General features: G+C 42.8%; 1 protein-coding gene and 2 pseudogenes across 3 annotated transcripts; 1 reads left to right on the forward strand and 2 right to left on the reverse strand.

The window, feature by feature from the left end:
* Nucleotides 1-16,308: 16,308 nt before the first annotated feature.
* Nucleotides 16,309-16,775, reverse strand: LOC308416630 (activated RNA polymerase II transcriptional coactivator p15-like; annotated as a pseudogene). Its single transcript has one exon. The product of its transcript is annotated as an activated RNA polymerase II transcriptional coactivator p15-like (transcript).
* A 15,694-nt stretch (nucleotides 16,776-32,469) lies between these two features.
* PANK1 (pantothenate kinase 1) lies at nucleotides 32,470-96,989 on the forward strand. The gene is made up of 7 exons (XM_080911343.1): nucleotides 32,470-33,427; nucleotides 66,104-66,456; nucleotides 79,535-79,788; nucleotides 84,768-84,944; nucleotides 85,445-85,568; nucleotides 92,667-92,792; nucleotides 94,065-96,989. Exons 1-7 carry the CDS (start codon nucleotides 32,863-32,865, stop codon nucleotides 94,122-94,124), a joined length of 1,659 nt encoding a protein of 552 aa, XP_080767469.1. The 5' UTR covers nucleotides 32,470-32,862; the 3' UTR covers nucleotides 94,125-96,989.
* Nucleotides 96,990-121,781: 24,792 nt separating this feature from the next.
* LOC308417383 (ubiquitin-ribosomal protein eL40 fusion protein-like) lies at nucleotides 121,782-122,148 on the reverse strand (annotated as a pseudogene). Its single transcript has one exon. The product of its transcript is annotated as a ubiquitin-ribosomal protein eL40 fusion protein-like (transcript).
* Between the last annotated feature and the right edge of the window lie 22,031 nt (nucleotides 122,149-144,179).

A 144,179-nucleotide genomic window follows, 5' to 3' on the forward strand; every position in this document is an offset into this window, starting at 1 on the left:
TTTAGACATTCCAGAAGAGGGCATGAGATCCCAATACAGATGATTGCTGGGACTTGAACTCAGGACCTCTGGAAGAGCACTCAGTGCTCTTAACTACTGAGCCATCTCTCCAGCCCATGATCCATTTTTTTAGGTAGATTTATCCAAAGGATTGTCATGAACAAATGCAATTATGAAATGTTTACTTGGCCTGATACCCTCCTCTCAGAAGTCAAATAGCAGAGAGCACATGGTAAATCACGATCTTTTGCTATTTTCATTACTGAGTATCTCCTGGAAAATGTTGCAAACCAAATTTCAACTCTTAGGACTAAAACCCAGTTATCTGCAAAATAAATTTTTATTTGTTTTTTTTTTTCAGATTATAAGTAAAAAGTGAAGCAATGCATGTGAGCTTTACATTAAAAAAAAAAGAGAGAGAATTGGATCCAAGCCAGTCCAGTGCAATCTGGGTACCTGAGGCTCTAGAGTCCATGGCCAGAACCCCCAAAACATGATGATGACGAAGGAAAAAAAAAAAATCAGCAACTGACACACCAAAAGGACTAATCTGAATATGGAATAATACCATCACTGAACTGTTAAATCTGAGGTAAACCTGACCCCAAAAGAATTAACATTTAAAATATTTTAAGAATCTACCAGATGCACAATACCAGAAAGGACACCTCCTAATTTTTCAAAGAAACAGATTAACAATCTAAAGCATCTAGTACAGTGATTCCCAATGTAAGTAAATCTCAAACAAATTTAACAAATCTCAATTTGTTTACTCTTCACGGGAATCCCAAAATACAGACCAACAGAAGTGCCCAACTAAAACTGAATCACTTCCATTTTCTTTATATACACATAAAACCCAAATAGGCTTACTGTCTTGGCACAAAGTAAAGTGACGTTGAAAAAAAAAAAAAAAAAAAAAGACTAGGTCTAGAAAGGGACCTTGTCATGTGACAAAAACAACTGCAGCCAGATGTGGCTAACTAGACAGTCTTTTTCTGTCTAGTTAGCTAGTTATAAAACTAGCGTCTGTGAATCTACCGTGTACCTCCTCTAACAGACAGGAAACCGAGGCCTAGATAGATTAAGGTTTGGGCGACTTAACTACCTGATGTTCGGCTCAGCCCCCACCTTCAGCAGCCCAGCTCCAAGACTACCGGCGACACGAAGTCCGTGAACATTGACACGGACGAGGCGTCGCAGTTTCAGGCCCTCGGTGCAAGCAGCCACCCTCTGAAACCCAAAAGCGTCAGCTCCTCACCTGCAGCAATCGCTTGTCCCTGCCAGCCCCCACCAACGCCGCCGCGAGCACCACCAAGTCCTCTCGGTTTTCAAATTCAAACAATGGCGGCTAAGCACCGCGCTGAACCCTGGGAGTGGGCGGGGCTTCCGGGGAGCCCCGGGGGCTGGACTGGAGCGCGGCGGAGTTTCTCCAGCCCTTCCGGAAAACGCTTTCAAGTCTGGGGGCGGGAATTGGGGCTCTGGGAGACCAATGGGGCAGTATCAAGGCTCGTGGGCTACCTGGCTTGGAGTTTCTCGGAGACAAATTAGGTTTCACCCTATCAGTACCTATCGGTTCTCAAGTCTCAGGTTCGGTCCTCCAGACCCACTGGATAACAAACTTTGCAGAAGCCTCTACCTCCACACTGACTCCAGGAGTCATGCCCCCAGGAGCCGAGGAATGGCGAACTAGTCACCTCTGGGGCCAGAAGGGACTTGTGACCTGGGATCAAGGTCACATTCCCCTCATTGAGTGATCCTACTTGTCGATGACAGCCTTCGTGGATGAAACAGATTTTTTTTTCTCTCAAAATATATTTTAGGAACGTTTCCTTCATCTTTTTTACCCCCTTTTGGTTTCTCTGAAAGTATAAATCAGCTACCACTGAGGGGCACTGTGCTGTGACAGATCTTAACACTGCCAAAAAAGTAAGTGGCCATGCGTCCTTCTCTGCTTCCCTTAAGTAACCCTTTGAGTGCAGGACTACTTTGCTAATACATTCATATGACGAGAATTTACTATTGAGGCAAGACCTCACTTATGAATAAAAATAATGCTAATGTAAATTGTGCTTTTACCTTATGCCTCTGCTGGCACTACGTTTATAAAATGAATTGTCTGACTGGTCCAGAGAACCCTTTAAGGTAGGTATTGCTACTGTCCCATTTTGTACATTCTAAATAAGTATGGGCACAAAAGCAAATGGAACCAGGATAAGAAATCTTTTAACCTTGCTTTTCTGTGATCACATTTTCAGCTGTTTCACTTGATTAGACGCATTTTTGGAACACTTGCTGGACAAACTTAGTTTTCCGACCTCGATACAGTATTTACATCTCCCACTGCTACCCTGCCTCAGACCTCCTCCCACAGCCCCCCCACACACACACTCCTCCCCCACAAAATAATCAAATTTGAGAGCAATTTGTTTGCAATAGATTAAGTGGGTACAAGACCAAAAGGAAAAACGAATAAAGAAATGTAAATATGAAAGGAGAAAGGATTAAAATAGAATATTTTTTCCTTTCCAGGCTTGAATTTAAGAGGCCTCAGCCTCTTCCCAACGCTGAAATTATAGGAGTTGTAGTGTACCAGAACATTTACCTAGCTGAACATCAGGTTCTAATGGGCTTAGTCGATTTTCATTTCTTTTTCAGATAAGTCTATCTCCTGGATCCAAGTTTTCTACCATACCTCACAGTGTCTTGTTGCTTTTGCTAGTTATTGGTAATTCTCAAGCCTTCTGTGGGGCACTGTTATGTATTTATTGTTTTCACAAACATTTGGTGGAAATTTGCAATACACCATTTTTGAGAGTGGTAGAGACAGTAGGTGAGAAGGATGAACACAAAGGCAATGACTCTTAAGGAAAAATTCTAGTGAGGCAACAGCTAAGTCAGAAAATAACTACAAACTTACAACTATATTGGGTGCTTTAAAGGAAATTGTCTTAGGGCTGTAAGACTGTGATGGGAAAACCAGAGCAAATGTTTGATCTGTGTCATCAAGGATCATTAGGTATTAACTAGTTAAGGGATATGAACATCCCAAGCCAAGGCCACATGATACTAGGCATAAGGGGCAGGGAGAAAAAGAAAGCCAATGGATCTCCTGTTATTTGGTTCTAACTCCCAGCAGCATTCCCAGGTTGACTATAAATGTTTTACACTTGAAACATTCTTCCCCAGGCTATTGGGTCAGCATGCTCCTTTTATAGTTCTGATCTCAGTGGCCAGTCTCCTTTCTCTTTTACTCGTTATTAATTAAAGAAACAATGAGTCCTGACATGCCTCCCCCACTACTCTTTCCTGTCTCTTTTCTACTTCAATAAGTTAATCAACTCTTCTAAAAAAAATCTTTATTTGACTAGAGAATAATTCCTTCTTCTCAGATCTTACATCAGAGACCTAACTGCATGGAGATATTTTATTACTCACTGTGGTACTTTGAATTTGCTTGGCCAAGGCAGTGGGACTATTAGGAAGTATGGCCTTGTTGGAAAAAGTGTGTCACTATGGGAATGGCCTTTGAGACCCTCCTCCTAACTGCCCAGGAGGCAGTCTGCTCCTGGCTTTCTTTCAGTGAAGATGTAGGAACGCTTGGCTTCTCTAGCACCATGTCTGCCTGCACACTGCCATGCTTCCTGAAGTGATGATAATGGACTGAACCTCTGAAAGTGTAAGCCAGCTCCAATTAAATGTTGTCCTTTATAAGAGTTGTCTTGGTCACGGTGTCTCCTCACACAAATGGAACTTTATGAAGTGTGACAGATTCCTCTACCATGTTCAGTATGGACTCTGGATTTCCACTATGGAACCCCAATCCTTTCCCTCCTTAATTTCCTTCATCGTCAGTGAATTCTCCCTCAGCATTCAGTACATAAACATTTCTACTTTGTGGCATGTTGTTTTGCTTTTGTTTTTTGAGAAAAGATCTCATTCTGCAATGCATACGAGCCTGGACTCAGTTTTTCTGCCTCATCCTCCCCACTGGTGAGATGACAGGTATGAGCCATGAAGACTGGCCACTTTGGAACAGTTTGTATGAGTGTTTGTCTGCATGTATCTCTGTGTACCACTTGCATGCATGGTGCCAGTGGAGGCCAAAAGAGGGTGGTGAGAAAAAACCTGTATCATCTGCAAGAGCCCCAAGTGTCCTTAACTGCTGAGCCATCCTCCCAGTGAAATAAATATTCCTTCCAAAATTATCATCCATTGGAGCTGGACTTTCAGAGTGGTTGGTTATGAGCTGCCTGATGTGAATGCTGGGAATTGAACTCAGATCTACTGCAGCTCATAACCACTGAGCCATCTCTGCAGGCCTCCTTTCCCTTCCCCACTCTCCAGCATATCGAGACCTCTTGTTGATATCCCTGAACTTCTCCACATCATTAATCATAGGTAGAGCAAACAAACTAAGGTTAGAATATGATCACATCCCTCCCTCACTTAAAGTCTTTCTAGAAACAAATGCTATTTAGTAAGATCTAGTCATCCCACTCATCCTGCTTCTTCACAATTTCATTTTCCAAACGGTCAGTCCCCTAGCTTCCTTTCAGTGGAATCATATTTTCACAAGTTGTACATACACTAGCTATGCCTATCCAATGAAGTCCCCGTAAGTCCCTAAAAAGGTAGGGGTCATCACCTAGGTAGCCATATAAGGAAGCTTGCAGAATGGTGACCATAACCTCATCTACATTTTAGAATGGTAGCCTATCTGAACAAGGACAGAAGCGACAGAGCATGTGGCCCCTCCAGACCTCAATCCATATGGCCGCTTTGTTGTATCCTTAGAAATATCCTTTATGATAAATTGGTAAATGTTAGTATTTCTTTTGGGTTCTTTGGCACTAGCAATCAGTAAAACCTGAAGAAAGAGTCGGAGGCGGCTGGTCTGCAAGAAACTCTGGAGATCCTATTTGTGGCTAGGTTGGGACAGACTTGAGAGTCCTGATGCTACCTACCTCTAGGAACATACTTTGGAATTTAACTAAACGATGACCCAGGACTAGAGATGCAACTCTGCACTGGCTGCTTTTACCGAGGACCCAGATTCAGTTCCCTGCAGCCGTACAAATGCTCACAATGGTTTGTAGCTCCTGTTTCAAGGGACCCAGTACCCATTTCTGGCCTCCTCCAGCACCAAGCATGTACACGGCAGACATACATGCAAACAAAACACCCCACAAAAAAATTCAATAAATTCTTTTCAAGTGTGACCCAGAAAAGTCCACTGATGGTAAGGAGGAAAAAGAATTCCCACACACTTTAGGATCACAGAAATGATCTGTGTTATAATCACATGGCAGGAGAAATGGGCTAAGTTCTTCTTTTTAAGAAATTGGTTATTTGGCTGAAAGATTGCTGGGGAACAATACGCTATCTCAAGGATGTAGTGAATTGCTCTGGACATTATTGACTTGTAAGGAAAAAGTTGATTTTATAATGGAAGCATTTACTAAGATGCCTTAAACAAGTCCTTACACTACAAATCTTTGGCATGAACCCAATCCAAAGGAAATAATCTGGAGGCAAAAAAAAAAAAAAAAAAAAAAAAAAAAAAAATCAAGTAAATAAAAAGAGAGCATTCTGTCTCAACCATCATCTCTCAAAACCATCAGCCTCAAACGGAAAACAGAGCAAGTGGGAGATTATGTAGACTAGGCTGGCCTCCAACTCAGATCTGCCTGCCTCTGCCTACCAAGTATTGGGATTAAAGGTGTGTGCCACCAACACCTTGACTACATTCTTCATTTCTGTACCCATTACTAGGTTTGGAGACACAAAACCAATATGAGAGGAAAGAACATATGATTTTGTCCCGATTCCAAAGAATTTCATCTGGACATCAGCATAAAAGGAAAAAAATAACAAGTTAAAGGCAGATGATTTTCTGTCACCTCACAGCCTGTTGGTACAGGCTTACCTCCAAGACAAAGGCAGTCATAAACGTTTCAGATTTTCAACATACATAAAAGTTATGCATGATGAGACCCTGTGTATTATTAGTTCAGGGTTCTCTAGAGTTACAGAACTTATGGGTAATCTTTATACAGTAAGAATTTGTTGGTGACTTACAGTCTGTAGTCCAACTCCCCAACAATTGTCAATAGCAGCTGTGAATGACAGTCCAAGAATCTAGCAGTTGCTCAGTCCCACAAGGCAAGCAGGTGAGGAAAGTCTTCCTTCTTCCAATGTCCTTATGTAGGTCTCCAGCAGGTGTGACCCAGATTAAAGGTGTGTACCACCATGCCTGGATCTGAGACTTGCTTTGTCCCAGATGACCTTGAACTCAGAGATCTCCTTGCTGATTTAGTCTTCTGGAATTCATATCCACTATGCCTCAAGATCTCCATACCAAGATCCAAGTCAGAAACTTTTGTATCTCCCAGCCTCAAGATCAGGATCACAAATGAGCCTTCCAATTCTGGATTGTAGTTCATTCCTGATACAGTCAAATTGACAACCAGACATAGCCACTACACCCTGTGTTACAAAAATAGAAATACTCAAAGAGATGGTTCATAAGTTTAAAAACATTTGTTCTTGTGAAAGAAAGACTCAGATTTAGTTCCCAGCCCCCACAAGGTGGTTTGCAACTGTCTGTAACTCCAGTTCAAGCACATCCAGTTCTCCCTTCTGACCTCTGCTAATACCAGGCATTTTGGGTTGATACATATATGCAAGCAAAACACAGAAAAATATTCATTTTTTTTCAAAAGTTATATTAACAATATACTGTAGTCTCTTTGTGCACTGTCGCATACTGTTAGGTGTAGTGTCTTACAATCCCAGCACTTTGGAGATGGAAGTGGGAATATTAGAAGTCCAAGGCCAGCCTGAGCTCACTAGACTCTAAAAACAAAAGCCAGAAACATTTGATGGTGAGTGTTTCTGTGCACTGTCTATTTGGATGCTGTTTACTGTGGAAGATCTATCTGGGTGCTGTCTGGATTTTGGTATTATCATTATTATGAAGGATTGCCTGACTTGGCATTTTCTAAAACACCTCTGACTGGGTAATAAAGAGCTGATTGGCCTACTGTTGGAGAGGACAGTTAAGGGGGAACTTCTGATCTCTGTGACCATTGACTCTAGCTGAGATTCCCATCAATGAGATTTATAGAGTCTGAAGCGCCCCCCTCTGGTAGCCAGGCAGGACTTTTAGTGGAGGGAAAAGGAAACCCACCCAACCCACTAAACTTTCAAACCAAAATGTGTCAGTGTATCAAGATGTGCAGTGATAAAGATGGAGCAGAGACTGAGGAAATGACCAGCCAATAACTGGCCCAACTTGAGACCCATCCCATGGGCAAGAACCAGTCCCAGACATTATTAATGATATTATGATGCTTGCAGACAGGAGCCTTGCATAACTATCCTCTGAAAGGCTTCACCCAGCAACCAGTGGAAACCCACAGTCAAACATTAGATGTAACTAAGAGTTTTGTGGAAGATTTAGGAGGATTGAGGTACCTTAAGGGAATAAATCTAAGCCCTTCACACATATGTAGTAGATGTGCAGCATGGTCTTTATCTGGGCCCTGAATAACTGTGGTTGGGGAGGGGTGCTTTCCCTGACTCTTGTTTCTTGCCTGTAGATCCCATTCCCCTAACTTGTCTTGTACGAGCGGATGTGTCTAGACTTCCAGAGATTTGATATACTTCTGTTTGGAGTCTTTCTTACTTCACTGCACTCCCTTTGATTTTGCTTGGCACTGTTGGTTTCTTTAGAAAGAAACTGTATACTTTGGATGGTTCATTTCTTCTTTTATGTATCATCATGATGTAGCAACTTCATTTGCTTCAAACCAATTTAAAGGAAAAACAAAATTATCATATTAACACTAAGTGAAATTCAAAATGTTTTTTGTTGTTGTTGTTGTTTGTTCTTTTTTTAAAAAATTGTATTGGTTATTTTATTTACATTTCAAATATTATCTCCTTTTTCTGTTTCCCCTCCAGAAATCCCCTATCCCATCCTCCCTCCCCCTGCTTCTATGAGGGTGCTCCCCCACCCATCTACCCACTACTGCCTCATTGCTCTAGCATTTCCCTGCACTGGGGCATTGAGCCTTCACCAGGCCCAAGGGCATCCCCTCCCATTGATGCCACATAAGGAGGCCTCCTCTGTTACATATGCGGCTGGAGCCATGAGTCCCTCCTCTCTGGTTGGTGGTTTAGTCTCTGGGAGCTCTGGGGGATCTGGTTGGTTGATGTTGTTGTTCTTCCTATGGGGTGGCAAACCCCTTCAGCTCCTCAAATCCTTCCTCTAACTCTTCCACTGGGGTCCCCATGCTCAGTCCATTAGTTGGCTACAAGCATCTGAATCTGTATCAGTCAGGATCTGGCAGAGCCTCTCAGGAGACAGCTATATCAGGCTCCTGTCAGCAAGCACTTCTTGGCATCCGCAATAGTGTCTGAGTTTGGTGGCTGTATATGGGATGGATCCCCAGGTGGGACAGTCTCTGGATGGCCTTTCCTTCAGCCTCAGTGAGTGCCACACTTTGTCCCTGGAACTTTCTATGTTGACCAGGATAATCTCTTCCTATGGTGTAATGTTCCAAGGAACAAAAAATCTGGCTGTTCATTACAGGGACAGCATAAACAATTAATTTAGTGGCAGCTTTTGAAATAATTAACCAAGCCACATAAAAACTTCTGGGTCCATACAAGACATCTATCATTTAGAATAAATAATAATAACTAGCATTGCCATTATTATTACTAAAATACTATCTCATGACCTTAGGCTTGCCTAGGTACTAAGGCTAGTTTCTGCCATTTTTTTTAAACAATTTTATATAAGAGGGGAAAATCTCTTCAACTTAAAGGGCTGGCAAGTTGTAGGTAGAAGCACTTGCTCCTCAAGCCTAAATAGAAATTTATGTGAAAATCAAGCTCCAACTGTTTCAGGACAGACCAGCCAGAGCAGCAGCTCTGGACTCTAGCTAGCTGCCGTGTAGCTATTCTGGTTGAGAGCACAAATGAGACCCAAGGACTTATCTGGGTTTATCACCCAAATCCGGGCCAGTCACCTCTCCAGCAAGACATCCCACCATTATACATGAGGCAAATGCAATGTATCCCAATAACAGAATCTGAATTATTTTTATCTTGAAATGTCCACATGACCTAAGCTTGTGGGAAGGTGTGCTTGCCAGAAATAGAATGACAGCTTTATTACAGAACACTTAACTGGAGCAAATCTGGATGCATTCTCAAATTGAAATCAATGCATTGTGTTAAAAAAAAAGATTTAAGATGGAGTGACTTTCATGTAGATCAATTTTTCGTGAAATTTTAAAGTATATCCATGTAAGCAATAATTTCATATTTCCACATTGGAGACTTTTAATTTTAGTTTTAGTTTTTTTATTAGGGACTGCAGAGATGTCTCAGTGGTGAAGAGAACTTGTTGCTGCTGAAGAGGACCTGAGTTCAGTTCACAGTATCACATGGAGGCTTAGCTATAACTCCAGTTCCAGGGGATCTGGTACCTTCTTCTGACCTTTGCAGGAACAGGACATACATGTGCACACACAGACATACATTCAAACACTCATACACATTAGTAAATACTTCAGATGTATTTCATATAAAGTATAAAGAAAAAGTATCCTGAAGCTCTATCACCCAGAGGCTCCCAGATCCTCACGGTTAACATCTGACCTGCTTGTTTGTTTGTTTGTTTGTTTGTTGTTCCTATACATACACGTGTAAGTGCATGTCCAAATGTCCTTTTTGTTAGTATCTGTCTCAGAGCCAAATATTCATGTGACATTTCTCATGTCTAGTACTATAAATTAAGTGGTTCCTTCATTTTAAAAGTAAACTGGATAAAGGATACACAGAGAGACCCTGTTCTCGAAAAAATAAAAACAAATTGAAAGGGTAACACAAACCCTACTTGTCTCTATTTAAAGACCAGGCCTGATTCCAAAAAGACTGTAAGGTACCAGCTTCAGGAATAGATCATAAGTCCCAGAAACTAAGTCATAAGATAGCAGCTCTAGGAATAGACCATAAAATCCACAACAAGATCATAACCCCCCCCCCAAAGATCAGCCTGGGGATACCCACAAAAATGGGGAAATATCTTATCTCAGAATGGGCCATCTGGGCTGGGCAGCACTATTTTATCACATGGTTCAATGTTCCTGACACAAGAATGCAAACCAACAACCAACTGTGACCCCCTAGCACCCACCAGTGAAATTTTAGATTACCTAATCCTTCTAGAGAGTTTCCCCAGTTCCCTATAAGGAGGCTTGCTTGCTTTGTCTGGGGTTGCCACTTCAAAGAATGGTTGGCCCCCATATGCTGTCTTTTTCTGAAGAATAAATCTTTGTTTTTGCATGCTATGAGTCCAGTGGTTTTCAGACCCTTATGAAACAAACAAAGAAGGTCACACTGGCTACCAGTTACGGGGGAAAAAGAAGGCTGACGGGAGAGGCAGAAAAGTTGGCAATCTGTGATCTGCAGTGGCAAAGCACTTGGCAATAATTGTTGTAATGATAACTTAGAAAGCAAGCCATATGCTTACTAATCTGTCAGGTCCAAGGGAAGCAGCTACAGGGAGCCAAACCATTTGTGTATATTGGCTATTGTTGGCTAGTAAGTGCTGGCAATTTGTAAAGAGAAAATCTGGAAAATGATGTTAGTTTGGAACCCTAAACTAAACTACTTGCAGATCTTAAATTGTAGGAAATTATGCTAAAAAGAACCTATAGCAAAAAAAAAAAAAAAAAAAAAAAAAAAAAAAAAGCCTGTTAAATTGCCACTTTATGGCAGAGAGGGGATTGGAATTGTAGCTCTCCCATTGGTGCCAGAAAAAAATCACAGGTTCCGCCACTAAACTGCATTATCAAAGAGGGGACACATCAAAACCAACCAACCAACCAAACAAACAAAAAGGACAACAAAGGCTGAGAGTAGATCAAGAAAGTATTGAGGAAGAGGAACTGTTTATGAACGCAATGTAAAATCTTACATTTCTGAAGAAGTTGCATTTCCAAAGGAAACAAAAGTCGGGGATAAAGATGAGTAGAGGAATAAAACAGCCCTCAGATACCCCAAGAAGGAAACGGACTCCAAAATCTACACAAACAAAGGGAAGTACCAAGGAACAAAAAGAGATTATAGTATGGACATGTAACAGTATGGGCTTTTCTACCCCTGCACTTGCTCTGAAGTAAATTCCATGGAGACCTAGTATATTTACTAACAAGCTTCTGGCACTAAACTGGACAAATTCTACACTATTCTAATTCAGAATATGTTGACCTGGCCTACTTCCCAACCGCATGGCATTATCCACCATCCTGGTCTCACTCTGGCATCTCCTGCTTCCTCTATCTCCCAAGGAGACTCTCCTCTTTCCACCTGGGACCCAATCAGTGCGATCGGAAGTCCCACCTCTTCCTCTCCTGCCCAGCTATTGGCTGATCAGTCCTATAGTAACCAATCAGAGGCGATGGGAAACAAATTTTGCATAACATCAAGACAAGAAATGCTTGACAATAGCAGATCTTTGGACACAGTAACCAACACACTGCACAAACCATCCTTCAGTGTGAGAACAGGTGACTGAAACGACCTTCTCAGTATGCAATGGATTCCCATGAAGATCAAACTGACCAGGGCAGGAAAGTGGAAATAACCGGAGAGCATCGTATGACATGAAAAAGGCCCCAAATCCTATTATTATAAATTTTCTCTCGTATGTTGAATACACACAAATAGACACACTCAAGAATTAATAGAAAGTAAATGTATTTTGAAAGAGGAGAAAGGAAGGAGGTGGAAAGGATAATTAGAGAGAATATGTTCAAAGTACATATAGTCCAACAAAAATGTCATCTTGAAACTTACTACTTTATATAATGAATATGCACCAATAATCTTCATTCATTTATTTATTTGGGTGTTCGAGGGCTGGAACTATGTTGTGTGTGTGGAGGTTAGAGCTTGCAGAAGTCAGTTCTCCCATTACAACATGTAAGACCCAGAGATCAAAGTCATGGTTTCAGACTTAGTAGCCAGTGCCTTTAACCACTGAGCCATCTCACCAGCTACTCTCCACTTCCAGTTTTTTTTAAAAAAAATAATTTCACCTATGTTTTCTAATCTAGAAAACAATCTTTTAGCATCTTTAGGTCAGTGACAGTTGATGTCTTTCATTTTTCTTTTCCAAACTGGACTCTCCATACTACTATGTATTAGGAGATAAGGAAGGCAAAGGAAATAGAAAGCTTGAGTTTGGTTCTGTTTTCTTGTTTTTCTGAGACAGGGTTTCTTTGTGTAGCCCTGGCTGACCTGGAACTTGTGCTGTAGACCAGGCTGACCTCAAACTAAGGATCCACCTGCCCCTGCCTCCTGAGTGCTGGGATTAAAGGTGTGCACCACCATGCAGTTGCCTGAGAGCTCTGTTGTGTAAATTACTCTGTCAGAAAGAATCACAACTGTGTTAGATGAGCAGGCTACATGTTAGACAGCAACACCCAGGGATATTAGTTGAATACAGTGTCTTTGAGAAATTTACTGATAGTCATGGTCAGAAAAGGCATTTAATGTATGGGAAAAGGAAGAAAATGGAAAATATTGGATGAAAGGCAAAAGAAAACCCAGCAGAGCGTGTACATGTGTTTTCAAATTATTATTTTTTTCTTCTTCCTAGGCATTAAGTTAAACATTTCTCACCTGTGTCACAATTAGCTGAGGGTGAAGGACCATATAATTTAGTTCAAGCTAATTAAACCCTGGGGCAAGTTGTCAAATGGTAGTTTAACTCTGGTGGTTTGAATCATTATAACCCCTAGGCTCATAAGTTTGAATGTTTGATCCCAAGTTAGTGGAACCAGTTGGGAAAGATTAGGAGGTGTGGCCTCATTGGAGAATATGGTTTTGTAGATGTGGTCTTGTTGGAGGCATTGTGTCACTGGGAGTGGGCATTAGGACTTCAAAAGGCCATACCAGGTAGAGTCTCTGTCTCTCTGTCTTTCTCTCTGTCCCTCCCACCGTCCCTGCCTGCCTGCCTCATGTTCATGGACTATGTTTAAGCTCTGACCTGTCCCACACTATGCTTTCCACCATGGTAGCTATGGACTCATCCCCTGATACTACTATAAGCAAACTACCGATTAAATGTTTTCTTCTGTAAGTTTTCTTGGTTGTGGTTCTTCATAGCAATAGAACAGCAATGAAGACAAATAATAATCCTGAAAACATTCCACACCATCTTTGATGCTCTTGTACCCATCCTCTACTCATTGCATGAAACACCTAAGAATTCTAAAATAATTCCGGTTCTCAAAACCCCAACTTGACCGCACTGAGCAACAAATAGACGCCTCTTGAATAAGGCCAGTGAGATTCTGGGATTATTAAAAGAAGTTTGGGCGGCTGAGATGAGTCACCTGAACCCACATGGTGAAAGGGAAATCCAACTTCCACAGGTTGTTTACTGACTTCCACACTTGTACACACACACACACAAAGATAAATAAAATTTAATAATAGAAGCTAGTGTGTGCTTTGGGTTGAGGAGTGGAGGGTTTGTTTTGAGAGATGGTCCTTCTAAATACTTAGACAGCCCTGCCTTGTCCAGCATGGTTTGGTTCTAAAAACCTAACTGGGGCTGTGAATGAACTAAGAAGGGGTAGTCATTGTAGTGGCTATTTCTGGTTGTCAACTTGACTATATCTGGAATGAACCACAATTCGGATTTGGGAGGCCCACCTTTGATCCTGATCTTGAGGCATAGAGGCTAAGAATGTTAGGACACTGAAGTAAGGAGATCACTAAACTCAAGGTCATCTGGGATGAAGCAAGTCCCAATTCTAAATGTACACACCTTTAATCTGGGACACACCTTCAGTTGTAGACCTACGTAAGGACACTGGAATAAGGAAGGCTGTCTCTTTGCCTGCCTGCCTTGTGCGACAGAGCATCTGCTAGATCCTTGGACTTCACAGTTGCTGCCGACCATTGTTAGGGAGTTGGACTACAGACTATAAGTCACCAAAAAATTTCTTGCTATATATAGACTACCCATAAGTTCTGTGACTCTAGAGAACACTGACTAATACAGTCGTACATACAGAAAGGGTAGGCTCTGTGCACACTCTGATTCAGTGCACCAACTACACAGCAACCCAGAACCTCATCTGTTTATTATGTCCAACACAGGGAGGAGTATGTGGTCATAAATTGTGCAGAAATTGGTTGATTTTGTCAATTAATATAGGATCATGGGCCTTTTTCCTACCCTACTATATGATTTTTATAATGATCATATTAGAGACCATGTGGCATTCTCTCTAACTGATAGTAATTTTTCATCTGGTCAGACCTTCAAAGCCTAAACCCAGGCTACCCTGAGGTTTTCCCTCCTACTGCTTTCTTGCCTAGATGGCTGCAAATATTCCCTAACTGGGACTCTGGTTGATGACGGTCATCTATCAATCTGTCAGAGCACATAGGAGCCAGACCTCAACTACACTTCTTCAAGGACTTTTAACCTACTCTCTTTTAGAGATCAAACCACAACTAATTACCTACACACATCTTCAGGTGTGGGCAGCCTCATTCATAACTCCAAAGATAAGTTTTAGGGGAAAACTCTATATTAACAAACTTTCAAAAAGGTTACTGGGGGTTAGGGATGTAGCTCAGTTACTAGAGTACTTCACAAAGCCCTGGATTTGATTCCCAGAACTGAATAAAATTAGATGTGGACTGTCTTAGTCAGGGTTTCTATTCCTGCACAAACATTATGACCAAGAAGCAGATGGGGAGGAAAGGGTTTATTCAGCTTACACTTTCATATCGCTGTTCATCACCAAAGAAAGTCAGGTCTGGAATTCAAGCAGGTCTGGAAGCAGGAGCTGATGTAGAGGTCTTGGTGGGATGTTTCTTACTGGCTTGCTTCCCATGGCTTGCTCAGCCTGTTTTCTTATAGAACCCTGGTTTACCAGCCTAGGAATGGCACCACCCACAATGGGCTGGGCCCTCTCTGCTTGATCACTAGTTGAGAAAATGCCTTACAGCTGAATCTCATTGAGGCATTTTCTCAACTGAGGCTTCTTTCTCTGAACTCCAGCTTGTGTCACGTTGCCACAAAACCAGCCAGTACAATTCGTACCATACCTGCGATCTCAGCAATCATTTTTGAAATGTAGTCAGAAAAACCAAGAGTTCAAGGTCAGCCTGGACTACATGAGACTTTGCCTCAAAAACAAAACAAATCAGGGGCTAAAGTGACAACACAGTCAAGTGCCTGTCAAGCAAACTTGAGGGTCAGAGTTCAATCTCCAGTGTCTACGTAAGAAGCTGGACATGGTGGCACACACTTATAATCTCAGTGTTGGCTAGGAAGAAACAAGCAGATTCCTGGGGCTTGCTGGGCAGCCAACTAGTCTATTGGGCTAACCCTAGATCCCAGTGAAAGACCCAGTCTCAAATAAAACAAAGTGGATAACCTGAGAAAAGATATCAGAGTTAGACCTCTGACCTCCACACACATGTATCTTACTATACATACTCTCTCTCACACACACACATACACACACACATGCAAACACATAAAGTGTCAGGAGGCACAGTGAGTGGCTTGTGCCTATAATCCTTGCACTTGGAACCTGAAGCAGGAGAATTTCCACATGATCAGGGTGAACCTTAGCTACATTCCGGAGACCTTATTTGAAAAACAAAAAATACCCTGAGAATGGCAAGTGACTCAGCAGTTAGAGCACGAGTTTCTCCCCAGAGGACACACCACAGGTTTGTTCTCCAGTGCCCACATGGTAGCTCACAGTCATCTGGGGACCCAATGCCCTCTTCCGACCTCCAATGGCACCAGGCACGAACAATATATACATACATATTTGCAGGAAAAAATGCTTGTATGCCAAAATAAAATAAATAAATCTTTAAAAAATACTTTTAAAAAGTATCTTCTCTTTGTTTTCTGCTAGAACTACGATACATACAAAGTTTGCCCATAGGCACTCCTAGCCACCCATTCATCTTTTAAATGTGCTCCATACTTTGAACCATGCATGCTCCAAAATGTATTCATTTTCCTTCTGATATTTTAACCTGGTTGCTTTCTTCTTCTTCTTCTTCTTCTTTTTTATAATTGTAATGATCTGACTTTATTTTTTACACTAGGTAGGGGGCACAAAGCAATCCTCTTTAATAAAGTTGACAATTAGCTTCACTTAGAACATTTTAATAATGCACATTAAAAAAAGTATTTGTCTTACAAATTGCTCTGCAATCCAAATATACAACAGCTTGGAAAACAACATTTAGAAAACAGAAGCCAATGTAAAAAGACAGAGTAAAACAGCTACAGCAGTACAGGTTTGCTGTGGCTCAGAGTTTACAGCTTTCTCACTGCATCATCTATGTCGGAGATCTGTTCCTTCAGCTGGCTCCACTGTTTTATGTTTAAAGAAATACCTTTTCTCCCTGGTTTAATTTCACCTTCTGAGTCCATCCAATATTCTCTAATATCAATCAGAATTTTTCCTTTAAAGTCCCAAACACTGACATATCTCATCTTTCCAGTCTGGAACATGTTATCATCTCTGCTGCTGCTACTCTGCTTGGAGGATGACAGAGCTCTAGAAGTCTCACCAGGCTTTTGCTTCTTCACAGGTTTCTCTGAAACAACTTGCTTTTTCCTCTTTAACTTTTTTTTCAACTTCGCTGTCAGAATCACTGCCTGAAGAGCTTGAAGAAACAAGTTCCTTTGATTTAAGCATTGCTCTGCTCCAGCCGTCCACCAGCCTCTAGCTCGCTTGCTTGCTCAGGACTCTGGTTGCTTTCTTCTATCTGCGGAGGCTCCTGAAATAAATACCCGTGCCCCCTGCTGCAAGAAGCCATTGCTTTGGGAGCAACTCTCACGCTCTGCTTAGGAAATCACGGTCATCACTGTCTGCCTTGGTTCACTCTAGTATCTTTGCAGTGCTTGTTTGGGATGTGTACTCATCATCCTGCAAACAGTGTGCATTCTATTCATTTACATCCACATCCTCCCCAGTCCCAACCACCATGTCCTTTCTCTGCTCCCTGAGAAGCATAGAGTAGTGTGTGTGTGTGTGTGTGTGTGTGTGTGTGTGTGTGTGTGTGTGTGTCCATCAGAATAACTTTCCTTTTCTTTCTTTTGCCCACACATGTGGTAGATATCTACTCATTCTTTCACACTTGCTATTAAATATCACCTTCTCTAAGGAGTATCTCTTGCCCACCCCACAAGAAGGAAAATGTTCCAAGATCTCTACTCCTAGATGAATGTGAGTTTCTTCACCATTCTAATTCCACTTCTTACACATATTCCATGTCTCTAACTCTCACCCAAGTAGGAATTATGCTGATTTCTAGTTATTATTTCTACCAGTACAACATCTGTCACCAGAAGGTTCCAATACATATTTGTTCTCCAAATCAACAATTGTAACTGCTACTATTTAAACACCATTTTCCAGGCACTACCCAAATTGCCTTTCATGTACCATCTCAGTCTTTTATTGACTCTGTAAGACAGATATTGTCAATAAGGTCGTGACCATATTAATGTTGAGACAAGAGAAACAGAAAGCAGTTAGGCAGCTTGCCTTCAATCATCTCACAGCTACTCAGGCGAGACAAAGATTTGAGCTAAATGCCACTTCTGTTATCACTACCCCCCTCCCCAAACACACATTTTTTGGTTGTAGAATACATAGATTACCTCCCTTTCCCTTCTTTCTTTTGAAGTTGGTTCAAGATAAATGCGCAAAAATTTAAAGACACACTACAAGATGAAGATATTTTTCTGGATCTCCTTATATCCAGGGAAAACGTCACTCAACATGTCGTCTGTGCCAAGGAGATGAAAGTCTGAAGGGCATCCAGCAGCTCTAGCAGATATGGAGCAATCCTGCAGGTCAGGTCAAGTACACTGAGTATCCTTCAAGGACATACAGCTGATCATCAAAGAGCTTTGGCCAGCTCACCCAGGGTCACGATGTAGTTTAACAAATTTTAATGTGTTTTTCCTTTGAAGATAGTTTTTATTACAATATATCCTGATTGTGGTTTCCCTTCCCTCTACCCCTCCAAATTCCTCCTCACCTCCCTTCTTATAAAATCCACCCCTACCCCTTTCTCTCATTAGAAAACAAGCAGGCAGGCATGGCTGGAGAGATGGCTCAGTGATTGGGGGCACTGACTGCTCTTCTAGAGCACCCTGGTTCAATTCTCAGCTCCCACATGGCAACTCATAATTGTCCCTAACTCTAATATGTAACAACCTCACACAGACATGCATGCAGACAAGATACCAATGCACAAAATAATCAAAACAAATTATTAAAAAAGAAAGAAAACAAACAGGCATCTAAATAATAATAAAATAAAAGTCAGTGGTGGCACTTGCCAAAAATCCCAGCATTTGGGAGGTAGAGGCAGGCAGATCTCTGAGTTTGAGGACATCCTACAACACCTTTATTGAATGCAGTTGGTAAAAATCTTTCCCCATTCTGTAAGTTGCCCCTTGGTTCAATTGACAGTGTGCTTTGCTATGCTGTTTGGTTCCATGAGGCTCTAATTATTGTTATTATTATTTTATATTTTACTATTTATTATTTGGGAATTTCACATCACGTCCCCTGATCAATTGTGTTCTCTTTCCATGTCTGCCACACTTCCCTTGTGACATCTCCCCCCCCACACACACACATGAACAGAGAAGAAGGTGAGGGCATCCATTTTGTGTGGTCCATATATTCACTGGAGCGTGGTCAAATTCCTAATGATCAGGCACCCAAGGGAGAATGAGTATTTCCTACATCTGCCCCAGAAGCCATCAGCTAAAGAGTTCTGCACAGTGGCATGGGCATATATAGAGGGGCTAGTTCTCCCTTGCCCATGCGATTACCACCACCACAGCCTTGTGTTGCTACCATGGGGGAGGGGGTACTCTAACATGAGTGCTTTCCTCCATTACTACTACCATGACCACCACCACCAAAGTAGCCACTGTGTTTCAGCCCTGGGAAGAGCTTGGTTAGCTCTCCAAACTCTTGGACATTAAGGCTTCAGGTAAGCAAACCCAATCATGAGCATCCACTTGTGCTTTGGTGGTAACACTGGCTGCACACATCAACATAGTCCTTGGCCTTTTCGATGGCGTGGACCATCATAGTTTCCAGTGGTTACATGTGTCACTCACATCAGCATGCTCCCACCTCCTCCAGGTCCCCCAGGAAGCAAAGGCTGAGGTTCTTTCTGGGGCATAGGGCATAACATAGGACTACATAAGTCCACATGGATCTGAGGCTTCATCAAGATCTACTGCAGCACCATGAACCACCAACATCAACGTGGCCTCTGGTGGTATCATGAACCATGATAGTTCTTTGAGGAAGTCCAATCCAGAAAGTAAAACTTTCCCCATCTCTGCCTCTGTCTTTGCACAGAGCCAGGAGAAAGTGGAACCAAATGGCAGGTTAGTGGGCTTAGTCTGTGTCTGCATAAGCTTCAGGATCTAACACACCATCCCACTGACCCTACTGGGCAATGACAGCATATTGACCTCAGTCCTCTCTTTTTCTCACCTGTCATTGCCATCATGCGTCCCTTTCTGCCTCTCCTTTGTTCTTGCCCTACTCTGTTTTTCCATCTTTCCCACCACTTCACTACATAGTTGTTCGTTGTTGTGGTGCTCATCTGCCAAGGCCGCACTTGGATGTCTTCCAACCAGCTGGAAGGTCCTATTTATTAATTGTTGATCTTAGGACTATGTAAGTTTATGTTAAGGCAATACATGATTAGACAGTGGAGAGGTTGGTGGAGAAAGAGGCTGGAGGAGCAGAAGAGGAGAAGGGAGGTGAAGATTGATGGAGGCAAGATGGAAGCTGATGTGTATGTTTCTCTCAGTGCATCTCTAGCTTGGTTAAGTTGTTATGATTATTTCTAAGGGTTTCTATGGATCTAATTTATCTTTTCTGAATGGGCAGTTTGTATCTTTGTCCGCTGGTTGTAAGCTTATTGTGTAGAGGGTTTGTGGATTAAGAATTTAACATATAAACCTGTTTGATAAGTTGACGGTTGTGAGTCATGTTTTTACAAGCTATGGAGAATGTGAGCTAAGTTCTCAGCTGATAGAGGAGCAGCTGGGGCAAGCGGTTTCAGCATGGTGGCCTGAGGCTCCTCACGGGAACTGGTAGTCAAAGTTCTAGACTAAAAGAGAGACAGCTGAGAGAGGGTGGTGTGGGGACTTCAAGGAGCAGCTCCTGCAGAGAGACTGAGTAGGACTGGCAACAGCAGATTCCTCTTTAATATTTACCACAACAATTCCCCACTTTCTCTTCTATGAGGTTCAATATACTTAAATTTAAGTTGAGGTCTTTGATTCATTTGGAGTTGAGCTTTGTGTAGGGTCATAAGTATGAATCTATTTGTATTATCCAACATGCAGACATCCAGTTTAGCCAGCACCATTTGTTGAAGATGCTGTCTTTTTTCCAGTATATAATTCTGTCTTCCTTATCAACAATCAGGTGTCCATGTTTGTGTGGGTTTATGTATTCAATTCACCACATCTGTTTTTATGCCAATGACATGTTTTATTGTTATTATTATCATCATGTTTATTATTATTGTTAATATAGCTTTGTAGTGTAACTTGAGATCAGGAATAATGAGACCTACAGTAATTTAATTTTTCAGGATTGTATTTGTTACCTGAGGTTGGTTTGTTTGTGTTTTTGGTTTTTTTTTTTTTTTTTTTTATGTTTCCATGTGAAGTTGATAATTGTCTCTTCAAGATCTGTGAAGAATTGTGTTGGGGTTTGATGGGAGTTGCACTGAATGTGTAAATTGCTTCTGGCAGGACGGCCATTTTTATTGTCAAGCCTATGGATCCATGAATGTGGTAGATCTTTCTGGCTTCTGGTATCTTCAATTTCTTTCTTCAAAGACTTGAGTATTTATCATACAGATCTTTCACTTGCTTGGTCAGAGTCATGCCAGGATATTTTATATTTGGGACTATTGTGAAAGGTGTTGTTTCTCAATTTCTTCTCAGTCCATTCGTCATTTATATACAGAAGGGCTACTGATTTTTGTGAGTCAATTTTGTATTCAAACACTTTTCTGAAAGTGTTTATGAGCTGTAAGAGTTCCCCAGTGGAATTTACAGAGGATCATTATTACAAACTGAGTTCCTACATTGAACTCTAACACCCCATGTTGAAAAGCAAAATTAATCTGAACTTCTCAGTCACCAAGGGAAAGACTGCGCTATTTATTTTACCTATAAAATACTAGACTTAGAAAGATATCATCAAATTTCTCCAACTGGCCAATTTTAATTGGCATAATAAAGAAGTTCTTCCTGACTTAATCCTTACATAGAACCTTCAAACTTGAAGTAACCCAACAATAATAACACAAACCATCAGTTGTTTCTCTCCTGCCCAATCTCCCAGTCCCAGCCTTACAAGGGACTTGAAGTGACCAAATCAGACATGCTGGCACACACCTGTCAGCCAAGCAAACAGGAGGATCTTGGATTTTAGGCCTTTCTGACATACACACACTGAGTTCTAGGCCAACATGGGCTACTTACAAAACTAGCTTTGGTTTCCTTTTATAATTGTTTTTTCTGCTGCTTTTTTTTTTTTTTTTTTTTTTTTTTTTTTTTTTTTTTTTTTTGTCTGTTTCCTGGCCTTAAAGCCAAGTTCTGCTTATTTCACAGGGACACATTTTCTACTTTATGAAGTATTGCCCAATTCTGTAATTAAAAATAAAGCCAATTAAAAATGTTAAGTAGAGTTGCTGTGATTTTGTCCTCTGACACTACTCTAGTTGAACTGGCCCCTATGTTGTCTGTCTGTGTGTGTTTGTTTGTTTCTAATACTGACAAGTAGTTGGCCATTACTGGCAGACTTTTAAAGACAGGGTCTCACTATGTAGCCTTGGCTGGCCTCAAACTCACATACACTATCGGGCTTCTACCTTCTGCCTAATAAGATTAAAGGCATGCTCCACCACTCCTGGCAAAAATCCATTCACTTTTGTGGTTTGAGATAAGGTTTCCTTCTCACAGTGCAGGCTTGGATAGAATCTACTGTGCATGCCAGAATGACTCAAACTTGCTGATGTCCCCTGCTGCAGCCTTCCCTGGCCTGGGATTACAGGTGTGAGCCACTATGTCCTGCTGAGAGATTCTTAAGAAAGTGTGCAAGTAAATGGGATTAGAATGTACAGCGAATCTCTTGAGTACTATAGGGATACATCACCCATCAATTAAAACACACACACACACACACACACACACACACACACACATCTGGGGCCTATAGGAAAGGGTCACATACAGGGTCGGATATCCAGTTGGAAAAATTATTCTGGAACAGAGCCAGGGAAGGGAGGATGCACTCCGAGGACATGATGGAGGACAAACACATGACAGCTGGGCAGAGGTAACCAGCCATGTGGTAGAACTTAGAATAGAGAAACAAAATGATAAATTTATGACCTAGTCAAGGGTCAAACATATGGCCTAGGTATTTGCAAATATATTTGAGTTTTAGAGTCTTTATTTCGGGAAACATAGACAGGGTAGAAAACACCCTACTACACAGGAGAGACTCCTAAATATGGTACTTCCAGATCCATTCAGGGATCTCTGATCGATGAAGAAACAAAGTTTGTCGGGCAAAGAAATTTCAAAAGAAAGAAAACCTCCAGCTGCACAAAAAGCCCGGCTCAAGTCTGACCATGCCTAAAAGCAGCAGACAAAGCCAAGGATCACCAATGAGCAGACAGGTCAGAAGGATTTTCTGGGGTTGGTTGGTTGGGTTTTTTGTTTGTTTGTTTGTTTTGTTTTTTGTTTGTTTGTTTGTTTGTTTTGTTTTTTGGTAGTGCTTCCTTGATTGGATACAATTCTCACCTTATTTGCAAACCCACAGTGAACCAGGCAGGACCCAGTCGACACTTCTTACATTCAGACACTCCAGGACTGCAGAGACTGAGCACTCCGAAAGCTCAGTGGAAAATGGGAAGGATGAGCACTTGAGACAAGCTCATCTGAAGTCTGAAGCGCCTAGTTCTAGGTACGGAGCCTACGTGGAGAAGGACACTTAAAAGTTTCTGCAGTGGACAGAAAGCTCAGTTGAGCCAGACTCTAGGACTCAACCATTTGCTTCAAACAGAAGATTCATTCTTGCTCCAGCCTCCAAGACTCAGGTTTTGGCTTTCAGACTTGCAATGGATGAGACACACAGACACACAGACACACACACACAGACACAGACACAGACACACAGACACACACACACACACACACACACACACACACACACACACGACTTTCAGTGACTTAATTCTTACAGCTAGGCTCCATCTTTTAAAGGTTCCAGAACCTCCCAAAATAGCATCACAAGCTGGGGATCAAGTGTTTAACACATAAGCCTATGGTAAGGCATGTCATATTAAAACCATAATGCCATTTTTTTTTTTTTTACCAGAAAACAATATTTCTTGAGACAGGATCTTGCTATGTAGCCCTAGGTGGTCTGAAACTCACATAGATTATGTTGGCCTTGAACTTGAGGTCATCTTCCTACTTTTCATCCTGAGTGCTGGAGTTAAGGGTAGGTTGTACTGCTTCTAAATTATATCTAGACCACTTTACATTATTTCTGTGGAACCATAATTGTACCGAATGTCTACCCTGGACTGAGAGATGGGAATGGATGGAGTTAGGTCATTTTACCTTCTTCTCAAAGTTTCAGTATCATTTCCCTGAAATCATGTAACAAATTTCTCGCAGAATAAAAAAGTTGTCACCTTCCTCTATTCCTCCCCCATACCTTGACAATATCCTTTATAGTCAGTGGGGCTCTTTATTCCACTCTGGCAGATAATCACACCTAAGGAGCAGTTCAAGTGAACTCTGTGTAGCTGGTTGGTCAGAAATAGAGGTAACAACCCGACCCTTGCCAGGTCTTCTGAGAGTGATAACTTGACCTGTGGAATCTAAAATAGGGCAGAACTGAATTAAACTTCGGGTGGAGGATAGGGCTGGCTATTGACTTGGAGTAGGTGTGATGGGTAGGAGTTCCCATGCATCTTGGCCGTTGGAATGCTGAGGGCTGTGTTAAATATGAAAAAATAGAAATCCTGATAGCTTCAGTTGCAGCTGATAAACTTCACTATTTGTATGTATTTGCCTGGAAAATAAGGCAGGGAAGAAAAATCCAAAAGCCTAGAAAGGCTTATCATATAATAACTTCCCTCCATTTCTATTATTCTTGAGGACATGCATACATACCCTCTTTACCAGCATCCCAGTGTTGTAGTTTAAATGAAAATGGCCTCATAGGCTCCTGTGTTTGAATGTTTGGTCCATAGTTGGTGGTTCCATTTGGGAAGAACTGGGAGGTGTGGCCTTGTTGGAGGAGGTGTGGCCTTGTTGGAGGAGGTGTGGCCTTGCTGAAGGAGGTGTGGCCTTGTTGGAGGAGGTGTGGCCTTGCTGAAGGAGGTGTGGCCTTGTTGGAGGAGGTGTGGCCTTGCTGAAGGAGGTGTGCCACTGAGGTGAACTTCGAGGTTTCTAAAACCTATGCATTTCTGGTTAAGCTCTCTCTTTGTCTTGTACTTATGGATCCAATGTGAGCTTTCAGCCACTGATCCAGATCCATGCCTGGGCTGCTGCCATGTTTCCTGCCATGATGGTCATGGACTTGTCCTCTGAAATTGTAAGCCCCCATTACATGCTTTCGTCTATAAATTGCCTTGGGTGCAGTGATTTGATTTGCTACAGCAACAGAAAAGTAACTAAGACACCCAGAGTCATGGAACTTTGATCTTCCATCTCTTTACATGACAGATCACACCTCAAACTTCAGTTACCAACATACTGTGATTTCTTTATTACTCCCTTAAAAATAGATCCCTTGGGCTGGAGAGATGGCTCAGTGGTTAAGAGCACTGATAGCTCTTCCAGAGGTCCTGAGTTCAAATCCCAGCAACCACATGGTGGCTCACTACCATCTGTAATGGGATCTGATGCCCTTTTCTGGTGTGTCTGACGACACCTACAGTGTACTCACATACATCAAATAAATAAAAAATTTTAAAAAAGAATTGCTCTGCTTTTAAAAAAAAATAGAGCCCTCTTTCATTTACTGTGTTTTGTCCTATTTTATACTCTCAGTCTCTCTTAACAGCCTGTATTTATTTATTTATTCACCTACTAGCTTTCTCTCCTCCCCTCCACCCTGAGAAGAATGCACAATCTGTAATGGAAGAGGACCTTGCTTTTCCCCTCTTGCTTATCAATCAACCATTGATGGGTCTATTTTTTTTCTGCATTAGTAAAGTTGGGTCTCACGGTAGGCAAGTGCTCTACCACTGAGCTATATTCCCCCAGTCTGTACACTCACTGCTTAGAACAGTGCCCACCAGTTAAACGTATTTGTTTAAAAAGTCTGTGGGGCTGTAAGATCACTGGCTTGCTCTTCCCGAGGACCTGAATTCAGTTTCTTGTCCCCATGCTAGGGATGAAGTTTGAAATTTGTACTTGTTTCTACTTTTTAAATCAGAAATGTATAATTGTTGGTTGTGTGCAGAGGTCACATAACCACTTTGAGTTGTCAGGTTCTTTACAAGGAAGCTAACATTGCCAGGTTTGCATGCCATGTTCCTTTACCAGATACGCCATCTTGTCAGCTCTTTTATTGGCCTTTTTGAGATAGGGTCTCACTGTGTAGTCTAGCCTGGTCCCAAACTTCTAGTCCTCTTGTGTCTGCCTCCTGAATGTTGGGGCTAAGGATACACCCACCACCTATGCCCAGTTTAGAATTCTTGCGAGGAGAAAAATCCTGTTTTGTAAACAGGACTCCATGATGCTAGAAAGCAAATACCAGTGAGAAGCCAGGCCACCCGATTCTCGTTATGAGCCAAATGCAATACAGGCAATGGGTGTTACACAGGCACTGGCTGCCGTGGTCTAAGATCTCCAGGTAATGGAAGAAGCACTTTGTCTGAGGAGGCACCGCAGCAGTGTTAGGAAGTGTGCGGGAGAAGAGAGAAACAACTGTTCATTGTCCTCCCACTCGGACACAAAACAACACATAAGGCTGCTCTGACCAGATGAGGGGGCAGATCACGTGTCCAGCAAGTGGGTGCCCCACAATTCAGTTCTAACACTTTCTACCTTGAGGTTACTTAAGGCAGGTTAAGTAAGGACTCAGTCCCCAAAGACATGAACTCCAAGCCACAGCTAAGTTTATGACCTGTGCTTCTGATTGGCTATATATTTGGTATCCCATGAACTTCCTCCTTGGGTTCAGAATTTGCAAGGGTAAATTTAGGTTCCTGAGGAAGAAGAAAAGGAGCCATGGCAACATATCTACTGAAGATTCTACATGGCCAAATGCCTAAATCTCATGACTATGGAAGCTAAAATGCTGCACCAAAGCTAAATTCTCTTGGGCTATTTTTAGTTCCTCTGAAAGGCACTCCTATGACCAACTTAGCATGTTTAGGCTTATTATAAAAACCTTTTAGCAATCCACTCCCATTCACCAATCTTAAACCTGAGAATAGAACCAAATAGCAGGTCTGTAACAGATTTTAATACTGTATCTTAAGCCACCTACCTGGTGTTTCTAGCAATGTATTTTTAAATCGCCTTGCCTTGGTTTAAAACTTCCATTTTTTGCTTACTATAAAAGATTCATGAAGCAGAGCTCTGTGATCTGTGCCTTTAATCCAAACACTCAGGAGGCAGAGGCAGGGGGATCTCCGTAAGTTCTGGACCAGCCTGGTCTACATAGCAAGTTCCTGGAAAGCCAAAGTTATGTGGCAGAGTTACCTTATTTCAAATAAAGCAAAGACAAAAACAAATAAAAATCTGTATGAAATTGTTACCACATTGGAACATGGAACTTGAAGCTGCCTGAATTCATGTGCATGGGCCATGGTTACCCATATTTCACCCTACAATAAGGTATCCTCCCCCCCCCTTCAATGTTATAGCTGTTTTTTGTTGTGACATAGGAAAGAATTCATGGAAATACTCTACTTAGGTTTATCTACTTATCATAGCGAATTCAGATTAAAGAATACATTGGCAGTTTGGGGTAGGTTATCTCTAAAACCTACACCGGAGTGCTGGGTTCGATGATACAGGCTTACACTCAGGAAACAGAAGCAGGGGCAGCAGTCCAAGGACATCCTTATCTACATAGCCAATTTGATGATACCCTGGGCTATCCAAGATGATCCTGTCTCAGAAGGAGATCAAAAGTTAGGATGTGGAGTTCATGAAATCTCTCTCTTTTTATTGAAAATAGATTTCTCTCTCATGCAATATATCCAGATCACGGTTTGCTCCTCCCTCTACTCCTCTCAGTACCACACCCCCAGATCTACACCCCCTCTGCTTGCTCCTTAGAAAAGGGCAGGCCTCGGAGAGATGACAGCCAGACACAACAAAGCAAGATACAATAAGATAAGGCAAGAGCCGTTACATTGAGGCTGGACAAGGGAATCCAATAGGAGGTAAAGAGTCCCAGGAACAGGCAAAGGAGTCAAAGACACACCAGCTCCCACAGGTTAGAAGGTCCACAAAACCATCAATCAAAAGCCATAACATACACAGAGGACCTGGTGCAGACCCAAGCAGGCTCTGTGGTCGCCACTTTAGTCTCTTGTTAGCCTATTATCCATATGTTTTAGAGTTTTGTCTCTAGCCACCCACAGGTTGTTGGATGGGACTGAAAAATTTAACCCTCAACCCTCTGTGATGATTCATGTCTGTAATTCCAGTGTAGATAGATACGCTGAGAGTTCAAGGCGAGTCTTAGGCTGCATAGTTAGCGCCAACCAGCCTGCCTAACTTAAAGTCTTCCCATTCTCTGCCCTTCCTCCCACTAAGAAAGAGTTCCAGCCCTCTAATTTTCTGATCACTGGCATATTTTTTGGTGGTTAGCCTTATCCGGTGCCTGTCCCTGGCTCCACTCTGAGCCACCGAATTAGAATAAAATCAGTTATGATATAAGAAAAGGAGATGAGAGGACACTGTCATTCATATGAAAGATACTCTAGCCTTCAATAAATGCCAAGGGCTTTAGGGATTTGGTGGCTTGCTACTAAGGTTACAAAGTACAACCCTGTCTCAAAAATCGAGTCAAGTAAGTCAAATAAAAACATTAAGTCAAGCCACCCTGGGGGCTCATGCCTTTGATTGGACCAATTGGGAAGAGGGTCAAAAACTTAAGGCTATTAAGTGAGACCCTGTGTCAAAACCAAAGCAAGAACGGAACTGATAAAGCTCTGAACTCCAGGCCTAACAGACTCTTTCCAATGTCTGTCTAGATTATGTGCTGGTGGATCTTGAACTCTGCCTCAGGACCTGACCCTTCTTCTGACATTTCTATTGGCTTAGAGAACAGTTTTCTGTTAGATCCCTTGCTGTCCTGTGTATAACAATGGTGGGGTTCCACTGTACCCACTCTTTTCAGAGCTCATATGCCTTGAAGGCAGGAGAGAACAGGGGTGTATCTTCTTCTTTTTGTGTTTCTTTTATTTTTCTTCCTGTTTTGCAAGGCTGAGGATGGAGCCCTGTTTCTGTGGCTTTTTTGTTTTGTTTTTTTATTCCCTACCAGTTCAAGCTTAGGAACATTAGACTTTACTTTGGGTCTACCTGCAACCTGCTTCCAGAGCTGAGAACCAACCCAGGGCCTTGTGCTTGAGAGGCAAGCACTCTGCCACTGAGGTAAATCTCTAACCCCATATTTGACTTTATTGCTGTTTTCCTACGGATCCAAAACCTGTACAGTGATAGTTTGTAACGATGGCTCGGTGGATAGGTTTTATCTGATTTGTTTTCAGAGATTAACAGTAAGGGGGTGGGGGTGGGGATCGGATAGGGGACAAATGGGAATGAAGTGTCATAATATAAAATTTAGTTTCTTGTATGCCAAGCTAAAATTGAATCTGCAAAGACTAAGTTGCGAGTCCAATGTAGAATCCTTTCATTCAATTCTTTGTCTCAAAAAGCAGCATGAAGGTAGGTGTGACTCATACACCTTTTCACCTTTAATCCCAGGGCCTGAGAGCCAGCACATTAAGTTCCAGACTTGCCAGGGCTACATAGTGAGAGCCTGCCTCAAAAACAGGAAAAAAGAAAAACACAACAACAAAAACAGCAACCAAAGGCAACGTAAATAAATTAAAACATGTCCCAAGTGTTAGGGCATGAAGCTAGGAGGTCAGGAAAAGAGAGTTGCTGTCAACGAAAGGGAAGCTGGTCTACATAGGGAGGTCTACTCCAGGCAGGATTAAACAGGGAGGGGGTAGAGCCTCGTAACAAGCAAAAAAAAAAAAAAAAAAAAAAAAAAAAAAAAAGCCAGGTTACAAGGTGAAGGTCATACATCAGTGGCCGTCCATCTGCCCCGGCTGGATTCCATCCCTAGCATTACGAACCCCAAGGATTTGTGCACACATATACACATAGAAAGGAAGAAAGAGAGGAAGGTAGTGTGGGGAAGAAAGCTGAAAAGAAGGGAAGGAGAGAAGGAAGGTTGAAATGAAGTCAAGCAGGCTTACGCTACAGTCCACGGTTCGTGGGAGGCTGTGGAAAAAGCCTTGATCTCCTTTTTTCTCTCAGATGGGATCTCACTGTGCAGCCCTGGTTGACCTTGCACTGTTGGCAATTTTCCTGCTTCGGCCTTCTGAGTGCTGGGGTTACACACCAAAGCTGCCACGCCCACTGTCAACTCTGAGTGCTGGGGCTACAGACCTGAGCTGCCACGCCCACTGTCAACTCCAATGCCCTCTTTTAAAAAAAGAAAAGTAAAAATGTAAAAATTCTCTGTTGAGTGTAGTGTCTGTAACCCGGAAAATTGGGAAATGGAGACCACAGAATCAAGATTTCCAGGCCACACTGGGCGAGTTCAAGGACTAACAAAACAAGGACAAAATGTCTAGTGTGGTACCCCATGCACTTAATCCCAGTATCCTGGTATACAAATTTAGTCCCAGGCCAGAGAAACACAACTACACAGCGAGATACTCAAACAACAACAACAGCAGGAAAAGTAGAAATTTTCAACTGGATTTATTGGTGCAGACCTGTACTCCTACTCATAAGGCTGAAGGGAAAGAATTGTTAGAGTGAGTTCAAGACCAGCCTTGTCAAATTAGTGTGAGCATGCCTCAAAATACAAAAAGATAGTTGGGGTACTAATTCAGTGATAAAGTACCTGCTTAGTTCAGCCTTAACCAAGCTCTAGTTTCAATCCCCAAAACAGAAGAAGAAAAAGTGTGAAGACTCTGGATACTGAGTAAGAAAAACAATGATCTGCTGTGTTTCTAGTACACTGTAACCTTCCGAGTGCAGTAAAGGTATTTACTTTGCCTTCGTATCCCAGGAGTCTGTTTGGGGTCTTCAACACAGTACAAATGGTTGGCAGTGAATGAACAGAAATGGGGAGAAGTGGATTGTGGGGCTCCCCTTTCCTCTCTGTTCCAGCTCCCCGGGAGCTCATAAAGGCTCGTGTTCACCACCTACACATATCCTTGAATAAACCTGTGGGTTGTCATCTGGCTTGTGCCCGAAAGGGAAGCAGGTGAGAGACTTTCTGTACCGGGACTTCTGCCCTGGCTGGGTATGAGCCACTTGGCTCAGGCCTCCCTCGTCACGCCTGGGAAATCAAGCTGGAGGAGGTGTCCTTGACGTGACTACAGTGCCAATCCACTCAGCTTAGTTCTGTGAGAATTTGCTCATTGAGAAGTGGCAATGGGGACTTTTAGCAAATTTCTCCCATCAATGAGAAGCCCCAAGATCACAGTTGCTTGTTTAGTTCCAAGTGAGTATCCACAGCTTCCTCAAGATACAGTGATGGGGCGTCACTGCTTTAACGGAGTGTGCAAGGCACACTTAAATGCTTAACCGAGCAGTGGGGGACATAGGGGCCAGGTGGAATATGACTGTGTGTTTATTTCATTTCGTCCTCGATGTGCCCATACTATGCTCATCTAGATATAAGGAAACACATTTGTTTTACTTTAATAGTATTATGGACTGAACCGAGAGCCTTATGCTAGCCAAACCTCTCCAGCATCTTTTTTATTTTGAGACAGGAGGTTTAGCCTCCTGAGTAGCTTGGATTGCAGGCCTGTGTCACTGCATGTACTTTTGTACATGACCAGAATAAGGAGGTATAAAGGTTTATACAAGTAGGAGGTAGGCATGGAGGAGTATGTACTGGACTAAAATCTGCAGACAGGCTGGGGCTGGATGACCTAAAGTCATAAAATCATAGCTCAAGGAAGCAGAGAGGACAGGGGTTAAGTTTGAGTTCTAGCTTTGTTCCTAATCTCAGTTATTTCTCTGTGCCTTGGTGTCCTCTGAAAAGACAGGCGGGCGGAACAGAGTGGCTTCATTGATTCTGTACCTGTGACTTTGGGAAGGGCTCTGCTGAAAGAAATCCTAAAACCAAATATAAATCCTGGAGACAGCTAATGCCAGTTTTGGACCCATGGAGGATTGAGTTCAAGGGATGGGTAGGCTAACCACAGGGCACTTTTGCTAGGACTAAGGTAGAGGGACATTCATGTTGTTGATGCTGACCTGTTTGGGAACTTTGGCTCTCATCTCTTTAATCCAGATGTTTTCAGAGGGTCACATAGCTTAGTTTGAGCTTGGTGATGTGGAATCTCAGTGAGGGGCTTGGCCTCCGCCTACTGTATTCACAGTAGTTTGAAATAATGGCCTGCAGTTTTATGTTCTCTCGATTCCTTTGTAGGGATAGAATCCCAGTGGTAAGAAGCTGTTACATCCCCAGCCTGACTTTAATGTTTACATTAGACCCCTGTGAGCATTTATTATGTGCAAAGGCTATATTAGGTACTTTTGTGAAATATAAGAGTCCACTTTGGACAGACAAAAGCTAAGGCCTCAAGAAGTCACCAACACCCAAATGTGTCCTGCTTGCTGGGCACTGCCTATAACAGGTGTGTTAAGTCTTGACTTTGTCTTTTGTTCAGTGACAGTAGGAATCGGAACTGAGGGTTATTTGAGGGCTACCATGGTGCTGGTTCCCCTTCTCATAACCAGGGCAACTTTTTACTTCATAAATATCAGAACAGGGCATTGTCCCTGCTGGTCTTTTCTGGGTGAGGAATGCGCTTTTTATAGCTTGGGAACGTTTCTGTTTACTTGGTTTCTTCCAGCAGCGGTTATTCCTGCCTAGTTTTGTCCTTCACTGTCCTTACACTCTCTTCCTAGGTTTCCTCTCGGCAAATGACAACTAACTCGAGAACACATGCTGTTTGTGTGCGCGTGCTAGCCAAGGAATTTCACTCCCCTCCTTCTCCAAGGCTGCCTACCTCTCTATAAATAATTGTTCTCGTCCCTCCCTTCAGACCTGAGAGTAGTTTGGTCACATTAACGCACGCGCGCCGGCACACACACACACACACACACACACACACACACACACACACACACACACACTTTCGGGGGGCGGGGATGTGGGCATGGGTGACCTTGTGAAGGTACTAGCCCACTGGGGATAGGATTAGCAAACCTGAAACCTCTGTAAATATCTGGCTTCCCCCGGCATTCCTCCCGAGGTTTCTGGCAGTCTCGTGCCTACCTCACCCAGTACCCTTTAGGCTCTCTCCGCCACACAAAGCCCGATCCGCCTATCTCCTCTTCGCAAACCCCGAGAACTTCATTCCGCACGTTGAAACTCGTCGGTGGCGGTGGCGGGTAGGACTGGGCATGCTCAGTGGCGGGGACAGGTCTGGGAGACTAGGAAGCCGCATTTGAAGTGGCTCGGCCTTGGGATGAGGGGGAGGCGGGCTCCCCGGCCGGGGTCCGCGGAGGTTCCCTCAGCGGCGCGCGATGCCGACACGCCGCGGGCGGGAGCAGCGAGCCCGGCGCGCGGGGCCCAGCTCGCCGAAGACGTGGGGACGCCGACGGGAGGAGGGGAGGAGCGCCCGGGCCGCCAGCCCCCGGCCGCGGCGCCGAGGCTGCGGGAGAGCAAGCCGCAGGGCGGGTCGGAAGACGGGAGGACGGCCGACCGTGACCTCCAGCGAGGCTGCGGGAGCCGGAGCCCGCGCACCGCCCCGCCGGTCCCGGGCATGGGCGACCGCGGCGCGCAGCACGAGCGCGCGGCCCTGCAGTCCCCGGGGGCCCCCGAGGGCGCCGCGGCCGCCGTGAACGGGCTGCTGCACAACGGCTTCCACCCGCCGGCCGCCTGCAGCCGCGACCCGCCGCCCCCACGCTTCCAGCTCCCGCCGGAGCTGCAGCCGCAGCCGCAGCCGCAGCCGCTGTTCGCCCAGCATGATTCTCCGGCCAAGAAATGCCGGCTGCGGAGGAGGATGGACTCCGGGAGGAAGAACAGGCCGCGTAAGTCCTGCCGGCGGGGGAGCGCCGGTGCCCGCGGTCGAGGGGGGCGGCAGAGCGCCGCTCTGGACAGCGACCTCCCTAGAGGCGTCGGGCGGTCTAAGGTGGCGGCCAGCGGTGGCGCCTGCCTAGTGCTATCCGCCCGATGGGTCGGTCAGACGCTAGCAGTAACTGCTCCTTCGGTCACGGTGGAGGCAAGGCGAAAGCACTGCCCGATCTTAGTGGTGGCCCGGAGCATACATCCGACTGATGTTGGGTCTGGGACTAGGGGGAGGTAGGGCTGGCACAGCCCCGGGCTCACTGCTCCCGTCTCCGAGCACATCTTTTGGGGTGTACAGCTCAGGCCACCAGTTTGCCCTTTGAATCGCAGAGTAACCGCCAGTATCTTGGGCTCATTGGCAAGCTTAAGGAGGCGTGGAGTTCGACAATCCCCCAAATCACAGCCTATTAAAGAGTGTTTCCACACAGCCAGTGAGACCGCTTGCGTCGAGGGAAACACCCACTGACACCATGTGGGCCGGAACTGTGTGGACCAATGAGGACTGCAGGTGGATTTTTCCCCCCTTGGAGTGGGTAGAGTTGAGTGTTTGTAATTGTACAGCTCCGAAAAGTGCCTTGTTTCACAATCTGAGGCTTGTATATATAATGGTAGACTGTCAAAGGTTCCTTCCCCACCTGGCGTTCTGGGATGTCAGTTCGTAGGTAGAGTTTGCGACTTTTTTTTTTTTTTTTCTTATCTGAGCCTTACTCCATCCAACTGGTTACCTCTTTGTGTGTGTCTTTAATGAAGCTTATAAATGGCAGAAAGCAATGTAAGTAGAGTACACGGTAGTAAGCGGTCGGATTCCAAGGTGTACTTGTTGCATATAAATTTCTGTTTGGTGTTGGGAATTGGGTTTGAATCTATGTAGAAGTTTGGTCTTTGGCAAACAGCGTAACTCCTTCTGTCTTCGTTTATACTTTTTAAATCTCTCTTTTCATAGTTTTCCTAGCCTTTCTGCAATGCATTCGTTTCTAAAACTTCGGGAAACGCTTTGACACAACTGCGTGAATCCAGCGCTTGCATTTTGGAGGACTGAAATGTTAAGGTGTGTGTGCGGAGTTCGGGATTGCCTAGAAGATTTGATTTGGCCAGGGCTATAAGACCACTATAAGCTATTTAGTGTTTTTTTTTTTTTTTTTTTTTTTTTTTTTAACATAAATTGTATAGTTCTTGGAAAATATAATTTTTTGACTGTCATATTGCCTGATAACTTTGTCTTATTTTGTTTTACTTCCCTGAATCCACATTTTACTTACTTCTCTGATCTCCATTTTAGAGTTTATAGTTTTTAACAACAGTAACTAGACACTAGGAAAGAGAGCTAGGCAGGCACGTTATCACAGACCTATAATTTCACTGCTGAGGAGGCTGAGTAAAGAGAATCTCAAGTCTGAGACCAGCCTGAGCTACATTTGAGTTGAGGGGGTGGTAGATTGGCAGTCGCTGGTTTGAAGTCTTTTTTTTTGGTGTGTGTGTGCCTTCTTGTTTTCTAACACTTACTGTGTGGTGTTGGTTATATAGATACAAGCATGCTCAGCAGCCCAGGAGATCAGAGGTCTCTCCTAACATGTGATCACACTCGGGTCATCAAACTCATGTTGAGAGGCTTGGTGACAAGAGCCCTTACCTGCTGAGCTGTCTCTCTGGCCTCTTGGTATTTTTGAGACCAGATTTTTGTGATAAAGACCCACGCTGGCCTGTAACTCTTGGTGTTCCTCAGGCCTCAGCCTCTCAAGTGCTAGGATCACAGGCTTCTACCATCATGCCTTACGATGCACTTCTTACAATACTTTTTTTTCAAGGAACTGAAAATGCAATCTCTAACAATTATTTGAGGGGGAGGAAAATAACCCGGGGCCTTAACTCTGTTTTCAAAGCCCTAGGAATAATTTTAAAATAGAAGAAAATGTAATTGTCTGCCTGTGCACTTTGTGTCAGAAGCTAAGGGTTTGTGTTTCTTACAAAATATATATATAAAGGCTTTTAATTTTACTTTTATCTATAAATCCTGTTAAGTTATTTATTTGCTTATTCTGTTTTCATGAGATAGGATCTCATATAGCCCAGGCTGGCCTCAAACTCCACTTATGGCTAAGAATAATCGTAAGCTCTTTGATCCTCCTGTTTCTACAATAAATCACCACGCTTGGTTTATTTACAACTTTTGTTTGCTTGTTTTTTGAGTGCGGGCCTCACTATGTAGCACTGGCTGGCCTTGAGCGGGGTCGCTGTAAAGACTCATCAGGCTCTGCCTTTTGAGTGCTGGGATGAAAGGAGTGAGTCACCAGCCTTGTGTCTTTACAAGTTTTTAAAGGACCGAATCAGCACTTGCTTTTCATTAGCCTATTGGGTTAATTTTCTCATATTTGCACACACATTGATTCTCTTTTATTTTTATGTATAGGAATGTTTTCCTGCTGTGTATGTCTCTGTACTACATGCATGCCTGGTGCTATCAGAGGTAAAAAGAAGGCATCAGACCCCCTGGTACTGGAGTTACAGATAGTTGGGAGCCTCCATTTAGGTGCTGGAACCAAACCTCTGTCCTCTGCAAGAGTAGCAAACATGCTTCCCTTCGGAGCCATCTCTTCAGCTCTGAACATACAGTTCTGAAATACAGTTTGCATGCCCGAAGGCATACATCTGAATATTTCACTACTAAAATGTCTTGCTTAAAAGTGGGTTTAGCACAAGAGAGATGGCTTAGCAGTTAAGAGTAGTTATTGCTTTTCTAGAAGACCACAGTTTGGTTTCCAGCACCCACATCAGGAGGCTTGCCACCGTCTGTAACTCTAACCCTATCCAAGCTGACACCCTCTTCTGGTCTCCAAGGGTGCCTGCACACATGCATATAAATTTAAAGACAAACAAACAACAACAACCTGTAAATCTTAAAACCAAAGTATAACCCGCTCTCTCCGTGGGAAGGTGTTCTAATCTAGAAATCAAATCTGGAGGCTGGACTCTTCCAGCCTTCCAAACTTCCTTGGTTTATCTCCAGCACCCTCCAAAAGTCAAATCAGTTGCTTGTTGGTTTTATTAAGCAAAAGGAGGAGAAAGTTGTCTATTTAATGTGTAAGTGTCGCTTCCTTTACTTACTCCCTGGAGTCTTTCCTCCGTTATTTTGCCTGCCCCTGCTACCTAGCAGTCATGATCTCCACCAAGGTACCAGTGCTCTTAAAATGCTAGAGTTAAACTAGGTAATGTTTCTGCTATCTGCAGAACTCCATGATGTTCCAGAGCTGACGAATCTTCCTATAGGACTTTTATACTAATTATCTTCCCTGCCTCACGAGTGAGCATTTAGTTATATTCTCATGGTGTGTGTGTGTGTGTGTGTGTGTGTGTGTGTGTGTGTGTGTGTGTGTGTGTGTTCGTTATTGAAACTAGGGCCTGCCGTTGCCAAAAGCATACTCTCCCATGGAGCTGCTCCTATGTCCTGCCTGTCCCCGCCCCCCACCTTTGTTGATTGCCTGTTAATTAATCCTTGCCAATTAAGTTGGAAGTCAGATTAGAAATGATGTTTCCTCATGTACTTTGAAATGGATGAACATGCATAATGGTTGATGTTGAAGCAGAAAAAGTGACTCAGGTGGCGTCACCACATCATAGCTGTCTCCGTTCCTGTAGCTGCTTTTTGTCAAAGGAACTTCAGTGGTTCCCAGCATCAACAGAGAGGGTCCTTTGATGTACTCTGTTGTGTGGATTTTATGTTACCCTTTGGCCTGACGGCTCTCGGTTTAATTTTGGTTAATAGGTAGTTAATACTCATCAGCCATTTTATTTCCAGCTCTAAGCTAAAAATAGTTCTGACGATTTTATTTTACATATATACATAAATGGATCAGAAAGTTCACTTGGAAAAGCTGGTTCAAAAGCCCAAAGGGGTTGGGGGGTGGGGGGTGCTCAGTGAGTTTAGATTTTCTGGGGTGCTACTCCTAACACCAGGGAGCACGTCTAGCTGCCTTGCTGTGCGGACGCTGAGGAACTGGCACAACTGTGGAGCACAGCTATGTACAAAAGTTTGGGTGTGAGCACAGTTCCAAGGTGCTGTAAACGTTCACCTGTCCCTCCATCCAGACGACTTGAGTTTGAATTTTAGTTGTGCGTGGTCAGAGCCAGTACCTGACCTTTGTGCTTCAGGGTGAGTGAAAGGGGGTGGTAGAGCTTGTGTGAGGATGGCGGGAGAGCGTTTACTCCAGATCTGCCAGCTGTCATCACTAAACACTGTCCACCATGAATCTCAGGACAAGCAGTAGAGGCAGAAGATGCTGCCTCCGACTGACTGACTTTGAAAAGTCCCATCGTTGTCTCGAATTCCTACAGAAAAGTGGGGAAATGACAGGAAAAATACTCATGGCTACATCCTGCAGAAAACTGCTGATTTAGATATGGCATCTGGGCTAGCAAGTGAGGTGGCTTACAGCAAACCTGGTGACCCAAGTGTGACCCCCACCCCCAGCCCCAAAAAGTAGGAAAGAGCCACCTCCTGCAAGTTATCCTCTGACTTCCCCACCCATTCTGCGGTACACGTGAACCCACATGTATACACATACACAAACTAAGCTAGATAAAAATATAAATGCATAACACACACACCATGCACCATCCACACACAGTAACAAGTACTTGGGTTTTTGTTGTTGGTGATATTGGCTTGGTTTCGTTTGGTTTGCTTTTTTGTGTTCTGTGATTAAGGGATGCAGAGTAGGAATGAACAGAACCCCAGGTTTGATCTCCAGCAGTGATCCCAGGCCAGCCACACCTCTCACCCTGTCACTTGGGAGTAGAAGCTAGAGCAGCCATTTTCAACTGGTGGGTTGCAACTCCACAACCTCTTGACTCCCTATTGATAACTTAAAAAAAAGAAGTTAAACAGTTTAGTCCTTTGCCTCTCTGTCCCCACCTCACCCCCTGTGCAGTGCATTCATGTGGTAGACATGCGTATCTGGAGGTTTGTGTATGTGTGGAGGCTAAAGAAAGGCGCTGTGAGTCCTGGTGCTCTCTGCCTTATTCCCTCATTGAACCTGAAGCTCGCCAGTTTTTAACTAGATAAGTGGTCTACAAACTTCATCATTACTCTTCTCTGTGCCCTCCTCCCTCCATTGCTGAGGTCACAGGTACTGGGAAGCCAAAACAATTCTTCCTCACAGAGCCTTTTCCCAACCCCGGCAACCCAGTACAAACATTTCCTTATGACTAAATATCATCCATAATACAATCCTGTTTTATATGCCCAATATTCTGTTATATGGATGAGCCATCATTTATTTACCATCTCATAGCTTTGGTGTTTACGTCATGAAGTGCACACACATATACAAACCCACGTACAGTCAGCATGACAACTCTTTACATAACACATCAGGTTAGATGTTACAGGTTATCCACAGATAACTTAAAGTATAGTCCAGGCAGTTCTGTTATTGCAAATACTGTGTCATCTCAGAGCAAGAACAGACTCTGGTACCCTCAGATGGGAAGAAGCATGTGTGGGTCCTAGAATCAATCCACCACATATGCAGAGGGATGCTTTTCTGGGAACATGCACAAATGATACAGTGGAGAGAGAGAGAGAGAGAGAGAGAGAGAGAGAGAGAGAGAGAGAGAGAGAGAGAGAGAGTGTGTTAGGTATGTGGGGTATATTTGTGTGTTAAATGTGTAAGGTATGTGAGGTGCATATGTGTGTGTTAGGGGTGTGCATATGTGTTAGGTATGTGTTTGTATATATGTGTTAGCTGTGTATATGTATATGTTGGGGTGTATATTAGATATGTATTAGGTGTGTATGTTAAGTGTATGTTAGGCATATGAGGTGTATGTATGTGTTAGCTGTGTAAGTGTGTGTGTGTGTGTGTGTGTGTGTGTGTGTGTGTGTGTGTGTGTGTATTAGGTAGAAGTGGTGGCACTTTGTCCATAATCCCATTACACAGGAGGCCGAGCAGGAAGATCTCAAGATTCCTGTCATCTTAGGCTTGTAGGGAGTTCCAGGTCACCCTGAGCTACATGGGGAGATTTTGTCTTAAAAAAATTAAGAAAAATTAACATGGGGGAAAGTAACACAGGAAGTAAAACCTAGTGATTTTAGTTCCGTGGGACATTGTTTTGGATGAGGCAGCACACTTGCGGACAGAGAAGGCTTCGGTGGTAACTCAGTGCTCTGTGGAAGGCAGGCCCCTGAGCAGCTTCTGGTGGGCAGCGGATAGACAGCATTACCCTCTTCCTTCCATTGTATGGCAGTAGGCAGGTGTTACAGGGGATGCTAGCTGACAGTCATTCAGTGAGAACATTCTGGTAGCAGAAAATGGATAAATCCATTCTATATTAACATGGGTACAGACTTGAATGAAACTAAGTCTGTTATCAGTTTTAGCTCTAATTGTGAAAGTACAGGCTTTAAGTTTTAAAATATTGAGATTCTGCCCTTGGAAGATTGGATTTTACCTTTGAACTGAGCAATCAGAAAAGCCAGCGCGAAAAGATGGGGTGAATTTTCAGGTTGCATCCTAAGAGTGCAGATGTGACTGCCTTTTTTTTTTCTTCAGTCACAGTCACTCTTTCCAGACAGACAAGACGTTTGCAGACTAAATTACAAAATACTAAATAAATGCACGCAGGAGCCATCCTCTGCAACCTGGCCAGATTGCCAGCTCCTCCTCTACTCCTTGGCAAGGATTCTTAGCCCAGGCTGGCCTAGAATTAATTCCCTCTGGTAAATGGGCTGATCTTGCCCTTGTGACCTTCCAGCCTCATCCTCCCAAAGGCTGGAATTACAAGTGTGCTCCACCTCGCCCAGCTTTAGGTTTGCCAATTACGGTCTAAATAGACATTTAAGTTGTAGATTAAGGATCAAGGCCTAGGCTCAGCAGGGCTGCTTCCAAGCCTAACAACTCATGGCCAGTCTCTGGAAACTACATGGCAGAAGGAGAAAACTGTCTCTGCCAATTATCCTTCAGCCCTCCCCACTCCACATACACACTAAATAAAAGTTTAAAATATTTTCTTTGTCTATGGTTAATGTGTTAAACTCGCAAACATGCTTTATTCCCTCAAAGACCAAACACAGGAACTTAACGTTCCCCGAAAGACCTGTAAGTGAATTTCAGCATTAGTATGGTCTGTATTTCATTGGTGTCGTGACCAGAGATGGAAATAGTGTCATTAATTCTTAGCATTAGGGACATCTTACAAGTAAGGTGAAACCCACAGCAATCTTGGAAAGAGCTGTGTCTATAGTGGAAGTACTAGTTTTAACTGGCAGGTCTCTGTTTAGGTTTTATTTTATTTATTTATTTATGTCCTAATCTAGCTTGATTTATGTGTTCAATTGTGTGTATGTGTGTTACAAACTGTCTGTTGATTTACATAAGTAACGTAGCAGTAGAGAGGCTAAAGCAGGAGAATTGTCCAGAATTCAAGGCCTGGACTGCATCTTCGCAGTTTTGAGATTGACAGTCTTTCAAAAAGGGGGAAAAAAGGACAAACAAAATAACCACTTCCTTCGTGTCCCCAGTACTTAAGAATGAACCCAGCACTTTGCTCATGCTAGACAAGCACTGTCTCATAAGCTATTTTTATCATTATAAGCTTCAATATATGCTGTATTCACCCACCTTAAAATGACAATATTGTAAATCAAATATAGAAACTTAAGTGTACTCAGTGTGACATACAGAATTTGAGTTAAAAAAATTTAGACAGTACAGTTGTCAAGCTTGGCACAGTATTACTTAATTTGTGACATCTTTTGGGTGCCCTGAGTTGACTTTTTTTTATGAATATGTTCTTCTCCCTGAGAATGTATCTGAGTGTAGTGGATGATTTAAAGGGGCAAGGAAATGTCATTCCTTGTTTAGGGATAGCTGTAGAAATCAGGATCCTGGTCACTAGGATTTCACTGTTCTTTGGAGACATGGTGGAGAGACTTGTGGATGCCTGCAAGAAGCCATCGTTGAGAAAGACCCGTGTACTTTTTGTTCCAAGTTTTTGGGAAAGCACATGCATGTTCCCCATTTTGCAGTCAGGGAGAGCCTCAGAGCCGTGAGGTGGTGACCGGCCTGATGGTGGTGACTGTTGGGACCATTTAAACTAAAAACAGATAAGTGCATGAAGCTGGCATATGTCCTGGGAAGTAACAGTGGTCTACACTAAGGAGCACTCAGCTTCCTGTGTGCCAAGTGCTAAGCAGACCGTGTCAGCCTGCGAGGTGAGGAGTGTAGTTATCTCCAGATGAAGAAACTGAGGACTCAGGGTTTTGTCTCTGCTCTTCAGGAAGCCTGTGGAGCCCCTGGGTGTAAGTGTTCTCTCGTGAAAAAGAGCTTTGGAGAGAACAGCTCCAGATTCAGACTCCGCCGCTCCTTCCACTTACGAGCATTTCTGAGGCGCTTTTATTAACAGGGAAGGAAGATGTCTGCCCTACCATCTGGAGAGAGGACCAAATAAGGAATGTGGTATAATGCTTTGGATCATTGGAAGACCAGGTTTCATAGTGTTCTTCAATGCTATCTTCAATCACCTCCCGAAGGAGCTTTTCCTAATGCCCTTTGACCTTTCTCTAAGCAAACTATATGTCAATCACACGCCTTGGTTGCCCCATTGCAACTCCTGACAAAAAAGAAGGCACGACTGTTCCAAGAGTGACATTGTCAACTTAGTGTGTATGTAAGAGAAATGAGTAATTTGATTAACAAGGTTTTGTTTAATTTTAAACTGTTTTAAAATTGCATTTAAGGTGCATTACATACAAATACCAGAGCACGTACTGCAGCCACAGAGCAGGAGTCAGTGCTGTCCTTCAGGGTTCCAGAGAGAGAACTCAGATCCTCAGACTTGGCAGCACTAAGCCTTCTCATCAGCCCCACCCAACAGATGTGTATTTTTGTTTTTAAAACCAGTATCCTTTGATCTTGACTGGTCTCCCAGCCTTTGAGTGAGGCAGATAAAGATGAAGGCGATGAGAAAGTTTAGAAAGATCACGACCTTTCTTTTAAAGAAGTACATGAACTGAACAAGATTTTAGAACGGCTGCCTCTAGCTCTCGGGTTGTCTTTTTAACCGATTCCCCAGTAAATTAAACAAACAAACAAGCAAACAAACCCCAAAACAAAACAAAAGGCCCCACCTGCCTTCTAGGCTTTGGGTAGGTGGCGGATGACAGGTGCTAGTTTTTGGGTGCATGTTACCTTCTGCAAGGCCTTCTGGTTCTCTGACCTTGAATCTCGTCTGAGAATGAGGCTGCAAGGACTCTAGAAACAGGAAGAGCATGTCGGAATAAACCTGTAGCCAGTTTGGATAATGCCAGTTGCTTGAAGTTCTATGGGGCTCTGGTAAACTGCTTCTTTATGTCCCAAGGTCGACTGCCCTGGGATAGAGAGACTCAGTCAGTGTTAAGCTCTATGAGAGTCCACAGTATATTGAGGGTTCCTGAAAAAGTGCAGGCACTCAATATCTGTTGGCTATTATTGGTGGTTTTATAGATGTTCTATGTCAAAACCTTCCTCTTCTCCCCATGACTTCTACCCTGTATTCCATCACAAATGATCTTACTAGCCTCTTATATGACAGCTCATATTATCTTAATATATTCCTCTGGGTCCTTAGTCCCTAAAGAAATAAGACTGCTCTGCCAAACTCCACTGTGTCGTTCAGTGTGGGTTGTATCGGGTTACAGGTCAGGACTGACCCAAAACCCAATGAAGGGATGTAAAGGGGGTTAAGAGGGCATCGTCCTTGGTGGCCTTGAACTCAGATTTGGTGATTCCAGTGGGGTCTGTAGGAGCAGAGCAGTTTTATTCCTATGGGCTAAGTACTGATATTGTTGGGTTTTGTGTGACTCTAAGCTGGGTAGAGCCTGCCGTAGTTGCTTGGCAGTTCCCAGGCTCAGCAGAGCCGTGAGTGTATGACAGGATCTGAATGAGCAGTGTGTTTGCTGTCCTGCTTCTCCAACACCTATGTTATAAACTCTTATTTATAGTTTTGGAATTGGCTCTTGTTAAGTTGTCCAGGCTGCCCTCGAACTCTAGATCCTCGAGTGTCAGGTCTCTCAAGGGGCTGGAGTTGTAGATGGACACCATCATGTTGGCTTCCAACTGTAGCCCATGAAGACATGTAAAGCCAAGGTAGTGGCGTGCTGGTAATATTACAGCATTTGGCAGGAAGCTGAGGCAAGAGAAGCGTTAGCACCATGTCATCCAAGGCTACATAGCAAGACCTAAACAGAACAAATAAATGAATCAAAATAAAAAGTAAATAGACGTTTGGCCATGGGGATAATCGTATTTTATCTTCAGGGAATATCCTTTTCCTGCTTAGAAAGTTTTTTATTTATTTTATTTTTGAGGTGGTGTTTTATAAGGTCAGAGTAGCTTCAAACTCTCTCCCCAGTTACTCTAGGATATTGCGCATGCACTACTCCTGGTTGTATGTAGTTCCGTGCATTAAACACAGACCCTTCTTTATCCCAGGGAAACACACTGCCACTGAGCTCAGCCCCTCGCTGAGGGTTTATACTATGAGAGAGGTCCACGTGAGACTCATCCTTTGAGGTGACCGTGTATTTGTAGTAGTGTGGTCATAAATTAGACCACAAGCGTAGCGTAAGTTGGGATTATGCAAGCAAACCGGTGTTCTGCTGGTGTGCACAAGTCAGCGCATGCTGGAGGTGGGACTTGAACGTGCACAAGTCCGTGTGATTTTGTATTTGTTGTCTTTACACTATGAAAACTGGCAAGTGTGAAGCCAGATCGCAGAATGAGAGAGAAGTTATCGGGAATACCAGCTTAGTTGCTGGAACAGTGGATGTGGAAAACTAGAGGAAAGGTCAGCAGGTCCTGCTTGGAGAAGTACTTGAAGATGAAAGTCAGACAAGTGGCCAGGGCTCTTAATTATTTTCTCTTCTTTTCTTTCTTTTCCTTCCTTCTGTCTTTTATTTATTTATTTATTTATTGAGACTAGGTTTTACCCTGAGCACAGACTGGCCTCACACTGGCTATGTGACCCAGGCTGGACTTGAACTCAAGGCAATCCTTCAGCCTCAGCTCTTCAGGTTGGTTATAAGTATAGACCAGCACAACCAGCAGTGTTTTCCTTTTTCTCTTTCCTATTCCTCCTCCTCCTCCTCCCTTCCTCCTTGTCTTTTATTCTTTGTGACAGGACCCTTTGTGTCCCAGGCAGTTCGGGAATTCTTTATGAAACTGAAGATGACCCTGAGTCTTGCTTCCACCTCTTAGGTGTTGGGGTCTCGGGGCACTCACTACCGCTGTGCCCTGGCTGGAATTCTTAAGAAAGTGCCAGCATATGCCTGCAATCCCAGCGGGCATCCAGAAGGTGAAGACAGAAGGAATTCATGGTCCCTGACCTCAGTTAGTAAGTACACTGGAGGCTGGCCTGGTCAACATAGTTCTAGGCCAGCCAGGCTACAGAGCAAGACTCTGCCTCAAAACAACTAACTAAAATTAATGAATTCCAAAGAACAGACAAGAGAAGAGTATAGCTCAAGAGAAGGGTGTAGCTCAGAGGGAGAGCTCTGTCAAGCATGCGCAGAGCCGTGGCTTTGACTCTTGGTTTGGGGAGAAAAGTAATCTAAAAGTATGGGAGGGTCCACTATGTCGTGAGGCTAGAAATTCTTTAGAGTCGTTATAAATTACAAATATTTAGTTGCATATGTCTATCTATATAAATTATAGTCCCTTTCTTCTCGTTAAATTCCTACTCCATAGTTAGGCTCCATGTGGTGGTGGTGGGGGGGTAGGCAGTTGTTAGATCAAGGAGGTCAAGGAGGTGTGGTCAGTTCATGTGTATGCCCTCAGGTCAGGAGGCTTGGGAAAGACAAGAAAATGTGTTTCTTCATGCTTGTAGAGCTTCGTTCCTGTGTGTCCCAGGAAAATCATGACTTTGGATTTATTTATACTCACTTCATGATTCATTGCTGCTGCTTTTGAATGACTTGAATTGTTTTGACTTGCTCCTTGTGGTTGAGGAAACAGCAAGGTTTGCCTTTAAATAGTTGTAAACAAGGCTTTAGTTGGGCCCATCAACTTTTCTGAGGTGATTTTTGGTTTCGCTGAAGAAGGGCCATATACAGAGTGGCCCCAGACTTGTGACATAGCAGGGGTTGACCTCAGAGCAATGCTTGATTCTTTTGCCTCGTCTTTGCAAGTATTGGGGTCAGGCATGTGCCACCCATGACTTAAACGAACTAACTGTTCTCAAAGCGTCAGCGTGCTGGGGCCATGCCATCTTTTTTTCAGGTTTATTGTGTGGTAGGTCAGTTGAAGTGTGTTCTAGCTAAGTGGAAAGGATTTTTTTTTTTCTGTCTGTTTCTATAAATAGGATCCAGGAGGCAAAATAGGGATGGCCTAGGTCAAGAACCATTCAGATTTTGTCTTGGAGGTCACAGGTGGTGATTCCTTTGTCATGAGAGACATTTGGGCAGTGCTGGGGTTTCAGAAACCTTTTTCATTTTGGAAAAAACGTAACCGCTACTCAGGACCAGAGAGCAAAGTGTTAGGGACTGGCAGGTTCTCAGGCAGGTTCTCAGCGCTCAGCTTCTGCGATTATAACGCACTTGAAATCTTTTTTTTCTTTATTACAAGCCCAGCTTCTTCTCTTTGCACCCCATATGTTATAAAAGCAAATCCCAGGGATCATTTCATTTCAATTACTGTGTTTTTGTATATTTTTCTGAAAGATAACCTATTTAAAAATATAACTTGTTGTTACCTTAAAATTAGTAATATATTATACAACGCATAACTAGGTACACGAGTTTAGTTATTTAATCACAGTGAAACCTGTGACAACTAACAAAAGCCTGGTCATTGCTGTGTTCAGAGAGCCCTTTGGTTAGCAAGTGCCTGCTACTTGTAGGTGATTAATTTTTAACCATTTATTCATGGTCTGAGATCAGAAACCTCAATCTTGGAATAAAATAGTATCGTGCCAAAAGTGCCTTGGGATCGATCGAAAATCGGTAGATAAGGGAGAGGGGTAAGGAGGGAGGGATGGAGAGAGAGAGAGAGAGAGAGAGAGAGAGAGAGAGAGAGAGAGAGAGAGAGAGAGGAAGGGAGACAGGGAGACACACACAGAGAGAGACAGAGAGACAGACAGTGAGACAGAGAGACAGAGATTAAGAATGAAGAAACAAACCAGAGTACATGCACATGTCCTTAACCCCAGTATAACTGAGGCAGAGGGAAGAGGATTGCTGTAAGTTCAAGACCAATCTGACCTTTGTAGCCAGTTCTGGGCCAGCCAGGGCCACACACACACACACACACAGTCAGAGATGGGGATGGTGTGGGAGATTTTTGGAGGCAGCGGTGGGGGGCGGAGGGAGCTCAAAGTGAGAGAACAGTATTTTTTAGTGTGGGTATAGGAATGTGTGTGTGCATGTTCTTGTGTGTGAGGTTATATATATATATATGTGTGTGTGTGTGTGTGTGTGTGTGTGTGTGCATATGTGTACAATAGAGCCCACAGAACAGCTGTGCCATTCCTCTTATTCAAACATATTTCACCTTTTGTTGGAAACAGGGTCTCTCATTCACCTGGAATCCGCAGGTAGGCTAGGCTAACTGCCAGAGAGCTCCAGGGATCTGCTTGTCTGCTACCTGTCTTTGGGATTAGGAGCATGTGCCACTATGCCCGGATTTTTCTGTGGGTTCTACAGATCCAGATTTTGTTCCTCATTCTTGTAAAGCAAGTGCTCCAGCAACTAAGCCATCTTACCTACCATCTTTAAAATCTTTAATCTTTGTGTATTCATTTTTTAAGACAAGGTCCTGCTGTGTAGCCCCCAAACTCACAGATCTCCTCCTGCTTCCGTCTCTCATGTACTGTAATCTGAGACATATGCCGGACAAGGGACAGTACTCCAACAGTTGCATTTCCTCCTTTTCTCGAAGGTCACTGGGACAAGGCCTGTAGAAACCGGTAGACCTATCTAGAAAAACCATTAGGTTACAGAGTCGAACTTATGCCTGGAGTCTGGAGTCCCTGGGGTACTGAAAGTTGTGGATTTGCCACATTGATCTTTAGATACTGTGCCGGTGTTTCAGAACCGAGCACAGAGGCAGACAGAACACTGAATGTACTTAGTGCCCTTGTTTAAGAATTCCCAGGAAGGACACGAGCCAAACCCCATCTGTCTCTTATCTGTCTGTCAACTTTATGGAAATTTGCTTCAGAGGCATTTTATTTCCCTTCCATTCTTGACAGAAGGACTATCATTTAGTACATTTTAGTAATTAATCATCAATAGCAATTTTATACGGAATTACTACACAAGGAAGTGTAAGGTAATAATTCATAAGTTATTTAAATTAGTTCATTCAGTGAGCGTTTGTTGTATAGTTACATGCAACTTATAACCTCAGAGGGTTCAAATATTTCATTCAGAACCCTTGGTTGTTGTTGTTGGTGGTGGTAGTGGTGGTACTTTGAGGCTATTGCTCAGATGGGATAGTACTTGCCTAGCCTGCTCCATTCCATGTGATGAATTTCAGGATAGCCAGGGATATATAGATTCTGTCTCAAAAACAAAACAAAACAAAAAAACCAACCAACCAAACAACAACAACAACAACAAAAAAACTAATAAGCAACAACAAAACCCACCCTGCCAATTAGTGATAGCATTCTGGCCGTGCAGGTCATATGAGTTGGCTGTTGTGGTTCTGCTGCTGGATGGGTTTTCAGAGATCTGTGGTCAGCATCTTCTGAGTTGTTCTGAACAGACCTGGAGTCCTGGTGGCCTGTGGATGGTTGTCAACAATAAATAAAGAAGTAACACCTGCTCCAGTACACCACTTGAGTACACGAGTGGCAGTTTCAACTAAATTTCAGTCAAAGGTTAGTTAGGCATTCCTGTGTGGCCACTGCTCTCTCTCTCTGGCTTAGGTCAATTGCCTAAGAAGTAAATGTGTAACCTGCCAGGCCCTGAATAATGATCTCTTAGCATTTGAGCACTTGCTCAAAGGCTTGGATGGCTTCTGTTTGATTTTTATCTTTATCATGAGCAGAGTGAAGAGTTGCTAAATATTTTTAGTATTCAGCTTTTTATGGAAGACTTTCTATAAACATGTCTACGCTACTGAATCAATTCTGAGTCAAGTTTCCAAGGGGGAAAAATGGCTGTTCAAAAACATTTAGAGTTTGCACTTGTTCTGTGAATTGTCATTCTGTCTGGATTATGGAAGGCATTAGAGTATACAAATGGGTTGCCAGGCATGAGACTCCATGCTTCTCTATGCAGTGTGGGACAATGAGTCAGAGAGATAGCTGTGTGTCTGTGGCCTGTCTGGCCTAATGATGGAGATCTTGTCAAGGATAAACAATCCAATAAATAAATATGTGCTGGAATGAATGAAAATGAAGCTGTTCCACGAGACAAATTTCTTGCCTTTATTTTATTCAAAACAGTGGTGTCATTTTTCCTATTAGTCACTGTTCTACTTACTTTTATTACTGTGATAAAATACCAGCACTAAAAGCAGCTTAAGGAAGAAAGAATTTATTTTGGCTTATGGTTCCAGAGTAATAAGGACATGCAGGCAGGAGGGGCAGGCCGTGTGATTACATTTCATCTACACGTAGGAAGCAGACAGAGACAGGAAGTGGGCAACTCTCCAATGGCTAGTGAGTTTCAAATACACAAGCCTATGGGAGACATTTCTCATTCAGACCACCATTATTATGACTTGTAAGTTCATGCAGGGAGACTTGCTCGTATTTATCGTATGTGGGCTTCAGAGGTAAAATGGAACAACAACAACAACAACAACAACAACAACAACAACAACAACAACAACAACAAAAATCAAAGCAAAAGAGTTTGAAAACGCTGCCTCTTTTTCATTTTTTTTTTTTTTCTTCTTCTTTATCTGGGATGGGGTATGTGTGCTGCAAGACTGGCCTCAAGTTGAAGATCCACTTGCTACAGTCTCTGAAGTGCTTGGATTAATGATGCCCACTGTAGTGGTCAGCAGGAAGTGCCCCTCTCCTCCCCTCCCATTTCCCCTCCCTTCCTTTCCTTCCCCTTCCCCTCCTCTCCCCTTCTCTCATCTCTTTTCTTTCTCCCCTTCCTTCCCTCCTTCCCTCTTACCTTCCTTCCTTCCTCCTTCCTTCCTTTCTTTTCTTTTTTTCTTTTAGACAGAAGGTCTCTTTTAATTCAAGCTGGCTTTGAACTCCATAGTCAAAGATGTCCTTAAACTTTGATCTTCCTGTTCTACACCCAGAATGCTGGGCTTATAGGAATGCATGCACCACCATGTTCTGCTGTGTTGGTTGTTTTTGTTTGTTTGTTTCTTTTATTTACCACTATGACCTGAAACTGGGACCTCATGCATGTTAGCTAAGCACTGAGTCTTTACATCAATATGGCTGTCCTGGAACTCCAGAGATTCATCTACATAGACCCGTGTCAACGACAATCCAATAGTGACTTTGAAGACTAAAGTGGAGAATTACCCGGCAGGTGCAAGGCTCTGGATTTAGTGCTTAATACAGAAAGGAAAAAACAAAGCTAAAAAGTGAGACTCCTAAGGGCAAGGGAGGTACTTCCAAGTGTAAGATATCCCAACATTCAGCTGCAAGAGCCAGTCTTAGCGGCACGCGCCTTTTCTCACGGCACCCTGTGTTGCCTTGCATTCTGTAAATATATCACACCTTACCTATTCATGCTCATCATTTGGCAGGCATGTGGGTTGTTCTCACTCAGGAGATGATGATAATGGCTCCGTGAGCATTCTTGTAGGTCCTCACATGTCCTCACCAGCACTTGGTGCTACCCCTCACCCCCCTTCGATCACACTCCCACTGGGTTTGAAATGCTATGTTGTAGTTGCCGCTGCTGCTCTTGCATCTGCTGTTGCTGTTGCCTGCATTTCCCAGAGCTAAGCATCTTATGGACTTATTGCTGGCTAGAACCCTTGGACCCTTCAGACATGAACATCCTATGATTTCAAAGTGCTTGGACTCTGCTTGGTGGTCACTAGCTTTAGGAGGCTGACCTACAAAGGTTTAATTAAATAGCATTCTGGTCTCAGACTGTAGATTTTATCTCTTCCTTCTAGACTATTGTTCTTAATTAACCCTTAGTCCGTGTGGATTAGACGGAATGGAAGTACCGAGGGGGAACACACACACTCACTGGTTTTGAATTTGGTTTGCCGCAGTATCTTTGCCTGCCCAGGAACACAAACAAGCAAAAGCCCTATTCAGTGGGTAAATGAATAAAAATGCATTCGTTCTCCATCTCTGCGAGCTGCGTGCTTGTGACCTTGTCTTTCTGCTTGCATCACCATAAGAGCAATTAGTTGGTGCCCCTCTTCCTTCCTGCCACCCAGCAGTTTTAAAGATTTACTAGACTTTCATAGTTGAGGCTCAAAGAAAAGAATGGAGTTCACTTGGCGGATGCATTTCCGCTTGGTGGTGCCACCTAGAGATGCAATTCTTTCCGACACCTCTTTAATTAGGGACTCCGTAACATTAAATTATCAGTAGCATCCCTAGAGTAAGCCAGCATGCTCTGGTGGCTTGTCCAGACAGAAAGCTAAACCTCTTGGTGGTTTAAACTGGGATTTGTCTAAGCGGGTAATGAGATTACCATCTTGAGCCCTAGCACAGGGCATTCGAAAGCAGAAGGAACTCTACCTGGCTGGACTCTGATCATCTCTGGTTGGTGAGCTGGTCACATTGAAGACAGTCACACAGGAGTGAGGTAAAAAAGTCCCTTTACATCCGACTGTGGCCAAATCATTGGGATTTTTGTTTCATTCAGAAACTATCTCCAACTAAGAAAGTAAGGTGTTATGTGACTTCTAGGGAGATACGAGCAAACATTATTATTCTCAGATAGAGCATTGATTATGCGCCCACCAATGATGAGAACCAGCTCTAGCATAGTAATCTGGTTAGTTTGCTGGGGTTTCTTACAGGTGCGTGGGTGACTCAAAGGCAGCTACTTCATTAAAAGATCTGTCGGGAAAGAGCAAAGACTTAAGAAAGCTGCATCCCTGAACACCGCAAAGTCGGACCTGGAGAGTCTCCTCCATGCCTGTGACTAATCACTGCATCTGTAGTGCGGGCCTGGGGCCGTGTGAATCATCTTCAGAGCCCCCTCCTTCCCTCTAGGGAGAGTTTCAATGTGAAGGAAAGAGCTGCACAACACACAGCACACAGTATTATTAAAGGAAAGTGGATACTCATTTTCCTTTGCCTCTAAATCGGGCAGAACCAGCAGCTTCTTGGTGCAGAGTAAGAGTGGCGTCCGCAGCTGTCTGTAACTCCGTTCTCTCTCTAGACAGCCTAAGAATGTTAATGTAGAACAGGGATTCTTTCCTCTCTTCAAGACCGGGAGCTTGACAGACGGCATGGGTTCTGTGGTGAAGACGAGGTCGCTGGAACGATCTGTTTTCTTCTGTGACCAGTCTCTTCTGTGACTTCTCACTTATGGATGGCATAGAGAGTCTCCAGGACTTTGGGAGTAAAAGCTGCTCTTGCTGGGTGCTTGTTTTGTTTGAGTCTTGGTAGCCAAGGCTAGCCTCAAAGAACACACATTGACCCCCCCCCCCTTTCACAGTGTGGGTATTACAGTTGTGGGCCATCGGGGCTGAACAAGAAATGCTTCTTGGACTTTTGAGTTTGGTATTTGGATCACTTCCAGCTCCATCTTATTTCTGTCTGGTCCCAGTCTAAGCTGAGAATCCGTTTTCTGGCTCTAGCAGAAGGCAGCCTTGGTTTATGGTCTTCTTTGCCCCTTGAAGAGCATCTTGCTTTTTAAACCCTAACCTCAAAACAGATTTTTTTTTTTTAATGCTGATGTTTTAACCTTTTTTGATCTCATGTGGCTACATGGGCTGCCAATAAAAGAACTGGACACCTGCACACCTTAAATATTTAACTAGGCACTGTTGCCAGAACTGGTTTCGCTATGAAGGAATGCATGCTTCTCTCCACAGAGCCATTAAGGGACCGTCATAAGGCATTCTAAGCTGCAACCCTGGGGTTAATCCAGCGTTGGGTGATGTCTACAACTTCAAAATCTAGATTTAAGATCTGAAAATGACCTGCAGTGCTCATAAAGTATTGCTCATGACGAATCTTCTTAAGATGTAGTCAGATGTGTCCTGGACACTGTGCTGGCTGCTGAGCCACTGCAGGGCACTGCCCTCAACTGTCAGCCCTGAGACTATCCTCATAGTGGTCAGAAGGGGCAGCTGGACCACATGCCAGCTTCTTACCGAAGATGCGCTCCAGCTGTTCATACCACTCATCTGGATTCACGAGGGTAGCAGTTCTGAGCTTGACTGAAGAGGCCCCTTTGCTGAAAACCTTTCCTGAGGCCTGTTCCAGTCCCGTAGAACCCAAATCTGTAGGCGATAGCTTGGTATTTTCTACTCTTTGTTTTTGTTTTTATGTTTTATGGTGCCAGGGATTAAACTCACCTCAGGTGTTGTGGGCAAGTACCCTTCCACTGAGACACACTTTTAGTCTGGCAATCTGTATTTTTAGCATATGCCTTAGGTGTTTTGGCTTTAGTTTTATTTTTCTTTTTGTTCTATAATTTGATCAAATTAAGAAACCACATGGTTGCCCATGGTCAGGGGTTTTAAAAAGTAACCGTAATTAGGGTTGGCCCAGTGGCTCAGCCAGCAGAGGTGTCTGTCACGTAATCCTGGCAATTTGTGTTCAAGACTCCATAGTGAGAAGAGAGAATGACTCCCTGTTTCATCTGACTGCTGTTTCATCAAGAAAAAGTATAAGGAAAATGTATTTTGTGGTTACGTTCATGTGTTAACTATCTGCTTCTTTCAACCTAAAAGTTGATGGCTTTGCCTAGAATGTTGGCACATGTCTTTACTGTCACTCAAGAGGCAGAGGCAGGTTGATTTCTGTGAGTCTGAGGCCAGCCTGAACTACATAGCTATTTCCCAGACAGCCAGGGGTACACAGTGAGACTGTGTCTCAGAGAGGTGGGAAAAGGGCGAGATGTTTGCTTTAGATTTTTGTTTAGTTTTGTTTTGTGTTTTTGAGAGCCTCACCATGTAGCCTAGGATAGCCTTGAACTATGTAGCCTAGGATAGCAATAAACTCATGGTGGTCTTCTTAACTCAGCTCTCAAGTGCTGAGATTACAGAAATGTGCCTGTCTGCCTGGATCTTCTCATTTTAAGGGAACCACTTAATATCCACACATTCTGATTTTTTTTTTTTTTTTTTTTTTTTTTTTGTGACAGGAACTTTCTCTGTGGTGCAGGGTGGCCTCAAACTCATGCTCCTCCTTCCTGATCCACTGGTTAGAAAGGTCTGACCTCCTGGTCCCATGGTTCAAGCCCCCTGAGGACTGAGATTATAGGCAAGTCCCACTCACCTGGTTTCTCAGTCATGCTTGATGGCTAGTGTTCAGTGGATGTGACAGCAGCTTTGACATGGTGGTAGATATGGGTAAGGTCTTGGCTCAGAGAAAGGAAAAAAGGTGTGTGTGTGGGGGGCGGGGGGATACAGGCTTTCTCTTTTCCGTGGGAAACCAGAGATCAGCTACTAGTTGCCCGAGACAAAGTTAAAGCAATTTCTTGTCTTTTACACTATTATGGAGGTTTTAGCCAGGAATTTAAGTTTATCTATGTTGGTTCTAAATTCTAAAGAGGAGGAAAGATCATCTCATTCTGTGCCCCATGGATAACTGTGAGTCTTAAGGTTTACTTCTAGTAATTGTTCAAGGCCAGTTTTATTTGTTGACAGGACTGTAATTGTACAAAATGTGCCATTTAATCAGCTTGCTTCACCCTAACCTGAACTTCCTTTTAAGTCCCTTAAATTCTGTCCAACAATTCTTATTTATTTTACCTTGTGTGTGAGTGCTTTGCTTGCATGTATGTCTGTGCACCATGTGCATACCTGGTGGACATGGAAGTCAGATGAAGACACTGGATTCCCTAAGGCTCTAGTTACAGAGTGGAAGCTGGGAACAGAACACAGGTTTTCTGGGAGTAGCCAATGCTCTGAACCATCAGAGTTATCTCTCCAGTCCCCAGACCAAATTATTTCAGTTGGGATGTGTTGTTCCTCTGTGCTAATGGACAACCACTTGTTTATCCAGTCCTGCATTTTTAGACACCGATGCTTCTGGGTTTTTCATCTTCTGTTTGAATTGCTGGAGATCAAACCTAAAGCCTTGTACACACTAGGCAAACATTCTACAGCTGAGGCACATCTTGACCAGAGTTTGTCAGTTTTATGTTAATTTCTTTGGACACATAATTATGTCCTCAGGGTTGGAATGAAGAGTCAAGGGTTGAGGGATCTGGGACTTTTTTTTTTTTGTTGTAGATTTCTGAATGGCCCCACAGGAAAGATTGCACCAGTTTATCTGCCCATTTGTGATGTGAGTACCTGTACCCTCTGTGGTATTGGCAATTACCACATGACTACAATTTAAATTCAGGCAGTTCGGCATGCATTGACTTTCTAGAAACACTGACTTTGGGTTCTTTGTATAGAGAATGAAAAATTTAAAAGATCTGCATACAATAATTATAGGTCTCTTCAGAGTGTTACAGAAACCCTTTATTAAATCTTAAGGTCTTTAAAGATAGAGTTTTTGAGCTTTTGTTTTTATGCTGTTGATATACAGCTTTGGAGGACTTAGTGTGTATGCATTTGGGACGGTGGAGTATAAGACCCAGGCAGAACCTGAGCAATCCTTCAGTTTGCTTCCATATACAGATCAGTAAGTTGCTCAGTTAAGGAACATTTCCATAGAACTTTTAACCATCAGGACCCTTAGTTGCGAGCATCAGACAACTCAACTCAGACTGTCCTAGCAGAATGGAAGATTGGCTTATGGCACTGAACTGAGTTCTTGTGTCTAATGTTCTAATAGCTGACCTTGGTGAAACCAAACTGGGATCTATGTCTGCTGTTCTAACGACTGATCTTGGGGAATTACTCAGTCCCTTTTATTTATGTTTTATTTATGTTTTGAGACAAGGTCTCATTATCTACTTCATGCTGGTCTGGGACTCATCATGTTTGGATTCTGTCGTCTGAGTATTGCTGGAATTCCAGGGATCTTCCACTATGCCTGGCTTCATTGGCCTTCATTTATCAGATAGAATGTTGAGTTTGAGATCCCTTCTGCCTCTTAACATTTTCTCCTTATATACTAACCAATAGTTAAAATGTATTGCCAACCAAGTTTGTACATAATGAAGAGAATGCTAGCTCTCAAGACAAGATCTGAGTAAAGAGATAGTGTCTGTGTTTGTTTGGGCTGTAATTGTATCTAAGACCCCATACGTGGTAAGTATGTACTTAACTACTGTGCTGTACCTCAGCATGAAATTTGATTATCCACTTGGCTTTTTTCCTTTCTTTACTTGTAGAAGTCCTGTTCAGGATTGGACTCAAACCACTCTTCTGTGTTCAGCAATCGCCTCTACCTGCTGAACCATCTCAACAACCCCATAGCTTGATTCTAACTTCCTGAAACTTTGAAAGTTACTTTCCAAGGTCATTGAGGCAGACATATACCCAAAGGAGTAGTAATTGCTCATACAGATGTCTAATTTACAACCAGGAAGTGCTGCTTAAGCATAGGTGTAATTCAATGTGTTGAGTGTCATCGGGCAATTGCATCACTGTGTGAGCATGGTGAAATTTACACAAAGGAAGATGGCTGTACTGTCACTTTGGTGCTGATCTTAGGGGACTATCATCATTGGCCAAAACTTTATGCTGCTGACTGAGTGTTAGACAGTGTTGTCTCACTAAGACCTCTAAATCTCTGTGGCTAACTAGAGAAAGTCTCAGGTTTTCCCAGAGTTCTTTAGCCTGTGAAGTCAAGAGGAGATAGTTTTGTTTTTTTTTTTTTCCCTGCCTAACTCCCTTATATCTTTAAAATCACTTCTGAAGCCAGTAGGAAACATCTTGTAGTTCCAGTGTGGTCAGCATTCTTCCTCTTATCCTTGATCATTTATGCTCCGTTGGGGTCACCATGTACCCTTGAAAGTCAACACACAGATATTCAAGGAGACTTTAAGGAACAACTTTGAGACCAAGTGTGGTGGTGCACATTTGAGACCTTAGCCCTGGAAAGAGGCAAGAGGATCAGGAGTTTAAGGCCATCTCTGGCTATATCCATTTTCGAGATAGCCTGGGCTACAGACTTGACCTCAAGGAAAAGAAAGAAGTAACAGAGGGTTGCTGAAAGGAAAGAAAAAAAAAGTCTTTGTTTTAAAGCTCACGAAGCAGGAACCAGATACCTGTCGGTAGTAGGGAGAGGGAAAGGACTGGGGCGAACACCTGCAAAGGCACACGTGTTATAGTGAGACCGAGACTCCAACTGAAGGGAAAACCCTGCAGGATGGGGCACTGAGGAAGATGGGTAAGAGAGCTTGCCACTGGGTATGAGACAGCCAAGTGAACCAGCTGGGTGAGAGAAGAGCAGGCTCTGAGAAGAAGGGCAGCTATGGTGGGCCATCTGGATAGTGTCTATAAGACCTTTCTCCTCTGGGAAACACATGCAAGAACATATTGATTCTTAAATATTCTTGCTTCTAATATGTTGCTTCTAAGGTAGTTTGTTATAGTACACCAGGCTGCATATGAAGATAGCTTCTAAGAAGCCTGTCCAATTTTAGGAAAGAGGCCACTCAAGAACATTGCAGCCATTTATTCCTTGGTACCTATGATATCAAAAAGAGCTCCATGCAGTTGCCCGCACTTGAGACACCTTCAAGGTCAGAGGTAATAACACCAGCTAGTAACTGATGTTCAACAGTCAGTTAAGGCCAACCACTAAGAAGCCAGAGGGTTTAAAGTAATTAACAATTAGCAAGACACCTGCAAGGTCAGAAGGTAGGACAACTGGCAAAGTGACTAATAGCTCGCAGATAGTCCAAGCCAATGGCTAAGCCAGAGTCTCAGATGGATTGGGGGGCGAGCTGCCACCACCCTCACCAGAGTGGGTAACATATGGATAACACACGCAGAATATGGAGGTCCTTCACTGATTCAGTCCATGACAGTTCTGGGAATTAACCCGTTTCAACAGAGATCCATTACCTCTCTACCTTTGTCCAGTTTCTGCCATTGCCCACACAAAGGAAATTCAATGGTCTCTTCTCTTGGGAAACATTTCCTCAATCTCAGTCCTTTGTCTCACGATCTTCTCAGTCTCCTTGACTTCTCACCTTTCTGTGATAATTCTTTATTTTATATTTACATTTATTTATTTAATGCATATGAATGTTTTGCCTGCATGTCTGTATGTTCACCCTAAGTGTGCCCAGTGGCAGTGGAGGTCAGAAGACAGTATCAAATCTTTGGGAACTGAAGTTCCAGGTGGTAGTTTCTGCCACGTGGGTGCTGAGAATCAAGCCCGGGTCCTCTGGATGGGCTGTCAGTGTTCTTAACCACTTAGCCATTTCTCCAATTTCTCTGTAAAACATTCTTGATAAAGCATGAATTCATGTTGTATACTCCGTGAGAGTCCAAGTCACTAGTTATGGGGGACAGAGATAGTGAACTTCAGTGACGGAGGGTGAGTGGAAGGTTTGATGTTACTGGGTCCATGTTCCAAAGGAGATTGTGAAAACCTGGTTACTGCTGCCTAACATTTGCTTCCAGGGTGATAGAGTGGTCGGTCTTGTTCTTCACGGTCACGCCATGACGTACAGGCTTGCCATAGGCTCAGAGCAAAGTGGCCACTGGGTTCTGAATCTGGAACCATGAGTGGGAGCCAACCTTTTCTCTCTGCAGGTAGATTATCTCATATGTCATTAGACTAATTCAGTACTGACTAATACAGCAAGTCTGGCCTATGACGATAACCATCAAATTACAGTGGCTTAAAAGAAACAAAACTCAGGTCCCTAATGTGGGGTTAACTTAATTTGAAACCCAGGACTCACATCGTGGAAGGAGAGAAATGACTCCATAAGTTGTGTTCTGACCGCCACACACATGCAAAGAAACAAATGTGTTAGATTTATTTTGATTTTTTTTAAAGAGGCATTTGGCTGAAGAGGTGACTCTGGTTAAGAGAGTATTTTGGTCTTCCCGAGGACCTAAATTCACGTCTCAGCACCCACATCAGGTGACTCACAACTGTCTGTAACTTCAGCCCCAAAGGATCTGATGCTCCCGGCCTCCACAGACACACACGTACATTCACACACGCAAGTAAAAGTACACATTTTGTTTTAAAGGCAAGTTGACTGAAAGGTGACAGGGAGTCCTCTGTGGTCCTTCTTCATCTGAGACTCAGATGGCAGAGCAACCTACCTATGCCTTGCTGTTTTGGCAAAGGGCTCCACAGAGTTTCCAACCATCTGAATGCCCTTTTGCCTGGAAAGAACCCACACTCACAACTCAATAGCCTGATTAGGAACACTGCCCAGGTCAGTTATCAAAAACTGCCCAGGTCAGTGATCAAATGGCGGGGGTTGCTGTCTAACCTCATTGGGCCTAAAAGGAAAAGAGCAGAATTATCTGGTCAGTAGCCTAAGCAACTGCTGCAGCGTGCCCTTCTGCTGTCATACAGATGAAATACATCTAACTCTTCTCCAAAGGAGACTGCCTCACAGTGTCCTGGCTAGTCACAGCATCTGGGTGATGCCTAATCAGGGCTCTAAATTAGGTAATATAAAGTCGTTTCTGAATAAACTGGGGTGTGATCCCTATTGATCTGGAAACTTCTGAGCAAAAGACAAGACATTTGTTCTCCATGTTCCTCGCAATCATTGTATACTAATGGAGAGAGACAAACGTTGGGGAAGTCAGTGCACACAGCGCTGCTGTGCTGTTTAGAAAGGATTGGTTTGGAGTCACACGGGCCACTCTAAAATACAGACAGGACTCCAAAATCTTGCTGGGCGATCTGCCCCCAAATGGAGAATGTCCCTTTGGGGCATTTAATTTCAGCGATGTGCTCACCCTTTGAGGCCATATCTGTTAGATTACAATTACAGGCAGCCATTGTTTTGAACGAAGCCGCATCAGAAACTGACACCCACATTGGAGTTATTAACACTGACTCGAAACAAGGCTGTTTAACTTATTTTCCACGAAATCTAGATTGCAGAAGATACTATCCCAACCTTCCAAGCAGGCTAGGTTGAGGACCAGTCAAATGGTTGGATTTCGTAAAAAGCGTCTGCCTCACAAGCCTGAGGACCTCAAGTTTGATCCCTGGATCCTACAGTGGAAGAGGAGAACCAGCCCCCAGAAGTTGTCCTCCGACCTCCATACGCTCTGAGGCACATTCACACTTGCACTCATGAGCACACATAGCACCAGAGAAGATAAACAGAACACGTGGAATCGGCACATCGGGAATTCGGTGGTAGTGGCTTTACCTTTACGCACAAGGAACAACCTGAAGGAGCCACACTGACCCATTAGCCAGTCCTTTTACTGTTCTGTCTCCCTGGCCCTCCCTGGCCAGGTCTTGAAGCAACCAGTTTACTCTTTTTTTTTTTTTTTTGTTTTTGTTTTTTGTTTGTTTTGTTTTTTGTTTTTTTCTGGTTTCTTCAGACTTTATAAATGCAACTTCCTTTGCTTTGGCCACCAGGCAGCTTACTGTGTTTTGTAGAATGGAGTGTCCAACTAAACCCAAAATAAGGTCCTGTAGAAAGTTGCTTAGCGAGCCCAAGGCACTGGGATTGTCCCCCCTGCCCCAACGTGGAAAATTTTGTCCTTTGACCAAATGCTAGAGAGTTTACCCTTCACCTTTATCTGTTGCTTTCTGGCTTAGAGAATCCAAGTTCCTGTCAGTCTTGAGCCGTTTTCCTGATTGTGTGGTTTCAGGCTCTTTCTTTCCTTGGCTGTACATCTTTTCATACAGAATAAGTTTCGCATGTCTGATTCCAGTCGCGTTCCACATCCCTAGAGCAAACCCCTGACATCTCTAACATCCCTGTCCTTGTGTTTGCCATGTGGCCTGCGATCTTTGTGTCCTCCATGCTTGTTTACTGGCTGCCACTTTGAATCAGTCTGGTTTTGCTGGGAAATGACAGTATAAGCTTCTCCCACTTCCAACCCCATTCCCATCTTTTATTCTAGGACTGAACTAAAAATCAAAATCAAAACAAAACCAAACCAAAAACCCAACCAACCAAACCAAACACCATCACCTTTACTTAGAGGTTCTCAACATGTGGGTGTCTACCCCTTTGGAGGGGTCAAATGACTTTTTCACAGAGGTTGCATATCATATATCCTGCATATCAGATTCATATTAGATTCATATGATTAATAGCAGTAGCAAAATTACAGTTATGAAGTAGCAATGAAAATAATGTCATGGTGGTGGTGGGGCGGTCACCACAACATGAGGAACTGTCTGAAAGGGCCACTGCATTGGGAAGACTGAGAACCACCACCTTAACTCATCTTGGTGTGAACATCTTAGCTAACAGCGAAAGACAGCAGCTCTCACGAAAGGGACAAGGGGGACAGCCTTAAGTGCTTGTGGACCTTTTCACCAAGAGGCCTTTTCAGATTTGGCTTTCATCAGATGGTTTCTCCCTGCCTCGGAGATCTGACTCTTGGCTATTAGGCAAGAGACTGACTTTTGTATTACCAGTGTACCTTCAAAACACCCTGTCCCGCTGCAGCTAAAACTGTGGTACAGGTTGAGCACGTCCGGAGGCATTTTAACCCTTCAGACAGTTACTCCCTGACCTAGAGGTGAACGAGGCTCAAAGTGTGTCTACCACTCTTCCTTGTTGAAGTATGCCCCCAAACTGAGTATGCTCAAGAATGAGCCTGCCCCAAAAGTGGTTAGCTTAGAGCGTCACATTGCTTTGCGGTGACTCCTGTGCCCCGCTTCCCTGTCCCGCTCATATTTCTTGTTCATTTTTTAAGTGTCTTGTTTTTGTGTTTTGAGGGCGGCAGTGAGTTTCTAATTCTCCACCTCAACCCACTGAGTGCTGGGACTCTGGGTATGCGCCACCTCACAGACTTCCATTCTTACTTCCTGACATGTCCCCCCACCCCGGGGTCCCCTCACCCCAGACTTTGTATCCTGCTGCGTTTGGTCAGTGACCACACTCTGTTTTTTATTTTTGCACCGACAACTATTTTCACTTTAAAGATGTAGTCAGTGGTACCCGGAGAGAGCCAACAGGTGCTGCTGACATTTGACTTCCAGCTCATTCTTCAGGTGTGCTCCTTATCTGCCATTCAAATCGTCACAGCTAATTAATTGTTCTACCAGGAGTGTGCCAATCTCCCAGCTCTGCCTCTCACTCTCTGGGGCCTGCTTGCTCACCTTCCAGTGTTACTACACTTGAGCTGTTAGTGACAACGGGCCAGGCCGATTGCAGCAGCTCGTAATCCCCCACTCTCTCTGCTTTGAAGAACAAAGGTTTATTTACTTATGCTGCCAAAGGGCAGAATCACAACAGCTGAGATGATTGATTTTTTTTTAAAGACATATATTTATTTCACGTAGTGTGCATGTCAGGGTGCACATGTGGAGGTCTGAGGTCGGTTCCTTCTACTGTGTGGGTGGGTTCCAGGGAACTAATTCAGGCTTAGCAACAGCACTTTCACCCACTGGGCCTTCTCACAGTCCCAAGGTTACTGAGCTCAGTTGGCTTTATTTTCAATTTTAGAATCTAGGCCAACCAAAAGTGTTTGATACAGACAGAAAGGGCCTTGAAAATATAATAAAACGTGAATAAATCCATCACTTCAAAGTCATTTCCTTCATGGCAGAGGAAGGTCAGCAGGATAGAAATTCAATTGACCGCCTCACACCAAGTCAGTTCTTCCCTTGTAGCTTTTGTTTTGTTTTCTCAGGAAAAGGATCTCACTTACATCCCTAGCTGGCCTAGAGCTCACTAAATAGGCTAGGCTAGACCACAGCTTGTAGCAATCCTCAGTGTCCAAGGCTTGACTTGTAGGTATGAACAACTTATAGCTAGATTGTTTGCTCGTGTAAGGACTAGGCCAGAGGAACTTCAAAGTCATGCTTGCAGAAGCTGGCTTGTTTGGGGTGGGGTGGAGTTCCAGCTCTTTTTTTTTTCTAATTCAGATTTTTCAGAAGGTCAAACCAATAGTTTAGTTTCTGATGGGTGTAAATGTCTCCATGTAGGTTGTCTGCCTGGAATTTTGGGGAGCAGGGAAGGTGCCCAGTCAAAACAGTGGCCTCCTGTAATTTTTATTTAACACTTGTTAATGGAAGTGTCCCTGTGAAATTTGAACGTGGTCTCCTATTGTTGATTACTCTGGTGTATTTATTTTCAACGTCCCCCCGCTCTGGGGGTTTAGCTCAGGGCCTTGCACAAGTTACACGAGAGCTTCTTACCTCTGAGTTAGACCAGCCCTTTGTTTTGTTTTGCTTGTAACATCTGGTTTGGGGAGGAAGAAGAAGAGGTGGATGCTAGTGTCTAGAATGGGCGTGGCTTCTGGTAGACACAGTAGTTCTGTAGAGTTTATCCACGCATCTGGACATCCATCTGTGGTGGGAGAGACGCTGGCGGCTACATGGAATGTCCTTCCTTCCTCCTTCCTTTTCTCTCCTATCTCCATCGCCAGGGTAGCAGTAAGGAAAGCTTAGGTTCAAGCAGGAACACTAGCAGTTTATACGCATGCCTGGAAGAGCTTTGAGTGTGAGCAGAAGAGCATTGCTCTCAAGATTTAACCAAATAAGAAGGGCTCTTCCTCCTGGGGGTTGGCATCCATTGGCTGGGTCAGTTCTGGATGACTGGTGTAGAAGTCATGCTCTCTAGGTTTTATGTAGTTCGTTTCCCACTGTTGCTGAATTCTTTAGCTGCTGCCAGGATATAGTCTTCTCATTCTCCCTGTCTAGCCTCCGCCTGGACAGTTGTCCATCACGACATCTCTGGCACTTTAGAGTCTTGTGTAACTTTCTGCAGGCTCACATCTATAAAAATAGGGGTTATCTTCTCTCATTCATCTCCCCCCCACCCTATTTTAAACCAAAGAGAAAAAGCTGTAGTTCTGTTGATAGAGTGCGTACCCACAATGCATGAGGACCTGAGTTTAATCTCCTGAACCAAAGAAACTGGGCGTGGGGCACATTCTTGCAATCCCACGATTCAGGAAGTGGAAGCTTCCAGAGGGTCAGAAAGTTCAAGGTGATCCTCAGATACGTGTTGAGTTTGAGGCCAGCCTGGGCTACGTAAGACTCTGCCTCAAAACCAGAAGCAAAATAGAAAGGAGATAAACATCTGTAACTATGTCTGTGTATACACTGCCTAGATCTCTTTTTGCTTGTCTCGTTAATGGAAAATTGGGGAAAGGAATCCCCTGTTTACAGCTGTATAGTGTTCCACTTTAGAAGCCACGCTCTTAGTTTCTTTGTTAAATGACTTACCCTCGGTTCCTAGTTTGTTTTAATAGTTGTGTTAATCTGATCATTCTATTCTTAAGATTTACTTCTATTAACTCTAAATTATGTGTCTGTGTGTACACATGTGTGCTCGTGTGCCTGAGGAGACCAACAGAGGCATTGGGTTCCTCCAAAGCTGGAGTTAGAGATTGTGTGAGCCACCCAACTCAGTTGCTAGGAATGGGAGAAAAGTAGAAAAGTAGCCTGTGCAATTAACCCCTCACGGAGCTACTATCTCTCCATCCGCAATTAGATCATTCTTAAAGATACTATAAGGGGCAGGCTTATACTACTCCTTGAATAAGTAAAATATTTTGTTTTGTTTTGTAGAGACAGGCTCTCATTCGGTAGCAAGGCTCTTTAAAAATTCAAAACAGGCAAATCTTCCTGCTTCAACTCCCAGGATGCTAGGATCACAGTCATCTCCAGACCTGAATCCCATACCTGGCTCAGGACCAGCCTTCTTTCCTTCCTTTCTTCCTTCCTTCCTTCCTTCCTTCCTTCCTTCCTTTCTCTTAATATCCTGGAACTCACTATGTAGACAAGACTGGTTTTGAACTCTCAGAGATGACCTCTTTGGTACTAGGTGGCATTCGCCAGCACACCTGGTTACTTGTAGTTTTAACACATTCTCCAAATTTGTTATCTTCAAAATACGGCAGAAGCTCCCCCGCCTCATCCTGTCCCCTAGCAAGTGACTTTTGTCCTTTGCTGAGTCAGGCTTCAGCTGCAGCACAGGGGCTTGCTTGGGCAACCTGCAAGCAAGCACACCAGACTCTTTCACCAAGAAAGTTTCCTGGCAGTATTTAGAGTTGGGAAATCTATAGTTTGTCCTTTATGTTTCTTAAAGGATTCATGATGTTTAAGGCAGGAGGGAGCTGGAGATTATTCTAACAGGCTCATTCCCTTCAGAGACAGAGAGGCTAAGACCCAGAGAGGCAGAAGAGGGAGCTGCTCCTGACTGCTGCTCCAGGAACCAGTCACTCAGAGTCCTAATCTGGGCTTCTCCTTTCACATCTGATGAACCGTGCAGGAGTGCATTTTAGACATTCGGCCAGCAAGTGTCGTCTTTAAGGGCAAACAGTTTATTGTCTAATTATGGCAAACAGTTTCCATGTTTTTCTTACCACTTGCTGGGTCAAGCAAACTCCCCAGCCCACTGGACTGGAGACATTTTCTTTGTAAACTTTCGTAAAGACAATAGCATCTTTGTTAACTTGCTGTTGTTAGGGGAATTTGTTGCTATTACACGCTTGTGGATTTTGTCTGCCTTCCTTTCTCCTTTCCCCTTCTTGCCCCTCCTTCCTCCCCTCCTTCCCCCTCCCTCCCTTTCTTTCTTCCTTCCTGACAGCTTTTCTATCTCAGAATGGCTTTTCACTCACTGTGTGTCCCAGGATAACCTTGAACGTCTGAGCCTCTCTCCAGGCTCTGGGATTACTGACTTGTGTCACTCTGTGGTGCCAGGATCAAACCCAGGGCTCTGTGTGTTCCACACAGGCACCTTATCAACCAAGATACACCCCAACCCCCGTGTTTGTAGATCATTGGGGAAATTACTGCTTACCACCTGTTGCCTCGGTGATATACGTCAGTAATAAGGTTTGGTTAGGGAAGACTTTGTGTGCAGAGATATTTTTCTTCTACACCTTTCCCTCCACCCCAGAGTAGAAAACTATGTGGATCTGCTACTAGCCAAATAGATGGTTTTGAGATCTCAATAGACACAATTTGACAAGGGTTTATAGAGATAATCTGTATTGGGAAACAGAAGAAAAAATTTCAAAGATGCCTTTTTGTTTACAAACCAGTCTGTCTTGTCTCTTCTCTCTCCTCTCCTCCCTTTTCTTCTCCTCCCTCCCCTGCTTTTCTTTGAGACTGAGTCTAACTTGTGGCCCAGACTGGCCTTCAACTTGCAATCCTTCTGCCTCAGCTCCTGCGTGCTGATTGAACAGGTGTGTACCGTGTAGAACATGACCTATGAGGCAAATGCCTCTAAGCCCTGGAACAGCACTGGTGAGGTTCTTGAGTCCCAAAGGTACAACTGAGACTGGATTCTGCAGCACCGACAGTGTCTCATTTAATTCTGAGTGTGGCTGTGAACAGCTGTACCTCAGGAGCCTCTGTCTCTCTGCAGCTTGCTTTATTAGATTTGTGTAATTGACTTCAAGGAAATTCAGTGTGGAATGCATTTCCTCACCGAATAGTCAAACACCGAGCCTGCTTTTCCTATGTCGCTTCCTGTGGCCTCATCCTTCTCTCTTCTGTCCCCCCAGCATTCCCGTGGTTTGGCATGGATATCGGTGGAACCCTGGTTAAGCTGGTTTACTTTGAACCGAAGGATATCACGGCAGAAGAAGAACAGGAAGAAGTGGAGAACCTGAAGAGCATCAGAAAGTATTTGACTTCTAACACTGCCTATGGCAAAACGGGGATCCGAGACGTCCATCTGGAACTGAAAAACCTGACCATGTGTGGGCGCAAAGGGAACCTGCACTTCATCCGCTTCCCTACCTGTGCCATGCACATGTTCATCCAGATGGGTAGTGAGAAGAACTTCTCCAGCCTTCACACCACCCTCTGTGCCACGGGAGGTGGGGCTTTCAAGTTCGAGGAGGACTTCAGAATGGTAGGTTGGGCTTGCCCTTCTTAGAGCAGCCAGGTCCCTCATATGATCACAGTCCGATCATCTCATGCGAAGTCCTGGACCATTAACCTTGGGACATGGCCGTGTATTTCCTCTTCCATATGATAACAAATGTATGGCCTACTTTGTAGGCAGTTCCAGGAAAGGTTGAATGAGGAAATATGTCCCTACTCTTGCTGAGTACTCAATGTCTGTTATCATCATCACCCTGTAGCACACACAGGCTAGCCCTGAACTCAGTACGTAGCCAAAGATAATAACCAAAACTAATGGTTCTTTCTCCGAGACCTGGGTGACAGAAATATGCTGCCATGATGATTTATATGGTGCTGGGATTGGACAGTTACTGCTGTGTCATACGTAGAAACAGGATGATATTTATCACCTTCAGAGTTACTCAGTTAGTACTGGGTTTTCCCCTAGACACTCAATACATAAGCATGAGGCTGGTCCTATGGGTACAGAGACTGAGGCCCCCAGGAAGGCTTTCTAGCCATGTAAGGATGATCACTTTTTCCTATCCATTTGTTCTCATATGTGTGTGTCTATTTTGTTTTGTTTAGTTTTTTTGTGGAATTTTTTGTTTTCTGGGTTTTGTTGTTGTTGTTTTGTTTTGTGAATGCCGTTCAGAAGTTTCTCTTAACAAAAATAAAATACCTGGCTGGTTGTGATGGCTCAAGCCTGTGATCCTAGTGCTTGGGAGGTAGAGGCTAAAGGACCAAGGCTAGCACTCTGTCTCAAAACAGACAAAACCAAAACCAACTTCCCTATTGTTTATAGATGAATTCCTTCATTACTGAGTAGCATTTTACAGTGTGGAGGGCTTAGTGTCAAACATGGAGAAATGACATTCAGCCCAGCTTCTTTCTATTTAGCAATCTCTTAGCATCTGTCTTCTAATCTCTGAATCTCCTCAGTCAAGATAGCAATCTCTCTACTGTCTAGCTTCATGGGGTGGGGCAAAGTGCACATACAATTGAAGAACAGATGTAAGTCTATCTCGGAAAGTATAGGCAGTTGGGCAAGTGCTTGGACACAGGTGAAGAAAAGGTTGGAGGGTTTTAGGGTTGCTCACCCTTTTCCCAGATGAAAACCCCTGAGATGTGCTGTAGGATGCATTTTTCAAAGCCTGTAACACTGCAGTTTGTCTCAGACAAATGTAACTGAATCTTGGTAGGAAATCTGTCACTCTTGCATAATGAACGGACACATTATTGATGGTGTTTAATAAGGCCGTAACATGCAGATTATGTTACCAAAAGGAACACCATTCACTTCACTGACTTAAGTGAGTAATTTTCGGGTGTGGGTGGGCTGCTGGTAATGAAACCAGGCCCAGACTTGTACTGTACGTGCACTGGGTGAAACTGATTAGCTCCCAGGTTTTAGCCATTTTCCTTTGTATCACCCTGTCCCGCACAGCTATAGAATTTGATACAACCATTCACTAAATTGACGAACAGGGTCCCTTGCCCACAGAAGGACTCAGCAACCAATCAGTTCTCACATGCAAAACAGTTAAGGGGCATGGCCATGAGAATTAGACTTGAGGCCATAGTTGGGGTGGGGGAAACCAAACCTGAATTCTAGTCCTGTTTCTGCATTTGCCTGCTTGGTGGCTTCCGCTGAGACAAGTTCCTGCTGTGGGCCTCCATGGCATCTTCTGCAGAACAGTGACAGCAATGTGAGGAGACCAGGAAGGGCATCCAGGACAAGAGAATTGGAAGTGATCGTAACATTCTTGCTCTGTGTGAACACACTTGAGCTTGCTGGCCATTTAGATGCTTTTGTACAGTAATGCCTGCTTGGTAAGATCTGGGCTTGGACTCCATTTTAATTCAGAAGAGCACTGACATTGTGTGAGAATGTGGTAAGTTCCTCAAGCCTTCAAGTATCCTGTCTGTGCACTGGAGATCCTAAAGTGAACCAAGATGGCCTGGTAGATTTATGCAACCTTTGTCACACCTTCATCCCTCTGCAGGGTTTACTCATGTCCTAGGAGAAAGATTACTCAATCTGTGTTGGCCATGAGCAAGTGTGTTTCTTAAGGTTCTGAACGAAGAAAGGTCATATAGTCCTTCGGGCAGTGCTTGGAGCCTAGTGAATAGAACTGAACAGGGGCAAGTCTGCAGTATTTGCTAAGCTCTTTGGCCAAGCTGTTTCCATCAGTATTGGACCAGTTTCTATGATAAGTGTGATTTGGCCAATGTGAAGACAAAATTGAGAAAGATTCCTTTCTGCATCCTGTTAGAATAAATGATGTGCTTGTGTACAAAGTTTGTGAGGATGGATAGGCTCTCCTGCCTTCTTTCTGTGTGCAGCAATTTACCCACTAAACAAATAATTTATCATGTCCCTTCTATGTGTCAAGTAGTATTATATACAAAACAAATCCTTTGACCACCTTGGTGGTCAATGGTCAGAACAAGTGAATATACACTGTGTGTGTGTGTGTGTGTCTGTGTGTCTGTGTCTCTGTATATATGTGTGAGTGTATGTGGGTCTATTTTAGTGTGTATGTGTGTGTGTGTGTGTGTGTGTGTGTCTGTGTATGTCTCTGTATATATGTGTGTGTGAGTGTCTGTGGGTCTATTTTAGTGTGTGTGTGTTTGTATATATGTGTGTGTGAGTGTCTGTGGGTCTATTTTAGTGTGTGTGTGTGTGTGTGTGTGTATGTGTGTGAGTGTCTGTGGGTCTATTTTTGTGTGTGTGTGTGTGTCTGTATATATATGTGTGTGTGTTAGTGTCTGTGGGTCTATTTTAGTGTGTGTGTGTCTGTATATATATATATATGTGTGTGTGTGTGAGTGTCTGTGGGTCTATTTTAGTATGTGTGTATGTCTGCATCAGAAGGAGAAATAGGGAGAAAGAGGGCTAGGAAGTGTTGTGAGGGTCTCTATGTGATGAGGTAACATTGAAATAGAAACCTGGAAAAGTAATAAATACTTCAGCCAAAGAAATGTTTTAGTCAAATGTATCAGTAACTGTAAGGCTCGGAAGTAAAGAGACTCCAAACTCCTGGGTGTTGTAGAAAGTTGAAGATTTAGGAAGGGTCAAGTTATTCTCTAGAGCAGTGGATCTCAACTTGTGGGTTGTGACCCCTTTCAGTGTGGTCACATATCAGATGTCTACATTACAATTCGTAACAGCAGCAAAATTACAGTTATGAAGTATCAAAGAAATAATTTTATGGTGGGGGGTCACCACAAGATAAGGAACTGTATTAGAGGGCTGCAGCGTTAGAAAGGTGAGGATCGCTGGTCTAGGTGTTACTGGGATGGTTTATCTGTTTGTAAGTTTGCTTGCAACTCAATCATGAGAACCAGAGTTTGGATCCGGGCAGTACACAACCACCTGTAACTTCACATCTAGGAAATCCAACATCCTCTTCTGGCCACCTGATGTGTGTGCGTGCACGTACACACACACACACACACACACACACACACACACACACACACACACAGAGAGAGAGAGAGAGAGAGAGAGAGAGAGAGAGAGAGAGAGAAAGAGAGAGAGAGAGATTGAGGTTAAACAGTTTGAGCAACCAGGAAGCACATGTGTGTAGAGTCATGTTATTGTATAAAATCACTGCTTTTGGAGTTTGAAAACTCCATTACTGTGGCTAAAAAGAGCTTTTTGGCAGAGTCCAAATAGTTAGCAGTTGTTCGTTGTGACAACTATAATCTAGTTGGTATAGTAAATGCACTTAAATTTCTGGAAGTGTTAATTGCTACTCCGATTTAAAATAACCCGAAAAGGGGTGGGAGGGGAAAAAAAAAAGAATAACCTGGAAAGGTTATAACTGCCGAGGTAATCATTAAATTAGATTCTTCTATACAGTATTTTCAGGCTTTATTTGTTTTATTATTTCCTTCTCATAGAGTCTCTTTCTTCAGTTTCAACTAAAAGGTTTTGTTTTATGTGAATAGGTGTTTGCCTACATGCAGGTCTGAGCACCAGTGTCTGGAGAGGCCAGAGCTGAGGATCAGATAGATCCCCTGGGACTGGAGTTACAGTTGTGACCCACCATGTGGGATCACATGTGCTGGGAATCAAACTCCGATCCTCAGCCATTTCTCCAGCCCCCCCTTTCATATTTTCTATTGGACATATTAAGATCATTGTCCTAACCAAACTTCCTCTTTGAGACAGGATCGCACAGTATCACCCTAACTCCTGACCCCCTTCCTGCCTCTGCCTCTCAGATGCTGGGATTACAAGCAGGCATGATTATTGCTGACTTAAGTAAGTTGATGAATGGTATAGATTAGTCTTCAGAATTAATGATGTAGTAAGCTGGAACACAGATACCTAGTCCTATGGACTGGTGAGATGGCTCAGTGGGTAAAGATACTTGCCAACAAGCCTGACAGTCTACGTTTAGGCCCCAGTACCCTCATGGTGGAAGGAGAGAGCCAACTCTTGTAACTTGTCATTTGATCTTCACACACATACACATACACACAGGCAAACACATACAGGCAAACAAACAAATAAAATTAATCTTAGATGCTATATGCACTAATCAGCCAACAATCAATTCTGTTTAAACAGGACTCTCCTCATGATCTATCTGGTTATTCATAACAACACGCATCAGTGTAGATTAAGGTTAATTTTCTAGCTGGATATCTTATCAGCCAGTCCTAATATTTCATTCACTGCCATGTTTCACACTTTTCTTAACATCAACAAGAGTATTAATAATAATGCAACATATTCTTAACAACAGAATATATAGAGGGAAAAACAAAGCCAATGCTGTTTTCTCTGTACAGAACACGTTTGAGTTTTGTTCAGCCCAAGGCTAACATTAGTAGATACTAGAAGATATTCTTTTGATTTTTTTTAAAAAGTAAGATCCATGCTTTGAATAAGAAGACTATGACGATGACCTTTAGCTGATGCAATTAGGGGAAAAGATGCTTTCATACAGGATTTAATGTAAAGACTTTCTGGGAGCTTAGCAGTTCCTTCAGAGTGCTCACTGTGCTACCACAACTCACTGAACTCAGCCCCTCTTTAAGAAAACCAGGCGTGGGTGCACATGTGCCTGTAACCCCAATCCTGGGCGAAAGGGAATGCCACAAACAGGAGGCTTCTTAAGCTTTGCTGACTCTCAGCCTAGCCAGGAAATGGTGGAGGTACCCTAGGCCCTTCTCTATCTAGTCTGCACACAGGTTCACAGGCACACACCTCAGCACACACATGGTACATGCATATACCTCCCTCATATACACATACACAAAGGGAACAGCAAAAAGAAAAAAATCTTATAAAGGAACAGTGTGAAAAGTTGGGTGGAAAATCCTGAGAAAAGGGTAAGGCTGGATCATTTGAACACAAGACCTCCCATCTAAGCAGATCACTTGTGCATATTTGATAGATTGGTTCCCATTATTAACCTGGGGATGGATTTGTATTATTGCAGGTGTAAAATAGTGTAGATCATGACATTCCCCACTCTCTTCCGGTTTGATGTTCCACCTCATAATTGGCCTCTTTTATTGGCTAGAGAGGAAAAACCTATCTTTGAGGTTAGAATTCTCATTCACTAAGCTTGTTTAAAATGTATCTCTCTCAGGTCTCTATTAGATCTGTTTTGTGAAAAAAAAAAAAGAATCCTGCCAGTTACAGCCTGTCACTCAGAATCAATGTGCAGATTGTTTTTGGTTTGATAAAATAACCTTTTCTGTAACAATTTGACTCTCAGAGCCAGTGTCCTTTGGAAAAGCAAGTTGGAAATGAAATGTGTTAATCATTTGTGTATGTTGTGGGGAAGCCCAGCTTTAATCCCAGTGCTAGAGAGGCAGAGGCAGGAGGATTCCCTTAAATTTAAGGTCGGCTTGAATATCAGAAGTAGTTCTAGACCACACAATAAAACCCTGTCTCAAAACAAAACAAAATAAAAAATACAAATGAGAGGGAGAGAAAAAACAAAAATCACGAATTTGTATTTTGATCATTTTGATTTATATTTAACATATATTAATATTTAATATAAGTATCATGTTTGTAATAAACAAAGATATATATGTATATGTATTATACATTTGTGTAACATATATGCAAACTTTGGCAACTCATTTCTCTGTTGTAGCTAAGTGATAGAAAGTGGTTTGGGGGCAGGTCAACAGAATCTTCCCGGGGAGCAGGCGTGTGTGGTTCTTCCCGGTGCCGTATACTCCTGTGACTGGGTGGGTGGGTGCGCTTGGAAGCCAGAGGAGGCTATCCAGGGCTCTCTGTCCATCCTTCTTTTGCCTTTAAGAACCTGGAGCTAGCAAGCCCCTGCTATTCCCCTGTGTCTGCCCACTCGGTGCTGGGGTAACAGCAGGGCCGTAGCCAGTTTTACATGGGTACTGAGGTGTGAACTCTGCAGCAGTGCTCTTGACCTCTAAGCCACCCCTCTGGCCCCTTCGTTAGTAATCTTTGACAAACCAACCTAGCACACTAAAGGAAATCCACTTGCAAATGTAGCCTGAGCCCGGCCTGTATTTAACATTCAATATTAGCACATAGCGTGCCTTTGCTTTGCCCTTTAAAAATTAATCATGGAAATGTTTCCAAAAGATTTTTGGGTTTTGGGTTTTGTTTGCTTGTTTGTTTCTGAGATAGAGTTTCTCTGTGTGGTAGCCCTGGCTGTCCCGGAACTCACTCTGTACCGTAGGCTGGCCTCAAACTCACAGAGATCCCCTTGCTTCCGCCTCCCAAGTGCTGGGATCAAAGGCAAGCACCACAACCGCCTTCCAAAAGTATCCAAACTTGCGATTCGACTTGACTTGTGGTTTTGTTTTTTTTTTCAGCAGGACCCACCTATGCTAAGCAAATGTTTTACCACAGAACTGCATCCCCAGCCAAGACACGAGCTATTTTACTAGTCACGAGTAATTTTTAAAACCTCTCAGCGCAGCCATCCCACGTGACTCTTGGAAACAGCCCTTTCAATTAGATAGGGCAGGTCCGATTGGGACGAGTGTGTGGGAATGGACGCAGCCCCCTCAGCTCCTCTGCTGTTCTGCGTTTCCTTTTGAGTTAGTGGCTCTCACGGGCGTTCTCAACACCAGCGCCTTCACTGTTACTATGGCCTCTTAAACCTTTCCACTCATGACTCCTCCCCTCCCGCCCAAGAAGTTTTAATTTTTAATATTTATTTATGTCTGTGGGTATTTTATCTATATGTATGTCTGTGTACCAGTCGGGAAAGGACCCGTATCAGTACAAGACACCCTGAGACCAAATTCTTAGCACAAAAATTTGTTTGTCCCAGAGAGACAAAGGGCAGGGAGTAAGAGACAAAGACAGGAAACAGAGGATAAGGAAGAAGGGGAGGGGGTGATATTTGTCCCAGAGGGACGTAGGACTGCCTCTGGATAGAGAACTGTGAACCATAGGCAAGTGGTAGTTTATAAAGGTAAAAAGGGGAAAACCTGTGTTACGATAAAGTGTCAAACTAAGATTGGGCATGTTAATTAGAGAAGCCAAAAGGGGGCTTTTGTTCGATTGCTGGACTTAAAACTTTGATAGCTGGACATTGGAAGTCAGCCTCGGGGAGGAAATGGGCAAATAAGGGACTGGGCCTCAGTGACTAGCTTTAGGAATGTAATTTAATGGTATTTTTTTTTAGCAAGGCAGAGGGAATGGGGGTAAAACAAGACCCACCAGTGCTGTGTTTGCCATGCTTGGGCTGGCTAGAGACCCTTTAATATATATGTCTGGTGCCCACAGAGGCTGGGAGAGGGGATTGGATCTCCTGGAACTGGGGTTACAGATGGTTGGGAATCAAACCGGGGTCTTTAGCAGCTGATCTATCTCTCCAACCCTCCAAGAAGTTGTTATGCAATCTCATGTATGTTGGTGTGTGACACAGGCATATTATTACTGGTAATAAATTAATTGTATTTTTAAATATTTACTTTATTTTTAGATGTGTGTGTGTGTGTGTGTGTGTGTTTGGAGGGGGGTATGAACTGGTGCATGCAGGTGCTTGTAGAGGTTTGAAGAGGGCTTTCGAATCCCCTGGAGCTGGAGTTACAGGCAGTTGTGAGCTTTGGGATGCGAATGCCTGGAGCCATACTTGGGTCCTCTACAAGGGTCGTGCACACTGTTAAATACTGAGCCATCTCTCCACCCACCCCAAACTATTTTAAACAATTCTTTAATGTACATATACTTTTGCCTTTATTAAAAATGAAAGCAAGTTTGATAGTGATGAATGTGATGGGTTAGTGTTGCATACTGGATTAAATCTTGATCGAATGTTTGATTCTTGCAGGACATAGCGCATCTTTAAATATTTTCAGACATATAATTTATACTTTGTATAATTGTCAATGTTGAGACCACTGCTTTGCATGAATATGTAGTTCAAAGTGGAAAAAATAAAACTGTTTAGGGGAGATTTGAGAAATTGTTGGGAATTCTGGCCCAATCCCAAGCCAAAATTCATTCCACATTGCAAAGTAAACTTAGATTTATTTATGTGGAATATGTTATGGGTATGTCACAGTGCACCTGGGGAGTCAGAGGGCAGCTTGCTGGACTGGTTCTCTCTCACCATGAATTTGCACAATAACTCAGACCCCCCAAAGTGCTAATATGAGGTGCAGGTAATAAGGGACTGGAGCCCACTTTTACTGGCTTTAAAGGCCCCGGGACACATCTCTTTCCGTCTCTGCATTTAGTGGAGTTGGGCTGGGGTTTCTGCAGTTGACCTTGGTCAGAAGGAATCACATCATGGGCGTTAGAAAGCACTACAGACCTAGGCCTTTGCCCCAGAGCTGACGGCTGCACTGCACCTTGCTTACTGTGCTGTGCTCAAACTAATGGACGCTCCATGGCCTGGTTGCTGGCTCTGATAATTAAACTTGCCATGGTTCAAGGCTCATTTAAGATCAGGATGAGGACATATACAGCCATGCGGTGCATAAGAGTATTTGTTCAATAGCATATATAGCAGGGGTCCCAAAGACTATTGTCTAGGAAGGTTGTCCTGTCTTAGCTTGTGTAACTACACTCTATGCAGTTTGAACAGTGATGAAATCCCCTAACAACACAGAATATATCCTTATAGTTAAGCTATATACATGATTGTTTTATTAGTCAACTTTTGGTTGCTAGAATAAAATGCCTCAGGCAGTCTAACTCTATAAAGAAAGGTGTAGTTGGGCATAATGGTGCATTCCTATTAAGTCAGGAGGCTCAGGAATTCAAGTCACCTACTCTAGACTCTCTTTCCCCCCTTCTCCTTCCCCATCCCTCTGTCCTTCTTTCTTTCTCTCTCCCCTTCCCCTCCCTCTTTCCCTTTAAGGAGAAAGGGTTTTATTTGCATTTTGGACTTTTTTTTTTTTTTTAAATAGGTTCTGTCTTCTAAGTTCAGGCTGATCTCTTGTCTCAGCCTTCCCAGGCTGGAATACAGGCATGGGTTGCCATGACAGACTTTAAAAGTCTAAGTAGCATGATACCCTGGCCATGGAGTGGATTCTCTTAGCAAGAGAGACTCAGAAAACTTAGCTTCCAGCTCCCAGAGAAGACACTCTTCAGGGCTGGATGTGCTGTTGAGAGCCAGTGGGGGAGGGGGGTTTCCATCAGCTCCTGGAAACCGTGTGCTCAGTGCATGGAATCTCGAGGAAAACCAACCAACAAACAAAAACCAACCAATCAACCAGCTAACCAAAAAAAAAAAAAAAAAAAAAAAAAAAAAAAACCAAACAAAAAAAACCCCACATCTAAACCAGAGCAGCTTGAAAAGCTGTTGGCTCTTGAAATGTAGGCTCCTGAGGCAGTACTGGATCCATTGTCACACCCAGCACAGCAGCCGGCTGAGGGTGAATTAGATCTGAGCAGGTTGTCTTTTCGATACAGCCCAATCCTCAGCATTCTGTTATGCTTTCCCAGTCCAAGGCACCCATTGTTCTCTTACCCCCCTTTTGGCATCCTTTGGTGACTGGAAACTCCAGCCCATGGCAAGCATTCCTCCATAGCTAGGATCTTAAAGGCTGGTTTTAAGCTTTTCCCAAAGTAAATCAAGGTGTACAGACTGAAAAGTATCCTGAACCTCAGATTACCTAACTGGAAATCTCTGTTGTCAGTCTGACTCACTATTTGAACCTGGGAATCTCTCCTTTATCCACAGGGTCTCTACAAAAGTGACCCATGAACTTTGTTTACCTTTTTCTTTTTTTTTTTTTTTTTTTTTTTTTTTGGACTTTCATGACTTTAGGCTCCAAAAATATCTATCCTTCTGAAAATGTGTGTGATTTCTGCTGAAGGGAAAATGGAAACAGTGTTTCAGACCAAAGCTGTACGTGTTTCTTCCTCCCTGGGTAGTTCCAGGGCATCTAGCTGGATACATTGTCTCTGTCCATATTTACGATGTTGGCTCTAAAAGTGGCTGTCAATATTATTGATGAGCATGTGATTAATATTTAAACAGATTAACTTATGTCTCTAAGACTGGCTGACAAAAATCACCACTTTAGGTTTGGGGCTGACCCTTGAGGTGACAGCTTTCCCTGTTCATTTACTAAGTGACTATTAAGCAGTGTTTAAGAGCAGTGGTTGGTACAGAACCAAAGCACTGCTGAGGTGCCAGACTGACCAGAGACGCAGATTTCAGGTTGTGGAACCGAGAACAGAAGACATAGTATGTACCCTGCTGTGTATACCCCTGTGGCTTTTCAGGCCTCTGGACACTTCTATACCCGTAGCATTGTCCTCTTAGAATGTAAATTGTGTGTACCGTGTTTAAACATTTCACTTGATAAAAATGAAACATTTGGAAACATTTATGGAACTCATTTGTTTTGGGCCACTTCTTAGGTTTATTTCTGTGTATCAATGTTACTTCTGTCACCAGGCCAGTGACCTATTTTTATTCTGTAGCACACCTATAGATTCTGTCAGTGCTGTTAAATAGAGAATCCATTCGAGTGACACAAAGTCAAGTTTCCTTGGAGCTGTCACCTTGTGTTCATGTCTGTGTGGAATGTGTGGGCGAGTGGGCCCACAGTCTGTACACCTAATGCTCACACTGCTGTCGGTCACCTCATTGCTTTTGAGGCCGGGTCTCTTACTTAGTCTGGAGCATACAAACTCAGCAAGGCTAGCCCACCAGAGAGCTCCAGGGATCCTCCTGTATTTACCTCCCAACAGCTAGGATTGCGTGTCTGAAGCCATAGCACCTACCTTTTTAACTTGAGTGCTGGAGAGCCCAAACATAAGTCCGTTCTGGCTCAAACCATCTCCCAAATGTAGCTATTTATTTATCTGTTGTAACAATAACAACAGCAATTCGTATTTTTAACAGTAGCAAATAAAATGAAAACAGAATCACAGGGAGGTGTCTGCTGGCTTGTCCTGTGTCACTTACGGGAACTTACCTAACTTCCTGGTCCAGCCATTGAGTAGGACTAACAGAACCTACTTGGACGTTTTTGTCGGTGATGGTAATTTCTGTTGTTGTTGTTGTCTTGCTTTATATTATTTTATCAGCTGAATAGGCAAGGCAGGTCCTGAACTAATGATGTCCCTATGTCAACATCATTAGTGTGACTAGAGATATGTGCCACAAATCCAGCCTCCTGGTTTTTGTTTCTCTCTTTCTCTGTGTGTGAATCAAACCATCGCTTTCTTCATTTTATTTATCTATTTATTTGTTTATTTTTTTTGTTTGTTTGTTTGTTGCAGTACTGGGTTTTTACCAAGGCCTTTATGCATGTAGTACAAGCACTCTACCACTGAGCTACAGCCCTAGTCATTTGTTTGTTCATGTATGTATGCATGTATGTATGTATGTATGCATGTATGTATGTGTGTATTACATACATAATCATTGTCAGGGAAAATGATTACCAACTTAGACCTGAGGCAGTGATATTAGGAGTTAAACTTTTAAGGATACAACCTTGGCTCAGACCAGCCAACAGCCAGCTCTGTTTCCCTTTTCCTCTCTGTACCTAAAGTGGTGGAGGAGGGTTTATCTGTCATCATTCACCTCCCACCCTATGGTGTCCAACTTCCTGCTTGCCTCTGGCTGACCTGCCTCCTCTCCAGCCCCCCTTTCTGCTTTTTTATCACATATATTTCAGCACCCTCTCTTTCTGTCCCCAAGAAGGGAGGTTTTACCTCATAGAATTCTGAAAGGACAATCCTAGGCCCCTTAGCTAGTAAGCCTGTGTGTGTGGCGGGGGCCATGTAGATAGTATCATGGAATCTTCACAGCAACACTGAGAAGCCAAATAACTCACCCCAGATTACCTCTGTTAAGTAAGCTTTAGACCTGGACTTCAAAGCCAGGCCCAGCTGCTCCAGAGCCAAGTGTGGCAGGGGGCTTCGTGGACTCAGAGGGGATTCTGTTCCACCCCCAGGCCTTTTGACCCCACGTTCTGTCAGGCATATGTAGGATTCTGCTTGGCTTCTGAATATTCTAATGTACTCACCACTCTTGGCTTTCGTGACAATTTGCCACACATTTGGCACCTTACAACAACAGAGATTTCTTCCATCCAAATTCTTGAGGCCAGTAGCCCTCAGTCAAAGCCTTGGCATCAACACAGTTGTGCAGAGGCTGTGGGGAGATCACACTGCTTGCCTTTCCCAGTGCCTGCTTGCTCTTGGTACCCCAGAGATCATGGTACAGCACTCGGGCATCTGTCTATTCTTCAAAGGCTTTTTCCTCTGGCCTTTAGACCTTTTCTGTATGTGCCTCCTGCCCTTGGAGTTAAGCATCCATCCTGATGACCAATGATGATGGCTTCGAGTTTCCCATCTGTAAAGATCTGCTTTCCAGATAAGACTATGTTCTCAGGTTCTGAGAGTTAAAGCAAGCGCATCCAGGCTGCCAAGCTCACAGGCTAATGAGTCCTTTCCTGACACCAGTCAGTCCTTGTCCTTGTACCATAGCTATTTTTCTTGCAGTGGCTGCTTGTCAGCGCTTTCACACCAGAGGGGTATGAGAGCTTTGCTTTGAAAGCAAATCTCGTAGAGAGCACATACCTCCCAGGCTCCTCTCAGTACTAGATCAGACCACAGCATCTAACAGGGTTTTGTTCTCTCCTAGATTGCCGACCTGCAGCTGCATAAACTGGATGAACTGGACTGTTTGATTCAGGGCCTGCTTTACGTTGACTCGGTTGGCTTCAACGGCAAGCCAGAGTGTTACTATTTCGAAAACCCCACAAATCCCGAGTTGTGTCAAAAGAAGCCATACTGTTTGGATAACCCATACCCTATGTTGCTGGTTAACATGGGCTCAGGTGTCAGCATTCTGGCAGTGTACTCCAAGGACAACTACAAGAGAGTGACGGGGACCAGGTAAACATGCTTCCAACTAGGAGAGCCTCTTTCTGCTTAAGCCATGCCTATTTCGTAATGAGCAGCATATAGTGAAAGGTTATTATCATCAAATACATTTTTTTTTAAAGAAGTACGTTGGGCTCCTATACTAACAAAAAGCGGTTTATTGGGTGTTTGCTTTTGTTTGGTTTTGAACGCAGCATCTTCCCTTGTAGGTAAGGCTATTCTGAAGCTTACTTTATAAGCCTGTGCTAACCTCAGACTCACAGTTCTGCCTCTGCCCCCTGAGTACTGGGAGTCTAGACATGAGTCATCATAACCAGCTTATTGGGTGATGCATTAGAGGAGAAGAAGATGATGCTTATAGAGGTTAATAACATAAGGTCTTTGTCTGCTGAAGGTACTTCTCAGGGTGGGTGAAGGAGGGCGGCACACGTTAGTTTGCCAGCAGGTAGGTGTGCTGGAAGGACGGGAGAGACTACAAGCCCTGATTGGTCAGAGATACTTCACAGAACCTTTCTCTTGGAACATTTTTGGTGTCAAGGCAGGAAAGATGGCGTGAAACAACATATCATTCCAAGCAGCAAACAGAAGGCTTACAAGGAATGGTTTTTTTTCCTTTTTTCAGGTAAGCGAGAAGTCAGGGCAGCTCATAGGGCTGTTGGGATGCAGTGTACCAAAGGAACACAGCCCTGCGACCCCTGGTGGTCAGAAAAGGCTGTGGCTTTTTTATTTATTTATCTGTTCTTGCACTCAAAGACCCATGAAGGGCAAAGAGTCTCAGCTTCCTGTTAATGGGCAGCTCAACATGGCTGAAGGATTTGTTGTCAGAAGTCACAAAGAGAGCCCACTATGAACAAAATTAAGCTGCTTTGGTATGAAGCATTCCTTCAACTTGCTAGACCACAGAAACCCATCTTTACAGGAACTTCAAAGGACTAGTGCCTTGGAGAGTGTCCTCAGCACATGGTGTTGAGACCAATTCTTTGTTGGTGCCAGCAATGTTGGCAGATGAACATGGCACGTTACTTGGGCTCAGGATCCTCATTTCTGCCATGAAAGGTGCCACTTGATTTGTTTGTTGGTTTGTTTTGCTTCCAGCACTGGAAACTCTGCAGCGCTCTTCACCCATAGCAGGAAAGTTCTGCCTTTTCAGTGTGTTTCTGTGAATTGGGGTGGAGCTGTCAGTGTCTCTCTGGTCCTGGGGAAGGTGATGTGAGCCAGCGTCCTAAGACATTTCTAGCTGTTACATTTGGAACAGTGGGAGCCAACAGTATGTAGCAGGTTGAAATCAGAGATACTGATAAAATTTTTTAATGCTTAGGGCAGATCCATCAATAGCAGAAGACATATAGAAAACTCCCAAACAGTAGTGCTACAGTCGAGAAACCCTGGTGCACACGCACACTCTGATTGAAGTCGGTGTGGGTTCAGAATGTAGTATCAGATATGTTTAGAAACTTCTTCGAGGCATGCACCTTTTTGGATTTTAGTTGTGATTTTATTATTTATTTAATAGTATTATTTGTTATTTATTATTCATTATCACCGTGTAGGCCTGACTGGCCTGGAATTCATTATAGAAACCAGGCTGACCTCAAACTCGAAGAGATCCACCCGCCTCTTCCCCCTGAGTGCTGGGATGCACACCGTAATTCCTGGCACAGCACACATCTTTTTTTTTTTTTTCTTTTTGTTAAGAATACAGTAGCTTACTTGCTTGGCCAGGAATAAACACTGATCCCATGGTCCCATTAGGACCGGCAGGCGTATCAGGATAGATAGGAATACTTAGCTAAATAGACCTACCTTAGAGTGTTTTCCTGGCGAAGGTGTGAGTTTTACAATAACTGCCGACTTCTCTTAGGAGTAAAGCTGCTCTCCAGGTTCTTCTAACAAGCTACACATTTTCCAGTCAAAAGTAGTTACACTCTTGATGCACACACAGTGGCTAAGGAACAAGAGCAGAGATCCATTCTCACATGTGCAGACTCCAGGGATCTGTATCACCTTGAGAAGCTGCTAAGGAACTAATTGTGGAGCATGGTTTCTTCACACGTAAAGTACTACTCGCAAACCCCAGGTATTGATGGATGCCCTTTGTGATCCTCCTGTCTCCCGACTGCTAACATTGCAGGTGTGTGCCACCACTTCCAGCCCGGAAGTTTTAGAAAACAACAGATATACACAGTTAGGGTTAGTGATAAGAATTAATATGTAAGACACTTTGGGGACCACTGGTATTAAGCAAGCTCTCTACAACTGAGATATTTCCCCAGCCCTTAGGGACCATTGATGGAAGCAAATGGTGTAACCTTTTAAAAATAGTTTGCTTCTCATAAACTAAGAGACATAGCCCTAGGGGTTTGTTAATTCTTTTTTTCTTATATAATTTTTATACATACTTTGTTGTTATTTTGGTGGATTTCATTTTTGATTGTGTTTTTTGAGGCAGTGTGTCACTAGGCAGTTAGAACTGGCCTTGAGTTTTTTACAGTAAGCCAGCCATAGCCTTCCAAGTACTGGAATCACAGGTGGCTTTGTGTGTGGGGGGGTGGGGGTATGTGTATGTGGGGGTGTGTGTCTGCAGGTACATGTGTGTGTGCACACGCACATGATCATGCCCAAATCTTTACATAGTTGCTAGAGATTGGAACACAAATCCTCATGCTTGTTCATCAAGTACTTTACCAACTGAGCCACCTACCCAGTAAGTCTTTGTGAAAAGCCATGTTATCCCATGACATCCGTTTCTTTTTACAAGTTTTAAATAGTTGGTTTCGTATACTTTCTCTGCCTCCTAGATTGTATCCCCCCCCCAACACAAGTCCACATCTCAGTATGAAAATGGGAGGAAAATTAGTCAATTGCACCATGTAGTCCATTAAGAAGAAGAAAATAACTCTGTAGCCTCTGTGGAAGGAACAGTGCATCTCTCCTGATCATTCACATGGAATACACATGAATGCCCATTGATGGCCACTGTTCAACAGCCATTGCCAGTTCAGTTTCTAAAATGAGTAGCGGACGAGCTCTTCTCACTGATGAGCAGTGATAGTATCCAGTGCCCTTTCTTATCTATATATTTTGCCTCTGATATACTGAGGATTTTTTTTTTTTTTTTTTTGCATGTCTGCCAAAAGAAGCTTGTGAGCAAGGAAATGCCTCGACTAAATAAGAAGGCTGAGGGTAATAGGAGCCAGGAGAGCAGAGGCTCTGTGACGTGACCGTCCTCTCCCCGTCTGCAGCCCCGGCTGTACAGATGATGCCTGCTTCCTCAGCTGGCTTTTTATCTGGAACCATTTTCTCTTCCTGCTTCCCACTCTGAGCTATAGCAGCACCACAGCAGATGAATTCCCTTCTTTCTAAGTCAGTCAGTGTCTCCAGATGCCTACATTTGGAGTTGGTGGTTGAATGCCTTGGTCCAGGTAGATGCCCAGTGGCTCAAACAAAGATTATCAGGGACAAAAAGTGTCAAAGCTGAAAGTTCGAACAAAGACCCTTTTAAAAAAGTATTTAAGGAGCAAACAAGAAAATGTAGGCGGCGTACACACAGCAACTGTTCTCATTAAACATGCTTGTGGGGTTTGGTGTGCAGATGAAGGTAGACTGTCTTTGTGTGTGCCTCTTTGTTTCCTTGTGATCTCGTGATGCCACACTCGAGACATGGGTAGATTTTACTGATTGTACGCAGCAACATAAATGGCCCTGGAATAAAGAACTCTGGAGTTGAAGGATTTTTTTTCTCTCTCTAAGAATTACAGTCTGAGATTATGGCACAGTTTTATTTTAAATACAACTTTAAAAACTATGTGTCTGTCTATAATCTGGAGGCTCCTTGACAGCAGTTATTGATAATCAGTATAATTTGCCATACATTTTCTTCTTGAATCTTAGTTAATTTTCCCCCTTAGAATTAAAAGCTGGTGTCCAGATGCACGCTCCCCCCCACACACACACACCAAAACTAGTGGCTCTTTGAAGCTTCAGAACCAGTTGAAGCATGGTAAACCAGAGAGAACTCTATGCCAGCATGTAAGAATTGAGGCTCTCTTTCTTGCCATTACTTTCCTAATTGTAGTTTAGTTCCCTGAATTGGGTTTTCATGACACCAGGTAGCTTTGATTATTAATGCAGAATTCATCTTATTCTCAGCTACTGTCATTAATTTCTAACTTTGACAACAAGAACTATTTTGGAATCATAACCTTCTAATGGAAAGGTTTTTAAAACATGGGTCAAGCCTTGGAACCGTTTGTGACTTTTTTTTTTTTTTTTTTTTTTTTTTTTTTGCGATTTTATTATTGGCTACCCAATAGTAATAATTAGAAAATATTACCAATTAGAAATAAGCAATACCCTTTCCCAAAGACTAGTAGAAAACACTATTTTATTAGAGAGGAGGTAGTTTTCCTCCCAAGGAGATTGAGACGAATACTCTAGAGAGGTGGATCAGGAAAGGCAGCCTCCCAGGCTAGCTGCTGGGGCAGAGTCACATGTTGGCTTTGTCGTCCCAGGGCACCGGTTCTGTAGTCATCAGTCTGAACTCCATTTCTGTCCCTGTGAATTTACGGTTAGTTGCATAGGGTGTTCTGACATCACCCATGTCTCTGGTCCCATGCTGCCATCAGACTACTCCAACAGGAACTGTGATTTGGCCCCTCCCGTAGGTGAGCTGACGGAACCTAGGCTAGTAGCTGGCTGAAGGTCTCACAACAGAAATCAGTGAAAGTCGTTTTCAATTATATTCTCAAATTTAGGGGCAAGTTTTCCCTGATGATTAATCTTAGTGCTGCTCTCTGTTCGGATCCAGTCCATCCTCAAGTTCTGTTGTAATGCTGGCCCCTGACTCAGGTGCCCCTCTGCTCTTCAACAAAGCACTCTTTTGTCTTTCTGCATTTTTCTGAATCCGCATTAATAGCCTTGATGTAGCTGGGGACTTGGATGGGCATATCACAAAGCACAGATTTTAAAAATGAACCTTATTGTTCCTTCAGTCTTGGAGGTGGGACATTCCTAGGCCTATGTTGCTTGCTGACTGGTTGTGAGACCTTTGAAGAAGCTCTGGACATGGCAGCTAAAGGCGACAGCACCAATGTTGATAAGCTGGTGAAGGACATTTACGGAGGAGACTATGAACGATTTGGCCTTCAAGGATCTGCCGTAGCATCAAGGTAGAGACTAAGTGGCTAGGAGCTTTAGAGAATCCACAGGAAGCAGGCTTTCTGCCCTGACCATTCATCTAGCCTTGTGGTTTTTTTCTTCTTCTTAAATAAATGTCAGCCTACCAGCCTGGTGCAAATACCTATCCTGTCAGATCTCAGAATTGATTCCTGTTCTTAATGAAGCGCTGAAACGTTTACCACTTGATACGTGTGCTTAAAGTAAGGCAGCTTTGAAAGAAGGTTTGGGAAAGTGCCACAGTTTCTCCTGTTCCATTCTTATCTAAAAGCATTACAAGCTTCTCTCCCATTAATAGTCCCATTGCTTTGTCCCTTGCTAAGAAGGGAGCAGCCAGCCATTCATAGTGTAATGCTGTCCTGCTTATAAGCCATGATAGCAGCTTCTTTGAGTCTCAGAAGGATTACTCATAGTGCTTCCCAGAGAACCTTGGTGGAAGCTCGGGTCCTGGCTGAGGATGACTTTGACGCTCTCAATAATATTCCCAACATAGCTTCGGCAACATGATGAGCAAAGAAAAGAGGGAGTCCATCAGCAAGGAAGACCTCGCCCGGGCCACATTGGTCACCATCACCAACAACATTGGTTCCATTGCTCGGATGTGTGCACTGAACGAGGTAAGGTTTAACCCTGAGGCGACCAGGGGCCATCCCCCTGCATCGTCTTTGGCAGTATAATAACTGTTGTCATTCTGAGGAAACGTGCCCTTTATTATGTGGTCACGCCTTCTTGGACATGAGAAGGTTACAGTGAGTGAGGGGGAGAGGGTGGGATTTACTTTTAAATAGAGACCCAGGTTAAAAAATTCCAGTTCGCACTCCATTCTTTCTAACCCACAGCACAGCCGTGGACTCTGCTGAGACGTGGGGAAAGCCCTGGGTGTATGTGTAAATAACCAAACAAAAAACCGCCCTCACCAGCAACACTCGATATTCTCTCTGCTTTCAGCTTCTTTACAGTGTTGCCTTGTGGCATGGAGTTCAAGCAGCATTGTACAGGGCTATCAAAGCACAGAGAGCTCGCGACAGCCAAGGCCAGCCAGAGCCGCAGGAGTAAGGAGAACGCAGAACTGAGGACAGACATAGCGTTATTAACAACCTTTCGAGCAATTGAAAGATTGCTAATTTTTTTTTTTGAGTGGGGGGGAAGTGCAACCTCTTTCTGAGAAACAAGGTTTAAGAAGTAGAACAATCCTCTCCATGAGATGCATTAGGAAGATAAGCAAAAGAACTTGGAGAATGAAACAGGTAATAGGAGAAATATATATGAACCACAGGAGGTCAATATGTAATTTTAATAGAAATATGATATGCATGCAAAAGATAGTTCAAATCATAAGTGTGACACACACATACACACACATACACTACCTAGATCAATAAATGGAATTGTACAGATTCAATGCCTATTTGAGGGGCTGGAACGATGTCTCAGGAGTTGGGAACTCATGCTGCTCTTGTGAGGGACCTGAGCCCAGTTTCCCAGTCCCCATGTCAGGTCGCTCACAACCGCCCTCAACAGCAGCTCCTGGGGACCTGTGGAGTCAATGCCAAGCAGTGTTGGGGTGCAAGGCACATCTGTTTGTCTGTCTGTTTGGATGCTGGTTCTAAGTTGAGTATGTTACTGTCACCTGCAGAGCAGTTGGCATTAACTGGGAGTCCCTAGTCAACATGGGCTCAGATGGGAAGCTGGTGATCAGGCTCCCGAGACATGTCTTCTCAAAGTCCACTTTGGTCATGAGATTCATTGGAAAGCTGGGGTTTGTTTTTCTTTCTTTCTTTCTTTCTTTTTTTTGTCATTAACCTTTGCAGGGTGTTTTCCCAAGTAGCCAAATAAGCTGTAAGACTAATATGTGGGTAGGCTGGCTGTGCTCTTGGCTCTCAAAGGTCAGTTGCATAGTGACACCCTTTGCACCACAGAACAACTGTGCCCTTTCCCCTGCTTTCCAGAGTCACCTCCTGCCCTGCTGCCTGCTGGAGTGAGCCAGGTATCATAATCCCTTTGGATGAGGCCAGCCGTCATATTTTTTACACTGGAGAATTGATGCGTGTGATTTGCTGGCTTGAGTGACTAGTCTGGGTGTTTCCTGTGCCGTCCCATGGATGGAGTGGCTGACTCACTGCCCACTCTGGGACCAAGGCTTCTTTAGAGGCTGCTGAATTAGTGCAGACTCTCAGCACCAGCACTGGCTGCATCGGATTTCCCCGGAACCGAGGTCGTCAGGCCTTGCGCTGCAGTTGCTGATTCGAGAGTCTTTCACTTTAGCTGTTTCATAGAGTGGGGAGCACTGTATTTCCAGAATCTGAGTTGTTTGTGTGTTTGTTCTCGTTTTGGGTTTTTCGTTTGTTTTTGTTATTATGATATAAAATTCTCTCCCTCTCAACTTTGTTTCTAAGCTTTAAAATTTATTTTTATTGCTTTAAATTACATACATATGTGCCCATCTGTGGTATACATGTGAGTCAGTTGTCCCCAGGGGCCAGAGGAGGCGGACCCTCTGGGGCTGGAGTCACAGGTGGTTGTGCCCTCCCTGATGTGGGTAGTGGGACTCAAACTAAGGTTTTCTGGAAGTGCCATTTACTTGCTCTTAACCACCGACCCACCCATCCAGTACCATCCCCCACTCTAAGCTTTAATTCTCTTTTCATTAGCAAACATCGATTATTTGTAATGCGTTTATTTCATTATGACATTTCCATATATGCACAGTATATTTTGTTCATTTTTGGCTCTTCAACACTCTCTCTTACCCCCTCTATAAGTCTCCCCCTTCCCAAGTGCCCCTAGCCTGCCTCCCTTTCTACTGCCCCCACCTCCCCCTCTCTCTCACCGATGAGTCTCATCATGGAGTTTTAACAGGAGCATTGGTGAAGGTTTATTTTCAAGAATGTGGGCTCTTAACCAGTGGCTACAGCAATAAAGACAGTGTTGGTCCATTCTCCATCGGCCACTGACTGTACCAATCCTCAGGGAGAGGTGGGACCTGTGAGTCCTTTCTAATTCCATAACAGGATGCTAGGCCCGATCTTGTGCAAGCAACCACAGCTGCTGTGAATGAAATCGTGCAACAGCCTGTTGTGCCTGGATTTCAGCAGTGCCCCACATCCCCCTTCCACTGGCTTTGACATTCTTCCCTTTCCAACTTGAACCTAGAGGGAGTGCCATTTGTGCCTTATTGATGGTGGAACTTTCACAGCGACCAGTTATGAGCATCTACAATAAGAAGCTGGTCTGACTAAAGCTGACGTCAACACTAGGCCATGGGCACACGCAGCCGTTTAGAAGCTAATCCGATAGGCACACTATGTCCACTTAGCAAAAGCGATAGCTTCCTGACTAGGGCCTGGGACCTCCCTAGGCACAGGTTGGACCAGGTGTATAGTACCAGGCTTGTATTTCCTCCTGTGAGGTACACCTCAAGTCCAGTCTGAATGCAGTAGGTTACCCCCGTGTGAAACTTCCACTGTGGCACCCATGGGCAGTGTTGTTTGGACAGTCGACATTGTCACACTCAAGGTTTGCAGCTGGCTAAGGCTGTTGATGTCATTTCTCTCTCAGCTGCCCACAGTGCTCCCTTTATTTAGTCTTGAGTAGGTAATTCAGAGACTCGAAGATAGCAGAAAGGAAGTCAGGGAAGCAAGTCTGTTTCTACACTCAGCTTGAACCCCACTAGAGAAGGTCCGCTTGTTTTCAAACTTGTTTTTTTTTTTTTTTTTTTTTTAATTCTGTTTTATATGGTACAAGAGAAACAATGTGCTTTCCAAAACAACAAGCTTCACAGCTTTAAAAAAATTGTTTTGTATGTGTATGGGTATCTAGACTGCATGTAGTCTGTGTGCTACATGTGTACTACATGTATGTAGTGCCCCCAGTCTGTGCTGTGTGTGTGTAGTGCCCACAGTCTGTGTGCTGTGTGTGTGTAGTGCCCACAGTCTGTGCTGCATGTGTGTAGTGCCCACAGTCTGTGTGCTGTGTGTATGTAGTGCCCTCAGTCTGTGTGCTGCATGTGTGTAGTGCCCACAGTCTGTGTGCTGTGTGTGTGTAGTGCCCACAGTCTGTGTGCTGTGTGTGTGTAGTGCCCACAGTCTGTGTGCTGTGTGTATGTAGTGCCCTCAGTCTGTGTGCTGTATGTGTGTAGTGCCCACAGTCTGTGTGCTGTGTGTGTGTAGTGCCCACAGTCTGTGTGTGTGTGTGTGTAGTACCCACAGTCTGTGTGCTGTGTGTGTGTGTAGTGCCCACAGTCTGTGTGCTGCATGTGTGTAATGCCCATAGTCTGTGTGCTGCACGTGTGTGTAGTGCCCACAGTCTGTGCTGTGTGTGCGGTGCCCACAAAGATTAGAAGAAAAGGAGTTGGATGCCCTAGGTTCACAGCTGTGAATCAGCCTGTGTACTTGGAATCAAACGAAGATCCTCCGGGAGAACAGCTGAGAAATAGTTGAAAACATTACAGTCTACCCTCTACATACTCTTCTGCATCCTGCTCCGTCATCTCCGGTTCTATTATGGATATTTCCAGGCATACATAAAGGATAGAGAATAAGGATTCCCCTGCCTCCGTCAGTTCATTCTGATCAGTTCCCAAGATCCCACCACACGTGCCTGGCTACCGCTTTTCTTTTCTCTCCTTCTTCTACTCCTCTCTTTAGCTTACAAAATCAGACATTTAAGTCCACCATTGTTATCAGTCCACAGGGGCGAGAGGTATGCACCTCTGGAAATACTGCCTCTCACTACTTTCACAGTGTGTCTTAAGAGTGCTGTATTCTTCAACATTTATAACAGCTGCCTAGCACTCTGCATGCTGCTGGGGTAAAGATCACTCTTCTAGTGAGACTGAGAGTGAGCTTTAGCCTTTTTCTGTATTAAAATTTCTGCAATACGGGGCTGGAGAGATGACTCTGCTCTTCCAGAGGTCCTGAGTTCAATTCCCAGCAACCACATGGTGGCTCACAACCATCTGTAATGAGATCTGATGCCCTTTTCTGGTGTGTCTGAGGACAGCTACAGTGTACTAACATACATAAAATAAACAGGTCTTTTTAAAGAATACTGCAATATACATACACATATATGCACATATTTGTATAACATAATTTTGTATAACTGTCTGGGCATGAGGGCCCACACCTTTAATACCTGAATTCAAAAGACAGAAACAGGTAGATCTCTGTGAGTTCAAGGCCAGCCTGATCTTCATGGTGACCTCCAGGTCTACATAGTGAGACCTTGTCGCCAACCAAGTAATTAAATAAACTAAAAAGATAAATTTTCTGATTCAATGGGTGTGTTGATTATTAGTTTGGCAGATATTATCAAACTTCTTCCATAAAGGCCATTCTAATTTAGATCCCCATTAAGCATAATAAACAAACTTCCTAGATGTCTGTTAACTTTAACCCTTTTAAATATTCTAACCTAATAGAAAAGATACTGTACCATAAGTGAGGTTATGTATTTTCATATATTTCATCATTATTAGTGTTTTTCCCTTTCAAAGTTTTTTTTTGTAGTTGTGTGTGTGTGTGTGTGTGTGTGTGTAGGGGTGCAAACATACTGTGGTTTATGTCAGAGTATACCTCGGGGGAGTCAGTATTTTTCTTGTGCTATCTGTGCTGGTTCCAGACATTTAACACAGGTCATCAGGTTTATTAACAACAAGCACCTTTACCCACTGAGCAATCTTACTGACTCAGCAATTTCCCTTTGGGTCACCTGTGAATAGTTCATTAATATCATTAATATACTGTTCACTCACTGTTTTCTGGACTATTGGTCCTGCTTTCTTACTTATTTCCAGGATGTAATAAATAAATAAAATAAAATTTCTTTTCACTAATTAACACATCATTTCATTCAAGGTGTACCAAAGATACCTTTTTCCCCCCCAAGTAAATAAATCCAAGTACTGGATTCTGAGCATCACACCCCTTCTACTTCAACACTAGGTTTTCTTTATTATTTTCACATATTGATACGTGTGTGTTCGTATCTGACTGTGCAAAGATAAGTGACCATGAAGGCAGGTGATTGCAGAAGTCAGAAGCATTGAGCGCATGGAGTCACAGGCGGTTGTGCACTGCTTTGGGTGTGCGCCGGGAACCAACCTCTGGTGCCTTGCAAGAGCAGCGTGCACTCTCAACTGCTAAGCCGTTGCCCCAGCCCTGCATCACTTTTAATAAGAGGTTACTTATATTCTTCTTTGTCACCTCTCACCATCCTTCTTCGTCAAACATTTGTAATTTTGACCCACCTGGCCCTTATTTCCAATATGAAATGTCAAAATTTAATGCCGATTTCTTCTCCATCTTCCTGGTGGGATAATACAAGACAGGGCCTTGACAATTCTACTTTGAGCCCCCCAGGTTTAGTAAAATTCCTCTTTAATGTGCTTTTTCTTTACTTTGTGTGTCCTGTAGTCTGGTCAGTTTGCAGCTACAGATTTTATTTTTAACGGAAATTTACCGAAAGCACCTCTGAGTCTTTCACCCACAGACTATTTTCAGTGACTAATGTCTTCCTGCACACACATTATTAAGATCTGAGACGTTCAAAAGATGGTGTTCCTAGACTTTGATTACTCTTGGTAGACAGAGCAGAAAATAACTGTAACCGTCAGAGGCTCTGTTGCCTTTGATCTGTGTGACCATGGCAACGGGGCTGGTTTAGCATCTGCATGGTAGGTGGGCTGAGCTCAGTCTTTGCTTTAGAAATACCTGGGGGAAGAACAGGAAGAGCTGCAGGAACTGGAGGCTTGGGAGCATGAGGAGAGGAATGTTCATAAGGGTGGGCTCAGAATGAAGTTTTACACGAATGGTGTGCATTTTCATTACCTCACTTTAACCCTTCTCTTGCTCAAGCACGATATTCTTTCTACCTTGCTCTCAGGGCAGAGATTGAATTTTTTTTTTTTAATTATACCCCAAACTCAGTAGCTGAACAAACCACACCACAGCCATTCATTTCATTTATAAGTTGGTTCTAATAGTATTTTATTCTTGGAGTTTGGGGTCTCTGTGTGTGTGTGTGTGTGTGTGTGTGTGTGTGTGTGTGTGTATGTGGTGTATATGTGTGTATGTTGTAAATTACATACATATCAGACCTAATGTAACCTAGCATGATAATTTTAAGCAATAACATAGCAACTGGTTCATTATCATTTCTGCTTTGCCCATGTCCTAGGTTGCTTTCTGCTACGGTGATAAAGATCATGGGGTGACAGTTTGAGGTGGAAATGGTTTACTTGGCCTTCACTTCTTAATCAAACTCCATCATTGAGCGAAACAGAGGGAGGAACTCAAATAGAGTAAGAATGTGGAGGCAGGACCTGAAGCAGAGGCTACAGGGATGCTGCTTACTGATGTGCTCAGCCTTTTACAAGACAGCACCCGAGTGGGCTGGGCCGTCCCATATCAATCATAAAAATGCCCCATGGACTTGCCTCAGGCCAGTCTGATGGTGGCATCTTCTCAATTGAGGTCCCCTCCCTACCCACATGATTCAAGTTTGTGTCAAGTTAACCAAAACTTAACTATCATAGGCCAACCAAAATCTTACTCTTCTGTAAAATGTTCTGTTGGTTGAACATTGTTTTTAGAGATGCTGAATCGTTCCATTTAAAGATATTGACTGAGCCACATATAGAACACTGGGTCTTTACTAAATGCTGTTTTAAAGCCATGGCCTAATTGTTTTCCTGTAACTTTTGTCTCCTTTAGAATATTGACAGAGTTGTATTTGTTGGGAACTTTCTCAGAATCAATATGGTCTCAATGAAGTTGCTAGCCTATGCCATGGACTTTTGGTCAAAAGGACAGCTGAAAGCACTGTTTTTGGAACATGAGGTAGGTCAAGCTCACGAAGACTTAATTGTCCTACGTGTATTTTGGATTGTCTACCATATGAGTCAGGTCTGTATTTTAAAATTGCCTTTTAAACTCTGGATTTATTACCCTGCTTACCCCACATGCCAAAATGTCATCTATATAGTGGAATCTTTGTTAGCCAACAGTGGAGATTTGAAGACAAGTTACTGAAATGAAGAGAAAAAGTCATTTGGAAATAATAATAATAATGATAATAATAATAATAATAGTAAATGGCTGTGGGAACAGCACGGGGAATTTCTTAGAGAACCAACGGTAGAATGAAATGATCCAGTAGCAGCACGTCTCTGTAGTTATCCAACATGTGTGACGTCAGTAGGAGCTGTCCCTGTGGCTAACAGTGACTCACACTTAAATGTAAAGTGCTCGAACTAATTTCTAACACACAATAAGGACATAGCAGTTGCATTAAAGGCCCTGCCATATCCGTGCCATCCCTACGGTACCTGCTGAGCCAGGCAAAGCCGGAGCTGTGTCTCTAGCCCTTTGGAAACTAAGTAGCTAGTGGGCTCAGCATTTTGTATGCCATGGCTTCTTTCCTTCATACACTAAAGTCCTAATCCCCAAGATGATGGTGTCAGTGGCGAGGCCTTGGGGAGAGACTAGGTCACCAGGGCTAAGCTCTCTGCAAAGGAGTGAGCGCCTTTATCAAAGAATCCCCCTCTGCTGTGCTAGTTCGCAGGGAAGACAGAGCCTGGCTTTGACCGCCCTGCATCCAAAGAGCTATGAGATGAAGTCATAGTGTCCATTTTATAAGCCACTCAGAGTATGGTATTTTGTTACATATAGCAAGCCAATGACTAAGACACTATTTCCTAAAATAGCTGACTTTTAGAAACCTTCATTTTCATAGACATATGAGCTTCTGTTTTGCCAGGAGGCAGTGGCATATGCCCGATACAGCTCTAAGCACTTTACTGTATTAATATAGATATTAATATAGATAACTATGCATTCAGACTAATAACAGTTATTTGATTACTCAGTCTTGATTTTTTGGGCGGGGCAGGGAAAAATTGGTTTGTTTTGCGTTTAGGGAGATAGAAGCTGTGTAGACTTGCTTCTGCTAAACACAGGCCCGCCTCTAACCCATATCTCCAACCATGAGTCCTGTTTCCAATGTTCTAGCAAACAGAGAAGTTCAGGGCACCTTTCCTAGAACCGGCGAACGCAATAGTTCTTTGGTTACGGTTCAGAAACAACCTTACAGAAGTTCTCTGTGTTTTGTAGGGTTACTTTGGAGCTGTTGGGGCCCTGTTGGAACTGTTCAAAATGACTGATACGCAGTAGAGGAACAGCCCCTTGTGAAGACACAGGACTGGTGGGCGATGCTAAAGAAGGTGACATCTCCGTGGGCAGAAACCAAGCCACAATGGTCGATGAACCTGCTGTGTTTGTAAATAACTTAAAATCCTAGACCTTTTGCTCTTAGGTTTCAAGCTTACGAAATGGGGGAATATACGATTTTTTTTCTGTATACTGTATTTTTTAAAAAAAAAAAAAAAACGAAATTGTGCAGCGTGGCCAAACCTACCAATTTCATGCATTAACTTTTGAAAAGTTGTGTGATGTTCAAGAGGGGCCTGAAATGAAAGCGCTGTCCATTTTTCTTCTGGGGTTTACTGATCAGTGTGGTAATTTTAACTTCATTTAGTAATTACTCTAGGAGATTTTGCCTTTACTTATATTTTTTCATGACGTTTCATGATTTGCTGTTGGTTTCAAATGAAACTACGAATCTGGCATGTTGCACTGTGAGCATTTGTTGTTTGTCTTCTGTCTTTTTAATCCTTTCTGTTTCAGTGTCTTCTGACGGAAAAAAGGACCCCCTCCCCGCCCCAGCCCCGTTTTTGTTCCTCGTGCTTTCTCTCCTGTCTATGCGTTTTCCTCATTGTAACCGCTCGTGCCAATCAAGGTGCTGACCAACTTAACCCAGTTTAAACACATAATCTGCAGTTCTAAAAGTGTGACCCTGTGAAAAGACTTTAAAGGAAGGGGCTAATGAAAGTGGCAAACGTTGAACATTATATGCAATTTTACCTTTGTCTTCTTACCCCCTCATCACTATAACGTCCCCCAGGATTTAACTCTACAGTACGTTGAGACGGTCCGTGGCAACATGTCCTCATATGCGTATGCCACACGAAGGGCGGCAAACCCCTCTGCAAATTTGGAGGGGCTCTCATAGATGATCTGATCACACCAGGCTTAGGGCAGAAGTCCTGGGTTGAGATGTCAGTTAGATGTTAGTTTGTATATGTTCATACCCAGGAAGGTGTAATGAGACATCCTAAGTAATAACATTAAAGGCTTTTTTTTTTTTTTTTTTTTTTTTTTTAGTATTTAAACTGAGATTGGTACTTTATTTTATTTCTAAAACTTAAATATAATTTATGATACACTCACATATCTGGACATTCTGAGAGGGTTTCATTAAGATAGATGTGTCACTTTCAAATGAGGATGCTGTAAACACACTGTAACAGGAGATCTGATGATCTTTTGGACAGGGGTGCCTTTCTGAGGGCTTTCTGAAAGGCAATAGAGTTACTCCTTGGTCATTCTTCACCCCTCTACCTTGTGGAGCACTGCCCTTCATTTCCATCGCCTTGAGTCTTGAAGAAGCTGATGCTAATGGAAGAATTCACTTGTCTGGTTTAAATAAAGCCTGTTCGTGTTGGGATGTTTTTAGTGTATATGTTATTTTCATTTCTTATGCCTCGTCTGTATCTTTATCTGCTTTATATGTAAAGTAACTGTGTGTTGATATTGTCACTGCTGCTGTTTTTCTTTCTTCGGTATAGCTTGTAACTCGAGGCTTTCCCACAAATGTGGGAGGCTCCAGGCTGAGTCTTCAGCTGTGGCTGCAAGCCAGCATAAGGATTTCTAAAATTTTCCTTTATTGCTCTTATATTATTGACGGCTTAATGCCAAAATACCACTGTGATATATGGTGATTCTGACCAGTTTCAATTTTTTTCTCATAACAAATACATTTTGTCAACCTCTGCTTAGCTTTAAAACAGTCATCCAACTATGGTGTTCTCGAAAGACTTTATCTCTGTATTATCTACCCTAGTGCCTTTCAATGGTCTCTCCTCCCTTTTTTAGTCTTTCAGGGGACAGCAGACCTGAGACCTGAAGGTCATGGTTCTGCAAAGGAAACCAGGGCAACTAACTGTGCCTATATATTTATTAATTATCTGCAATCACTTGGTCTTTCCCTACCAATATCCAAAATGCTTGAACTGGGTGTGATGGTGCACATTTGTAATTCCAGCACAAAGCCAGTTAGGACAAGAGGATCAGTGTGAGTTCAAGACCAGCCTGGGCTACATGGGGTTCCAGGCTAGTCTTCATACACACCCCACACAACACCCATCCCACACCATTTTTCTCTTTCTCCCTCTGCCCACCTCTTTTTCTCAGTCTCTCCCTCCCTTTCTTCCTTTCTCTCTCTCTTTCTCTCTTACACACACGCACACACTATTGATATGGATCAACACTTGTTGTCTGTGAGTTGTGAACCTTTTTGGAGTAAACGACCCCTGTGGGAGTCAGATGAGTCACAGGGGTAGCGTATCAGTTGTCCTATCTGTCATCTGCATGGCAATTTATAACAGTAGCAAAGTTGCAGTTATGAAGTAGCAACAAAAAAAAATTATGTTGTGGGGAGGTGGTCACGTTATGACGTGATGAAGAAACATTTTCCATCAAATCCTCAACTAAATGTGTTGGCTACATAGAACTAACTTGTTTTTTATGATGAGGAACTTGTGGGCTGAGCAGTTTTCACACTTTTAAAATTGCTTTCCTTAGGATTCACCATCACAAAGGAATGTGGCAAGAATTAAAAGCAAACCAACCAACAAAAATCCTGTGCTCTGTGAACCAGGATAGTCAGATACAGCCGAGTGTGGCTTGTTATAGTGAGATAGCTCTGGTTCAGATACAGCTTAGACAGTGACTAACTGTGAAAGCAAGTTGCCGAAATTCTCTTTAAACTTGTTTGCCCATCTGTAAAATACAGCAAATAGTTTTACATTCATGTTTTAATACACACTAAAATGTGTCATCTGTGTTTGTTATTGTTTTTTTTTTTTTTTAAGATGTTTCAAATCAATGAGTCAAACAGGCCATTCCTCACTTGCTCAGTTGGGAATAATAGAGACGTGAAGACAGATAGCACAGAGACACGGCACAGAACCCCTGACAGAACATGGCCACCGTTCTCAAACCCCACACTCTCAGAGCTTGCCCTCACGATCGACTTGGCAGCCTGAGATGCTTGAGCATTATTTATCACAGTAACGGGACTTCTCAAGTGCTCTGCAGCAGAGCTGTTAATGTATGTGGTTTCAGGGCAGTCTTTTAAGGTGGTAAGTGATAAAACGGTTCTGAATTTTAAAGTATGTGTGTAGTCTTGAGAAGTTCTGTTAAGGTCGATCTTATGAGGAGTATTACAGAGTTACTCCAGGTTACTTAAAAGAACTGGGGAACCAAGATGAACTGAATACAGTCCTGCTGCCCAGCAGAGAAAACAGCGAGATTGCAAGGCAAAGTGTGTAATGAGACCCAGAGACATTCATTCATCATTCTTCCCAAATGCAGCAATAAACCAAGGGAGGTCCCATGCTCACACGTGTTACATTCTAGAAGGAAAGATAATAGATCCTTATATAATACACAGTAAATACATAATGTCATGTTACATCATTACTACAGTGAAAAAGTAGGTCAAGGCGATGTTCCTTTTATTGAGGAGGAAGGATAGTTATATGTAGGACAAAGAGAAGGGGAGGAGTCTTTTTGATCAAGTTAATCAAAGACAACCTCTCATTGGCACTGACCTGAACAGAGTCCTGATTGAAAACAGAAGCATACTGAATCACTGGTGGGGTCTGACAGAGGCTTTATTATAAAGGATAAAACATGGCAAAAAGGGTTGGAAAACTCGGTTTTAGGAGCATCCATGGACCAAGTCCTATATGGGGTAGGACTTGTAAGAAAGCAGAGGGGGCTACGCTGGAAGGAGAAATGGGCTGAAGGTTTCTGCTCCGTGCTGAGAGTCTGGAATTTTAACTAAGGGTGGATGGGGGGGGGGTCTCAGCTAAAGGAAGCCAAATGAAGGCAGTAATAGCCTGCCTGCCTGCTTTACAGACAGACTGGCTTCCAGGAGAGAGGTAGCCCTCTGTCCCATGGTAAAGATTTTACCCTTCTCTGTAGTCAGCATGGGGCTATTGAAGCATTTCAAGTCAAGTGAAGCTAGAGGTAGCCTGCCTTCGAATGAAGTAAGTAATAACAAATTGTCCTCTGGAGGGAAATCTATAAACCAATTACTGCACAGACGAGCACACACACACACACACACCACCACCACCACCACCACCACCACCACCACCACCATTCCATTGTCTGACTCATTGTTCCTACTATGGCAGTCTCAAGCAATACCTGCATGGCCACGTTCTCTCTGTAGCTACTGAGGTCTACAACTCTACCACGAACCTAGTCAGTGAATAAACAAGACAGTTCTGGCACCAGGGTTTCACCCTAACTCTTAATCACTTGCAAGAATTGTTATATGGAAAGAAAAATTCTCCCAGTGACCAGCAGATGACTCCAATTTCTGAGAAAGGTCTGTATGTCGTTTACTGGGCCGTTCTTTCATTTACTCTTCCACACTTTCATTTTTACGGGAAACTTATTACTCGGGGTGCACTGCACAACACCAGGATGCCCTCAGCCAGGAACACAGCTTCAGACTCCTCCTTTTTTGGGCTTTCTTTCTGGGAAAGAGGTAGATAAACCAAGATACAGGACGAGTTCAGAGCATTCGATGCCCTGAAAAGAGGAAGGAACTGAAATAAAGGTCGAGAAGAAGTTCCTGATGTGCTGATAAGATGGAGTCACGGTCTCGGCGTTTGGGAGTAACACGCTTTCCTTGATTTCCACTTTACACTAATCCTTTCATGGGATGGTTTGGTTTGAATTGTTCACTTGAATCTTCAGTGTTGATACTTTTACCATCAGAATCACGTCATAGCTTCCTGTGTATAACTTAAGCACTTTGTGAACTTTCATAAGCTATGTTGATGTTTTCTTCCTCAACCAACCCACAAGCACTTTCACTCGTAATGAACTCAATTTACTACGGTTTCTGAAAGGTCTCTGCCAGAGATCCGGCGCAACCCTTTATGTAGAGCCCTTTAACGGCGACCTTGGAAGGCTGATTTTCAAGGATTCGTCAATTGCAATATAAAAAAATAAACAGACTTTGCATTAAAAGTATTTGACTGCTTCCTTACTTCTCAGATGGATAAAGAATCTTCCCATTCAGAATGAGATGAAATGGCTGGGTGATTTTACTGAGCTGTTCAGCCAGTTGCTAAGAAATCATCTACTTTTTAAGTTTTAAGTATTCTTCAAAAAATGTTTTATATGCATGTAGTTTAACAGTAAACACTAAATCCAAAACATGAGAGGAGCCAAGTATTCCTTTTTTGCTTTTTTGTTTGTTTGTTTTTGATTTCTGGTATTTAATATTCATTTTATTGCTTTAGCTTAAAAATAAACAACATACTTAAGAAAATAAAGCTAATTTATTATTCTAGAGACAGCATAATAGATTCAGTAGCAAATGCAGACTAGGGACATGTATAAAGACACCTGATTGGCATGACTTAATAGAGAGATGAAGGAACACTAACAGGCGGCTTATGGCTCTTTTGATAAGAAAAAAGTCACATAAAGGAAATAAGGCACTAATGACACACACAGATGTTACATTATCACACAAGCACCATGTGAAAGCTTTAGGATTGCACAGTAGCATTAGAGTTACTGGATAGTATTGGTCAACACTGTTGATCTCCCTTGCTTTCCTCAAGAATTCTTTCTTTCCAATGATCAGTCCACTAACAAGGCAGTGGTTAGAGCAGACACTTTGTACAAGTCATGGAAGCAGCTGTAAAGCATTTATCTGGAAGGTGACCTCTTCAACAACATAAGAAATCGGGTCTTTTTGATACCTTTCTTTTTCCACCTTTTAATTTTGATAAAATTGTTCTTTGCTCTTTCCAGTTTCTTGTCAGGGATTAATATCAATGACATCTATTTTATTATTTCTACCTGCCTACTTAACTAAAAGTACATTCAAACTACATTAGCAGGATAACTACTGGAATACAGTAACAGTTAAAAATTTTAAAATCAAATATTTTCACCTTGAAAAAAAAAGACATTATTTGGAAAGGGGCTATAAAGTTTACAGAAAAATTTAAACTGTACAATAAAAAGATGTGACAAGACTTGGTATAAATTATTAATGCAAACCACCCACCTATGTAAGCCACTTTAATAAATCATACATGCAGGCATGCACACACACAATCGCCACTACCCCTTGGCTTTTTCCTGGTAAGGCAAAAATGATTTACATTTTTAACATACTGCCTTACCAGGAAAAGGCAAAGGGTGGTGGCGATTGTGTGTGTGTGCATGCCTGCATGTATGATTTATTAAAGTTGCTTACAGATTGTGCTCTGAGCAGTCCAACAATGGCTGTCTTTTTTGACAAAGGCCAAGAATCTGGTAGTTGTTCAGACCATGAGACTCGATGTCTCTGCAGTTCCAGTTTGATGTTAGAGTCCCAGGGCATTTCTAGGGAGTGGCTGGTCTTTAACCTGAGTCAGAGCCTGAGGCACCAAGATAGATGTTCTTGTTGAGTGTGAAGACAAGCAGGCAAAAGAAAAGCTTCCTTTTATGTGCATGCTTGTGCCTGCGCGTGTGCATGTGAGTGTGTGCATTGCCACCAGAAGATGCCGTTCGGATTCAGAGTGGGCCTTTCCCTTTCAAATAATCTAGGCAAGAAAATCCCTCATAGGTGTGCCCAGCTGCTTGGGTTTTAGCTGATTCTGGGTATAGTTCAGTTGACAACCAAGATAATCCATCATTCCCAGAAGAGGCAAGACTTCAAGTCTCCACAATCTGGCTCCTTTCAAATGTGAGTCTTCATGTTTGAATCTCCAGGACCTACTCTCTTGTCGTTTTGATGGAGGAGAAGAGAAGAGGGAGATACAACGACTTGTTGTTAAGGCATAATTTGTCTTTATTAGAGTGGGGGCAGGACAAAGGACTCTAAGACCACGACTTCCATCAGGCTGGGTGTAGTCTCACTGAGCCCATCCTTGGGTGCCCATGGGTTTGACTTACCTATGTTTTATTTAGAGCCTTAACTGCTTTAAGATTTATCTTTGTCTTTCATGGTGTAAGGGAGGAATCCTTCTCTAATTTTGCTCACATAATAAACTCACCTTCTGAACCCATTTTTTTATCCACATGCTACTAATTTGTGACATGCTCTTTACCCTTCAAAACATCTCCAATAGTCTAGTTTCCACTTTACTAAAACCAGTCTTTAAAACTTAAAACCAGAGATTTGCTATTGCATAGAATTCCTTTTCAGACAGAATACATGGGAAGGAAAGGGCTTTAATATTTTTTTTATTTTAAAGAAAACAAAGCACTAAGACAAGATTAGAGCCTGGGGCAAAGAAATCAGTTTCTTGCCAAAGATGTCACAGGTAAAACTGAAGTCTGGTGCTCACCACAGGTCAGATGGCTAACATTCTGTGTACAGCTAATGTCCAGCACTTTGCTGGGTTGTGTGGGTCCTGCTGATTTTGCCAGACAACAGAGCTGAGGTGCAGCTGCCCTGTGTCACTGTCACCACCCAGAGACTCACACAGCCTCTGTGTTGCTAGTACTCAGTACTCCGCTAGGAGTGCTAGTACATGGTACTCTGCTGGGAGGCTTCATTCCTATGCTCTTGACTCAAACACCTAAGCACATTTGCCTTTGTTAGGATTTTAGTTGAGATAGGAAATAGAAAAGGGACAGTTGAGAGTTTTTTAGACTGACCTTACACAGCTCAGTAGCCATTGAAGATGCACCGTCCCTGCAGCTTTTCACCTACTTGCCATGTAGCTGCCAGTGCCAGAAAGGAACATCAACAGTTGCCCCTGCAGAAGACTGAAAACACCCTAGGAATAGGAGGAATCAGGACCAGGAGCTAAAGTCCCCAAAACCTTGGCTAGGCTTTCTCTTGGCCATGTGGACAATTGTGCTAGTTGGTGGCTCTTCTGCTGCTGAATGAAGTATTTGCCCACCCCTGGCAGGAAGTCTGAGGGACCTGGCATCCAGAATGGGCTGACCCATTTTGACCTTGGCTTCTTCGAACACTTGATGCTGTGTCTTCTGCTCCTGGGATATCTGGGCACCAGTTACCTCATAGGGATCTGCACTGGTTGTATAGACGTACATTTATTTGGGTGTGATGAGCCTGGGGATCACGTTCTACGTTCCCCATACCTGCCAACATGTCAAAAGTCTTAACAACTCACCTAAAGGTGCTGTGCTTTTTATCCAGATAAGCACAGAAATGTAACATGATAAAGAACTGAGACTGGTGGATGTTGGGCCCAGAAATGGTCATGCTGAGCGTTCCACCACTGATGTATGAGAGAGGGGGCTGGAACTCATCTTTGAAAGGCTTGCCCCCAAGAAAGAATCAATAGGAATATTACTCCATGTATTTTTGTTTTAATGGTAGATCCTATAAAATTAGGAATTAAGATCACAGGGTATTAAAGAGTCAGGTCAATCCAAACTGGTACCCACATCCACATAAGTATAAAAGCAACTACATCTCCAGAGGATGCTCTGGAAGACAGTACTTTAAAAATGCTGACCTGTGTGATCAGCAACTGGGGCAATGTAAGCCCACCAGATGCTATCACATGGACATTCTTAAAGCCAAAATAAAAGCATTGCTGACCAGTGGCTGCATGGGGAACTTGCTCCAAAATCATCTAGCCCTGAACTTTATGGCCCTTTGTTCTTCATGCACAAAACCCACATCCTGGTTGTCACACTTCAGTTAGTAAGGAGCAGAACTGAAGAAGCCAGAAAGCAAGGTTAACACATCCCCTGGAACATGGACTAGGTCTGTGATGGATATGGTCTTTGCTCTGATGTTGGCAGTTGCTGGAGCCTGTGTTCTGGGTTGTAAGGTCAGAATGCTGACACAAGCATGGTGTCTGTTGTGCTAATGTCTGGAGCTTGTCACACAACCAGACTCAGAGGCTGTACTAATGTGGTCAAATGGATTCAAAGGGAGAACAATCTCCCCATTACTCTTCAGGGTTAACCAGTTTCCAGGAGACTCAAAGCATTCTGTAACTGTAGCGAATAAGCCATGGAAACTCTATACAGTGGAGATAAACACAGTTCAAGTCCTAACCAAACTGGAATAATACTTAACACTATGGGGTCTTTATCTTGTTTCTCTTACTCAGTTCTTCCTGTGTTAACTTTAAAATATTGAAAGACCTTTCCAAAAACAATAAGTAAGCAGAAGTCCAAGGATACAAACACCGCAGCCAGACTCATCTATAACAGATCTTGGGTTATCAATCAGTTATCCCCCCACACACGTTTATTAAAATAATTTTTCTAATATACTATACTCTTTTAGAGTTTCACCTCTCTCTACCCCTCCCAGTTCTTTCCCACTTCCTCTCCCATCCTGATCCACTCCCTTTCTCATTAGAAAAGAACAGGCTTCTAAAAGATAACAACAAACCTTAACAAAATACAATACGATAAAACAACAAACATTGCACCAAAGTTGGACGAGGCAAACCAAGAGAATTAAGAGTCCCAAGAGAAGACACAAAGAATCAGACACCCACTCATTCATGCACTCAGGAGTCCCACAATATTAACTGAAAGCTGTAATATTTATGCAAAGAGTGTGGTTTAGACCCTGTGCTTGGTGCTCAGTCTCTGTGAGTTCATATGAGCTTTGCTCAGTTCATTTAGAAGGCCTTGAACTCCTGGTGTTCCTCATCCCCTCTGCCTCCACACCCTTTCTGCTCCCATTCCCTCCATGGGTTCCCTGAACTCTGAGAGGAGGGATTTAATGGAAATAAACTATTTGTAGCTATGTGTTCCATGGTCTCCTTCTGTTTGTAATGGAGTCTAAGACATCCTAAATTTTAATGCACTACACAGATGCATACACAGTGTATGACTGTTTATGTGAGGTATGCAGATGAGGCAGGTCTACAGAGACAGAGGGCAGATGAGTGGTTTCCTAGACTCCGATTGATGGAAATGAGGAACTTAACTTCTAACGGATCTAAGGGTATGTATGTGCTTTCGTGTGTGTGTGTGTGTGTGTGTGTGTGTGTGTGTTGGGGGAGGCGTTCTAAAATAGATTGTGGTTGATGGTTTACACCACTGGATTGAAAACTCTGCTGTACCCTTGGAATGAATGAATTGAATCGTGCATGAGTTACATTTACACAGAGTTGCTTTACAAAGGAATTTAAGACAGTGCACAGAAAACAAGTCATTTGAATTTGGTGCAAAGGGCCTGGAGAGTTGGCTCAGTGATTAAGAATTCAGGCTGCAGTTTCAGAGGACTGAGGCTTGGTTCCTAGCATACACATGGTGGCTCACAACCATCTGTGACTCCAGTTCCAGGGCACACAATGCTTATATGGCCTCCATGGGCACTGCATACATGTAGTGCGCAGGCTCATATGCAGGCAAAACAGCTGCAGACATAAAATAAAGGGATTTTAAAAAAAATTACTAATTTATATGTTTCTAAATTCTGACAGAAATCACTTTCAATTTATGAAGTATTCTGGTTTGGGGGTTTTTGTTTGTTTTAAAAGATATTTCTTTTTTTTTTTAGTCCTTTTTTAAAAATTTAATTATTTTATTTATTTACATTCCAATAATCTCCACCTCCACACCTTGGTTCCTCCTCTCACATTTCCTCATCGCATTTCTCCTCTCCCTTGCCTCCACGAAGGTGCTCCCTGTCCCCACCAGACCTCCCCCTTCCCTGGGGCCTCAAGTCTCTCTCAAGGATTAAGCACATCATCTCCCATTGAGGCCTGACCAGGCAAACCTCTGCTACATATGTGCCAGGGGCCTTGGACCAGCCTATGCATGCTCCTGGTTGGTGGCTCAGTCTCTGGAAGCTCCTTGGGGTCTGGGTTGGTTGTTCCTAGGGGGTCACTTTCCCTTTCAGCTTTTTCAATCCTTCCCCTAATTCAACCATAGGGGTCCCTGGCTTCAGTCCAATGGATGGGTATTAATATCTGCTTCTGTCTCAGTCAGCTGCTGGTAGGACCGCTCAAAGAACAGCCATGCCAGGTTCCTGTCTGTAAGCACATCATAGCATCAGGAATAGTGTCAGGCCTTGGTGCCCCTCTATGAAAGGGGTTCCAAGTTGAGCTGGTCAATTGGACTGACTTTTTTTTAGTTTCTTCTCCATTTTTGTCCTTTTAGTTCTTTTAGACAGGAACAATTTGACTGTGGGTTAGTAGCACTGTCCTTCCACTTGAGGCCCTGTTTATCTACTGGAAGTGAACTCTTCACGTTTCCTCTCCCTACCTCCCTCTCCCAAATGATACTTATTTCCATTCATTCTCTTGGCCCTTTGGGCTTCTCTCTTCTCCCCTTCCCCATATCTGATCCAATACATTTCTTGAAATTATCACTCATATTATTTTTGTTGTTATTTGTCTGTCTGTCTGTCTGTCTGTTTTCAGGATAAGGGCTTACTATGTATTCCTGACTGGTTGTACTTACCACATGGCTCAGGTAGGCTTTGAAATTTTGGCCATATTTCTGTCTCAGCCTCCTAAGTTTTTATGACTAGTGTGTGCTGTGACATTCAGCCTGTCATGACAATTTCAATCTCTGAGTGCATACTTTCCAATATTTTGTGGTCCAAAACTAGTGTACTTTACATGTGGACTTCTTTGATGTAAAATTCAGATAGCCCTTGTTGTGGGACCCACCTTCCTTTCCACTTCCCTCTAACTCTATTCCACTCTCCACCCCATGCCCCTTTTCTTTTGACTCCATGTTCTTTTAGTTAGGGTAGCACTGTGACCAAAACTAACAGGTTGGAGAGGAAAGGGTTTATCTGGCTTACACTTCCACAGTGTGATCCATCACCAAAAGGAGCCAGGACAGGAATTCAAACAGGGCAGGATCCTAGAGGCAGGAGCTGATGCAGAGGACAGGAAGAGGTGCTGCTTACTGATTTGCTCCTCATGGCTTGCTCAGCCTGCTTTTATGTAGAACCCAGGACCACCAGCCCAGGGATGGCTCCAACAAAAGTAGGATGGACCTGCTCACATTAACTGCTCATTAAGAAAATAACAGACTAACCCCATGTTACAGAGCCATTTTCTCAGTTGAGGCTTGCTCCACTCATGACTCTAGTTTGCATCAAGGTGGCATGAAACTAGCCAATACACGTCTTCCTTCGAATCTTCTTGCTCCCCCATCCTCTCTCTGAATGAATTTCCTCTTGCATTTTTGAAAGTATAACGTTAAGAAGAGCTCAATATTTCCTTAGACGTTAAAGCATCCAGAAACAGTGGTGACTGTGTGTGTGTGTGTGTGTGTGTGTGTGTGTGTGTGTGTGTGTTAGATTTTTCTTTCTTCTCTTTCCCTTCAGTGAATACTAAAGAATTTATGCAGTTTTGTCCTTATGACATGGCTGGATGCTTTACCACATTCCACAGGAAAGGAAGATGGTCTACATCTTCTCATTTGTCTTCAGGAGACACATAAGCTGTAATTTTCAGGAGAACTTAAAGACATTTCTTTTATTTGATATGACCTTGCTCTATAGTTAGGGCTGGTCACAGACTCTTGTGTTAGTGTCTCAGGCTCACCAGTACTGAGGTCACAGCACACGCCATCACACTTTACTACAAGAATTGTTTTCTATTAATACTCAGTTATTATTGTATTATTACATTAAATATTATATTATTATATTATATTATATTAAATATATTGATATTTTAAAATTTTCTTTATGATGCATTTTTAGTCTTTCTTTTTTTAGCATTTTGTGGTGTGTGTATGTGGGTACATATATATTTACAGTATAACTTATAAATTAATCTTATAATAATCTTGTAAATTAAGGATGTATAATATATACTAAAACTATTTTACCCAGAGCATGTACATTCACACACACACACACACACACACACACACACACACACACACACACACACACACACACCTATAGGTGGTTCTGTACTGCCTATTCCAGAAATGGCAACCATACTTTTGTTTCAAAAGTTGTTTATAACAATCTTGCAATCCTAATTTTTTCCCCAAAGGTTATATGACCACCTATGACTCCAACTTCTTGAAACAAAGGCCTGCTTGTCATTCCTGGAACATGGAGTATAGATCCATTTGTAAGTATGGTTACAGGTGGAGCATAGCCCAATTCTTGAAAACTAGAGGTTTACACATAAACAAGAATAAACCTAGTTTGTCTTTACTGTGAGATGGCTTTTAAGCCTAAATTGGAGGCAGGCTGGTTCTTCACTGGCCTTGACTGTATACAGTTTTGCCCATCTCTTCCTCCTGAGGGCTGGGATTAAAGGTGTACACCCCCACGCCTGACAAAGGGCATGTTTTAAAATGTAATCAGTGAATAGTTTTTAAACACTGCATTATTTTGACTATGAGCTGAAAATGGTTTGTATTAAATTCTATAAGTGCATTGGCTGAAATTAGATTAGTCAACACCCCCGTGAATTTTAAGTTCAGCACTCTTAGACATCCTCCTTTTGGGTTCAATTACTATTTACATTAGAGATTCTAAATTCTGAAATGAGCAGTCATTCTCCTGACAGTTCAAGTGCAAAGCAAGGAGCTAAGTTCACAATGTTTAGACAGGCAGAAGGAAATGGGGAAGTGAGACAATTATCTGAAGCTCCTTGCTCCCTACGCACACACACACACACACACACACACACACACACACACACACACACACACACAGAGCTTTTGAAAACAGAAGAGCAAATAGCTGGTTGTCTACAACAGTTGAGTTCTGATTCCTCTGCCCAGAATGCGTGAGTAACTGCACGGTCCTTTGTGTACTTTTGCCTGTGCACTTCACATTTGACTTCATCTGCTCAAAACAGTCTTTTGTGCTCATGAAAGAAACATGATGAGGATTGTCTTGGCCAAGTCCAGCTGTGAGGACCCACATCCATAGTGAAGCTTGAGCTCAGATTGTAAAGGATAATATCTGTGGTATTTTAATGATCATCAGTAGAGACATCTCTATACTGAATTTATATAAATATAGAAATTAATCTCTTAAAAAGGGAATATGGCATTAAGATTTGAAACTGGGAGGAAGTGCGTGTTCCCAGGGCTTGGATGAAGTTTCGAGAATATCAGGAGCAATTGTACGATTTAGCTTCACAGCCAGTCCCCCCAGACTTGTATATGTGCGCAAGTGTACACAGATATGCACGCACGGGAGCAGGGTGGCGGGGAAGGAATGGGATAACATCAGGCATCTTCCTCAATCGGTCTCCATCTTAGTTTTTGAGACAGGGTCTCCTATTGGGCTGGAACTTACATAATTAGCTTAGGATGGCTAGACAGAACGTCCCAAGGATACTCCGATTTCTGCAACCCCCCCTCCAGCTCTGGAATTATAGTGGCATAATTCCCCATCCAGTTTTTCATGTGGGTGATGGGGACTTGAACTCAGGTCCTCATGTGTATGTGGCAAACATTTTATGGACTGAACAGTCTCCTTAACCAGGATCTGCCTTGTTAAAGTTCCAAACTTTGTACAGCTTTGGGATGCCACAGCAACCCTAAATATGTTGTCATGCAAACCTAAAGATGTAGTTTACTAATCCCTCCATAGTGTTAATCATCGAATAACCATTACTTGTATTTAAGTATCAGCATTTGCTGGTTGGCCCAGTCTTGCTAGATGCCCTTAACCTCAGGAGAAGCCAATTTTTATCACTAAGGGGTGGGTTGTAAAACCATGCTAATAGCCTCTGCTAAGGAAGAACTATCAAGTAAGAGTAGGAAAACTGTGCTTGTCACATGTTTTCTACTGTGCAAATTTGTAAATAAACGTTGAACAGCTGCAGAGAATGTCAACAAGGGAAGAAGGCTCCTGCATTCAACTCTTACAGCTTCTGACCTAGTACTGGATGGAGTGGTGGAGTTTGGATCAAATAGGACCTTCAATGTCTTTTCCACTATAGGAAAGTATGTGCTTGTCAAACTGCCATATAAATATTTATATTAATCCCATAGACAAGTGCTGCTGTTGGCTTTGGTTAGAGGAGCTTCCTCTTCAGTGCGAGCGAGTCACTACAGAGACTCACAAGTGCTCCAAGTGCTGAGAATAAGTGACTGTTGAATGCTTAGGACAGAGAGCACCCCCCTATTTTAAGGCCAAGGGAAATGGAAATATTGTACAAGAGAGAGGAGAAAACATTGACAAGATCTAGAAAAGAGAGGTATCATGTGCAAGGCTGTCTTTCAGACATGGTAGGCCGTAGCCATCCAACTTTGAACTCACAGCAGCTGTGACTACCTGTATAAGATCTTCACAAAATCAGGTTCTTCAGTAGATGAGGAGGGGCTCAGAAGGCTGCACTACTCTCTAAGAATTGGTGTGCACTTAATGGTTTCCAGGGAGTAGGAGTTCACTAGATATTTCTCCCACTCCCCACTTAAGCAACTGGCTCTTCATAGTTACTGATGAAAAGGGAGAGATTTTCTTCAGTGGTGTAGCCACTGATACGTTATCTGTGTGTCTGTAAATGACTCCTCCTCCATGCCTACCCTGTCCAGAATGGCAAGAAAGGAGAAGGGGGACTTTTAGAGGAGAAAATAGAGCAATAGGAGTAGAAGGGGAACAATAGAGGGTAGTCAGGTGTAAATATAATCAAAATATATTGTATATATCCAAGAAAATGTCATCATGAAACCCATTGTTATGCATTATTCATGTAAGCTAATGAGTAATCAAGAGTTTCCAAACAGCCTTCTGGAGTAAGTTAAGGCTTTGGGAAGGAGACATGGCTCAGTGGGTAAAGTGCTTGCTACCAAGTTGATGATCAATTTCTAGGAGCCACGTGATAGGACAGAAAAAATGAGTCCTGTAAATTTTCCTCTGTCCTCCACATCAGTGTTGAGGCACACAGGCTTCTACTATCCAGAATGAATAAACGTAATTAAAAAAATTATCAAAGAAAATTAAAATTTCTGGAGACTTTCTTCCATCCTTCAGAAGGGAGGAATGCCTGCAGGGACAGTATCTTAACATGTAAATGCCATTCCCTTAATTTCTTTTTATTGTTTATCAGGAGAGAGTGAGTGAGAGTGTAGTTCCCCTAAAATTGATCAGGGATTGTGCAGTTGAGTATACACTACTGGTATAACTCACAGGGGCAGCACATCCCAAGTGCAATGAATAAGTCTCACTAAGACAATGGCCTTCTTGATTGACCTCCACAAGTTTTGCCACCCTTCTTGTTCACCACCTTGAAATGAATGCATGCTCAGGCTAACGTTTTACCCTGAGGATTAGTTCCAGGTTTCTCAATCAAGTTCCTTCTTCCTACTGTACTGTAATTGACATTAACATCACCCCTCTAGCTTCTCTCATTAGACTTCTGGCACTCTCTAAACAGTGGTGATAGATGACAACCTAATACAGTGCTTATAAGAAAACCACCAGGTTACTAAGTTGCTGTTGGATTAAGTTAATGCATGTTCTGTTTTATCCAGGAAGAAACACTTGCATTACTTTAAAGACCTATACCAGAATTCTTTTCGAAGAGTTGAAGGTTAGTCTGGAAAGATGGCTCAATCAGGAAAGTGCTAACCATGAAAGCAGGAGATCCCAGGTTTAGATCTCCAGAGCACATCCTAATACTCGGGAGGTTGATGGAGACTATGATGTGAGGTGTGATTTTTTTTTTTTTTTTTTTTTTTTTTTTTGGTTTCATAAAATAAAGTTTCTTTAAAGGATCAATTAATGAAGAAGAAGGAGGAAGAAGAAGAAGAGGAGGAGGGGAGGAAGAGGAGGAGGAAAAGGAAGAAGAGGAGGAGGAAGAGGAGTAGGAGGAGGGGAGAAGGGGAGGAGGAGGAGGAAGAGGAGAAAGAGAAGGAGGAGGAGGAAGACAGTATCACACAACCCAGGTGGGCCACAGACTTGCTGTGTAGCTGATGAAGAGGATGAGCCTCTGATCCTTCTGCTTCCATCTCCCCAAGTACTAGGAGTTCAGAGGCAGATCACCGTGGTTGACTCATTTATTTATTTATACACACACATATATATATATATTGTATTGATTTAGTTTCATTTTATGGTAGTTTCTGCTGACTTCATCACATTTTGCCTCTAAAAATAGTATATAAAATACTATACTTCTTCAGAAGCTTGCTTGGCATAAAACAAAGCTTATGCAGGCCTCCTGATTCCAAATTTATTTAGTTTCTCATCTTCTGATTCTTGATCATCATCTGATCTTCTGATGAGGATTCTGTCACTGAAGAATGACCTGCTGGTCCAGGTCTGTACAATGTATTTTAACAGTATGCATCTCATCCTTCTAATTAAATTTTACTTTATATTATACATATTTTAAAGTGTGTGTTTGTGCAAGTGTGCATGCTTGTGAGTATGGGTACTCATGGAGGTGTGAGATCTCGAGGATCTGAAGTTATAGGCAATTCTGAGCAACCTGACAGGTGCTGGGAACCAAATTCTGGTCCTCTGGAATAATATTACATACTCTTCTCTACTATAACTTTGGCCTCCTAATTAATTTTTAAAATGTCCTATTACTTGGTCTGAAATACAATCTGTATTCTGAGAAATTTGTCTCCTAAATTCATTACAGTGTTTCAAAAATAGTTTAAAATGAAATTGTCTTTATTTGTGGTCTCTAGGAATGATGTAAACTGAAGATAGTTATTGTTAATTTTTAAGATTACATTTTTTAAATTTGTGTGTGAGCAGATGTTTATGCACCTGTATATGCACGTGTGAACTGAGAGGACAGCTCTGTCTACCACGTCCTCCCCAGAGGACACACTTCTAATTTCCATGCTTGGCAGCCAGCATCTTTATCCAACAGGTCCTCTCACCAGCCCAAGTTTTCATTTTAAAACAGCTTAGCTCAATGCCACAGCTAAAGTGAGCACTCCTATGCCAAGTCTCTTATTGAAGGGACGAAGGCTGCTAACAGTGAGTAAGTGTGGCTTAGACTTGTGTGTCTTAGCAAAACCTCCGAATTTACAGAAAATTTCACTTGCTAAGTCTGAATCTCTAGGAGTGGGGCCCCGGATAGCATATTAAAAGCTTCCAGAGATGATTCTTAAACATTGTCTTGGAACTCATTCTTAAAATGAAAAGTCATATCTAAGGTACCATGGAGGAAGCTCAGGGGTAAAACTTACACTCTTAGCTTGTATAGTCTCTGAATTCCCTGGCACCCACAGGGCACATCTTTAACCATATCTACAAAATACTCCTCGTTTCTGTGGCAAGTTATACCTAGATGTAGGGAAGCCGGTTCTAGCTATATTTGCTACCAGCTACACTTCCTAACCCAGCTCGGTTTCTGTGTTCATCTGACTGCAGCTTGTCAGTGCCAAACAGGCACACCTACTGGATGCAGGACTAGACCCTCTAAATACAACAGAGAGGAATTGTTTCCCCTACATCTTACTGAAAATGATTTTGTGAATAGAATTGTTTGGTTTTTTTTTCCTTCATTTTTTAATGTCTCCTGTGGTGCTAGGAAGGCACTGTTCTGAGTTTAGTTTGCAGGGGAGAAGGATTGCTTAATGGGTGGTTATTCTGCTTAATTACCCAGAGTTCATCTCAGGTGAGCCATTTCCCTCCAAGGGCAGAAGTGACAGAGACTGTCACACCAGGTCAGCCTGCCCTACTTCAGCTGCAATCTCCAGGGACAGGAGAAAGAAACACTTTGCATTATGGAAGCGCCCTTCCGGCACATTAAAAACTTGAAGGATAATTTGCAAAACAATTTTAAGATTCCCTTTCTTGCAAATAGACTGTTCTGCTAAGCCACAGAGGCAGTGCTTGCTCATGATTGTTTGAGGTTATGGTGAACCAGGGGGGATGTCTTGAATCATACACTTCATTTTCCCTAGGGGGTCCCATATTCTCTCTAACAATAGAAACAAAAATCTGTGACAAACTCTCAGCTTTCAAACAGCTGCAGACCTTTATATTTCTAAAGTTCTCTGACAGGACTCCTTGTCTGTTCACACGTATTCCATGAAAGGACTGCTAAACTCAACAAATATTTATAACTGTCTGTTAGGAGCCATACTCTGTGTTAGTTCCCAAATCTGACACTCAGAATCCTCCTGGTTATCTGGAGGTGTCTTTATGTTCTCCCCAAAATTGAATCATAAAATTAACTTTATTAAAAAAATCAAGATATATTTCAAAAACTAAGTAGCATTCTCCATGCATAATAGAGAGAATGGATATTCTTAAATTTCCAGGCTTTGGTCTGTCTAAATCCCCAGGTGACTGAATGTGATGTATTCATTTACATATCTAGATTATCTTTACAAATCAAAGCGCAACAGGTACATCCTGAAACCATGTTTGTTACCTTAAAAGGGCCTGGACCACATTAGAGTAAGACTTTAAAAATAGACACATCAGGAGTTTAGAGAGATGGCTCAACGGTTAAGAGCACTGGCTGTCTTCCAGAGGACGTCAGCAGTCTGGTCCCTGGTACCCACATGTTAGTCTACAGCCATGTGTAACTCCAGTTTCTGAACAATGGATACCCTCTTCTGAGCCCCTCAGGCACAAGGAACACACATGGTGCCCGGAGATATATGCAGGCAAAGTACCCATACACACCTCACACAAACATAAGCAAATGCATAATAAACCAAACAACAAACAAAACGAAATCAAACAAATATAATATTGTTCTCAGCTTTTACTAGGTAATCCCTTAAGGTCATTTTCTATATCCAGAATGAAAGCTCTCCCACACTGAGCCCCATATATATAATGAGGCCATAAAGAAGTAGGGGGAAAACTCCTAAAATTTTAAACCTAGCCTCATCTATATAAAGTTCTAGGCCACAGGACTAGAGTGAGATCTTGCTTTAAATATACCAAAAAAGAAAGAAAATCAAGGAAGAAAGAAAGTAAGGAAGAAAAGAAGGAAAGCAGGCAGGCAGGCTTGAGGGTCTTTATTATTATTATTGTTGTTGTTGTTGTTGTTGTTGTTGTTGTTTTTGTTGTGAAAATAGATTCTTCTATTTGCAGGTAGGACAGATTGTAGGTCAAAGATTTGGAGGGTGGGTTGGTGTGCATGTTTCTCTTTCCGTAGCCTACAGAGTACCTTCCCACACCAGAGACACTAGAATACAGGGGTGAGGACTCTATGCAGGTATCAGCAGGTATCATTTTCAATGAGTTGTGTGTGCATTGTTAGCAAGTAGGGCCACACTGTTGGTTTGTGGCATGCAAAATTTTGTCTTAACATCACCCTGAGTGGTTCAGGAATTTCCATGGGACCCTCTTGGCTAGCAACTCAATTGAATACAATGTAGTCCTGCAACCTGGAGTCTTTATTCATTCTTCTAGTGAGGAAAATCTAGGTTGTCTCTAGTTTCTACCTATTATAAATAAAACCACAATGAACGTGGTAGAGCAAGTGTCCTTGTGGTAGAATAAAATGTCCTTTGGTTATACGCCTAAGAGTTGTATTGAGGTAGATCAATTCCCAACCTTCTGAAGAATTGCCATATTGATTTCCAAAGTGGCTGTACAAGTTTGAACATCAACCAGCAATGGAGGAGTTTTTCCTCTTTTCCACATCTTTTCCAGCATGAACTGTCACTTGTGATAATGGCCTTAGCTATTCTGAAAGGTATAAGATGAAATCTTAAAGTACTTTTGATTTGCATTTCCCTGATAGCTAAGGCTGTTGAACAATTCTTTGAGTGCTTCTAAGCTATTTAAGATTTCTTTATTGAGAATTTTTTATCTTGCTGATTTTCTCAAAGCACTAACCCCCTTTTAATCAATCCATTTATTATTTTCTTTGTTTCTATTTTACTGTTTTAATCTCCCAGTTTGACTATTTCTTGCCATCTGTTCGTGTTGGGTATGTTTACTTCTGGATCTTTTTTTGTTAGGTGGATGTTTTGTTTCTTGGTTCCTGTTTGCTTTCTGGATTTTTGGAGAGTGTGGTAGTTGTGTGCTTCTTGTTTTAGTGGAATACTGAGCTGGTGTGTTCACAGGGAATGCTTGATGGTATTGGAGGCTGGGATACTGGAAGGATTGGAAGGTGGAAGGTTAGGAGGAAAGATCTTTGTGATCCATTGGGGTTAGAATCAGGACAGGGAGTGTGAGGTGGATTTCCTGCTACAATGCTGGAGATGAGACTGATGATTGGATCTTAGAAGCAGTAGAAGATGTGAGTCTTTAATAGGCAATGGTAGGGATGAAATGGCCACATATATTTTCCCTCACATATTTCTCTCTCCACTTCTTAATCTTTTCTGATAAGGAAAATGAATGATCTTAATGTAGGAATATGTTCCAACACCATCTTCAGAGATTAAGAAAGTGAATGATTCACTCAACCAATGAGCCAGAAGAGGCTGAGAGGCGTGGATTCTGACCTCAGACCCTTAGCCCAGGGCTACTTGGCAGCTAGCTCTCTCCCAGGGCCAGCTGTGTACATGCTTGGAGTCCTTACTTCTGAGTCATCATTCTACAGCTGCATGCTCCCAAGCAAAGGGTCAAATAAGGCAAATTACACTGAAGTCCCTCAAGCTTCTGAGCAACAACATCTTATAACATCTTAAGGATTACTTTTGGTATTCGTACAGCATCAGTAGAGCCCGTCGTCTGGGTTAAAGTATGAATTTTGTATTTACATTTTAGGAAATATTTGAACCAGATGGCAAAATAGAATTTGGTTAATAGCATATTTTTAAGCCATATTATTTCCAAATCCAATCTGTAATCCATGTATAAAGTTTTATTTTGTTTTAAAGGTAGAAAACTTTTTTGGGGGGTTTTGGCTTCAAACTTATGGCAATGCTCCTGCTTCAGCTTCTGGACTGTTGGGGCTGTATTGGTATGCCTGATGCAGGAAACTTTTTGAAGCAGGATGGACTGGAAAGGTCAATTGTTTTGCTATTTTTTTTCTCACTGAAAACAGAGCTCTTTCCTTTTGCTATTGTACCAGCTCTCTCTCTCTCTTTTCAGCCTGTTTCAACCACCGCATATCCCTCCAACACAAACGTGTATAGTCTGACTAGCTGATTGTCTTCAGATCCTGCCTTCCGCTTATCTGAATACTAACCTTAACTCGTGAAAGAGGTGCTCTCTCTTTTCTACTTTAGTTACCACAGAGGTATCTTCAAGAAAGTAAAAATTATTGAGAATTGTAAGCACTCTGTGACAAAAATGTGTTCTCCATATTTCCTGAGAACCATCTCCGCTCAGTGAGTCTTATCTGGGGAAAGCCTTTACAACAGCACTGTGAATTTAAAGAATAACATATCTTGCTTTAAGTAATGTGATTATTTCAGACATCAAAATCATTGGGAGATCTTTGTATACTTATCTGGATTCTTTGTTTAAGTACACAGAATATTAAACAATCCATAATTGCACAAGGTACTACAACTAATACAAGTTTATGGGACTGTCAGAAATGTCTCAGAGGTTAAGGGTGTGCTTTGCTCTCCTAGAGGACCTGGGTTTGGTTCCCAGTGCTCATGTTGGGTGGCTTGTAATCAACTGGAACTCAGCTCCAGGCAATCCCATAGCCTCTTCTGACCACTCATATACATGTCATCACATAGACACACATATGCCCGCAATTAAAATTTTTAAGTATATACACATAGACACATACACACACACATATACACATACACACACATATATACAGATACACACATGCACATATACATATAGACACACATGTATTACACATACACATATACATATATGTATACATATATAACATATACATAATAAATACATAGTAAATTATGTACATACATAAATAAATGTGTATATGCATGTTTATATATGTAGGTAAATATTTGCATTTTCCTTATGTATTTGTTTATTTACTTATTTATTCATTATTTATTTGAGAGAGAGGCTTATGCCTCCTAGGTTGCTCTCAAATTTGCTCTGTAGCAAATACGACCTTGGCCTTCTGATCCTCCACATCCAAGGTTCTATAATTACAGGCGTGTGCCAATCACAACCTGTTTACATGGTACTGGGAATTGAACCCCAAACTCCATTCGTGGTAGGTGCCTCAGCTTCTGTAGTGCTGGGGGTATAGACATATGTCAGCTTTCCTGACAGACCTCAGTAAACCTTAAAAGAAATTCATGTCTCATCTATGTGACGTGTCCTAGGCTAATTTATTTGTTAGTGTTCTTATAAATTGCTATACCTGACAATGAGAACCCGCTAAGCACCCTCTGTAATACAAAGGACTTAATTATTTCATCTAGACATTTGGTTTCTTTTTTTCTCCCTCTTTCTTTTCTCTTCCTTTCTTTTTTCCTTTTCTTTTTCCTTATTATTTTGTTTTGTTTTGTTTCGTTTTGCTTTTGAGACAATGTCTGACTGTGTGCCTAGGCTAGCCTGGAGCTGTAGGCTCCTGACTTTACCTTCTCAGTGCTGTGACTATAGGATGTGGTGCCATTTCTGCTCACAGATCTGTACCATAAAAATAATGATTGTTTTTTCTGGCCCAGGAAAACGGCTCAGTGAATAAAAGTACCCCCCCCAAAAAAAACCAAACAAAAAACAAACTCCTCCCCCCCAGACAATCTGAGTTTAGATCCATGGAACTCACGTTAGGAAAGCATGCCTGATTTCAGCACGCCCACAGTCCCCGTGCTCCTCCAGAGAGATGAGATGCAGAGCAGGAGAATCATTGGAAGCTTTGCACACAGCACAGAGGCAGACACAAAGGAGATCCTATCTCACATAAGGTGGAAAGCCACTAACTCCCAGATTTGCCTTCTAGCCTCCCTATATGTGGGTTCTGAGCACCCTCACCAGACATATAAACTAATAAAGATAAAAACATACAAACACGAAAATTCCTGATCATAATTTTCTTTTCACTTTTCAAGTTGAAAATAGGTTCTTTTCTCATACAGTATTCGTTTCCCCTCCCTCAACTCCCCTCTCCTCCTCCTCCTCACTTGCCTTCCCTTCCGGATTCATTCTCTTTCTGTCTCTCATTAGAACAGGACAGGCTTCTAATAAACAACAACCAAACACACAAAAATAAAATATAATATGGTGAAGCAAAAACATTCATCTTAAAGTTGGATACAGCATCCTAACAAGAGGAGGTCTCAAGAGCCGGTACAAAAGTCAGAGACCCGCTTGTCCTCACAGTTAGGAGTCCCATAAGAATCTGAGCGAATACCTGTACACATAGAGGACCTGGAGCACGTAGAGGACCTGGAGCATGTAGAGGACCTGGAGCACGTAGAGGACCTGGAGCATGTAGAGGACCTGGAGCACGTAGAGGACCTGGAGCACGTAGAGGACCTGGAGCACGTAGAGGATCTGGAGCACGTAGAGGACCTGGAGCACGTAGAGGAGCTGGAGCACGTAGAGGACCTGGAGCACGTAGAGGACCTGGAGCACGTAGAGGACCTGGAGCACGTAGAGGACCTGGAACATGTAGAGGACCTGGAGCACGTAGAGGACCTGGAGCACGTAGAGGACCTGGAGCACGTAGAGGACCTGGAGCACGTAGAGGACCTGGAGCACGTAGAAAACCTGGAGCACGTAGAGGACCTGGAGCACGTAGAGGACCTGGAGCACGTAGAGGACCTGGAGCATGTAGAGGACCTGGAGCACATAAAGGACCTGGAGCACGTAGAGGACCTGGAGCACATAGAGGACCTGGAGCACGTAGAGGACCTGGAGCAGACCCACGTCAGCCCCGTGCTTGCTGCTTCAGTCTCTGTGAGCTCAAGTCTACTTTGTTGATTCAGAGGGCTGTGTTCTCCTGGTGTTCCTTCCCTCCTGGCTCTCATAATCTTTTTGCCCTCTCTTCCTCTAGATTTCCTGAGGGTTTTCGTTTTATCCCAGGTCTCTGGGCTAGCTAGTCTCTGGTTCTTTGTTACCCAAGCACTGTCAGGACACCATCTCGTGGAGTGGACCTTAAATTAAATAAGACATGGGGTGGTTACTTCCACACATTCCGGGCCATCACTGCCCTAGAATACTTTGCATTTAGGGCAGATTAAAGGCTCTGTGGCTGGCATTTTGTCTGCTTTATTGGCGGGGGGAGTGCGTAGCTTGCAGAGTATTTTCCTGCACCACAGGGACTAGAATGCAGAGGTGAAGGCTCTATGTAGGCATCACATCAGCTTCTCCCTGTTCAATGAGTTGAGGTGATGTTGTCCTTGGGAAAGCCCCACATTCCCATGTCCGTTTTCGGAAATCAAACCCTTGTCTTAGCATCAGCTTGGGTTCTTTTGGGGATTTCCATGAGATCCCCTTGGCCAACATCTCAATTCAGTGCAAGCCGGTCCCTCCACTGGAATCCTTGCTTCAGTCCAATCATCATTTTCTATTTGATACTCAGTAGCTTTCTCATAGCCCAGGATACCCACTTCCCCAAGGAAGGCAAGGCTATTCAGATGCTTTCATCATGTGACAAGTCTACCTAAAGTTTTGGTGTATGATACAGTTGTTAATGAGCAAAGAAAACACCATGTTTGGTGTTTGTGTTTTCTTTTTGCCCCCATCTCCAAGAGGTTTCAATGAATTTACTGTGAATGGGGTCAAATGTTAAGCACTTAACAATCTCACTAAGTGACTCTAATGTGTGGTCCAGCTGGATTAACGGGCAGGAAGGAACACTAAGGACTAGAATGCTTACGATTTTGGCATTTTTCCTGAAGCAGCTCGTCAGTGGCTTGCTACCTGTGACTGGACCTCTTGCCCTCAACAGAGTTCCTCTGTGCAGAACACACCAGAAGTTTGTCATCGCCACCTCTACAAGAGTCGATATCAGTGAGGTTAAAATCCCCAAACACCTGACTGACACTTACTTTAAGAAGCAGCAGCTGCGCAAGCCCAGGCATCAGGAGGCAAGATCTTCGACACAGAGAAGGAGAAATACGAGATTACAGAGCAGCGAACGGCTGATCAGAAAACTGTGGCCTCGCAGATTTTGCCAAAGCTTAAAGCCGTTCCTCAGCTCCAGGGCTACCTGCGATCCCAATTCTCCCTGACAAATGGGATGTATCCTCACAAACTGGTGTTCTAAATTGCTAACAGCGTAATTAAAAATAAATAAATAAACAAAGGTTGAGAGGTACTTGCTTCACTTTTCATTATGGAAAGTGGAGAATGCCAATTATGTTGTCTTTTTCTGAGCAGGCAGATGATACTATCAAAATAAAATTTTTTTCATTTTCACTCATGAAAGGGGCACAATTGTCTTGTAATAACTGTAACATATCAGATGAGAATTATATCTGCTTATTCTAGCCTATCTTTACCTTTCTCCTTTTTCTTTTCTGAGGTAAACCCTGGAGTTAATTCAACGTATCCCCCCCCACTCCAGCGCATGTACTTGAGTTTACAAGTATTTAAAGTGTTTATGAAAGTATTTAAAGTATTTATGAAAATACAAAATTCTAACACCATAGACTGACTGCGAATACTCATGTTCATTAGAAATATAAGTAAGATGTGGAATTATACTAAGACATCGAAGAGAAGCCTGTGAGAGGGAGAAAAGGGCTTAGAAGATGAATGGCAGGTGGAATCAAGCTGCCCCGAGTTTCTGTCCTGGAATCCTATTGTTTTTGAAGTGGAGGGAGCAAGATCGCAAGTTCAAGACTGGCCTAGGCGCCACAGTGAGATCAATGCCAGCTTGGGCATTGTGATAAGACCCTGTAGGCTTAGATAGTTTTCAAAAATCTACTTTAATGAGGGTTGTTAAGCACTTTAACCTCCCTTCTAGCCCTCCATCTACCAGAGGTAGTTGGAAGGCAAGGTCAATAGGGCAAAGGGGAATGTGGAACTTTCTAGAAAGAGTCCTTTGGGGGTGACTCCAATCTTTGGTGCCACGAATCAGCAGCAGCAGTCCAATCTAGAAGAAATAGCAAGGCTCTGCCAATCAACCCGAGTCTGCAGAAGTGGCAAGAAGCCACTGGGAGTTCTTTGGTGCATTTTTCTCTACAAAGTCACCACAAATGATGATCAGTGAAGAAGGCAAGGTGAACCAATGCCACCGTCTGCTGGGTTCTATATGATCCTTTTCAACAATCACGCCCTCTCAAGCATCCTTTGTAGCAAAACATTACATGCCTTCTTTTCCAGGCAGCTTCTAGAAAAACACCTCAGGTCTGTTCTCAGCAAACCATCCTCCCGTGTGTCTGCTTCAGCAAAACATCCTAAGAAATCCCAGAGACAGACCGTCATTCTTCCCATACTGCCTCAAGGCTATAGAGAACCAATCTGACTCACCGTGGGTAGCACTGACTCTGATATCCTGGTTGTCATAGTTACCGCCTGGTTTCTCTACTGCCCGGATCACCTCCAGTCTTCTACTGCTGCGATCTATATGTAGGACTCTGCCACTGAAGCTTAACTTTTAAGCACAGAAACTGGCTTTTACACCTTCACGGTTTTCTGACATCCAGAATGCAACACGCAGCAGCAGCTAGAACATTGTTTAGGGTCTAGTTCTAGGGCATTTTCATCAGACAGAATAGTTACGCTTACAAGAGTCTCCACTCTCAGCCCCTGCCAAACCCGCATCTGTCTCGATGCGTTTACTGGTTCCAAACATGGTTCGTAAGTGAAGCCATGTCCCATATAACGTTTGTACTTAGCTTTTCCCACCGGTACACTGTTTTAAAGGTTCTTGTACATTTAATGCTCTGCCCCCACACCCCCAGTCGATGGAAGGGGTCTTTATCTGGTCCAAGGGTCCCAAGCCAGGTATGGCCCCCGCTTTATTTGACCTTCTTCTTGGGGCCCAGGTTGTTGGTGTGGCCGCACTTCCTGCAACAGTTGACTGCACGGGGATGCAGGTGTGTGTAGCACTTGCGGCAGATCATCTTGTCACTGTTGTACTTCTGGATAAGCTGGCGAAGGGACGGCTCGATGATGCCACCGCGCAGACGCAGCACCAGGTGCAAGGTGGACTCTCTCTGGATGTTGTAGTCGGACAGGGTGCGGCCGTCCTCCGGCTGTTTGCCTGCGAATACGGGCCTCTGCTTGTCAGGCTGGATGCCTTCCTTGTCTTGAATCGTGGCCTTGACATCCTCGACGGTGTCACGTGATGTCCTTGCCCGTCAGGGTCTTCACGAAAATCTGCATGTTGGCATCTGCCCCTCGGCCGCTTCGCTGAAGATAAAGAGTATTTCACACGCTTAAAAGGCTGAATAATTGCATTTTATGTTGCAGGGACGTTGCCGTTTCCTAGTTCTACCACTAGATGGCACTACTTGCCTAGGAATTTTCTGTTTTCCCTCAGGCTATCCAGTGAAACTACCACAAACAAAAGTAAAGCTTTGTTGATTTGAGAACGGAAATGGAGAGGAAAAGAATGTCCAGCGACAGGCCTAAAGTGGGATCCAGCTCAATGGGAGGCCTCAAGACCTGACACCATTACTGAAGCTATGGAGCACTTACTAAAAGGGACCTGTCACGAGGGTAGTTTGAAAGGATGTGTTGTGAGGCAGACAACGTGAATGTGAAAAGGGAGATCGCTGGGGGTGTAAACGTTTTTTGTAGAGGGGCTTGGGAGAGGAGGGTGGAGGACGAATAACTAACCTCAAAAACCGTGGAAACACCTTATGGAAACCCATTATTTTATGTTTATTAAAAGTGTAATTACTGGTTGGGGGGGAGGGCTGAAGCCCTGAAGTCCAGCAGGAAGAATGGAAACAGCTAACCTCAGGAGCTAGGATATGGGGGACCCTCTAGAATGTCTCGAAGACCTGGGAGGTTAGAGACTCTCAGGACTCAAAGGGAGGGACCTTGAATGAAGTGCTCTACGGTGTGCAGTGGGAACTTGTAGAACCCACTCCCAGTGGAGGGACAGGACATCAAGTGGAGGGATGGGGTTGCCGTCCCACAGTCAGTTTGACTGACCCAGGATTGTTCCAGTCTGAAGGAACTACAGGGACAAAAATGGAGCAGAGCATGAGAGAAAGGAGGGCCAGTGACAGGTTCAAATAGAGATCCAGCTCAAGGGGAGGCCCGGGGCTGCAACACTGGTACTGATTCTGTGGTGTGCTTGGCGACAGGAGCCTAGCATGGCTGCCCTCCTAGAGGCCCAACAAGCAGCTAAAAGAGCAAGATTTACACGTAACCAACAGAAGCTGTGGTTGAGCTAGAAAAAAAACTGTGGAGGAGGGCAACCCTGGAGGAGGACCAGCAGTCTCAATTAACTTGGACCCCTGAGATCTCTCAGACACTGAGCCACCAACCAGGCAGCACACACCAGCTGATATGAGTCCCCCCCCCCCACACACGTATAGAGAAGAAGACTGCAGGGTCTGGACTCAGTCAGAGAAGATGCATCTAACCCTCAAGAGACTGGAGGCACCATGGAGTGGGGTGGCCTGGTGGGGAGGGGACATCCTTTTGGAGGTGGTTGTGGGGTGGGGGAGGTATGGGATGGGGAGTGGTATGGGCTTGTGCAGACCGGGAAGGGGCTGCGGCCTAGACTGTAAAAAAAGATTAATGAATAAAACAAACAAACAACCCACCCAGTCTGAATGGAGACACCCTGCCTGAGGGAGTAACGCTCCCCCCCCCCTATGCCATAGGTTATAAACAGAAGCCACAGTGTCAAATGTAGAGCATCTCCCTATGAGTCGGAGAGGCATCGGAGGCCCCTAAACAACAAGAACTTGGTGATAAGACCTATTGCTGAAGACATCATACCCTTACATTATAGGACATGAAGAAATCCATCCAGAATAAAGCTACAACTGGCTAGTTGTAAAAGCGTCGGAAGGTGTTAGGTAGGTTGCTGGAAGAAAACAGTCACCAACTGTCTTATTCAAGCTGCGAACACTGCTTCCTAGACCAACATGCCAAGGAAAGATTTGTCCGCCTTTGCAACGGTGCTGTAAATCTTATGAAGGTAGCCAACTGTTTTCATGTTGGATTAGATGCCCAGTTCGCTGGAGAGAATTCATGGAAGAGAGGCAGGAAGAAGCGGGTGGGGAAGTGTGCGGCAAGAGCGTTCTTCTGGACACGATGTAGAGGTTGGACTCACGAACTCAGGGCAGCTGCGGTCTCCTGCATGAGACCTGCGCAGATTGGGCATCCCAACATTTCATCATGGGAAGGGGAGGAGCTTATACATCCCTGCTCCTCCTTGAGGCACTATGGTGGATTATGATTGTCGGAGGAGAGGGAGTTGTTTTCTTCCGTGGAGTAGCTACCGGCAAGTTCTCAAGTAAACAATCCATGCTTGTACAACTCTAGTCAACCCCAGTGGGTCACACACACATAAGGTGTGGAAGCCAGAGGGAACTTGTTGGGAAGGATTTAGATGGAGAGGAAAGGGTGTGGGAGAAGAAGAGGGTCTTTTTCACAATGCTTTCCACAGGCATGTGGTCTTGCAGAGAACTGTTATATTTAAACACGGTCGAGAATATCTGACGTGAAGAGAGGATGAAATTCCTTTCTTAATTCCTGTGATTATATTCATTATCTTCATCTCAATGGCTGCCACGTCCTTACGAATTTGTTTGGCGGGCTTTTGAAGAAACAGGAAATGCTTCTAATCTTTGGCCTCTGCCCACCTCAGCAAGGTGATCGGTACGGGCTCCAGTCAGTTCTGAAATCTGCAGTCAGGTGAGGCGGCTGAGATACGGAGCATCCTCCTGTGTGCTTCTCTCCAGCACCTTTGATTCGTGCTCTCATCCGAACTTTATTATTATAAATATTATTATGAATGTTCCCTAGACAACCAGGAGTACAAACAAACGCAGGAATTCATGGGATGCCTTCTGCTGGGTTTTGGCCTTCTTATAGACATAGTGAAAAAATAGTCTTCCCGTGTAATTGGGGGTGTGCAGAGGAGTTGACCAGAAGGCAGAGTCTTTATGACCACTCTATGTGAGAGTGGTACATTTCTCTGTGCACTTACACAGGCACGCCATAATCCTCCAAAGACACTGGTTTATCTCAAGGCCCCCTCTTTACTGTGCATTCTATGAACAAATGAAAAAGCATCTAGTTAATATTGTAGTATCAAACAAAGCTTCTTTGCTCTAAAAATGTTCTGTGTTCCACCTGTACATTTTTGACTTTTCCCTAATCCAGGGAAACACTGATACTTATTTTTAATCCTGTCTTTTCTTTTCCACAGAGCCACCCCTTGCCAATATATGTTTGTCTGTCTATCTGTCTGTCTATCTGTCTGTCTATCTGTCTATCTATCTATCTATCTATCTATCTATCTATCTATCTATCTATCTATCTATCTATCTATCTCTCCATATGTTTGTAGCAAGATGTCTGTGTTTTGCTTTGTTAATCTCCTACCCCCACCCTATGCTCAGTGCAAGGTTAAGTGTGTTGAAAACTTACAGGCCACGTAAATGATGGGGATGGATGTTTTAACAGTGAACACATGCGACAGCATTTACCATTTCCAATCGGCTCCATTTAGAAGCGTGATTTCTTTTCCTTCCTTTCTTCCTGAGCCTCATTCTGTATATTCACTGTACGCTCTGTGCGTTCTATGGTGACCTCACTCTCTTCATGCTCCCGCCTTCCCTTTTTCCACCTCTCCTCAGACCCCGACGTTAGCCCGTTAATTCCTCTGGATAGCTCTGCTTCTACTCTCCAATCCCATATACACAGTTCTGTGCCTGATACAGAATGTAGGAACCACAAATGAGCGAGGACACACCATGTTTGCCTTTTTGAAACTGCTGTCACTGACTGAGTGTCATTATCTCCAGCTATATCTATTTTCCTGAAAATACCATAGCTTTGGTTATTTACGGCTGGCAGAAATGTCCAGTCTCTCTCTCTCTCTCTCTCTCTCTCTCTCTCTCTCTCTCTCTCTCTCTCTCTGTGTGTGTGTGTGTGTGTGTGTGTGTGTGTGTCACATTTTCTTTCCCCATTATTTTGGGGTGGGCACTTTAGGTTAGTCCCATAACTTAGCAATTGTGAATAGTGCTCCAGTAAATACTGGAGGGGGATAGAATGTAGCTCATGGGAAAAATGCTTGTCTCACATTCAGGAAGCCCGGCCCATAATCTCAGTGCCTCCAAAACAAGGCTTAATGGCACATGCCCATAATACCAGGACTTGACAGGCAGAGACAGGAGGCTTGGGACGTCGAGACAGGAGGATCAGGAGTTCAGGGTCATCTTTGCCTACATAGTGAAAGTGTTTGCGGCACTCATCAAACCTTGTTTTAAGAAATACAATAGGCCTTGGTGTGTAAGCATCTCTGCAGGACTGAGTTCAGCAAGTTGTATCTTTCCTCAGTTAGCTGTTTCCTTTGCTATATAGAAGCTTTCACAGTTTTCAAATAAATTACCTGCATTTGTTGCGTATCCAAACAACACATTGTGGTTACACATGTGTTTGTCAGAGGGTAATTTGTAGAAGTTGGTTGTCTCCTTCTACCATGTGAATTGTAGGGAGGGGACTTCTAGGGACGTTTTCAGTGACAAGTGAGTTTAGCTATAGAGCCATCTCCCTGGCCCAGTGGAAGCCTTTTACTTTCCTGGGAGCCCACTGAGCAGTCATTGACATTGTTGCCTGAGTGGCTGGAGTGCTAGTCAGCAGTCGCTGCCCATGTCCATGTCTTTATCCGGGGTCTTTTCCACATCCATATAGCAGTAAAGAATGGCGTTAGAATTTTGATAGAATGGCATTGACTCTGCAGATTGCTTTTGGTAGTAAAGCCACGTTTATTATATTGGATCAGCAATCCATAGCCATGGGAGGTTCTCCTCCTCCTAGTGTTTGCTTCAATTTCTTTCTTCAGTGTTTACTAACCTTGATCATAGAAGTCTTTTACTTTCTCAGTGAGATTTAGTCCAGTGTTTTTTTAGTATTTTTTGAGACAACTGTTAATGTAATTATTTGATGTAACTTTTGTTATTGGTATGTAAGACATATATAAATTAATTTAATTTTGTAACAATATATGTCACAAGACATAAATTAAGCTTTGTCATTAATATATAAGAAAACTATTAATTTTGTACTTATTTTGTATCCTGCAATTTTGCTGAAATTATGAGCCCCAGTAGCTTTATGTCAGTCTTGAGAGTCTCTTACATGGACTCTTATCTGCAAATAAGAGTCTTTGACTTTCCTTTCTGTTTTTACTCCTTTTAATTTTTTCCTTTGTCTTATTTCTCTAGCTAACATTTCAGAAACAGGACACCTTATTCTCTTCCCAATTTTAGTGTAAATGCTTTGAGTTCTTCTTTTATTGTGTGGTTTTTGCCACAGGCATACCATGCACGAAGTTACCATGTTGATTTATAAAATCAGAGTCATCTGTGTTTAAAATTATAGTATCTTCTTCATGGTTCTCCCCTCAACTACTTATAAATTGATTTTCTTATCTCTTCTAATTTTTGTTTAAAGTCTATTTTGTATAATATTAGAACCATAACACCTGCTTCTTTCCTAATTTGTTTGCCTAAAATACGTTTCTATTCTTTAATCTCAAGGTTTCCTCTGCTGGTCAGGTGCACTTCATGGAGACAACAAATGGTTCATTTTTAAATCAAATTGATGAGGAAAATTGAAGCTATTATCATTTATACTTATTATTTAAAGATATATATTAATTTTCAGCACTTTGTAATTTCTTTCTACTCCTCATTTGCTTAACTCATACTCTGTTGTGGTCTATTTTTTCCTGTAGCTTCATGGATGTGTTTATCTTGCTCTTGTGAATGAAGGTTTTTTTCATGTCTCTTTTGCAAAGTTGTCTTGGTGGTTGTGATTTTTTTATATATTAGAAAGTAGTTCTTTATTAAATATAACATAGTTTTGCTCTGTATATAATCTATCTATTTATATATATATATATATATATATATATCGTCCCATAGATAATGAATCATTGGTCTTTTTTAAAATTCATCTTTATCATTTTCTGTATGGTCCAATTCCTTTACCTTGTCATTAAGGCATGGTTGTCTGTCTTTGGCTTGATCCATTCTGTTAGTGAGAATATTTGTGAAGCTTTCATTTGACTTATTAAAATTTTAATTTTTAAAGTACTTTTAATATTTTTCTTTATTGAATTTCATATACTGTATTTACTTCTTTTATTTCATTTTGATATTTGTTTTCTCTTGGAATTCATTCATGAGTTTATACATAGTTTCTTAAATTTCTTTTGGACAGCAGAAAAATTATTCTTTTGAATTCATTGTCTGATATTACACTTAATTCACTCTTATTGAAGCAATTACTATGAAAATTTTAATATTTAGAGAACTCAGATTGCTTTGATTTTTTAATGTTTCTTGTGATTTTGCATTGATGTTTGAATATCAAGGATTAGTAATTGGTTAGATTTTTTAAAAGTCGCCCTCATAACTTCAGGACAACATTCAGAAGAGAATAGTTTATAGTAGAGTTGATACATAATTTTCTTCTACTACATTACTGTTTTGGCTCTAGTCTCAATCACTGGTACTCCTTCAAGAGTAGAATATTGTCTATAAAATTATCACTGTCAACAAGTAGTCTTAATACAACATATAGTAATAATTAAATAAGAACACTCACCTCTTTTTAAAATTATTTTATTGCATTCTATTTTTATTTACCTTTCAAATGTTATCCCCTTCCCTCTCCCCCGATTTCCATCCCCCTCCCCCTAAACTTGTCTCCACGAAGATGCACCCTCTCCCAACCACCCTCTCTACCTTAGTGCCTTGGCATTCCCCTACATTGGGAAAACACACTCTCACTAGACCAAAGGTCTCTTCTCACATCGATGCCAGACACTGCTATGGAGTGACATATGCAACTGGAGTCATGGGTCTCTCCATATGTGCTCAATGGTTGGTGTTTTCGTCCATGGGAGTTGTGGAGTGTTTGGTTGGTTGATAATGTTGTTCTTCTCATGAGGTTGCAAACCCTTTCTGCTCCTTTTGTTTTTTCTCAAGCACCTTCATTGGGGTCCACATATTCAGTCCTATGTTAGCTGCAAGCATCCTCAGCTGTATCTGTATGACTTTGGCAGAGCCTCTGAGGAGGCATCCATTTCTGGTTCCTGACAGTAAGTACTTCTTGGCATCAACAATAGTGCTTGAGTTTATTGGGTGTACATGGGGTGTATCCCCAGGTGAGTCAGTCTCTGGTTAATCTTTTCTCCAATCCCTTCTCCTCTATTTGTCCCTGTATTTCCTCCCATGAATGTTTTGTTCTTTCTTCTAAGAAAGACTGAGACATCCACTTTCTGGCCTTGCTTCTCTTTGAGCTTCATAAGTTCTGTGAATGGTTTCTTGGTTATTCCAAGCTTTTGGGGCTAGTATCCACTTATAAGTGAGTACATACCATGAGTGTTCTTTTGTGACTGGGTTATCTCACTCAGGATGATAGCTTCAAGTTCCATCCATTTGCCTAGGAATTTCATGAAGTCATTGTTTTTAATAGCTGAGTAGTACTCCATTGTGTATATGTACCACAATTTCTGTTTTCATTCCTCTATTGAAGGACATCTGGGTTCTTTTCATCTTCTGGCTATTATAAATAAGGCTGCTATGAACATGGTTGTGCATGTGTTCTTGCTAGATATTGGAGCTTCTTTTGGGTGTATACCCAGGAGTGGTATAGCTGGGTCCTCAGGTAGTACTATGTCCAATTTTCTGAGGAACTGCCAGACTGATTTCTAGAGTGGTTGTACCAGTTTACAACTCCACAAACAGTGGAGGAGAAACACTCACCTCTTAAGTGCTGATTGTTTTCAGAAGTAAAGGAACATTGATAGAATTCTGTTCAATAATGTAGTAGTTACTATGAGTATTGTAGAAAGTTAAAACAAATCATAATATGACTATTGGTTAGTAGTGGCTTGATAGAGAAAAAATACAACAGGGACAAAGTAAGACAAGGGGAAAGGGGAGGCAGGTGGAGGGGAAAGAAAAGAAAGCAGTTTTAACTAAATGATAAAAAAGAGAAATAAAGACCTTTACAAGATCAAGATGGTCAAGGCCCTTTCTCATTCCCCAGCCATCTTTGCAGCTGATCTTGGTTGGAGATTGTCCCGCACATCGGGCAAGAAGATGGTGGCCACAAAGAAGACAGAAAAGTCTCTGGAGTTGATCAACTTTAGGCTTCAGCTTGTTAGGAAAAGTGGAAAGTACGTGCTGGAGAACAGACTCTGAAGATGATCAGACAAGACAAAGCAAAGTTGGCTATCCTCACCAACAACTGCCCAGCTCTAAGGAAATCTGAAATAAAATACTACGCCATGTTGGCTAAAACTGGTGTCCATCACTACAGTGGCAATAACACTGAATTGTGCACAGTATGTGGGAAATACTGCAGTGTGCACACTGGTGAGTCTGATATTATTAGAAGCCAGAACAGACTGGTGAGAAGTAAAGGAGAAAGTTTTCCCTTAATAAAACTTGGCCACAACTCCTTTTGAAAAACATGGTGTCTGGGTTTTCTTCCTTCCTATCATTTGGCTTTCTTGAAACCACAGGTAAGACTTGGGTGAAAAATCACACTGCCTGGTTTCCATTTTGCTGGGGTCTTGTTTTGTTAAAAGATTGTACACTGCATCGCTAAGCAACATGTGTGGAACAGAGGCATTTCTGGGTGTATATTTCCAGCATTGAAATGCACATTTGTGCTGATAAAAAACAAAAAGGTGGTCAAGGTTCTGGCTTGGGTGGAGGAGATGCTCCTAAGTTCCTAGCCCAGCTGACAAGCTGTCTGCAGATGGTGGCTGTTAAGAGAGAGAGAGTCACTCCTTGTTGCAGATCTAGCCTCTGATAAAATGCCCATGCCACAGGGGATGACACTACAAGCATGGGTACTAATAGGAATGAGGGGGGGTATAATAATAAATAATAAAAATAAATAATAAAAAGGAAAGCATAGAACTCAGGGGAGATGAGTTGATGGAGCTTAGCGGATTGGAGGGAAAACGTGTGTGTGTGTGTGTGTGTGTGTGTGTGTGTGTGTGTGTTTTGCGAGTGCGTACGCTAAAATGCATTGAATTTATGTATGAAATTCTCAAAGATTAAATAATAAGAAGTTTTTTGAAAAAAGAAATGCTATCAGATAACCTAAAATAATCTTATCTCTCTCTAGGCTAAGTCAGAGATCTGGTAAACCAGACCAGCCCATGTTCTTTGGAAAAGCATATCAGAAAGAAAATTGAGAAAGAAAGAATAAAGGGGAAAAGAAGAGGAGGGACAAGGAGAAAGAGCAAATGTCGAGTTAACCAGAGTATTTGGATTTTTACCTTTCAAAAAAAAAAAAATCTGAAGTTTTGTGAACTCTTTCCCAATTAAAAAAAAGGGGCAGGCGAGCAGAGTTATCAGTGGATATAATTATTTTTTATTGGATTTACATTTTATTTACATTTCAAATGTTATCTACTTTCCAGGAGTCCCCTTCAAAACCCTTATCCCACCCCCCTCCACCTGCTTCTATGAAGATGTTCATGCACCAAATCCCTCTCACCTCCCTGCCCTGGCATTCTTCTACACTGGGGCATCAAGCCTTGACAGAACCAAGGGCTTCTCCTTCTAATGATGCTCAACAAGGCCATCCTCTGCTACCTGTGCTGACGGAGCCATGGATCCATCCATGTATACTCTTTAGGTAGTGTTTTAGTCCCCGAGAGCTCTGTCTGGTTGGTATTGTTGTTCTTATGGGATTGAAAACCCCTTCAAGTCCTTCACTTCTTTCTCTGACTCCACCATTAAGGACCCCATTCTCAGTTCTGTGATTGGCTGCAAGCATCTGTCTCTGTATTTGTCATGATCTGGCAGAACCTCTCAGAAGACAGCTCTATCAGGCACCTGTCAGCATGGACTTCTTGGCATCAGCAATATTGTCTGGTTTTGGTGACTGTATATGGGGCAGATCCCCAAGTGGGGGCAGTCTCTGGATGGCCTTTTCTTCAGTCTTTGCTCCAAACTATGTCTCTGTACAATTATTTCTTAATAAACATTTTTGAGAAAAGTTTCCACTTTGTAGCCCTAGCTGGCTAGCCTCCAGAATGCACAGAGATCTGCCTCTGCCTCCTCCTACAAAATTATCACTGTTAACCTGTAAGCCTAGTACAGACGAGGTCCCAGACTTAGTCAATTTGCTGACCTCAGTCTACATTATTATAAAAATTTATTTTTCCCCACTTAATCACAAAATAGCTGCAAAATTCAGGAACGTGTCTGATAAACATGGCGACAGCTACTGTTAACCACAACCAACCAAAGATGGACGAGGATTTTTCCGTGCAGCTTGGCAATCATTTAAAGTATGTGTTATGCACAAATGATGCAAGGGCAGTGGTACTTAATGTGGAAAATGATGATTACCTTGGAGGAGCTAATGAGAAAGCAACAGATGCACTAGAGTAGCTGGATCTTATACAGACACTGTGATGGTTCTATCAAACATGCACAACGCCAAACATGACAGTCAACTGGAAAACAGCTATCAGATGACGTCACAAGAGGTAGTGGGCAAGCCAAAAATTCTATTTCGTAAATCTAATAAAAGGAGTGCATATGAATACTATTATCAAATTAAGAAAAACAGTGCATATCACACAGAAAATTCAATCAACATGTAGATGTGACTGACCAGAAGAAAGGCTGAGATTTTGAGAGCTTGTTCAAATGCATTTGAGGGCTATTTCGTGGAACTAGGGACTAACAGAGTTGGTAACGTTTAAAAATGCCATATCCCTCTGAATCTTCCTTACCTATGCTTATTAAATGGCTAATTCTTATGTCAAGCTGATTTCGAGGTCAGAAAGCCACATGCAGACTTTACCATCTAATCTAGCTTAGTCTTGGATCCTTATCATTTTGCTGGCTTTTGATTTTTATTGGAGGGGAGTTAATGTCCAGCTTGTTCTCTGGCTTTCAGTTTACTTCCTGGCTCCCAGAAAGCTCCCAATAACCGTGTCGTTGGGTTGGCTTGACTTAGATGGAATTGAAGAAGCAGAAAGAATCGAAAGGGGCCTGAAAGCTGCTTCTCAACATTTACCTACTCCTGCACTCCCCACGCTGACCCTCCTCCCTTTTCTACTTCAATGTGCTCTCTGCAGCAGTTGGAGAGTAGCTAGATCTATCTCAGTCCCACTACCCTAAACTGCTTGCAGATAATTCTGAAGGGGAGGAAGATGTAATTTCCCTCAACATCATTAGTTGGTAACAGACACAGATTCCTGTAATGAAGGATAGATTCACACGAAAGAAAACCACAAGTCAGATGGAGTGAAGTGGTACCTATTTATAATTCTGTTATTCAGGAGTTCAAGACCGTACAAGACTGGCAGGAGTGAGTTAGGTTTATAAACATTTACAGTAAACGTACAATAGGGGTAAAGCAACTCAAGGCAGTGGGGTAGTTAGGGTCCTGAATGAAGTTGCAGTTCAGTAGAAACACACCATATTTTAAAGAAGCAACGGGAAAAATTAGAAACCATTTTAGGCTCTAGAGGCAGAACTGTCACAAGGAAGATGTTTGCTCACACGCAGTTGGTGCTGCTGTCTCTTGGCTGGTGAGGGAACCTTGGGAAGCACGTACACTCAACGCTTGGGCACGAACAGAGCTCTCCATCTAGCCTTGGCAACTGTCTTGCTTTTGGATGAGTAGGGAATTCCCTTGGGCTTTTATTGTCCTCATCTCCCTCTTTATACTCGGGGGAGAAATGTTTTGGTTTCTTTCCTAGCTTCGAAATAGACTATCAGAATATTTAAGGCCCTAAGTCTATATTTTGAAAATGAGGTTTTGTGGATTCACTGAACAATGTTTTCCTAAAACCACAATGATTAAATAACATTTGCTTTATATAATCGGTTGGCAGTCTTCCACATAATTAAAACGCTTCTTCCTTGATGTGATATTTTCCCACATAGAGAAGAGCATTGATATGTCCTTTCCAGAGGAGGCAAAGCAAGCTCTGATACCCAGAGAAACTTCCCAATAGCACCGTGATCCATCTCTACTGGATCAGTAGACAGTGAACTCTGACAGGTGAGTTCCCCAGCCATTAACTGTAGCCCTGGAATGCTGTTTAATTCTAGATCGAATAAGCTTATCAAGTTGAGAGGAAGTTTCTACCTTGCCCATTTTAGGGAATTCAGCACTGTGAGAATATCAGGTTCATTCATTCAATCATTCAGTTCATAAGAATACTGGGCATCATCCTAGCTTCTGGGAACACAATGGACACTATTCCTGTTCTTGAAGTTTTACTTTCAGGATCATCCTGTGGCCTGAAGCTCACATGAACATCAGGATAAGTGTGAATGATACCAAGCACAAAAATTGCAAGTTTACTTAGAATGTCATTATTTTTTTTTCTTTTGAAGATTTCAACATTTAAAAAGTTCATACTAGTTTATTTATGTGTATTTATTTACATAATTATTTATCTATTTATATTTATGCATGTGGCTGTGTAAGTGAATAGTTTATGAGTGGAGAAGCCCTCAGAGGTCAGAATAAAGCATCAGCGCTCCTGGAGTTAGAGCTACAAAGTTGCTTGTGACCTGTGCAGTGGGTTCTGGGACCACAACTCTGATCTCTAGAAACCAAGCCATCTCTTCAACTGGGTGATAATGTTTTTCAATAACTCTATAGTGTGGTTATTGTGTGTGAATTTTGTAGATGATAACTTCCTGTCATAATGTCAAAAGGTTGGGTGTGCCTAAGGGAAAACAACTGGAAAAAAATTCTAAGACAAACTAAGACTGACAAGTTTGATCTCAGGATCCTATACGATAGAAGGTGAAAACCCTCCTAAACGCTGCCCTTTGGATGCAACACACAGAACACAGCACACGTATGTAGCTCTCGACCAAGCAACTAAATGCTTTGTTTTTTTAGTTCCCTTGTGATTGACATTATGAAAGAAATAAAAAAGCTCTGATAGGAAAGGGAGTAAAGAGAAGAGGGCTGAGCTTAAAAGAATGGGGTTAAACAATCCTCCGGGAAAGGGACATTTGTAACAAGGCTTATGTAACAAGGATAAAGACTGTCTTAGGCAAGTGGAGGAGTCCTTCCTGTCCCCTGCTCTCCTTACATGGTGTTTAATGAAACACCATGTGGAAAGGCATGAATCCAGAGCATCTGAGAAATAGGGAATGTAGAGAGCTAACCATTGGGACATCAGCACAGGGGAGTGCAGACTGTCACAGTGTACTGGGAACCGGAGTAGTATTCAGCTGTCATCCTGGGTAGGCAATGTCATCCAAGTGGAGTTTTGAGAAGATCCTAGGGATAGCAGAAACTAAGGACAGAGGCAAGTGGGTGCAGTAGGTGACGGCGGTGCTGAGAAAGTACATGGCAAATAGATTGAAGGTGGGCAACAGAGCTGATTGAAGGGAAGGCTGACTGTGAGGTTTACTTTCATGAGATAATCGGCCTGACTGGATGATGGGTTTGATGTGTGAAGTCAGGGTAGACTGGTAAAGAGAGTATGGAAAAGGGGGAAACCTAGGTCTACTAGGGCCCCCTCTCCCTTCCAAAAGCCCCTGTTCCCCTGCAGAGCACCTATAGGACACAGCTTCAGATTGTGTTGTGCCCAGTATGTCACTGGGAAAGTTTGTAAGATTCAGGTTCCTGATGTGGATTATTGGGCCACACGGGAGCAGAACAGCCAACATGGCTGTGTTAAGTATCAGACAGAACTGAAAACAAAGTAGCATATTTTCATGTGGACCTTCATTAGTCATCTTCCACTGAAACCAAAATATAAACTATCATGCACACGCACGTGTGTGTGTGTGTGTGTGTGTGTGTGTGTGTGTATGTATAAATATACACATGTATATTGGTTGAAATAGATGTGTGTGTGTGTGTGTGTGTGTGTGTGTGTAGAAACACTCTGGGTGGCTATTCTTTTTATTTACACAATATTCTAGAAAGTCATAAAAATTAGTTCAGTGCATTATTATGTATAATAATATATCCTGTGGCAGGAAGCAAGCACAACAGGGAGTAGTAATTTGTTGTTTTAAAATAATGAAAAAAAATTATTAATTATTATTATTATTATTAAACAATGCCCTGTGTCATTTGGGTGACTTAAGATATATTTACAGAGGCTTGGAGAAATGGCTCAGTGGTTAAGAGTATTCATTGTCTTTCTAGAATTCAGTTCCCTGTACCCACATCCGGCTGCCCCTCACAACTACCTGTTTATTCTAGTTCCAGGGAATCTGCCATCCTCTCTTGGTCTCTGTGCACACCCACATACACACACAAAGCCAGGCCCACATGTAGTAAACGAAACTAAAAATAAACAAATCTTTATAAAACGATGTACTAATGGCACAGAAGCTAACATGAGATGTCGCCATTGTTCATTTAACTGGAACTCTCGTGGTGCTGGGCATTGATCCCAGAGGTTTGTGATCAGCGCTTCTGAGCTATATCCCCAGCATCAGAGATTTTGTTTTCTTCAGTGTGTACTTTCTCAATGTATGAAATGAAGAAAGGGAAATTAATTCATTAAAATCACCACAGAGAATCTGGAAGGCTAAATTAGTCCCAGACAAAGATGGCTGTGTCCGTTTTCCAAACAGGTCCAATCAGCCTTCACTGTTTCTTTCGTGAGTAGTCCCGTGGGAACCATCCAAAGACTTAGAAAAGGCATCTGGCATTGCTGGAAGCAGGTCTTGCTCATTATCATTCAGGCTTCTCTCTAAAGAGCATGTTTCCTCTCGGCTGGCACATGCCTCTCCCTTCTCTGTGTGGTTACCGCGCTATGGAGCTCTCAGGGTGCTATTCCATCCTGCTTAGCTGTCCACTGTACACTTATCTCCACTAGACATTGTTGGCGTTCCCCAAGGTCAGCCTCTCCCCTCTGCTTTAGCTTCATCTCACCTCTCAGACGCTGAAGAGTTTCCAACCATATCTGAAACCTGGACTTTCTTCCCTAGTTGCTGGCCCGAGTTCTCAAATGCTAATTCCTACCCCCAGCTCCACATGTCCAGGATTAAAGACTCCACAGGCTGTTAATGATCAACACGCTTCTGCTAGTACCACCTGGCTCTTCCACCCTGTATCTATTTCCATCACGTTGTTCTATCGACTTTTCTGCTCTCATCAAGTGACCTGTTTGCTCACCCCGAGTATACCTTTGTCACTGCAAGTCTCATCACCCCCAGTTTCACCAACAAAGATTGCTTTCTTGCCCACTTTGTTGAAGTATTTCAGCAAGCCAGCCTCCATCTTACAGACTTGGTTCTCAATTCACACTTCTCTGAATTCTCATATCAAGAGTTGACCTGCTGTACCGAAATGATCAAGTATCTTTTCTTTTGGAACAAAGTGATCATAGACCCCTTTTTATTTGAAGCGTTTTCTTTAAAAAAAAAGTTTTATTATCATTTAGCTTCTCTTATTTGCAGGACTGTTGATATTTCCAATGAGACAAATTCCTTGAGGAAGGAACATGCCTTAGAACACCACTGCACTGTGGCCAGGTGCTGAAGAGACTGGATTCTCTAGAATATTGGCTCCTTTGTGTGTTCTGGGATCACCCAGTGGTAGACATGGAGCGCAACATGCTGTAGTTCAGTTTGTAAGTTAGTCATACATTAAATTGGCTCAACAGGAACAAACAAATTCCTTTTCTTCTAATATATCACCTATAGAATGTTTTATTTTACTCTAGAGGAATTGAGAAGAATATAAGAGCATGGCTGAAATTTGAAAGGGGTTGGCAAGATGGCTCAGGGAGTGAAGACCCTGCTTCCAGCCCTAACAACCCAAGTTCAGTACTTGGGACCCACATAGTGAAAGGAGAGACTGACCTATGCAAGATGTCCTCTGACCTCCATATCTGTCCTTTGACATGCCTCTGAATAAATAAATGAGAATAATAATAAAATTGAAAAGGAACCATGAAAGAAAATCTGATAGATGTGTTTGCAAAGTTTTTTTAAATACCGCCATAAGGTATATTTAATTCCATGAACTTGTGTAATTTATGTTTTTAATTTTGTGAATCAATAGTGTTGTAAGACAAACAGCTATATCATAGTGGTTACTGATTTTGCACATGAATAGGTAGTTGCCTGGGCAATTCTGTAGCTCTGATCTAGTCTTGGTGGGTTCATTCGTGTACCTGTTGTCTACTATTCCTGGATTTACTCAGTGTCTGCGCCTTGGAATGAACAACTGGGCTGACTCAAGCTAACCCCATGTCACCTCTAATAGTCTAATAGGCCAGCCCCACTGTCACATCTCATCCTTATTTCACAACCACAAGATTAGCCAGTATGTAAGGGTCATGGAAATAGGTTCCATCTCTTGTTTGGAGGAGCATGGTCTTGAAGGATGAGTGGAAGACAGTTTGCTACCTGGCAAATGAGGCTCATCTCAATACAGAAAATAGGGTCAGGAAGATGACACATGCCTTATACTTCTAGTACTCAGGGTGCTGGGGCAGGCGTATTGTGAGTCCAAGGCTAGCTATATTGTGTGATCCTGTCTCAAAAGGCAAAAACAAAAGAGAGACAGAGACATACTCAAAGACAGAGACAGAGGCACACTTGGAGAGGCACAGCATAGGAGGGAAGGGGATGAGATGGGGCACATGAGGAAACAGTTTCTGGTAGAAGAGGATGTTGGACACCCACACTATGCAGAAGACTGGTTGTACAAGATGGCCAGTGAGAGGCTGATGTTAAGGAAGGAAAGCAGCTCTAGTGACTCCCAAAGCACAGTGACAGCAGACAGGGATGTAAAACCACCAAGAGGGTGTCTCATTTTATTTCCTGTTTTGGAGAGGCAAAGGCTCTGACAAAAGAAACTTAAAGAAGACAGGGTTTATTTAAGCTCACAGTTCCTGGGGTGTCACAGTCCATCATGCCTGAGAAGGCATGGCAGCAGGCAGGGGAAGGAACGGAGGCAGGAGCAGGAAGCTAGTGGAAATGTTGGGTCAACACTCTGGCAGCTGAGGGTGAACAGGAAGCAGGGCGGACCTATAAAACCTTAAGGCACATCGGAACGGATTTGTTTCTTTCAGCAAAGTTCCACCTCCTAACTGTTCCAGAACTTTCTCAAATAGCATCACCAGCTGAGACCAAGTGTTCCTGTCACCTTACTGAGGAACATTTCACATTCAAATCATAGCAAGAGAATATAAGAAATTTCTTTTAGTGATCTTTGAATTTCAACAAAATATTTACTAATGTGTAATTCTGGTCAAACGTAATTTAATTTTCTTCCTTAAAGATGTCCAGGAGGTGTCTGCTTATAATTTTTGAGACCACCTAACCTTGATGGAATGTCATAGATGAATAGATGTCCATATTCTGCAGATGGTGGCCCTGGCCAAAGACTTTACCAGCCACTCAGCATTCATTGCCTAAGATAATGTGTGACACATCTAGACAGTAGGATACCATGGCTCCTCACAGCTTTCCTTGGACCTCATAGGTGCCTGGCAGTATTGAAGAGTTTTGGACATTATGAACAGGAGGGTTTCTATTTTCATCTAATGTTCAATGGTCAGAAATACTTTGAACATTCTATAAGGTACAAGGTATCTTTGTGGAGAGCTAAAGTCTCACTCAGTTAATACAAAAGAGGGTAAAATTTTTTTCTTCTATCTCTTTTCCTTCCTTCCTTCCTTTTTGTTTGTTTGTTTGTTTGTTTGTTTGTTTGTTTGTTTCTTTCTTTCTTTCTTTCTTTCTCCCTTCTTTTTCTTATTCTGCCTTCTTCTCCTTCCTGCCCCTCCTTTCTCCATTCTTTTCTTCTTCCTCCTCTTCCTCTTCTTTTATGTGGTACTGTTTATATCATTTTATAGACGATGAATCTGAAGGATATGGGTCATGATGTTTCCTGTTTGTACTGCTAAAATGTGACAGAAACAGATTTATTCCAAAGTTAATGTTTTTCTGTTACACCATGACTCTAGATAGAAGATAAATGGATTGAAGTGCTTCCATAGTTAGTCTTGGTAAAAATCATTTAGTGACAGAGACTAAGATTGGAGCGATGGAAGGGAAGAACCTGAGAGCTGTTAGGAAGTGAATAGCAATTGCAGTGATAAGTATTTTAAAACTTGATGTGATGGAGTGGGGAGAGTGCAAGTGGAAACATCTAGTGGGTGTCAGGTGACAAGAACTGGAGTTCAGGGGAAGGTCAGGACTGTAAGTGTGGTGCTGCTGACAGCAAGTTTTAGCCACAGCAGCCAGAGGGGGCCTGGGATGTGCCAGGACAGGAGAACAGGAACATAGAAGCTGATTTCTAGGAAAAGGCTTAGAAGAATAGACGTGAAGAATAGAAATTGAATTAATGAATACAATAAATGGGATCTGGACAAGGTCCAAAGGTCATGATATCATTTTAAAAGCCTGGTGAAGAGGCTTATGACAAGATAATATTAAAAAATATGTTTCTTAGAGTCCTCGGAAGAATTTCATTATCTTCTCTTACCAATTTCAACTCGATGTAGTTGATGGCATATTTTTTTTTCATTGTATGTACCGTGTTCATAGTTATCCTCAACAGGTTTATTAGCCTTGAAAATAACATTTCAAATTCTATTCAGGCAAAAGCCTCAATGTACTACTCCCATGTCCAGCCTTCTGGTGGCTTTCTGATGTTGACATGGTGCATGTTTCTGGGACCCGTGTTCTCATTTGACTCTGCTGAATCTACAAGCTCTGTTTAACTAAGTAGCAGGAACAAATACTCTTTCCATAATGGATGTACTGGAGGTGTCATGTTTCTCAGAATCTCCTCTGCAGATTAATTGCCAAGCCAGGGGTTTTCGACCTTCCTGATGCTGCTGTCCTTTAATGCAGTCCTTCATGTTATGGTGACCCCCCCAACCATAACATTATTTTTGTTGCCCATTCATAGCAGTCATTTTGATACTGTTCCAAATCATAGTGTAAGTATCTGTGTTTTCTTATGGTCTTAGGAAACACCTGTGAAGGGGTCCTTTGATGTCAAGGGTTGTGACCCACAGGTTGAGAATCACTGCTCCAAGCTACATGCAGTTTAATTTTTATTAATAAACACACGTGTTACTTATTGGCTATCAGTGTTAGGGCTTTTAGCGATATGTTGAGCCTCCAGGTTGGAAGAGTACAGGCACTGTGTTCAGTGCTAGAGAGAAAGAGGAAGAGCATGGCTATGGTACCATGTCTCCCGTTAACAGAAAGCACTGTCCAATGATAAGGAAAAATGTTTTCAGGCACACTGACCGGTTGAGGGACCACTGTGACAGGGTATCACAAGGGAAGAGACAGATACAGCATACATTTCAATACACTACAGGCAAAGCAGTTTTTATAGGCAAGGGTGGAAGGTGGGGGCCAGATCATTGAAAGGTGCTGAGAGGGAAGAAGGGAATTTTAGCTAAGCCAATATATCCTATTCCTGTTGAAGAATGGTAGAGTGACCAGATATTACCTGGCGCAGTGGTGGAAGATAAAGTACTGGTCGGATTTGGAGGGTCATCAGATGTGAGGGAGCAGGGATCTTGCTGTACTGATGAGGAAGTTCAGAACTAGCTCAGCAAAGAATTTTTATCAATCACAAGTGCAACATGGGTAAAGAAATTTTACATGCTTACTGTTGTCAAGACATTCCACTAATTGCATTCTATGTAGTATCCTGTTTAAAATCTCACAAGGCCTGTTACCATTCTGTACTGCCTTTGAACCGGTGACTGGTCTCAGAAAAGCACCATATCTGGTCTAACCTCATCACCTAAACCCTAGCCTGTAAACATCACTGACTAAAGAGCCTGCTGTGATGAGGGATATATTTTGTTCTTGACCATCACGGGAAACACTGGCCACAGGTTGGCCTGATGCCCTTGAAATGTAGCCCAAAAAACAGACTAGCAATAAAAACAAATAGTATGCACAACCTGAAATTAGTCTCTTGTTTAAAATATAAGTGTAAACAGACCACAGTTTGGAGTGCTGTTGACCAGTGTGAATGTGGACATTTCCACCACTGCAGAAAGCTCCGCTCCACAGCACTGTCTCCTTGCTTGGATTCTAGGTGCTCACCTTTGCTTTCCTTCCAAGGAGCATGAGAAGATGAGCTTCCCTCCCCACTTCCAGGAACGCTGACTCTTCTACTTAGCAGAAAGGAGATTTCTTCCCTCTGTCCATCACACTTCCATGTGGCTTACACCCATAGCAGCTATAGCTTCAATGGCCTGAAAGGGGAGCCCTTAGGAAGTGGCTTTCCATATGAGCTCTGCCTATTCCTGTTACACTTAGGAGCAACCCACAATTAACACTTTATTTTATTGCAATGGAGCATGGAGATGTTACAACGGAACACTGATGTCACACGCAGCATAGTCATAGTAAAGGACAGCTCTATGCTAGCATAATCAAGCAAATGATGTCACAGAGAAACACTGTGATGTCACCATGGAACACTGAAATGTCATGATTGAGCGGTTATGTTACACGACAGCATTGTGTTAGCTTAATGGATAGTTGTCAGGTGACAGTGGTCTTATAATGGAGTACTATGATGTCATGATGAAGCATTATAATGTACACACAGCACTGTAATGTCCCAATACAGCATTGTCATGTTACAGTAGAGCAGTGTGATCTCATAATAGAGTACTGTGAAGTCACAGTGGAGCATTGTGATGGCATTGCATAGTGATGTAACAACACAGCCTTGTTATGTAAATTGCAACCTTATGATGTCACAATGGAGCACTGTGATGTCAAAGGCAACACTATGATAACAGGGTCTTTGTACCACTGGTTTCTGTCAACATTCACACTCTAGCTATCCATGGCTCACATTGTCATTCAAGTTTGGAGTCAAATGTCACCACTTATGTGTGAAGAGCTTTTGGGGCCCCTTGACAGGAATTTAACATTGGGCCAGGACAGGGAAGTGAGCTCAGGCAGGAATAGGAGTTTAGGCTAGAACAAAGAAGTAGGTATTAGGCAAGAGTATGACTTTGGGCTAGGACAAGAAGTAGGTTCAAATATCTTTGTAATTTTCATAAGCCCTTAGAAACAGTGATCATGGGACTTTGTTTATTGCCTTGCTTGTTCCTTAACCTAGAACTGACCTTATTACTTGCATGTAATTAAAATGGTATAAAAGCAGACTTGAAAAAAATAAACCTGCCTCAGCCCCAGAACTGGCTGGGGTCCTACTACAATGTTGTCTAATTGTCTTTTTTTTTTTTTTTTTTTAAATCCTTGTTCCTGCCTCGGAGAATCTGCTGACTGACTGAGCTGGCTTGGTCACTTATGAGAGACCTTCCTTGCGCTCATCATCTACGTAATCACCCTGTCAGTCTTCCAGCCTCACACCCTGCTTTATTTATCCCAGAGGGCTTATCACCCTCTATATGGCATTGTGTATTTTAACAGGCCTTGCCTTCTAGTCTAGAAATAAGCTAAATGAAAGCAGGGGTGCTACCCTTAGGTTCATGCCTTATTCTGGGTTCTAAGTAGGAATGCTGTAGGTTTTTCTGCTAAATGATTTGATTTGAGAACAGCTTTTTAAATGGGTCACATTCCTAAGACTCCAGTTTATTTATTCGAGCTAAGGTTTTGTGTTGCCTAGGCTAGCATCCACTGGTAGGCAAAGATGTCCTTTAATGTCTGATCTTCCTGCTTCTGACTCACACATGCAAGGGATTCCAGTGTGTGGCACCATCACACCTGACTTATTTGGTGCTTGGATTGAACTTAGAGCTTTGTGTATGGCAAATAGCATTCAATCAAGTGAGCTACACCACAGCCTGGATTTAAGAAAATTATTGTTTTTTCATGTATCTGTTTATTCTGTGTTTATCTTGTGGAGGTCAAAGACCAACTTGCAAAGGTAAACTGTTCTTTCATTCCATCATGCATGACTCAGGAATTAACTTTACCTACTGCTATCTTGCTGGCTCCTGTTTTGCCTTTTTTAAAAGTGAAAGGTCTTGTTATATAACCCAGGCTGTATTCAAATTCACTATTTCTCCTGCCTCAGCTTCCAGAGTGTGGGAACTATTGTCACATACACACCACCAATTACTAAAGTCCCGAAGGTTGAAAACTCTTTCTGCGAGGGAGCAGTGAGAGAGGCAAACAAAATCTGAATACCATCAAGGATCAAACAACAGAGACATAGCTCTCTTAAACCAATAAATAAAACAGATCTGGGCTTTCGTACTGGCCCATGAGTGGTGA

Source organism: Micromys minutus, assembly GCF_963924665.1.
Source record: "Micromys minutus genome assembly, chromosome: 2".
NCBI lineage: Eukaryota > Metazoa > Chordata > Mammalia > Rodentia > Muridae > Micromys > Micromys minutus.

Coding starts and splice junctions, on each gene's coding strand:
- PANK1 (XM_080911343.1), top strand. CDS start 32,863: ATGAGGGGGAGGCGGGCTCCCCGGCCGGGGTCCGCGGAGGTTCCCTCA. Junction 33,428..66,103: donor CGGGAGGAAGAACAGGCCGC/GTAAGTCCTGCC, acceptor CTGTCCCCCCAG/CATTCCCGTGGTTTGGCATG. Junction 79,789..84,767: donor AAGAGAGTGACGGGGACCAG/GTAAACATGCTT, acceptor TTGTTCCTTCAG/TCTTGGAGGTGGGACATTCC.